The sequence below is a fragment of the Uloborus diversus genome, chromosome 1 (assembly GCF_026930045.1).
Source record: "Uloborus diversus isolate 005 chromosome 1, Udiv.v.3.1, whole genome shotgun sequence".
NCBI lineage: Eukaryota > Metazoa > Arthropoda > Arachnida > Araneae > Uloboridae > Uloborus > Uloborus diversus.
The window spans coordinates 153,979,820-154,114,873 of record NC_072731.1 but is presented as its reverse complement, the minus strand read 5'-3'; the positions used below and the strand labels follow the sequence as shown (position 1 = coordinate 154,114,873).

Below are 135,054 nucleotides of genomic sequence, written 5' to 3'. Positions count from 1 at the left end.
TTAAGTATCATTAAAAACAGTTTTAAAAAATTTATAAAAGAAAAAAGAATGCGTCGCAATACTATTTCCAAATTTTCCGAATCGTCAGCAAAATTTGCCCAATAAGGAATTTTTTGGGAGGTCGCTGTGACCTCCCTTCGGGGTGCCCCTGAATGTGAAACGTCATCATTTTTTCAGAAGCTTGACAGTTTAAATTTCGGGAACACATTTTTGCGCGTTTTTGAGTTTATGTTTATTTTAGGGGGAGGGGACGACAGATTTCAAATCTGCCTAGGGGCGGCATGGAGCTAAATTGGACCTTGCCTATTGGAGTAAAAAAGTCCGACGCTCAAAAACACGTTCATTCAGATCCCTTGAGCATGCAAGAAACAATATTAATACTACATTTTCGTTTTTTTTTTCTTGCGAGCCTTCCAAATTCATCATTCACGCTGCCATCTAGCGGACTCTATAGGGACTCAATATTAAAATTAAAGTTTCCAGCACAAATTTCTTTTCACTCCCCCCGCTCCTTGGTGGAAGGGGGAGGGGGACACGCCCATCCAAGGCCGTATCCAGAAATTTTTTTCGGGAGGGGCCCGGATTAGCACATTGCTCTAACACACACACACACATATATAGTATATATAGACACAAAAAACGCATAAAAATGTTAACATAGAAGACTTTTTGTGTCTATTTTTAATGATTCCACTGTTTGGACTGTTATTTTAATTTCTTATTATTTTTCTTATTAACTTTGTAGTGGTAAGGATAACAGGAAAGTTTCCCTTTAAGTCGAATGTAGAAGACCCATAATTTCAGGGGATCCGGGGGGTTTTCCCCCGAGAAATTTTCGAAAAAAAAATTTGTATTTTGAGGCCTTATATTAGGTAATTGAGACTACAAAAATATGAAAAAAATATAGGTAAACAAAGTCTTTTAAAAGATATACATTCTTTTGCAAATCAAGATCAAACAAAATAAAAATTGCTTGCTCGACAAATCATGGAACTTAATGGACAGAGAAGAAAAACGAGAGAGGAGAAAAGAAAAGCACTTCGTCATCTGCTCATATCGGCTTTTAGTGAAGTTTGTTTTTAATCACTCCTCCTACCCCCTTTTTTTTCATTAAATGCCCTACAGTATGAAAATTGTACAAAATAGTTTAAAAGAAATGGTGTAGACATTCAGAAAATAAGAACGGAAGAGTAATATTCTAGCCATTTGGACAATTCATACTTTATTTTCTTGACATGATGCAAAATTGAAGAACTTTTCAAGGAATTTCAAAAACTTAAATAATTTTCAAAGACTCTCGAACAGTTGAAATTATTTGAAGCTCTTTATTTACACTTTTCAGAAGTTGATTGCACAGTCTTACAAAATGATTATAACTTTGTAAGACACACCCGTTTTAAGTTTAAAAAAAATGCAACGAAATATTTCTCGAAACAAACTTTTTTTTCAATCACAAGTAATGCAGAAAATGAAAGAGAGTAGAGTAAGTGTTATTTTTTTCCTCATACTAAAGGTATTAACAGTATGCAGTAGAAGTAAGAAAAAAAAGCAATAAGAAAAGAACTTCCATGATACTGAATTCGGCATTAAATAAATGCAAGACAAGAAACATATCAGTCACAAAAATGATCTTGAAAATTATTCTACAAAAACGCGATAATCGTAATTTTTGAATTTTTTACTCAGGATGTATCAAGGAGCTGAATTTGGCACATCTTGGTAACAAGATACTCACCTAATCGGAAATTAGGAGCCCAGTCTTTGGGGAGTCCCCGGCTCGAAATCAGTACAGTGTAAGTTTTATAAGAGTTTCAGGGGGAGGAGGGCAGGGTCATTCACAGAGGAGAGAAGGGACACCTGTTGGCCCGGGCCGAGCTTAAATGGGGCCCAATATTTTGAAACCTAGGGTTGAAAATATGGGTAAACAATATGGAGGGAGCTCAAAAAAAAGCATTTGTCACAGCCCCAAATTTTCTGTTCACACCTCTGGAGGAGGAAGTGCACAGAAGTCAGTTAGGCAGACTTAAAAGTCTACCGAACTGACAAAGGGCCTGCCTTGACCCTGGATGTCCTGAATTGAATTGGGAAAGAGAGCAGGAAGTCCTAATTAAAGGTCTAAATTTCAAGTGTGCTTTGCAGCAAATGAGAACTAGAACTGCTTTTTCTGTATTTCTTTATATAAGTAGCAAAATTAAGAATAAAAAAAAAATTGTTATTCTACTTTTCTGACATTAGGAATTTAAAAAAAAAAAAAAAAATCTTCTGTCTTACGGTACAAAACATTTCGGGTTTCGGGGGGGCGCGGGCCCGTGAGGCCCCCCTCTGAATACGGCCTTGCGCCCATCGTTTCAAAATTTTCCAGGGGGGGGGGAAAGGCTTTTGTTCAAAACATTTTAAGGGAGGAATAATGCCTTATTTCATTATGTTTCTAAAATCCAGGGGGAAGGAGGGGGTAACTGCTCCCCCTCCCCACCAACTAACTGCCGAAATGACGGGCCTGGAGGCGGAGACAAATTAGTTTCTCATGCATCTTCAATATTTCGGACCGTTATTTGAAGAGAAAAAAAAGTATTGAGATAATATTTTTTCAGTTACGTATTTACTCTTCTTACTTTACGTAATAATTACTCCTAATCGTAATTTTTCTTTGTAATATTAAGCAAATAAAATATTAACTAATGACAATAAAGAATGAAATCAGCGACATAAAAAAAGATGAATTTGATCGTCAATAAGCCAAACGTTTATTAGAATAATGCGATGAAAAGTAATCAGAATGATAAGTTTTTCCAGGTAAGCAAAATATCTTGCCACCGTATTGCATAAAGATTGAGATGTCAGGAACATGTTACTCCCTTTATGCTGTCAGCGTACTGCCACAGTATTGACTGTCAAGGTGTATGCAGCATAATATCAGGACAATATCAAGGCGAAATGGGAAGATTGGGCACCGTCGATTGGGCGCCGGAAACTTTGAGCGCCGGAGCACTTTGAGCGCCGGGAACTTTGGACGCCGGGAACATTTTGCACAGTGTGCTCGGCGCCGAATGTTCCCGGCGCCCAATCTTCCTAGACCGAGAACAGGGGATTCCGAATTTCTCCATCGTAAATTTTGCGAAATTGATGATGTCTTAAGAAACCAGTTTTAATTTATTTTTGGTATTTAAACAAAAGGGTGAGGCTGGGGGGCTCTTTTGGGATTTTTCAAAAATTGAAGTCTTAGAGGTTCAATTTCAAGCTTTATTTGGCAAGACTGGCAAAGGGGACAGGAATGAAGATATTCCTCGAAATTTTTACGATCCTTTTAGAAAGATCCTGGGGGGTGGGGGGTTAAAGTTCTTTAGGTGGCGCTTAGCCCCCTATTTTCCATTCCAATTGACAGTAACAACATGAAGTAATTATTCTTAGTAAATGAATAGTTAGATGTGTTTGAAAAGGTAATTGGTTTTTTTTTTTTTTGTACTTTCAGGAAAGTATTAAGCATATTTTTTCTAAAAATATTATTATCAGATACAATTAGAGGTAAACCAGACCCATGTGCGCCAACAGAACCAGATATGGGGGGAGGGTAGGGGTTCACTTGCATGCAAATCGCGGAATTTTTTTTTTTTTTTTTTTTTAAGTGGGTAACGCTGTCCATCCTCGACTACACCAACTTTCTAAAATTAATTTAAAGCAAATTTGTGGAATGTATTTGATTAAAATTAGTAGCGATTGCTAGTAATTCTGTAATTCTTTCAATTCTATATTATTGGTTTCAGAAAATGACGGTCACGGAGGGGGCGTCACCCCTACCGCCCCTCTAGTAAATCCGCCACTGCAAGAGCAGATGTTCCGATTAGGTGGTCAGACTATAACGTGGGACCCCCAGTGTTTAGTTCCCAAGCACGCTTGATACTCATTTTATCAACCAACTGAAGGGATGAACGGCTGAGTCGACCAAACCCAACCCGGAATCGAACCCGGATCTGTGGCGTGAAAGCGCTAAGCGTTAGAGCCACTGGGCTTCTTTAAAGCGAATAGTGAGTTGTATTTTTTATCTTTGTTGAAACTATTTAGCGAAGAAAGTTAATTAAAGGAAAGGTTTGCAATAAGTAAAAAATAAATAAAAGGAATTTAATATTATAAAAGTCTAAAAGTGATATTTCTTTTTAAAATCAATTAATTTTATTTTTAAAAGCCAAGGGTTGAAAATGCACTTTCTTAAGCAGCCCACTACCGGTGCTCATGGACATGAAAGTAAACCATATTTCCCTTGATGTATTTTGTAGTTTTTCCTAAGTATTTGTAGACCTTGTTTAATTAATTTTATTTTATTGTTAAAAGTCAGCGGGAGTGAGAATGCACCCGTTGCTGGCGCTCATAGACATGAACATGAGTTTAGTAATTTTTGTGATGTATTTTGTAGTTTGGTAGTTATGATTCTGATCCGTCCCCATGCTTGACGAGGAAGCAATATTCCCAACAAAAACAAAATTACGTACGCCAAAACTTGACGACCATCCCCATTCCCGATTTATCTCAAAAGCAAAGCAAAGAATGAAAATTGAAAATTATTTTAAAAGCCTTGTTAAAAATAATTACAAACATTTATTTGTTAACAAACACAAGGTGGCAACAGTTAAAAATTTTAAATCATCGCGATTATCTGGACATTTTCCATAGAGTAAAGAAATATGTAATTTCTTTACTCTATGTAATTTTCCAACAGATAAAATCCCGCGAAATACGCAGACGACAGTCTATTGCGATTTATCTTTCTTGTTTGTTGCATTTAGAAAGCTATTTTTTTTTCATGCAAAAAAAAAATAAATAAATAAATAAATAAATAAATAAATAAAAATAAAATAAATAAATAAAATAAAAAAAATATATATATATGAATTCTGACACTTTGAATTCGAATTATGTTTTTCGCAATCACGAGTTGCGATAGAACTGTACTCATTGGAGGCTATTATTTCTAGAAACGGCTCATGTCCTCCCAAGCCTGTCCCTCCTCCTGGGCGGTTGCGTGTGTGTATGTGTGTAAGGACTTGTTTGTGTGTGTGTGTATGTAGGAGAGTGTGTATGCAGGACATGGACACCACCGCCTTGGAGGAGGGGATTCCGGTGGACAGTGCTGCTAGTGGAGGCTAGGACCAGAGGAGCAGCTCCAACCTCCGGTGGACGGAGGTGCTGCAGAGGTCCCTATTCCATTTTGAAAAAGGAACCGGACATCAAGGACGGTCAAATAAAAGCAATAAGCAATCGTGATTGCTCAAAAAAAAAAAAAAAAAGCCTCCCTCCCCCATGGATCGATGGACGCCAAAGTTGAACCAACGCCTGTTTACATATGGATTCAAATTTATTCCAAACTTCATCCAGAACATAGCATTACTTCTTGAGATATGGCACTCACAATGGAAAAAAAAAGAATGTTCGATTGCGCCACCCCTTTTCAGCTATTGACACCAAAATAGAATCAGCTCTTATACCCTCTAAGGGCTACTTGTCGATAAATTTCTGTTTGATTCCGTTCATTACTTCTTGAGATACAGCAGTCACAATTGACGACAAAAAAATGTTCTATACCTCAACCCCAGTTTGAGCTATTGACACAAAAATTGAATCAGCACCTGAACCTGTTAAGGGCAAACTATGGAGTAAGTTTTGTTTGATTCCGCCAGTTACTTCTTGGGGAATAGCAGGCACGCATAACTCAAAAAAACGTCTCATTGCTCCCCCCCCCCCTTGGAGGAATTCACGCCAAGAAACAATGGGCACAAGTTCACATATAGGGGCAGATAAGTGTACCAAATTTCGTTCGATTTCATGCGGTTGCTGTAGAGCGGCCACAAAAACTGGTCGCACGCATCAACGTGACACACACACACACGCAGACAGACAGACATTTTCCAAAAATGGTCGAAATGAACTCACACACCTCAAAACGTTCAAATCCGTTAAAATTCGAAAATTTGCACTTATCCAATACTTTCTTCTATATATTAGATATAGAAGAAAGTAAAATACGAAGAGGCACAGGTTTGAAGAGGCATATGTTCGAGGGCGCAGAGGAGGGATGGTGATCAAGTCGAATAGGGGTGGGCCAGCCCATGCACCGGCCCTTGGGCCATGGTGCGCAGGACCAGTCCGCCACTGATCGTGGTGTACGCTCTTACGTGATTACAATTTGTCCTTTGCTTAATATGAATTGATTTCTTTTTTGTTTTCTTAAAACATTATTTCAAATGTATTGAAAAGTTTCAAACAAAAATTTATTAAAGTAAAATCCCTCCCCCTCCCCCAAAACCAGGGGGAACAAAGTCACACCCTTAAACCCCGAAATAAGAAGATTGGACGACGCAGATTGGGCACCGAGAACATTTGGCGCCGAGCATTTTGGGCGCCGGGAACTTTGGGCGTCGAGCACATTGTGCCCAATATTCTGGGCACCCAATGTTCCCGGCGCCCAAAGCTCTCCGCGCCCAAAGTACCCGGCGCCCAAAATGCTCGGCGCCCAAAGTTACCGGCGTCCAAAATGCTCGACGCCTAATATTCCCGGCGCCCAATCTGCGGGGCCCAATCTTCCTAGACCGATATCAAGGTAGGCTGCTTTTGTAATGCTGCATGCATATTTTCATAAAAGGAAAATGTCAGGTTGTTAAATTGACAGTGAAACTCTAGGCAAGATGAGCTTGATTTTTTTTGCAATCTTACATACATTGTCATGACAGGAACACGTCAGGATATTGATGTGACGACCAGAGGCTCTGGGCCCAACTAGGCTGGTCCTAGTCAGTTTATAAGTCCTTAATGAAGATCAATATGGCCCTCTTAAAGCTATCCACTCCCTTGCTCATTACCGCCTTTTCCGGAACCCACTCAGCAGAACTGGTCGGCGAGACGTCCCATACTGGTCGTATGTTTGACGTCTGGAGGGCGCTTCAATATGATGTCCACAGGACGCCTCTAATTTTATTTTTAGTAAAATTTAGGGCAGAAAATGAGTCAATAGATGATAAAATTGTCGAAAATAGATGAAAAACGTATATTTTACTTCAAAAAAGTTTAATTACTAATTAAAACCATGTATTTCCAGTTTGGTCTTATAGCGTCAGTTTAGTCAGTCCCTGGGACGACATAACAGTGACCATTTGAGGACCCTTTTACTCAACCCGGGTTCCAGCCCTCTACCCTTGTCCCTGGGTCGTCCTGGCGACGGACTTCATGCCGTCTATGCGACGCCGAACCTTTTTACACTTACACTTCATCAAGATATTCCGCGTAAAAATATACTCCTTAGCAAGAAATAAATAAATAAATTATTGAAAGGTTTAAAATCGCGTCTTTTTGTTTCGAAACACATTCTAATGAAGAAACATGGATGAAATAAAGAAAAAAATTAAGCTTCCAACGATAATTTTATTTTTGATTCTATTTCGAGATATTCATGCGCGGCATTCTAAACCAGCGTCGTCTCTCTGAGCTTCCGCTCGCCGTTCGGCCATGTTTTTGCAAGCATGAAAGGTAAGTAAAAATATTTTTTTGTTTATTACGTACAGAAATGCAATAAGAACGTTGTGTGCATCTTTTCTTAAAGATGTTTGTTTAAGAGTAATCCTTAACGTCACCGAAAGAAAAAAAGCAAACTTTTAATGTACATTCGTGTGCGTTTTTACTTAAAATGTAGTGTTAACTATATGATGTGTTCCATTGTTTGTCCGTTGTGTTTGTGGCAGTTTAGTGTAAATGTTTACAGGAATACGTTCTTGAAGTATTGAAAAGCATTATGCTTTTTTGTTTTGTTTTCTGCGTGTCCCTGCAGCATGTGAAAAAAAAAAGGGTGCTCGTTACGTAATGTAAAGTCATGCCGATACTTCGACTGTTGCAGATTCTGTTAATACTAAATTTAACAACTATATTTTTTTTATGGTATGAAATTAGACAGTTGTGATTAACATTAATATAATGTGTTTTATTGCAAGCAAATTCGTATACTCTGTATTATAATGCAAACAGATGATGTATAAAAATAATGATTTTATTGTTTTTCAAAGCTGAAAATTATTTTTCTTTATCTCATGCTTGGTTTTCTCCTTAAAGATATTTATGTCATGATTCTGTAATTTTACTCCCTTAAAGTATTACACCAAATTTTTAAGAGTAAATAAACCTGAAAAGATTTTGCTGTTATGCATCGTTTTATTACTTTATTGCATTCAACTGTTTTAAATTTTTCAGGATGATTTACTTCCTTTTTATTTTTGTCATTCGCAAAAAAAAAAAAAAAAAAATCATGTATAGTTTTTAATTTACTAATGCAATGATCATGCTCTTTTTCTGGAGAATTTCTTCAGTAGTATTTACATAAAGTTCGTCTGCGAGGTCACCAAGAGCCATTGAAATTTTAGGAGTCTTAGTCTGCTCTTTTTAGGAGAAGAGGGAGGCTTGCCATCGTTCTTATGGACTTGACCAGCGCTGACAAGATTCCATGCCACCCTAATCGAAAACTGGTTGACTGGGCATGGTTCGAAATCAGAGTCATGTTACGATTTTTATGGGGATGCCTGTTCCAAGCTAACAAGGCCTTTGGGTCCCGGTGGCCCTTGCATTCACGTGCATGATATAGTGTATGAAATTAAACTTTTTCTTCTCCTTTTTATTACAAAATTGTAATGCATTGTTATTTAAAGTCTGAACCAAATGATTGGTATGACAACAGCAGTGTCATGTGATTTTTTGAATTTTACTAAAATTTATTTATAAATGTTTAAATTCCATTGAACTAGACTATATTCTTAATATTAGAGCGAGGTTTTGTTTTTGTGAACGACTTTATTTAACAACTACCAAATATTTTATTAGTGTTTAATGGAACTTGATATAATACAGTCGTAACTGCATTAAAGATACAAAGATAATTTTCATTTTAATTAAATTACAATAAAATACCATAAAAATTATTTTTCTTTAAAAAGCCGGTTTTTTACAGTGGTTTAAACCAAATAAAGCCCTGCCTATTGGTCCCTTGAACCAGTGAATTATTTTTCTAACCCATATGTAAGCAGTAGGTAGCACTGCATGAGTGATGGCCTGTTTTCAGTTTTCATAAACTATGTAAAATTGTCTACATTGTGATATCAACGCAGCATATATAGAAGATTCAAGGGGTACTATAATGAAGTACCAAATACATATTAACATACTATTGTACTTTTTGTCATTACATATAATTTTCTTCCCTTTTTTAAGGAAGAAAACTTAAAGGAATCGAGGAGCAGAATTGGAAATGCTTCTACTTTAACTTTAAAGTCTAAAAGGTAATATCTTTTTGTATTGAATTTTCATGCATTTTCTTTCTTTCAAATGCAAATAATATTTGTTTTTATTTGTCAGATTATATAAATCTAACCTCACTTTTCACCTTTTATTTCCATCGATTGACTTATGTTTTGCTTATGTGTTGAGCTAGGTTTCTTGAAGATCAAATTGTGACAAATGTTTTAATGTATGCATACTGAAATTTTAACTAAGGGAGTTACAGTTCTAATTTTGCTCCCCCTCCCTCCATATCTCTCCCTTTTCATGCAACTGAATTTTAAATTAAGTCCTTTGATTGTTTTATTATTTTTTAAGTTTCCTATAGTTCGGTTTAGAGCTGTTTTTTAGTCATAAGTATCTGTATAAAATGTTCCAAAATGAATATTTAAAAATCATTTTAAATACAGTGTAACTTTGATTTTAACGATACCCGATTTAATGATTTCCTGAATTTAGCGATACATTTCACTGGTACGAATTTAACTGTATTGAATGTATAAGCTCCTTGATTTGAAGATATCCTTATTTAACGAAAACTTTCTCCAGTCCTTTGACAATTATTCAATCGGGGTTATACTGTATTTTTTTTATATTTATTAGCACATAATTGTGAGTGTAGCAAATCTGCTACTTATATTTTTCCATGACTTTGAACTAATGCTCTCACAAAAGCAACTATGTTGTCAATCAAGTGCATGCTCATGTCTGTGTTAAGCTTGGTTTCAATGAATAAATTCTGAGGAATTACAACAGATCTTACTGTTGGGGGAGGGGGGTTCTCAGGCTTAAATGAAGGGCTGACAAGAGTCTGTCGACTTAATTGGAAAGTATGAGAGGGCTGGGGTTTGGTGAACAAACTGACAAGAATGCATTCCATATCATTCACTTTGAATAGCTTACACTCAGAAAACAGTTATTATATAAAACTGAGTGAATATTCAAGGGGTGACCATCCCTTAAGGGAAATGGTGCATTGCCTCCTAAGCTGCGACCCCCCCCCCCCAAAAAAAAAGCATTCAAAGATGTAGTTTGTTTCAGTTTCAATAATACCATTCCCATTCGGTCAGGACCCCCTTCCCTGCATTAAAGAATTTTTCTACAGTTTACACCAATTATAATTTTCAAGATGTATATGTTTGATTGAACAGAGTGTTGTTGAGTTGTACTTGCTTTCTGTACTACTTTTCTCGCCTTTTTTTTATTTTTACCAATTTCTTTAATCGCCATGTGTTGAAATTACTTCTCTGCAAAAGTCGTCAAAACCCCTAACCGCCCACTCGCCTCCCCCCTCCAATAACTAAATTTTTGAAATAGTGATTGTTTTTTCTTTTTTCCCACTACAATATTCGTAACTTAATTTTGCATTTATTTGTGTAAATGTTATTTATTTATTATTGGTCATTTATGGATTATTTTTTATTTAGACATTGACATTTTATCCGACTTCGATTGCTTATTTTTATGTATATATATATTTTTTGTAACCATGAAAATCGTCTTTTAAATAAGAAATCATTTGCGTGTTGTACACTATGTGTTAAGGCTGTACCCAAACTTTTGTTTCAAGGAGAATTTTACCAAACATATTTCTTGTGCAAATTCAATATGATCAATGAAGTTTGATTTCATATTTTGTGTTCTGTTGCTTTTTGTTACAATAGATACTTAAAGAGCATTAACATGAAAAGTGAAAATACAATGTATTTCTTTCAATGAAAGAAAATAAATCTGATCTAAGTTTTCTAATCACTCAAAAGGATAGATGTATTTACTCTTTACTCATCTAAGCAGATGACTAGTGCAGCCAGAAATACCTTCTGGAGGGTTTTTTTGATCAAAAATACCTTCTGAAGGGGTTTCCCCCCCATCAAAACAACCTTTTCATATGCATAAACTACTGTATTATAATTTACATTTTCATTAAAACCAATGCTTCTGAGGGTTGTTTTCAGCTCCTCTCCCCCTTCGTCACGCCACTGAAGCACATATGAAGTAATACTTCTAAAATTTCTATTTTATGACATTTATAAAATGTGTAAAAAGAGTTTGGTACTTTCAAATTTAAAGAATTTTGGTATTTTTGTTTGGTATTCAAAATTCAAAGGAAAATGTTGCATTGTTCTGTAGAAATGTTTACAATAAATGCAATAAAAATAAATACTGCAGATAAAACACCTTATTTACATTCTTATTCAATAATAATAATTTCATTTTTCAAATGAAATTGCGAAATAAATAAAAAAATTAAAAATAAAATAGTAATCGAAATGCTTTGAACAAGAAAAGTGTAAAAAAACATCTTTTGAAGAAGTAGTTTTGAAAATTTTTGGTGCGGATTTATTTCTAAAGTGGCTATTAAGCTAGAAATTTCTAAGCGTTGTTCTCCCTCCCCCCCCCCCTGTAGTATTAAGTATTGCCTTTGCTTTAAACTGGAAGACATTCTTGATTTGATTTTGAGTTTAACATTGATGATGGTGCCTGTTAGGTTTTTGCAATGTTAATGGCGTGGGAAGGGGGGAGGGCAGATTCAGGAGAGGGTCCCTGTGACAGTAATTTGTTGTGATTATTATTACTTCATTTTTTCGATGTGAAAAATAGTACATGGAATGAATATTAACGTGTGTGTGTCCCCGTTCTGTAAGGTATTTCTTCTCAGGGCTTCATAATTCAAAGGAGTGACTGGGTTCGTTTACTGGGGTTATTGCTATTTTGAGTTTTCTAATTGTTCATTTTCAAAATAACAATCATGACTAATGAGTTCAACGGTTTTTTCAGAGCACTCTTCCACCTCAAACCACATGTGTGTCTATGTTTTTCCAATATTTTATAAATTTAATGCCATATATTCAAAGCTTGTGCTAGCATGATCAGCCTATCTGCCAAAAGAAATATGACTTTTATGATGAAAATTTGAAAAAATATGATCTATGGTGCAGGTTGCGACATTGAAAAAAATAGGGGGTTGGTAGGGCATAATTGAAAGGATTTTGATCTCATTGGGTTAGGGGAGGGGGGTGCCTTGTAGCATTGAAGGGGGTGCGCCATCATCCTTGGGGGATGGACTTAACTGATACTTTTTTACGTAGGTGGTACAACGTTCGACATTGAAACATGACTCCCTTTACAGCAATTTCTGGATGCGCCCCTGTGAGAAGGGGGATGAATCTTTTGATTACTCATTTTACAGTGGGGACTAAAGGAATAGGACAATATTTTGACAAGCCAGGAATAAGAATTTTCTTAGTACAATAGCTTATAAAATCGCATGACTTTTTCCTGTATTGAGCAAGTGTTTTTCTTTCTCTTCCCCTCCCCCCAACCCATTAATATTGTGCTGTCCTTTTTTGTGGTTTTTGAAAATATTCTTATTTTTTCTCTTCATTAATTCTTTTTCAGATGGTATTGGAAAAAACATGAAGGTAGCAGATGACCAAGGGAAAATAAAATCCTGGCTGAAGCATTCAGCAGACTAGCTGATAAGGGAAACAGCCAATAATTAAAGAAATCTATTGTGTAAAATTTGTTAATAAAGGTGTTTCATTGTATTATTTTAGTACTGCTCTTTGTATCAAACTTCATGGAATCCATTAAATGAAATTCAGGTAAATTATATAAGAATGTTGTGCTACTTGTACTTCTTTTTTTCTTTTGAAAAACTAAGTCCTGGCTTAATGTATTTAATTATTTTCAGTTAGAATTTCATTGTGTATTGATAAGAACCAATTGTGCACTAGTTTTATCAACTTGGGGGGGGGGGGGGGGGACTGTATTTCAGTTTAATATTGATTGCTTACATGCAGGGAATAAATTGAGAATAACTTGTTTAAATGTGAATGTTCATTTAGACAACTTTTTATATCGCGAATAAGAATTTTGAATTGTTTTTCAACCGGAAACAAAATTTGATTGCAATCTTAATATTATGTACTGGGTTAGAAGTTGTACTATGTATATTCAGGTTTTGGAAAGTTATTAAAAGGAATAAATAAAATACATGTGAAAATGTATAAGCAGTGCAGGGGCTGCTCCATTGTAGGCAAGATATTTTATTAACAGCTAGTTCAAGTAGTTTTAAATTGCATTACTAAGAGGATTTTTTCAAGCCATTTGCTATAAGAAAATTTAAAGCTGTTGCTTAAAACTTGAAAATCTCCAATTATATGTTTAATGAAAGGGCTACCTCTTTAGAGTTTTATCACAGTGAACTAAAATTTTTCATTTTAAATTCTTATAATAGCTATATTAAATTCTTATATTAATAATTTTTTTAAAAAATGGAAAGTCATAAACATAAATAGACAAGTAAGAAGGTACATAAAATGATAATAAAAATTTTCATTCAAGGAATGCAATATGCCTAAACTGTATTTTTGTGTTTTTCAAGCTGCTTTAGGAAAAGATTGTTGGACTTTCCATTCTCCAAAGAGCTTGGAAGAAATAATCAATAGAATACAATGCACCAAAACAATGAATGACAACTTTTTAATTATCTGAGAGTGAAATTGATCTGAAAAAAAAAACTGAAAGGCGTTCAATATATGTATTTTATAGTGATGATAAATATACTAAACTAAAATTGCTTTAATTGGCTTTTTTATTTTTTAATTTAATTTATATTTTTTAAAAATTAGTTTGCTTCATTTTGTCAAATAACATTGGGGCTGAAAAACCTGATGAATTTTTAAGGGAAAAAAAATAATTGTAATAATAAAAATTTTCGTAACTAAATGAGCTACAAAATGAAGTAAACTGAATTTAAAAAAAAAATAAGTTGAAATAAAAAATAAAATAGTCAAAGCTCACTCTACACAATATAAAGCACTATAAACGGTCACCCGACGCCGAAGGGTGTGTCTGTGGACGACCCTAGGGCGCCGTGAGACCGTCGCTTTAATGTGGGTTAGTCCGCCCTAAGGCGATCCTGAGATGTCTCTGCGTTGTCCCTTAATAGTCGCAGTTCGTCTCCCGGACGGCAGACGGTGCCCTTCTGGGGACGTCTGCAGACCGTTATTGAACCCGGACATGGGGGCAGACTTAGGACGCCGGGGAGTGACGTTGCCAGGACGCCTCTATCGTCAGCAGATGACGTTCCAGTGACACCTGGGCGACGACATTATGCTGAGTGGGAAGTCTCTTACATAAAATACACCGCCGGTTCAGTTATTCCATCAGAGGACTGCAGTTTCGTGCTTTTTAGCACTCATCAGCTCGGAATAGAAAGGAACTGATCAGGAGGCGGAAAACCTTTTAAAAGAGCCAAGAGAGCCAAACAAACTGGTATTTAATGTAGAATTAGCACATCAGACGATTGACCACAGCAATGGTGCGGTTCAACTCGAAGGCAATGCTAGGTATTTTGCACTAACCCACTCAGCAGAACTGGTCGGCGAGACGTCCCATAATGGTCGTATGTTTGACGTCTGGAGGGCGCTTCAATATGATGTCCACAGGACGCCTCTAATTTTATTTTTAGTAAAATTTAGCGCAGAAAATGAGTCAAAAGATGATAAAATTGTTGAAAATAGACGAAAAACGTATATTTTGCTTCAAAAAAGTTTAATTACTAATTAAAACCGTGTTTTTCCAGTTTGGTCTTATAGCGTCAGTTTAGTCAGTCCCTGGGACGACATAACATTGACCATTTGAGGACCCTTTTACTCAACCCGGGTTCCAGCCCTCTACCCTGGTCCCTGGGTCGTCCTGGCGACGGACTTCATGCCGTCTATGCGACGCCGAACCTTTTTACACTTACACTTCATCAAGATATTCCGCGTAAAAATATACTCCTTAGCAAGAAATAAATAAATAAATTATTGAAAGGTTTAAAATCGCGTCTTTTTGTTTCGAAACACATTGTAACGAAGAAACATGGATAAAATAAAGAAAAAAGTTAAGCTTCCAACGGTGATTTTATTTTTGATTCTATTTCGAGATATTCATGCGCGGCATTCTAAACCAGCGTCGTCTCTCTGAGCTCCCGCTCGCCGTTCGGCCATGTTTTTGCAAGCAAGAAAGGTAAGTAAAAATATTTTTTTGTTTATTACGTATAGAAATGCAATAAGAACGTTGTGTGCATCTTTTCTAAAAAGATGTTTGTTTAAGAGTAATCCTTAACGTCACCAAAAGAAAAAAGCAAACTTTTAATGTATATTCGTGTGCGTTTTTACTTGAAATGTAGTGTTAACTATATGATGTGTTCCATCGTTTGTCCGTTGTGTTTGTGGCAGTTTAGTGTAAATATTTACAGGAATACGTTCTTCAAGTACTGAAAAGCATTATGTTTTTTTTGTTTTGTTTTCTGCGTGTCCCTGCAGCATGTGAAAAAAAAAAAAAAAGGTGCTCGTTACGTAATGTAAATACACAATCATGCCGATACTTCGACTGTTGCAGATTCTGTTGATACTAAATTTAACAACGATATTTTTTTTATGATATGAAATTAGACAGTTGTGATTGACATTAATATAATGTGTTTTATTGCAAGCAGATGATGTTTAAAAATAATGATTTTATTGTTTTTCAAAGCTGAAAATTATTTTTTTTTATCTCATGCTTGGTTTTCTCCTTAAAGATGTTTATGTCATGATTCTGTAATTTTACTCCCTTAAAGTATTACGCCAAATTTTTAAGAGTAAATAAACCTGAAGTGATTTTGCTGTTATGCATCGTTTTATTACTTTATTGCATTCAACTGTTTTAATTTTTTCAGAATGATTTACTTCCTTTTTATTTTTGTCATTCGCAAAAAAAATCATGTATAGTTTTTAATTTACTAATGCAATGATCATGCTCTTTTTCTGGAGAATTTCTTCAGTAGTATTTACATAAAGTTTGTCTGCGAGGTCACCAAGAGCCATTGAAATTTTTAGGAGCTGCTTTTTTTAGGAGAAGAGGGAGGCATGCCATCGTTCTTGGGGGACTTTACCAGCGCTGACAAGATTCCATGTCACCCTAATCGAAAACTGGTTGACTGGGCATGGTTCGGAATCAGAATCATGTTACGATTTTTATGGGGATGCCTGTCCCAAGCTGACAAGGCCTTTGGGTCTCGGTGGCCCTTGCACTCACATGCATGATATAGTGTATGAAATTACTTTTTCTTCTCCTTTTTATTACAAAATTGTAATGCATTGTTATTTAAAGTCTGAACCAAATGATTGGTATGACAGCAGCAGTGTTATGATTTTTTGAATTTTACTAAAATTTATTTATAAACATTTAAATTCCATTTAACTAGACTAGATTCTTAATATTAGAGCGAGGTTTTGTTTTTGTGAACGACTTTATTTAACAACTACCAAATTTTTTATTAGTGTTTCATGGAACTTGATATAATACAGTCGTAACTGTATTAAAGGTACAAAGATAATTTTCATTTTGTTTAAATTACAATAAAATACCATAAAAATTATTTTTCTTTAAAAAGCCGGCTTTTTACAGTGGTTTAAACCAAATAAAGCCGGCTGGCCTTTTTTGGCCCAGCTAAAATCAAACAGCCCTGCCTACTGGTCCCTTGAACCAGTGAATTATTTTTCTAACCCATGTGTAAGCAGTTAGGTAGCACTGCATGAGTGATGGCCTGTTTTCAGTTTTCATAAACTATGTAAAATTGTCTACATTGTGATATCAATGCAGCATATATAGAAGATTCAAGGGGTACTATAATGAAGTACCAAATACATATTAACATACTATTGTACTTTTTGTCATTACATATAATTTTCTTCCTTTTTTAAGGAAGAAAACTTAAAGGCATCGAGGAGCAGAATGGAAAAGCTTCTACTTAAACTTTAAAGTCTAAAAGGTAATATCTTTTTGTATTGAATTTTCATGCTTTTTCTTTCTTTCAAATGCAAATAATATTTGTTTTATTTGTCAGATAATATAAATCTAACCTCACTTTTCACTTTTTATTTCCATCGATTGACTTATGTTTTGCTTATGTGTTGAGCTAAGTTTCTTGAAGATCAAATCGTGACAAATGTTTTAATGTATGCATACTGAAATTTTAACTAAAGGAGTTACAGTTCTAATTTTTCTCCCCCCTCCCCCCATATCTCTCCCTTTTCATGCAACTGAACTTTTAATTAAGTCCTTTGATTGTTTTATTATTTTTTGAGTTTCCTATAGTTCGGTTTAGAGCTGTTTTTTAGTCATAGGTATCTGTATGAAGTGTTCCAAAATGAATATTTAAAAATCATTTCTAATACAGTGTAACTTTGATTTTAACGATACCCGATTTAACGATTTCCTGAATTGAGCGATACATTTCACTGGTCCGAATTTAACTGCATTGAATGTATAAGCTCCTTGATTTGAAGATATCCTTATTTTACGAAAACTTTCTCCAGTCCTTTGACAATTATTTAATCGGGGTTATACTGTATTTTTTTTTTATATATATATATTTAATGGCACATAATTGAGAGTGTAGCAAATCTGCTACTTATATTTTTCCATGACTTTGAATTAATGCTCTCACAAAAGCAACTATGTTGTCAATCAAGTGCATGCTCATGTCTGTGTTAAGCTTGGTTTCAATGAATAAATTCTGAGGAATTACAAGAGATCTTACTGTTGGGGGAGGGGGGTTCTCAGGCTTAAATGCAGGGCTGACAAGAGTGTCGACTTAGTTGGAAAGTATGAGAGGGCTGGGGTTTGGTGAACAAACTGACAAGAATGCATGACAAAACAAAATCTGTGTTAAAACCTCCTTTAACCGACACACTCAAATATTGAAAGTTTATTCCGAGTCCCTGTCCCTTTATATAGGCTTTTCCATATCATTCACTCTGAATAGCTTACACTCAGAAAACAGTTATTATATAAAACTGAGTGAACATTCAAGGGGTGACCATCCCTTGAGGGAAATGGTGCATCGCCTCCTAAGCTACGACCCCCCCCCCCCAAAAAAAGCATTCAAAGATATAGTTTGTTTCAGTTTCAATAATACCATTCCCATTCCGTCAGGACCCCATTCCCTGCATTAAAGAATTTTTCTACAGTTTACACCAATTACTATTTTCAAGATGTATATGTTTGATTGAACAGAGTGTTGTTGAGTTGTACTTGCTTTCTATACTACTTTTCTCGCCTTTTTTTTTTTTTTTTTTTTTTTTTTACCAATTTCTTCAATCGCCATGTGTTGAGATTGTTACTTCCCTGCAAAAAGTCGTCAAAACCCCTAACCGCCCACTCGCCTCCCCCTCCAATATCTAATTTTTTGAACTAGTGATTGTTTTTTCTGTTTTCCCACTACAATATTCGTAACTTAATTTTGCATTTATTTGTGTAAATGTTATTTATTTATTATTGGTCATTTATGGATTATTTTTTATTTAGACATTGACATTTCATCTAACTTCGATTGCTTATTTTTATGTATATATATTTTTCTTGTGACCATAAAAATCATCTTTTAAATAAGAAATCATTTGTGTGTTGTACACTATGTGCCAGGGCTGTACCTAGACTTTTGTTTCGAGGAGGGTTTTACCAAACATATTTCTTGTGCAAATTCAATATGATCAATGAAGTTTGATTTCATATTTTGTGTTCTGTTGCTTTTTGTTACAATAGATACTTAAGAGCATTAACATGAAAAATAAAAATACAATGTATTTCTTTCAATGAAAGAAAAAAAAATCTGATCTAAGTTTTCTAATCACTCAAAAGGATAGATGTATTTACTCTGTCTTTACTCATCTAAGCACATGACTAGCGCAGCCAGAAATACCTTCTGGGGGGTATTTTTGTTCAAAAATACCTTCTGAAGGGTTTTTTTTTTTTCATCAAAACAGCCTTTTCATATGCAAAAACTACTGTATTATAATTTGCATTTTCATGAAAACCAATGCTTTTGAGGGTTGTTTTCAGCCCCTCTCCCCCTTTGCTACGCCACTGAAGCACATGTGAAGTAATACTTCTAAGATTTCTATTTTATGACATTTATAAAATGTGTAAGTGAGTTTGGTACTTTCAAATTTAAAGAATTTTGGTATTTTTGTTTGGTATTCAAAATTCAAAGGAAAATAGTGCATTGTTCTGTAGAAATGTTTACAATAAATGCAATAAAAATAAATACTGCAGATAAAACACCTTATTTGCATTCTTATTCAATAATAATAATTTCATTTTTCAAATGAAATTGCGAAATAAATAAAAAAATTAAAAATAAAATAGTAATAGAAATGTTTTCAACAAGAAAAGTGTATAAAAACATCTTTTGAAGAAGTAGTTTTGAAAATTTTTGGTGCGGATTTATTTCTAAAGAAGTGGCTATTAAGCTAGAAATTTCTAAGTGTTGTTCTCCCCCCCCCCTGTAGTAGTAAGTATTGCCTTTGCTTTAAACTGGAAGACATTCTTAATTTGATTTTGAGTTTAACATTGATGATGGTGCCTGTTAGGTTTTTGCAATGTTAATGGCGTGGGGGGGGGGGAGCAAGGGCGGATTCAGGAGAGGGTCCCTGTGACAGTAATTTGTTGTGATTATTATTACTTCATTTTTTTCGATGTGAAAAATAGTACATGGAGTGAATATTAACATGTGTGTGTGTCCCCGTTCTGTAAGGTATTTCTTCTCAGGGCCTCATAATTCAAAGGATTGACTTGGTTCGTTTACTGGGGTTATTGCTATTTTGAGTTTTCTAATTGTTCATTTTCAAAATAACAATCATGACTAATGAGTTCAACGTTTTTTCAGAGCACTCTTCCACCTCAAACCACATGTGTGTCTATGCTTTTCCAATATTTTATAAATTTAATGCCATATATTCAAAGCTTGTGGTAGCGTGACCAGCCTATCTGCCAAAAGAAATATGACTTTTATGATGAAAATTTGAAAAAATATGATCTATGGTGCAGGTTGCGACATTGAAAAAAATAGGGGGTTGGCAGGGTATAAGTGAAAAGATTTTGATCTCATTGGGTTAGGGGAGGGGGGTGCCTTGTAGCATGTGAGGGGATGCGCCATCATCCTTGGGGGATGGATCTAACTGATACTTTTTTACGTAGGTGGTACAACGTTCGCCATTAAAACATGACTCCCTTTACAACAATTTCTGGATCCGCCCCTGTGAGAAGGGGGCTGAATCTTTTGATTACTCATTTTACAGTGGGGACTAAAGGAATAGGACAATATTTTGACAAGCCAGGGATAAGAATTTTCTTAGTACAATAGCTTATAAAATCACATGACTTTTTCCTATATTGAGCAAGTAATGTTTTTCTTTCTCTTCCTCCCCCCCCCCCAACCCATTAATATTGTGCAGTCCTTTTTTGTGGTTTTTGAAAATATTCTTATTTTTTCTCTTCATTAATTCTTTTTCAGATGGTATTGGAAAAAACATGAAGGTAGCAAATGACCAAGGGAAAATAAAATCCTGGCTGAAGCATTCAGCAGACTAGCTGATAAGGGAACAGCCAATAATTAAAGAAATCTATTGTATAAAATTTGTCAATAAAGGTGTTTCATTGTATTATTTTAGTACTGCTCTTTGTATCAAACTTCATGGAATCCATTAAATGAAATTCAGGTAAATTATATAAAAATGTTATGCTACTTGTACTTCTTTTTTTTTTTTTTTTTTTTTGCAAAACTAAGTCCTGGCTTAATGTATTTAATCATTTTCAGTTAGAATTTCATTGTGTATTGATAAGAACCAATTGTATACTAGTTTTACTAACTTGGGGGAACTGTATTTCAGTTTAATATTGATTGCTTACATGCAGGGAATAAATTGAGAATTTCAATTGGAAACAAAATTTGCCTGCAATCTTAATATTATGTACTGGGCTATAAGTTGTACTATGTATATTCAGGTTTTGGACAGTTATTAAAAGGAATAAATAAAATACACGTGAAAATGTATAAGCAGTGCAGGGGCTGCTCCATTGTAGGCAAGATATTTTATTAACAGCTAGTTCAAGTAGTTTTAAATTGCATTACTAAGAGGATTTTTTCAAGCCACTTGCTATAAGAAAATTCAAAGCTGTTGCTTAAAACTTGATAATCTCCAATTATATGTTTAATAAAAGGGCTACCTCTTTAAAGTTTTATCACAGCGAACTAAAATTTTGCATTTTAAATTCTTATAGTAGCTATAATAATAAATTCTTATATTAATAATTTTTTTAAAAAAATGGAAAGTCATAAGCATAAATAGACAAGTAAGAAGGTACATAAAATGATAATAAAAATTTTCATTCGAGGAATGCAATATGCCTAAACTGTATTTTTTGTGTTTTTCAAACTGCTTTAGGAAAAGATTGTTGGACTCTCCATTCTCCAAAGAGCTTGGAAAAAAATAATCAAAAGAATACAATGCACCAAAACAATAAATGACAACTTTTTTAATTATCTGAGAGTAAAATTAATCTGAAAAAAAAAAAAAAACTGAAAGGCGTTCAATATATGTATTTTATAGTGATGATAAATATACTGAACTAAAATTGCTTTGATTGGCTTTTTTATTTTTTGATTTAATTTATATTTTTTTAAATTAGTTTGCTTCATTTTGTCAACTAACATTGGGGCTGCAAACCTGATGAATTTTTAAGAGAAAAAAAAATTTGTAATAATAAAAATTTTCATAACTAAATGAGCTACAAAATGAAGTAAACTGAATTTAAAAAAAATAATAAATTAAATTAAAAAATAAAATAGTCAAATAAAGCTCACTCTACACAATATAAAGCACTATAAACGGTCACCCGACGCCGAAGGGCCCGTCTTTGGACGACCCTAGGACGCCGTGAGACCGTCGCTTTAATGTGGGTTAGTCCGCCCTAAGGCGTTCCTGGAACGTCTCTGCGTCGTCCCTTGTTAGTCGCCGTCCGTCTCCCGGACGTCAGACGGTGCCCTTCTGGGGACGTCTACAGACCGTTATTGAACCCGGACATGGGGGCAGACTTAGGACGCCGGGGAGTGACGTTGCAGGGACGCCTCTATCGTCAGCAGATGACGTCCCATTGACACCTGGGCGACGACATTATGCTGAGTGGGAAGTTACCACCCCAAGCCAGGGCAGTCCTCGGATGGAATAATTGAGCTGGCGGTGTATTTTATGTATTTCTGCCTCAGGGGTCCGCTGGCTTAGGGCGGTAACTTACTGCAAAATATGAAGTCTCTTGTGTGTCACAATTAGAACCAAAGGAACTTTTCCATTTGTTATTTTGGTCGATTTTAGTTTATTTATCGCTATTGCAAAGTAAAAATTTCGTAGTTGCAGACATTCAACAAGTTTAGTTTCTGAATTGTAGGGTTGTCATATACTTATAGCGGATTTAAGCAATTTTTCTATTGTCGCAAAGGTAGAAAATAAACAAGTCGTCCCTTTAATGAAAAAATACCGATAATAATGTTTTGTATGCTACTAAATTTTTATTTATATATTTTCTTTACAGAGTGTGATGAAAGAACAGTTATTGCTTCTACATAAACGAAGATCACTACAATTAACTGGATGGAAAAAGGAAGAATGTGGAGAGAAAATTTGATCATTTGTGCGTCATAAATGCTAGTTTTTGTAGTTTCAATGTTAGACAATAAGAAGGCAACTGTTTGCCTTGCGTTTTGCCGGTACAGAGTAGCTTGCTTTCTAACTATGGTCACAACTGCTTATATTTTGATAATGGTTAACATGCCTCCGATGAGGGATTGGGTACCAGAATTTGAATTTTCAACACAAGAGAATTTGCATAGCTTTCTAAGATTCCGTAGTGAAACACGGAACAGTTCTCTGTCACTTAGTCAACCAACTTCTATAAAAAGTAAATATAGGCTCATATTGATTTGGTCTCATTTATATGATGACCTATTACAAATCGGAATGAACACTTTTAAAAATTCCAAGTGCTTCGAATACAAATGCGAAATTACAGATAACAGAACTCGATTGGTGGAAAGTGATGTTATTCTGTTCCATGTTCGAACAATGTCCTTACTTGATGTTCCAAGACATCGACTTCCGAATCAAAAATGGGTTTTCTTTTCTTTGGAAGCGCCTCCATATTCTTACTTTAATGGTTTTCAGTTTATGAACAATATTTTCAATTGGACTATGACTTATCGGGAAGACTCTGATATTGTAGTTCGTTATGGTTCTGTTACTACACTCGAGAAATCTTATTTCAATGTAACGAATTTATATGATGTGTGGAAAAGAAAAAGCAAAATGGCAACGTGGATGGTGAGTCATTGCTCTACTTCTGGAAATAGGGAGAAATACGTACAAATATTAAGTAAATATATGGATATAGATACATACGGATTATGCGGATTTGCAACTTGTACATTCAATGAAACCGAGCAATGTTTGCAGAATTTTTCGAAGCGTTACCTTTTCTTTCTTGCGTTTGAAAACGCAGTATGTGACGATTATATCACGGAAAAATTTTATCGAACTCTGAAGTATGAAATGATACCAGTTGTATTTGGAGGAGGAAATTATAAGAAAGTGGCCCCTCCAAATTCTTTCATAGATGCAATGGATTTTGTGTCCCCTAAAGAATTATCTAGTCATTTATATCGCGTTGCATCAAATTATACCCTTTTTTCACACTACTTTGATTGGAAATCAAAATTTCACTCCAACGATACACCCGACCCTTGCGGTTTATGCAGGAAAATTCATTCGAGATCATTCCAGCACACGTCTGTGTATGACAGCATGGAAAAATGGTGGGTTCAAAAATCTCGCTGCCGAAAATGGGAATGATTACTTAGGCTTGCGTTCGAATATCGACTGGTAGTTACCGGTGGATTGATCACATGACAAATAATGACGTCATCTCCAATGCTTAGCATGCACTGACGTCATTAGCTGTCATGTGATCAACCCATTGGTAGCTACCGGTCGAGGTCGGCAAACGTAGCCAAGATGATGTTTTTCCAGGTGTTGTATAATTTTCTTGCAGAAAAATAAATTTTTAAAAATATACTGTTGTCTTATTTTCTATTATCCTTATCTGGACTGTATTTCATGATTATTATGAATATTACGTGAATTTTGACGTCTCAAATTTAATTTATACTTTTCGCAGTCACAAATTGCTATAGGCCCCTACTCGTTTTTTTTTCCTTATTTCTACAAATGTCGCGGAAGATGAAATTGTCGTGCTTGCGGAACCCCGCATCCACTTGGCCGAAGTGAAAGCCGATCGGGAGATCCTGGTGGTTCCAAGGGGGAACATTAATTAAAGGGCACACAGACGCATGGGAAAGAGGGGTGAAAAAAAGGTACTTGAGAATGGGAACGGGAAAAACAGACAAATTAGTGCAAGAATAGGGTTTAGAATAAGGGGGCGGAGATGAGTTTATTGATGTTGGAAACTTTATTGATTTCCTGGATAATTGATAATTAATCGGTGAAATTTTGTTCAGGGTAGTTATTAAAGTGGGACAGGGCCGTAACCAGAAAATAATTTCGGGGAGGGTTTAAAAACTTTCATGCGAAGCTTTGCGGAAGGTAATACATCATTGAAAACCAGCCTTGAGTCACTAAAAGCGTTTAATGCAATTAATGTGCACATATGAAAGACATTTAAGTTTTGAAACAATATTTTTTGAAAATTTTTAAATATAAATGAACATTTAAATGTCAAACCGAAATTTTCTAGGAAAGGAGGGGTGAACTCTTTGACCCCCACCCCTTGCATACGGCCCTGAAATGGAGATCATTTTCAGTGGCGGAAATGTTTTGAGTGGTAGAGCGGCGTCCGGCGTGGATCAACGCGAACAGTATGCCGGTTGAAGGAGCTCCGGTTGCCATAATAACTGATGATCTTGGGCTTTGGGAACAGTAAGTCCTTACTGCCCCTATAAGAGGCTGCATGGTTCTCCCCACAGTTTGCGCAACAAGATTTTTCCTGTTAGGGCAATCTGCTTTTACGATTACGATATTTTTCGACAGAAATTTTTGTGTTCAAAATACTTAGGTCCTACAAGTAGACTGGAATGGAAATGGAGAAGATATTCGTTCTCGTTATATTATGATGAAAGTAGTGATTTTCTAGATTAAGTAATACGACGAGGCAAACCAGAGAGAAAAAAAAAAAAAAAAAGAGGAAAGGGTCATTAGGATGCGGTAATAAAGATCAGTATCGTAGCTAGGGGTTGGCAGGAGTAGTTCTCGCCAAGGGCGCAGCAGCTAGGGGGCGGCATTTTGACTCATTAAAAAAAAATAATAATGTAAGAGTTTTTTTTTTGATTATATAGAATTTGAAAAATGCTTAAAAAAAACACCCGCAAGAAAAAGAGCTAGAGAGGGTATATATATATATACACACATACATACATAACATCTACTGAGAAGGAACATTGGCATCATTAAAAACAATTCGAAAAAAAAATTACAATGCTGTCTCCTATTTGTCGAATCAGTTAATCGAAATGTTCCATGAAAAAAAAAAATTTTTTTTTTTTTTTGAGGTCACAATGACCTCCGGTGACTTTTCATATAGGCAACCCTCGGGCGGGGGGGGGGGGGGGGCACAATTTCTTTCGTTAATGAGGCGCGCTAAACCAACACCACACTAGAATCAATGCCTGTGGACTGGCAACGAAATATTTTATGACGTCAGCACAGCTTGGCCGGATGATCTTTAAATGTCTCGTTAGTACAACTAAAATCAAGATGGTCTATAAGTGTGTTGTACCACTTTGCAATGAAAATTATAGAAAAGGGCCAAAAGACTCCACTTTTGCGTTTCCAAAGGACGCAAATTTGAAGGACGCATGGATAAGAGCTATTCACCGTAAAGATTTTACACTTACAAAGCAGTCTAGGGTAAGTAATTCATAATTGTTCCTCAAGTCCTAAAATTAAAGTACTTGTCTATGTTAAATTTACGCATGAAACACCATGTTAGTATAATGCTTGCAGTGATTGTGTGAAAATATTGCAGTCAAGAGCGCCCATATGGGGAAGTGGGGGGGGGGGGGCAAGTGGGGACACAAGCCCCCATCCCTTAGAATTTAGAACTTCCTTGCTTTTAGTACTTTTTTCTTTGAAAAAACGTAAAAACATTTCTTCTCCGGCCGAACTAATGAATAAGTTATTAAAAATGTCAAATTTTCAATACATTAAATAATTTTTAATAACTCTAATCTGCACTAAAATCAGTTTCCAGGGGGAAAATATCCTGCTAAACCATGGGGAAAATATCGGAGCCCCTTACAATTTTGCATATGGGCACCCTTGATTGCAATGTAATATTTAAATATGCTTTACCTGTATACACTTTCCTACTCCTTTAAGTTAACTATGCTGAATATCGAAAATAGTTCTTTGAAGATCAAGGAAATTTCATGTTTTTGTTGTCATCTCAAATCTGAAATTGCGATAACAATACAATACTAAATGAAACTTGAAAAAGCGTCAAAAATGCCATGCAAAAGGACCTTACAGAGAACAGAAGATCATTTTAAATAATATTTACATCCTCTAGGTTGTTATAATCTATGCACAAAACACAGTTTCAATCTGATTCATGTGAGGAATTTGGTACTTTCCCATTATAGGTACCACGGTTGATGCATTTTGGCGATTATATTTAATTTTATCGTTTGACGCCAATTTGGTCAAAGTTGCAATGAAACAGCTTGTTTGACGATACCGTACGTTATTTTGTTTTTTTCAATGGGCTTTTAAACAAAACAAGCTTTTAAACAAGACGAAAAGTTACGTTAAAATTAAAAATAATCCGCTAAATTGAGCAGTTAATAAGTAAACTACTTTGCCAAATGGAAAAATAAATCAAATAACTTGAAAAGTTAAACAAAAATGATCCTTTAACTGAACAAAACATTAAAAAATTCATTAAAATATAAAATAATTCACAAAATAAAAGAATGAAATATTAAAAATGAACATGTTTTATTATATTGTAAAATTAAAACATGAGGAGCTAACATTGTGGCAACTTAAACAATATTTTTCGGTTTATTCTGATTCAAAAAGTAAACAAGTCGCCAGGCACCAGCAAAACTATTGTAATACCCAGAGACATTTTAAACTTTTCACGAATTAAAAATTGCAATTACATCACTTTCGGGCTTCGTTTTTTAATCAAAAATTAGTATTGTGGAAAATGGTTGGGAAAAGAAATTGGAATGTTTATAACATTACATATGAATGGTTTGTTATTTTTAAATATATTTTACATTTCATTGAAAGACCTTAGATACGTCTCTGGCAGTAGCTGTAGTTGAGTAGTATCTGGAGTTTTCGACAATGAGCACCCGTTTAACATTAATTCGCTAAATATCGCCCAATTCTGATACTGAATTCCACGTTTCATTTTTGGCGCCAATTCTTCTCCCCAGTTCAATTTCAATTTCGGCGCCAATTCTCATTTGGTGGTGTATAGTAAAATTATCAACAAAAAAGTTACCTTATGGTCGCCAATTTACGACTTAAACTTAGCTGCTTTGAAACTAATATTAATTTTGCACCATTATGATTTAACTACAATTTCTCAGTCTCATTCAGTTCACTTTTCTAGGTGTGTGAGCTGCATTTTAATGCCGAAGAGATAGAAAGAGAAACAAAGTACTTTAATCTATCTACTGGAGTCTTACTGTACGCACCTTTGAGTTTTCCTCGCCTAAGGTCAGGTTCAGTACCATCAAAAATACTCGGAGCACCTTCTTTATTTATCAAAAGATAAAAAGTATAGAATACGTTTCTAAGACAGAAGAGAAATTCAGGAGAACCGGCAACTTTCTCTTGCTATTTCAGAAAGTTTAAAAGTGAAGGAAATTGAAGATGAAAAAGATTTTATATCAACTCTGAATGATCTTTCTATTAAAGTTCAAGTACACTTAAATGAAAATTGGTGTATCTTAAAAAACGATGGCGATATTATCGTTGCTCTTATAAAGAAAATCCCTGCGCCTTCTGTTACTCATTCAATTGTTGTAACCACTGATTTGAAAGTAACTGCATTTTTTGGGTGTTCAGAAGTAAAGAAAATCGGAAGACAACTTCTGCCAATGACATGTAAAAGCGTCAAAGTAATTTCTGAATTACTGGAGGGTTTAAAGAGACTGGGACTTCAACATATGGATGATGATCATCCCTTTTTGAATCATATTGTATCGTGTGTACATAAGTTGTATGCAACTGCTAATGACGAACAGAGCTACATAGTATCTTTTATAATCAATCAGTTACAAAACCTCTATTTACCTATTACAAGACGAAAATATGAACGACATATTCTTGTGTTTTTCTGTCTATTTTTTTCTGTCTCCCCTCACGCATATAGATTTATGCGGTCCCATGGTTTTTTTTATTATGCCTCATCCTTCATCTTTGAACAGTCTATGCAGCACATTTAACCTAAATCCGGCATAGGAAGTATCTGGGGCCCATTTCTTAAGGTATATCAAAGCCAAATTTTCTTCTTTAAAAAAAATTGATAAAGATGTATCTTTAATAGTGGATGAAATTCACTTAAAAAGTTACCTGGATTATAAAGGTGGTAATGTTGTTGGCATGGCATACGATTCCGCCTGTCTCGCTTCTTCAGCACAAGTGTTTATGATTAATAGCCTTTTCTCACCTTATCAAGATGTTTCACTTGTTTTACCAGTATCAAAATTTAATGCTGTTTCCCTCCATTTAATTTTAAGAAAGTTAATAATAGCTTTAAGCACTATTGGGTTTAATGTCTTGTGTGTTGTCGCTGATAATAATAGCGTAAATAGCAAAGCAATGAGCTACTTTAGCATACCTCAACAGATTCAAATTGTGTATACTCATCCTAATCCTGAAAAGTACTTGATAAGTAGCAGTGAAATTCAACCTCTGTTTTTTTGTATTTGACTGTGTACATATCCTCAAGTGTATCCGTAACAACAAGCTAGCACAAAAGTGTAACAACCAGAGTTTTTATTTCCCCGATTTTGAATGCACAACAGATCCTCCCAAAATATACAGTGCCTCTTTTGGAACTCTCCGAAAATTGAGAGAGTTGGAAGTGGGAAATTTACTTACATTTTGTAAAAGCCTATCAGTGAAAGCTTTATATCTCACAAGCTTAGAAAAGCAAAATGTAAAATTACCCTTGCAAATATTTAACAATTTTGTTGCTGCTGCTCTTAGGGAATTTGGAGAAAAACATAACCTTCCTAATTATGAAGGAACTGCAAAGTTCATTGATATAATCACAAATTGGTGGAACATCATAAATGTTAAAACCCCATTTAAAGGTAAGAGATTCAATGATCCTCAGAAAAAACCATTGTATTTTACTGATGATGACGAAAATGTAAGGTTTCTAAGAAAATTTCTGGATTGGCTAGATCGATGGGAGAAATCTGATAGTACTTATGGTAAATTGTCCAAAGAGACGCATTTTGCTCTGGCTCATTCAACTTATGCTTTGTTACTGGGCTCCCACTGCATTGAAAATTTGAAGAAAAAAAAAATTTTCTTCCAGGATCTGTACAAAGTGACCCGTTGGAGGCTAGATTTAGTAAATATCGCCAATTGGCTGGGGCTCAATACCATATATCAATAAGACAACTTTACGAATCAGAAACTAAATTGAGGTTGCAGAACACAATGAGTTTGTCTTATGTCTCCAATAAGTTTGGCAATATTGTAATTGATGATTTCGATGTTGAAATTCCAGATGAAATGTATATATCTAACATTTCTCATCTTATTGATAATCTTTTACCGCAACTTTACGTATATGACGATGACATAAAAAATTGTACCTCTATATTACCTGTTATTTTATACTTAGGTGGGTATTGTACATTCTCCACTTTAAAAAAGCTCAAATGTGATTCGTGCTCAGACAAACTGACTATCGATGAAAATTTGCCGTTGGATACCTCCCACAATTTGATAAAAAAGCTTGACAGGGGGGGGGGGGACTGACTTCTCCTCATCCAGATGTTACAAATGCAGTCTTGTACAATTACGTCATAATACAAAAGCTGGTGTCCTACCCTCTAGAAGAAATATTTCTAAAATGTTTAAATCACACAAAGGGAATTGGCATGCAAACTCACAATGCTGCCGCTTAGTGAATGTGATTTTGATTTTTTTTCCTTGCTCTAGCTAACATTCTTTGCAAGAAGTATTTAAAACTATAGTTAGAAAGTCAACCAATGCTCTATTGAAAAATTATTGTCTTATGAAAAATGATGTAATTGTTGTGACTAATAAAGCTAAGAAGCGAAAGTTGCAGACCCTTAAGAAATAATTTTATAGAAGCTTTAAAAGCCATTTAATGTACTTATTTAAGTATTTTAACGGAATTGCTCGAGTTATTTATTTGGCTTGTTGCTTTGGTGGATTATTGTACTTTTTAAACGCCTTTTTTAGCATTGCTTTACAGTAATTGAAATTCTTAAAGTATTCAAGTATTATTTTAAAATTAATTAAGAAGATATCTTTAGATAAATGACAAAATACTCACAGATCTTGGTCCTTTTCCTACTTACCTACATAAATTTTAAGTATTATACATATGTAAATGTGGGAGGTATTCATTGTGTTATATTTGTAATTGTCCTTTACAATAAATTTTCATTTCCCTTAAGGAGGCACATATGTTCTGAGTTGAAAACTTTTATTGGCTAAAGATAAAAAACTTATATAAAAAATTGTAGAAATGACGTCTTATAATGAGGAGCATGAAAAAATATTTTTTTCTCAATGCTATTGTATGGAAAGAAACAATGGTTATGGTTAGTTTTGTTCGATGTTTTAATTTCGAAAACGGCAAAATTTTTAGCTCAATCAGCAATAACCGAAGAGAAAAGTAAAATTCCCTATATAAAAATTCAATGTTGATTAATAATACTACTTCAGTATTGTTGTTTGAACCTATTGAAATGTAACATGCTAAGAAATTAATATTATTTAACGTAATGTTTTGTCATAAATGTACAGTTATTACATTATTTTGTATGACACATTAAATGAAGGAAAAAATTGGAATAAGTTTTACACATGCAAATGTAAATGATTTTATGTATTACATTCCATTCTGAAACAATGGAACTTCACTTTAATATATAAAGCTTTATTATATGTCATTTTAACTTTTGCTCATATTTTATCACTTTGTAAAAAAAATTTGTATACATTTTTCGATTTTTAATGAACTGTATATTGTATTCTATTCTGTGAAATGTATTTGAATGGACAATCGTTAGTTTTTCATTCAACATTATACCAATAAATTTTATCTTACAAGCTCTACAAAAGAGAATAATAATCATGTATAGTTTTAATTTATTACAGTTCTAGGATTTTTTGTTACCTTCTGTGGGAGGATTTGCTGTTTAGAACTTGTTTATCACATTTTCTATTCGTAGTTTTTGTTTGACATGTATAATTGAATTGACCTGGTAGTAGTAGTGGCATTTCTCTTCTCTTCTTGTAGTCTCACAGTATAGTTCGTAGTGAAACCTGTGTAAGTTAACCACTTGCGGTTATGTGGTCAACTTAAACAGGTGGTCAACTTATAGAGGTTGAATTATATGATACAGATCAAATTCTGTTCCTGAAAATAGCGGTCAAATTAGACAGGTGATCAACTAACAAGGGTAGTCAACTTCACAGGTTTTACTGATTTTGACATTCCATAGGGGGAAATTGATTACCCTCCCCCCCTTCGTTAGCTACGAAATGTCGAGTCTGATTGCGTCAAATAAAGTTAATAAGCGAAAGTTGCACTGAAGAAATAACTTGATTGAGTATTGTTTAATTTAATTGGCGAATAGTTTTAATCCCGTTTTTGCGTTTTGCGGATTATTTTGCTTTTTAAAGGCTTTTTTTAATTACATTGGGGTAGGAAGGGGGGGGGGGCTATTTTTCAAATTTCAGAAACTTTTTATTCTTATTTAACGATTCGTTTCTTTAAAAGTGTACTAAAAAAATACAAAAATACATGACCCAGACAACCACAAATATCTGTTAGACATCCAAAAAGATCCACCACATATCGAGATATCTGCTGGGTATTTTAGTTATCTGGCAGACATCCAGGAATATCCAAGTCATGGATTTGGAGTTTCTAATATCTACCAGATATCCAGACTGTTACATGTTTTAGATATGGATATTCGGATATCCACTGGACATCTGGGTATATCCAAATCGTGGATTTGGATTTTTTTCATATCTGTGAGATATCCAGACTTTTACATGTTTCAGATATAGATATTTGGATATCCTGTAGATAACTATTCGATAACCTCCATGTTACATAGCAAATGTCTAGGACATATCTTTTCAAGATATCTCCTAGATATTTGACTTATAGATATTGTAGGGTTTATTTACATTCAGACATCTGCGTGAAATTGTTTTTTTTTTCATGTTATTTTAAAAAACAATATTTTTTATTGCACTGAAATGTGGTGGCATAGTGTTAATTAACTGTAACTTAAACGTTTGAGGCCTCGTGCTCTCTACATTTTACAAAACGTGGTTTATCAGTTAGAGTCGAGCAGCCACGCCTTTTCTCCCCTTTCTTGTGTTTTGTTTTGAACGCAAACGATCGCTGTGCTCAATACTTTGAGTTTGTATTATGTATTAATTTGTATTAGTTTATTTCTTCATTTTATTATGCATATTTTTTTGATATACGTTGATTTAATTTTCATTCTAATTATTTTGAATTTTAGCTGTGGTTTTATGCTTTTTTTTGCTTAATAATTCGTATTAATAAAATTTGTAGGTGAACAATTATTTATCATCATTTCTTTTCAATCTTTATAGTATGTTTTTGACATAACTATGTTCTTTTTTAGCAAAACTAACATAATGGTTTAACGGTTGAAATTTTTTTTCTAGCATAAACTCGCTTATTTTTGTAGCATAACTAGCTAACTTAATGCGCCATGCGAAGGCCAGGCATAATTCAAAGATAGCTACAAACCCAGCTGTAGATGCTTCCCAATCTATTATTTAATTTTTTTATGTACAGTATTTGTTTATGTGTATGTAAATAAAGATCTTTGTGCGATTTCTGTCGGTTTCTCTAAATTTTTAATAAAAGGATTCTTTTCACTAAAATATTTGTCATAAGATATAATTTTTATATGTTATAATTGTTATACGATATAATTTTTCAGCTTCTCAAAAAGTGGAATGAAGTCAAGATTACAGTTCCAAACACAATGTACATAATTTGATTATACAGGGTTAGGGAAACCTGAAAAAGCAGGAAGAGTACAGGAAATTCAAAAGTCCTGGAAATTTTGATAATTTTTTTACAACTCTGGAAAATGCAGGGAATTTTTATGAAATTGAAGTTGCAAAAACCAATGCCCAAATATGTGAACTTCCAAAAAATAAAATAATAATTGAAAAATGAGAGATCAAGAACAAAATAAAATTAAGAGATGGTAATTTTTACTTTGAAGTTTTTTTTTTTTTTAATTTTGCTTTAGTACGTTTTAAACTGTCAAGCATAAAAGCAAACATTGTTTATTGCTTTGTTTGACATAAATCTTGAATTTTATGCTAAAAGACCTTTTTTTTAAAAAAAAATAATAAACATTACCTGAATTCAGTCACAATGCTATTATTTCAGTTATGATTACTTTTTATTTTTTTTTTATTGGAGGAGAAATGAGGGAAAACTCACCAAATTGGATGGAAGAAAAAAGGAAATCTGTAAGTAATTACTACAAAGTTTGTAAGACAGATATAAAAACTCAATTTTTTGTATTAATGAATAAGTTATTTATAAATAACTATCAATAACATGGCTGTTATACTGCATTGAGCCTGTAAAATTGTATATAGTTATAAATAACTTATTCATAAGTTTAAAAAACTTCGATTTCTAAAGCCCTAAATCTTTACAACTTCATACTATTTGAACAATAAGACATCGTTTATAATATTGTGGAAATTAAAACTTTTCGTAAGAATATACAGTGAAAGACATGGTACTAATTTGTTTAATATTTTAAAGCTGTAAGAAAATTTACAGGTTTAAAAATCATAACTTTTTGTATTAACTTATGAGTTAGTTATAAATATCAACACTTTTACTCATATTAGTAAATGGGCTGTTATAACTGCATTGGGCCTTGAAAATGAAGATATTTATAAATAATTTATTTTTGAATACAAAAATATGCGATTCTTAAACCTGTAAATTTGCTTACAGCTTTAAAGTATATTTAAAACTACATCAAATTCAGAGAACATCGTTTTTGATATCTCATATACATCTAAGAGATTTAAAATGCATATCTATTTCATAACTATACGATATCCTAGAGCTATCTGGATATAATATCGTTTGAACATGAAAGAGATAGCTATAGCATATCCAAGAGCTATCCAAAACCTCCCTTCCATATCTCCAGCATATCCAAGGGAGATCGAGATATCTCGACGTCGCTTGGATTCCAGACGTTGCAACCTTTTACCTCTGGTGGATATTCTCTTGGACATTCGGATATGCTATAGATATCTGTTAGATAAGGTCAATGTTCAGCTTGTTATCTCTGAGATATCTACAGGAAGTAGTTTGGAGATATGTGGCTGGTCTGGGGATACTACCAAACACGCAGTTTCATATTTGTTAGTAACTTTTATTCAACATGGTGGCAATAAATAAAATGAAAAATGATCGCCAAGATTAAATACGGAAAAATTACCCTCCAATTAATTTATTTGGGAAATTCTTTTATATTTTAATGTAACTTTTTAATGTTATTTAATGGCTTGGTTTCTTCTTTTGGCGAATTATTTTACACTTAAATGGATTAATTTATTCATTTGAAGGAATATTTTACATTTGATGGAGCTTTCAATCTATTTAATTTGATTTTTTTAAAATTTAGAAGTAACTTACAAAGGCAAAACAAAGCTGTATTATTCGCAAAAAAAAATATATTTTCTATGTAACTCGGACTAAATATAGTGATAAATATTGCGGTTGCAATGCAGTCGTAAAATGTCGTCAGTGAGCAAATCCGTAACTTTCAATAGCGATAAATCCATTATACCGCCAATGTACCCTTATTACTCTACATTATAGCCATTTTCAAAAATTAACAAAATTGGCTTTTTATAATTCTGTGAAAAGTAGAGAAAAGAAAATTTTTAACCTCATTTTATTTCTAAAAAATTTAACACTTCATTTTTCAGAATGTAGAGCAACTAGGTTCATAAATGAAATGAAATTTTTAAAATGCTAGCGAGATTTCCTTAGTTTACGCAATAATATGTTTGATTATCGGCCAACCCATGATGACGTCATTTTTCAGTTCACAGGCATTGACTCTAGTGTGGTGGTGGCTAAACCCCATAGTTACGCAACTGATAAAGATCTGGTTATTATGACAAATTTTCAACTGAATACTCAACAGAAAAATTAAAATTACAGTGTATATACCCGAATAGTATATTTTTATTTCGTATCAATCTATTCTAATATTATAAAGAGAGAGGAGTTTATATGTTCGAGGTAATCTCCGGAACCACTGCACCTATTTGAAAAATTCTTTCACTGTACGAAAGGTGCCTTCTCACTGAGTAATGCAACATTCACACTGTGTCCGCACATCCGTCACGAATGTATACTTACCTCCCTAAAACCAGTTTTCGGCCGGCGTTTCCATGACAGCAAGCCGTATTGTACGGGACCCGTCGACGTGCCTAGAATGCAACATTCACACTGCGTCCGCACATCCGTCACCGACGTATGCTTTTCTCCCTAAAATCAGTTTTCGGCCGGCGTTACCATGACAGCAAGCCGTATTGTACGGGACCCGTTGACGGGACGAGAAGCCAGATAAAGCATTGGTTTCCTAGAAGCGAACACGCTTAGCGTCGGCGTCGTTCCTCGCCGAGGCGAAAACTTGATTCTTCTGCTCATGCGCGCCCGAGCCAATTCGGCGTTCTGAGTGGTCACGTCGGAATCCACTTGACTTTGATTTCAGCGTTACGTCGATGAGCGACGGCGAAGATCGGCGATTCGCTTCTGGGAAACCAAGGCTTAAGCGTAATTCAAACAGCGTCCGCACATCACGTTTGCCACGTAAAGCGGACAGAGTAACGTTTTCCGAAAAGAGAGAAGCATTCATACTTTGTGGAAGCGAAAAAGGCACATGTCAGTCTCTCACCCAATAGAGAGAGCGCGCTCATCTCGTGGAGACCAATGAAATGCGACGCCCAACTCTGCGGACGTCAGAGCCGTCAGATATCTGGCTTCTAGGCACGTTGACGGGTCGCGCACAATACGGCTTACTGTCATGGCAACGCCGGGCGAAAACTGGTTTTAGGGAGAAAAATATACGTCGGTGACGGATGTGCGGACGCAATGTGAATGTTGCAATGGCTCTGACATCCGTAGAGTTGGGCGTCGCATTTCATTGGTCTCCACGAGATGAGCGCGCTCTCTCTATTGGGTGAGAGACTGACATGTGCCTTTTTCGGGTTCGCAAAGTATGAATGCTTATTCCTTTTCGGAAAACGTTACTCTGTCCGCTTTACGTGGCGAACGTGATGTGCGGATGCTGTTTTAATTACGCTGTAACATAGGCTGTAATTTGAAAAAAAATCCGATAAATAGTTCTTTTTTTATTTCAATTTAGGCCCAAATTTCACGTAAATTGCCTATCATTGGCTATTAAAGGGGTGAAAAATTACTTGCACATATTAATATTATATATCGTTGAAAAGGGTAGAATTTTCCGCGTTCTAAGCAATTTATTTCGATGCTCTAACTTCATTACGACGGGAGTAATTTGAGTTTTAGCTCGAACTTTTTTAGGCTTAGCTGAAATTTAGGCACTACTTTCTTCATTAAATCTATCAATTAAAAGTGAAGGAATTGTCCCATAGTTTTCTTTTTGACACCATGGAAAAAAGCGATTTTTTACTCCAGATATATCTCGACCTATGGGCGAAAAAATTAGCTTCTATCTTCAAAGGAAAAAAAGTTACAAGCGTTTTTAAATCAATTTCGAAATATGTCATTTTGATTCAGGTTGTCAACTATTTTATTGTCACGTTTACGCTTTTTGGATCCATTGTTTATTTCCTCAGTTTGCATTTAATATTTTAAACTTATTTTATTTCATGTTTTCATGGTTACGCTTTCAAAATCCATCTTTCGTATTTTAATTTCTTAAAAGTATTTTAATATCTGTCGTCAATGTTTGGAAGAAAAATTTTGCATGGTGTTATTTTCTTCTTTTATTTAAGCCTGATTGTGGAATATACAGGGTGTCCGAGAAAGATCCGTACAACTTCAAAAATTTATTGAAAAAGAAACAATAGGGTTACAGCGAAACTAATTAGTACATTAGATAGAATAACTCAAAAAGTTTTTTCTGCAGTATGTTTCTGACTATATATGGCGCTACATGTCACGCAAAGGAATATTAAAGCATTTTAGTTATTTCAATGGCGCATCACGTGAAGAAAGCTCAATGTGTTGCGTGGTTTATCGAAACAAAATCCGATACACAAACACAACGGAACAAAACATCCAAACAGCTGTAGTTACTGTTGATGTTAGCATGCTGAAACGGTCGTGGATGGAATTGGATTATCGTCTTGATATTGTTCGTGCTACGAAGGGGTCTCATGTAGAAATTTCCTAAGGTAATAATTTAAATTATAGGAAAAGAAACTTTTTAAGTTATTCTATCTAATGTACTAATTAGTTTCGCTGTAACCCTATTGTTTCTTGTTCAATAAATTTTTGAAGTTGTACGGATCTTTCTCAGACACCCTGTCTGTCACTCGATACAATTTTTACTCTCAAGGTAGACCGGGCAAAGCCGGGAAACGCAGCTCTTAATATATAAAGATTTGAAAGCTACTGTTAATGTGATCATATACCTTTTTGTTTGTTTGGCGAAACATTTATTATTGCCAAAGAAAAAACATCCGCTTCACTCGCAAAAGGGCTGGGTTCCGGTCATTGAGAAGGCTTTCTCAATGGTTCCGGTAGGCGCTGAGCAGTTCAGTCTAGGATTATTGTTTTATGGCAACCGTTAATGAAATTCATTGTTTTGGCGATTTGTTTTGAAATAAAAGAATCTTTTGATTTATTTTTATCAGAATGAAACGTATACGACATTTTCTTTTTTCTGCCGATGATTTTTGAATGGTCCACTGCATGTTTTTTTTTTCGTTAGACGGATGGATTATGATAGCGTAGTTGCTGGGCAAGGTTGGCGATAAAGAGTAGAGTTATGGAATTATTTTTACATTTGAAAGATATTATTTGATGTCTTTTTTTGTTTATTTTTCGAAATATTTTATATTGCAGTAAAAACCGCTTCACTAGCTATAGAGTTTTAAAGCAAATGTAAATCTAATTTAATCATTTGACGAAAACTTTTAAATTCCAAAGAAACTTTATTCATTTATTTATTTATTTATTATTTTTTTTTTTTTTTGAAAAGGTGAGTACGCATTTTATACAAAGAAAAATGATCATTTCACATCAGAGGGGGAGGGGGCGTCAATTTTTTTTATTCAACGGACCTCCATTAAATTTTTAGCACGGGCATCGCTGTGCGGGTACTGCTAGTTCATTATAAATCTGTGTACCATATGTGTACTATATTTTTCAAATAATCAAACGTTTCGTGAATGCCGAAACTAAAAAGTCAAAACCGATTGTGGTTAGTTTAACGATTGGGCAGTGCCATATTTCTCACGCAGTCAAAGAACCCATAAAATGACGCGCTAAAGAAAACAGTTTGCGAAAGAATATGCCGAACAAGCGTGTTTTCTGTGTATAGTGCCTATAGAAAGAGTAGTGTGCCGACCGGCGCTTTTTTCCCCACGATCTTGAAGACAAATTGTATGAAAACCGCTAGATGGCAGTGCGGTCGAGGTGTACGTTCAATTTCGCGGTGTTTACATTAGTAGACGCGGGATTTTGTTGCAATTTAGTTCCGCGTTTCTCTTTTTTACCTTTATTTCGTGAATATTTCATGAAACAGCGTTTAAGGCTTTTAATGGAGGCATCAAAGTTGAACATTGGAAGAAATAAAGCTTCATCTTGTTTCGTACCAGGGTGCAAAAGTGGGTTCAAAACATGCAAGGAAAAAGTTACGCCTTTTAAAGCTCCAGCAGATGAAGAAAAACTAAAGTGAAACTCGTTAATTCCCAGGTTAGATAATGTGGCATCCTCAGATATGTGCCCGTTTTGAACGCCGCGAGTCCACTTCGTGAAAACAATCTCTTCAGGCAGCCGACTGAGCTCTGTGTGGACGTGACATAGACAGCCATTTCTTCTACGCCTTTGTGCCTTTGTTGGAATACCGCTTCTAAATAAAGGACTAGACTGTCTGGCACCACTTCGGACAGTTTTAAAACCAGGTGTGACGAGTTTGCCTGACAGCCCTGGACGGTGTCCGACTTTGTCGTTGCCGAAAAACCGCAGACGGGGAGGTGTGCTCCATGTTAATGAGGCGCCGGTCGACCAACGAATCCGGGCCCTGGTTTCTTCTACAAAAACAACGTAGCAGTGTTCGTCACCAAGTTTCCACCAATGGGATATTTTAAGGGGGCTTAGTGGACAAGCCCCGTTTCTTCGAAAAAGACCTCGATCCACACTTTGGAAAAAGCAGATTGCTCTAGGACTTGAGAGAAACAGGTGCCCTTAGGCATTTCTCCGGTTTCGTTGGAAACCGTGATTTTTTTTTCGTGACCACCACTGAGGCAACTGTGTTTGCCTGAATTTGTAACCCCATCAATGTAACGATTTTTATTTTTTTTTTCTGTAAATAAATTTTTTTTTTCGTTAATTTTAAAAAGGGGTTTAGTCCTTCCTTGTTCGTGGTGTGATTTGATTTAATGAAGAGATTGGAATTGTTAATCTTTACATCTGTGACTCACGACGTCACAATAAGGTTTTTGATAAATATTGCAAAATTTGTGCTCTGCATTTCGAAAAACATTTTATTGAAACGCATTTTAAGCATATTATAAATGGTGAGGAAGTTTTGATTCCTCGGGGAAAAACTTTTTTGAAAGATGAGGCAATTCCGACAACTTTCCCAAGTCTGCCAACATACTTTACTAAAAAATTACCAAAGAAAAGGTCCATCAGGAATTATGCTGTTAAGAAAAATGTTCCCTGTTTGAAAAAAATAAAACTTGATCTTTCCGCAGATGAAACTGAAATAACCACGTATAAATCTATTATAAATGAAATTGTTCATATTAATTTGCTAACGAATATTGGGTTTGTATGAAATTTGAAAAATCTCCAAACATTGTAGTTTTTGTATATAATGAAAATTATGTGGAAAATAATATTGACGATAAAAAGATCATTAATGAAGTAGACACAAAGACAAGGATGTTTTCAAAACAAAATTTTACACAATCGACTGAAAATTTGATACTTATATTTTAAGGCAAATGTATTATCAATCGAGATGGCTTAGGGCGCAGTTTGTTGTTGTTTTTAATGCCACTTGGGAGACTCAAGCCCCTTTCATGTAGCCAGCATGAGTTTAAAGCAGAAAGGAGCGACTCCTGAGTCAATGAGGCCCCTAAATGAGAAAGAGCCCGACTTGGGCACGATATATGGTAGCACCACCTCTACAGTTTATAGATCTGGAGAATAGGTTGGAAATCTCCAGCAACACTACGTCTGGTAACTGTTAGCGACCGACCATTCCACTTTCAGACAAACGGGATCAACGAGCACGTAAGTTATATTTAAAAAAAAAAAAATTAATTTCAATAAATCCTGTTTAAAATCCTGCACGAAATTGATAATTATTTTTGTTATCGTCCCCCGTTATCGAGATAAAAGGTATTTAAGTCTCCCGAAATTTTAAGAAAAGTGGCAAATTTAAACACTTGGCGAGGGATTGAAGGTACCAATTTCTCACACACGATTTCCTCGTCTGCATGTGGCAGGACATCCATATCTATAGAGCGTGAGAAAGATGTCTGGCCCCATCGAAACTCGCTAAATTTGGAACAACGAGACTCACTTTTCTTAAAATTCCCATAGGCTTTAAAATCTCATATATCGACAACGGGAAAATATTTTTTGCGTACAAAAACATGTATCACAATTTTCTTTTGATCGCTACTTATTTAGATTTTTTAATTGTAACACTGTCATGTTGTTTCCTGATTAAGGGTAAGGAGATTCAGAAGCTGCGCTTTCTTTTAAAAGAACATTTTAAAGCTATCATAAGCAATGTTAGACAAAGGAGAGGGACGAGGAAGTTCCAAATTTGTTTTTAGTTTTAAAGGATACATTTCTTTTGCTATTTTACATCTGAGATAAAAGATAAAAATACATAAATACTTTTTTTTGTCAATGATAACGTCAGATTCAAAAACACTTCTATTTCGATAATTATCGACAACAAAACCGTTTGCTGACAGGTTCTGAAGACAATTTTTTTTTGATGTAATATTAATTAAAAATAAAACATGCCATACATAATGCGATTCCTTTATTATATTTTACACTATTCATTCTTTGTAAAACAAATAAAAAAACATCTTATCCTAAAACGTTTCTTACCTTCCATACGTAAATGGAATCTAATAATCTCTGCCAAATCACTTGTTGACCGCGCAATTTCTAATGTGAAAAACCGACTTGGAAAATATTACGTAAGAATGAGTTTGACCCCCCCCCCCAGAGGTACGTAGAGGCTTTTCCAACCCCCTTCCCCCTCGGCACCCTTACGTATTTAATAAATGGCCCCTTATAGTCTATTATTTTCATTGAAGATAAATTAGCATAAGGTAATTTTATGTTCTTCAAAAAATAAATAAACACCCATGTAACAAATAGCACTTATTACAGAATTTGTCTTTTGCGCAGAAATAAGTTCAATCCGAAAAACGGGGCTTTTAAACTGCGAAATGAGCATGCAATCGCTGATTTAAAACGAGTCTGATTGAGGAGCATAACGTACTCCTCGAGCGCAGCGCCATCTGGGTTTTCCTCAGATCTGACCTCACTTTTTTGCCGTCGATCGACACACTACTCTTTCTAGGCACTATATTTCTGTGCAAATGAGTGCAAACGGAGATCCCATTATTTACAGTCGGACCTCCATATATCGAAGTAGCAAATTGCCAGAAAAAAATTCGATATATAGAAACTTCGATACATAGAAACGATCTTATTTTATCATAAAAATCTCCTAAAACATTAAAATTAAAGCTAATTTTCGCGCATGAAACCCAATTTCTAATTTATACGAGCATCGGGTTAAACGTAAGTTAATAACTAAAAAAATTACAGAAATTACATTTTTGTGCCTTCATACATCTTCATTCTTCGGCAGTTCAACTTGATTCTCAACATTAGGGGATTTTCGTTTTGACAATGTAATCGAGAGAAAAGTAAAAAATCAAATCTACTTCACTTGAATGAATTTTACTGAAGCTAATATAAGACTAGGAATGATAATCAACAGACAAAAAGGATAACTTGAAACTTATTTTAGTGTTACTGGTTACAACTAAGATTTGAAATAAACTTGAGGGAGTTTAAGAACTCCAGAACGGAACAACGACCTATCTACACACCCGTCAAACTCAGATTTCTTATGAGTTTCTTATTAACCTTTAGTAAACATAATTTTCTGTTCTAACCTTCATTTTTCATGAGACTAACAGTCTAAAGTGGGGAAAAAAAAAAAAAAACGAATGTCTCGAAAATGTTTCGACATATAGAGAATTTTTCGATATATAGACACAATTTTTCTATGTAATGAACATTGAAATTTGCTGGGATTTCGATAAATAGAAAATTTCGATATGTGGAAGTTCGATATATGGAAGCTCGACGTATTTTATCTTGCGCCAAGTACCAAAATATGGAACTTTGCTGACTTTTCTTTTTTTTATACTTTAATTAATGATGCTTTGAAATTCTGAAATATTGAAAATGCCGACTCAAACTGATTTTGCCGACTGGATGAAATCACTGGGAGGGTGAGACACCCCCCTCACCCCCTATAGCGACGGTCCTGGGTTACATATAGGTTTGCAATTTTGATATTGACTGATCTTTCCTTATAATTACGTTATCTTTTAAATTTTCATAGCCCCTCACAAGTATATCAACCTTTTGTTGAGCCAAATTGCCTCCTCGGGTTGGGAATCACATTTTGACCTCTTCGGTAGCTGTGTGTAGATGGAAAATAACTATCTGCATTCGCAAAAGTTAAGCTGTGGCAAATGGAAGAACATGTTGCTTTTTTGAGTAGTTGGTATTTCTTGTTTTCCATGCTAAGCGGCGGTGGGGGGCTGTTGGGAGGGGGGGGGGATTTGATTATTAATTCTGGCAATCGAAAGTTCGGTCTGTCAAACATATATATTTTGACATTACGACAGGCATCATGGCTTTGTATGATCTCTCAGCATTTTATATCGAGATGTCGAGAAATAATGCTCAAAAGATACAACTCCAAGCTTTGAAGGTGTTCACAAATTTACTAACTAAGAGCTCTTTAAAGGACTGAAGTTAAAACTTCAGTCCTTCAACTTATATTCAAAAAAAAAAAAAAAAAATAATGATACTAACTTATATTAAAAAAAAAAAAAAAAAAAAAAAAACGCTCCAAAACGCCTATTTCTGAGAACAATTGAAATATGACCCCCCCCCTTTTCGTAACGATCCCCTTCAAAACCAGAAAAGGGATCTGCATCTGAAAGTAGGAGTGTTTTTCGATATTGAAATCATTAAATAAGCTATCTTTGGTGGTTTAGGCGATCTTACTCACAGTGCTTTAGCAGATATTTATGATACAAATACAAATACAAAAGTGACGCCAGCAACAGGCTCTGGGCCCAGCTAGACTGGTCCTAGTCCATTTACAATACCCAGTGAAGACCAATGGCCCTCTTAAAACTGTCTACTCCTTTGCTCATTACCACCTCTTCCGGTAAGCTGTTCCAAGGTTCCACTACCCTGCTAAAATAATAATTTTTCCTAATATCCATGTTAGCCTGAGATTTAAATAGCTTAAAACAATGACCCCTTGTCCTGTTTTCAGTGCTAAACTTTAGCCCCGTAACATCATTCGTTTTAATAAATTTAAACAGCTGAATCATGTCCCCTCGGTCTCTTCTTTGCTCAAGACTGTACATTTTTAGCCTTCTAAGCCTGGAATCATAATCTAAGTGGGAAAGTCCACTTATTAGCCTTGTAGCCCACCTTTGAACCCTTTCCAATACATTAATGTCTTTCTTAAGACAAGGAGACCAAAACTGAACAGCATACTCCAAATGGGGTCTTACCAAACTTCTATATAAGGGCAGAAGAACTTCTTTAGATTTGTTTGAAATAAATCTATTGATAAACCCAAGCATCTTATTGGCTTTGTTGCTAGCAATGCTGCACTGTTGGCTAGACTTTAAATCCTGACTTATTAAGACCCCCAGATCAGTAACTTTGTCTGCCTGACTAATGACTGAACGTTGCAAATAATAACTTGTACACTTATTTCTATGCCCTAAATGTAGCACTTGACATTTCCCAACATTAACAGCCATACCCCATTTATCAGCATACTCCGTAATATGATCTAGACCTTTCCTGCAACCGTACTGAAAACTAGTCAATAGATTATTCGGAACTCCAGCGCTCGAATACGCTACCTTGCGGTGATTTACAAAACTGCAAATGAAACTAATGCCACGTTGCGTTCCACGTGTGTCTGTTGACGTAAACACAGGCAGTTTGTTCTGAGTATTTATTAACGCAATCGATGTGTCTTAGTTTGCTTTCAGCTACAGAAATTAATTCGTCCCTTAGTAGTATTCTCGAGCTTCTCAAAATAATGTTAGTTTTCATTATTTCCTTAATAATTGGTGAAAGCGAAAATTCTGGATTAACAAACTTGGATAACGTTATACAAGGTAAAAAATTTTATTGTTTTGTATGAATTTGTAAGAATATGGGTTTTTTTTAATCTTAAATTAATTAAACTTACCATATTTTACAGCAGCATTTAGTTGGAATGGACAGTATGCAAAATATTTCAGAGCATTTTTTAACATAAGAACTGCGCGACACCAATGTCGCCTAGCGAAAAAAATCTTTCGCCTAGAAGATGCGAAATCAAACCACTGGGCGACACTGGAAAATCTAAAATTGGTACACTCATTTTTGTAAACAGATTTCAAATCTTTGTAAAAATCTTAGGAAGACCCTTGCCTTCTTAAAAAAAATCAAAAAAAAAAAAAAAAACCATCGACTCGTACATGACGAAAGCCTTCTTTTTCTACCCTTGGAGATCGGCCCACCACGCACACGGCGCCAGATTAAGCAATCGATTAGCACTTCATCTCATTAGCTCTTTCATTGATGATAGCAGATAACCATTTCACGTCTATCTGTGTACAGGGTACAGGACCCTGCAGGGACACTACTTGGTGGGACGGGACGGCAATAAAAGCAGTTTGCGGAACGAAAACAGCTGTTTTTCAGTCAAAGATGCAAAGAGAGAGGTATTTTTTCGAAAGAAAAGCCGAAGGCTGAAGGGTCGGGGTTGCTTCCTGGAATTCTTTTCAGTAATTTTTGCTTTAGGGTAACAGAGGATTATACCACACCTACCACTTCCTTTTTTATGGCTTTTTGAATAAAAGGGATTCGCGCGTTGAAACTTGAAGGCACTGGCAATCTATTTATTTTTTCTCCAGTTTCGAGGCAACAGGACTGAAGAATGATGGAGTCATTTGTAACACGTTTTAGCTGTAATTAAAAATCCTTTTAAAGTTATAATGAAATTGAAACTCATTTTGATGATTCAAACAAAGGATTTTTAAGGGTAAGTTTGGTTCGTAAGAAAATTTACTTATTTCAAAAACTTTTACTTTAATTATCCATTACCGCTTTTAATTTGTAAAAATGTTTTTGAGACATTTGTTATTTATACTATCATTTCCAGGGCCCGGATTTACATTTTAGTTATGCTTATCACGCTTAACATTTAGTTATGCTTACCTATTGCTTATCACGAAAAGTTGTGTGAGTTGTCGTTCCTAAAAAAATGAAAATACTTGAAAAAAAAAAAAAAAATCAATTTCATTTTCAAATGCTTGAAATTTTACAAAAATGTGGCTACAAGCCTTGAATTTTAAAACTTCTAACAAATTGGAGTTGATAAGGAGGAGTGCCAAAATATGTTAAATTCAGTGTGTGCTTCAATGGAATGCCGGACATCACATAAGGTTCAAATCCAAAATTTCCATGGACATAACGTCCACTTCCAAAACATCCGAGGGACAGAACGTCCGACGGACATAACGTCCAGCGGACATAGCGTCCAACGGACACAATGTCCGACGGACAGTAGGTCCAAAGACAGAACTTTCACATTTTTAGACCCAGCTAGGACATAACCTCCAGTTTTAGCAGTTTATTTCTTGAACTTCTCAATTAATTACATGATTTGCCACTGAACAATAGGTTTCATGGAAATTATACTCTTACTCTTAGCATCGTTCATTATTCCATCAAACTCTATTCCCTTGTGTGTGTGTGTGTGTGTGTGCGCGCGAGGGGGGGGGGGGGTTGCTTTAACATTGGATTAAAGTATATTCATAAAAAGAAGTATGCTTCAATTTTATTTCTTACTAAGCGTATAAATTATGAATTGTTCAAATGGGCACTATGTTACTCTCTTGCTACCTATTTTCTAAGTGTGTACCCTATTTCTTTTAAAGCACTTTGTAGATGGGTTGCAGAGGTGATTAAAAACTAACTGTATCGAAAGTCCATGAGAGCAAGTAACAATGCATTATACTTTCTTCTCCCTCGCTCTATCTCTCTGTCGACTGCCTCATTGATGTGTCGACCCCTAAAAAAATGTTACTGTGTACTATCTCAACTTGCAAGAGTACATAATTTAAAAAAAGTTTTGTTTGCCTATTTTTCTCCGAATATTTTCGATTCCAATCTTCCTTTATATGGCTTCAAACTGCAGAATTTTACTAGATTTTTTTTTTTTTCAAAATTCCCTCTGGGGGAACCCCCGGGACCCCTAAATTGGGATCCCTGCATCATTCTCTCAATGCTATTCCCCTTCTTAAGGGAAATCCAAAAAGGCAGGCAAATACACATTGAAAACACACACATACACACACAAAAAAAAAAAAAAAAGAAAAGAAAAAGAAAAGAAAGGAAGAAAGAAAAGAGCATAACTTTATGTGTCTCAGGGGAAAAGACACATATAGAGTAAAAAAAAAATCATTAATAATTTGCTTTTTAAAAAAAATAGCAGTCTTTGTATTTGCGTATGTTTCATTGTAGCACCTAAACTATTTATCCGACTTTCATGAATAAGTGTCAATTGATTCGTTATTATGGCTCAAGTAACGTACGCTATCAATCGACTTCAACAATAGGAGGAGTTGATTTTACCTTGCAAAACTCGAATTTAAATGATTTTTTTAGAGTGGATTTTAAATAAATTTATTAATAACCCGACTAAGGGAACAAAGGGTAAGAAACAAGTTTGGTGTTGATTACTATTATAGTCTTATTAAGTTAAATCAATCTTTTATTGTTTAAATTTTCTATCAGCTTCATGTAATAGCAATAAATTAAGTTTACCTTTTAAGTTTTAAGTTAATGATATTCTTGTATATCAAACTAAAATGCTTACCGTAAATTACTCACGCTATTATTTTTTGTCCATCTTAGATTAAAACGGAAAATATTTAAATAAAATAAAAGAATAAAAAACTGAAAACCGACTACGGCAAAAAAAAAAAAAAATAAATAAAAAAAAAACTAATTTGAATTTTGACATCTTGAATTCAAATTATGTTTTTCGCAATCACGAGTGTGTGTATGTGCGTGTCTGTTTGTGTGTGGGGGTATGTGTTTGTGTGTACGGGTTATGTGTATGTGTGTGTAGGCATGTGTGTTTGTGTCTGTGTGCTGGCATAAGTGTGTGGGTAGTTGTGTGTATGAATGTGTGTGTGTGGGAGGGGGTATGTGTATGTGTGTGTAGGCATATGTGTTTGTGTCTGTGTGCAGGCATGAATGTGTGGGTAGTTGTGTGTATGGTGTGTGTATGTTTTTGTGTGTGTATGTGTTTGTGTATGTGTGTGTAGGTGTGTGTGTGTGTGCGTGTGTGTGTAGATGTGTATGTATGCGCGTGTGTGTAGGACATGGATGCAACCTGGAGACGGCTTTCGCTATAGGAGCAGCATCGTGAGGAGCCCGTCGACGGTGATGGTGCGGAGGGTGGCGGGGGGAAAAATCAAAGGAACGTCAAAAACAGTCAAGTGAGAACAATAAGCAATCGTGATTGCTCAAAAAAAAAAAAAAAAAAAAAAAAAACCCTAAAAGATAAGAAACAATTTAGGTGTTGTTTAATACCATCGTCCTATTGAGTAAAACCAGTAATTTGATAGGTTAGATATTCCTGTTTATTTAGTTCTATTGAAATCCTCTGCCACTTTCGCATTTATAACATAATTCAATTCAAATACCGTAGTCGTGCGGTATAGTAGAACTGTAGTTGAGAACGCACGACCAGGGGCGTAGCTAAGGGGGGGGGGGTTGGGGGACAACCCCCCCCCCCCGAAAAGTTAGTCTCAAAAAAAAAGAGAAAAAGAAGAGAGAAGAGAAAGGAAAAAATTCCAAGCGATTACACACACACACACACACACACACACACACATATATATATATATATATAAGAAGTAATCCCCCCGAAAGTCGACGCCACTGCGCACGACAACGGCATTTGAATTGAATTATAATGTTATTAATGCGAAAGTGGCAGAGGATTTCAATAGAACTAAATAAACAGGAGTATCTAACCTATCAAATTACTGGTTTTACTCAATAGGACGATGATATTAAACAGCACCTACCTTGTTTCTTATCTTTTAGGTTTTTTTTTTTTTTTTTTTTTTTGCCGTATTCGGGTTTTAGTTTTTTCATCTTTTATTTTTTAGAGTTACAATTTCCGAGGGAGTGCTCCAAGCCTCTTCTCCCCTACCATTATCAAAGACAAGTAGAATGCATCTTTAAGAATGCAAATTAGAAAAATTTCTTGTGGCGGGCCCTTGAATTACTCCTCCACGTCATATCACAAAAATAACGTATTGAACTCCGTTTTTAGCACTACAATTGCAGAAAGAAATCCGCCTGACAACCCCGAACCACCCTCTTCTGAACATTATTGGACATAATGTTTGTGTTTTGAACGTTTCAATTTCAAAAAACGGGCGTAGGGAGGGAGTCGCACCGGAGCGCATAATATTACGAAAGTCAGTTAGAATTACAAATAAAGAAAATTTTCCTTTGATATGGGCCCTCAAATCTCCCCTCACTCGAACATCATCAAAAAGATCGTCTAAAACTGCATTCTTAGAGCTAGAAGTTCGAAAAATAGACAGGTGAGTGACACCGAACCTCTTCAATCCTAACATTACCAAAGATCGTCTAAAATGCGTTTTCAAGACTAAAAATTTCGAAAAATTTCCGGGGGAGAAACCCCCGGACCCCCTTTACTTCGGAGTTAATACAATTCTTAAGGTTTGGTTCATATCGGCTTCCTTTTAAATCAGAAGATCTATACAGCCGCCACAGAACAAACAGTACTTACAGAAATTCCACTTTGAGGCGACGATTATGCATACATTTGTTGAGAAAAAGGCTGTAACCTTCTCAATAATTTTTAATCTTATGATGAACTTGTGTCGCCTAGTAAAAATTCCTTAAAAAATGCTCTGAAATATTTTCTTGAATATATTATCGTAGAACAAAATGAATAAACGAGAAAGAATTTACTTTATTCCTTTTATTCTCAGCTGAAAGGTTTCGCCAAATTTGTTTAGGGTTATAGTTTTAGTATAGTGCGAGGAAAGTAGCCTTGGCGAGATTTCGCGTTTTTAGTTAAACCATTTTTAATTTTTATCATGAGTGGAATAAAATGTAGTAAGATTACAGAATTCGATAAGTGAAAAGAAATAATGGTCAATCAACTGAAAAGAAAACTACCACCATATATCCGTGAGAATTTTGTTGATGATTTGCATAACATGACACAATTAAATCGTAACTCAGAAATTAGAAAAATCGAAACAGAAAATTTTTAAATTAACCGATTCGGGAATTCGAGAGAAATAACTCGGCTACAAATGGAAAACAATAAGCGCTGGCCAAGCAAGGCAAAAAAGTATCATCTTCTTTCGATAACAATTTGTAATGTCATATTGAATTTTCTAGCATTAATTGTTATTCTTGCCAGGCCACAATTATTATTTAGTTTTATCAAGAATTGATAAATATCGAATTCAACATCGTGGAAATAGCTGCTTAGAACTACGAACTACGTAGTTTGCATTAATCTTTGACGTTTAGTAATGCTTCTTGAATTCTCATTTCTTTCTACGTGGGCCAGAATATCCACAAGACTTTGAAAATTAATTTAAAATGAATAAAGCGAAAAAATCATACGTACGAACAAAAATCACAACACTTTTAGCATTTTCTTCGTTACCATGTGCGTTTGTTTTAGTTTTTAAGTCCGCCATTAGACAGTGACTTCAATGCCCCCTATAGTTCGTTGGAGTTGCGAATTAGTCTCTAGAAAATTTACTATCCTAATTTTCATCAATGTTTCAAAAATTTTGCAAACCACCGAAGTTAGACTCACAGGTCTATAATTTCCCGCACTCCCTTTAGACCCTTGATGTTGCGTAAATAAAAATTAATTGCATGAAAAAAAAAAGCATACCAAAATGTGCCCTCAAAGGCACGGCAAGGTAGGGGGAACAGAGAAATAGTTTAAAGAAAAACGTTTTGAAGAGTTTCAAAAAATTGGGTATTCCCTCAAGACCTATTTTTAAATGTGGGAACAAATTATTGATGGTGGGGACTGTGCCTTCATAATGGGAAGGACACGTATATGTATGGAGCATTTGCACATTTTCTGAACCGAGTCTTCGATGGGGAAGAAGACAACTGTTGATCGTGCACATTGACGTTGCAAGCGACAGTGTCGTGCTATTTCTTGAGTTTATTATGGTTTATAAAAAAATAAATTGAGCCGTTAATCTGTGTAGTTAAAGTTCGCGTCTCGTACATCTGTGTCTTGCACGCATGTCTCAATATAATGCTTGTCTTCTCCATTGAATGTTTTTGAAGGTAGGTCAGTGGTACACAACTAATGCAGTGTTTACAATGTTTTAAATTTAATTTTATTTTAATGTTTATAAAAAATTGGAGCATCTGAATAGTGAATCGTAATTATAGTTGTTGTTTTTAATTATGGAGATCTTTTTGGTTGCACAGATCTTTCTTCTTTAATATTATTTATGTCAGATCGATAAAGAAATGTTTCTACACCTGTTGCTGTCCGAAGTTGCATGAAAGTTTTCTATGCTAATGATCACCTGATTTGTATTGATTGTTTGTGTTATTTTTCAGGGTTGACCATAACAAACCATTTTGGTTATCGTTTTTAGAGCTTTTATAATTTGCAGCAAATTGCATGTCTTAGGTTTTTTAATAACCATTTCAGCATATTAAAGCATGTCTTCGGCCGTGTATTTACTTTAATTTTACTCGATGTTAAGCACTTGTAGAATGAAAGGTTGTTATATTTATATTTTAAAAATGACATAAGTTAGCAATTGTGGGCTAGATAGTAAAATATGTAATGTAGGAAAGTAAGATATCCTATTTTTTACATTTTACTTTTTAAGTAAGTGGTTATTGCTTGAAAATGTATGTCACCAAGTTTTGTAATATTTGGTAATTAAAAGTTGGTGGAGTTGTCCAGGCTCGGACTGGCCATAAACTTGACCAGGACTTTTCCCGGTGCGCCCTCTCGAAAGGCGCCCTTCTATTTTTTTTCTTATTTCCCAAAACAGTGTTTTAGCAAAATGGAAATAAATTATGAGAAACCAAGAAGTGATTTTGCGTGAGAATATTTTCACATGCCAAAGCAATGTTCTTCTTATTTATATAAACGTTGCCTTTTATTACCCTCATAAAGGCAATTAATCCCCTCTCCTTTCGTAAACGGTCTGCTCCCAGGGCATCGTTTGTGGCTTATCTTTTGCTCCAAGTTTCAGTTCTGAGGACAAAAGCGGACCCATGGTGTTTCCCCAATAAAAAAGGGATAGAAAATGACAGCACATATCTATGGTCAAGAATACAAGAATGGTTTGATTTATTGGCTGTACTTAAGTTGCTGTAAAAGAGCGTATAGCATGACTCCCTGTTCTGCTAATGATCATAAGTGCAATAGAAGCAAGTAAGAAGACAAATAATATTAATTTTTGAAATCTGCGCATTAAAAATAGTGTAATGTCGAAATAAGCCGCATAAAAGCAATATTTTAGTAGATCGATGAACACGATGACAGATGTCGCATTTTTTGTCGCTTCACAAAAAAACTATTAGAGCAGGAGTGTACAGTGTTTCCTAGATTTTTTGAGTCAAGGCGCCCTTTTTTAGAACTAAGATTTTCGCCTGGCGCCCTTCCCAAAATAAAAGTATGACTTTTAACTTACAGTCAAAAATAAATACGAGTCTTGTATCTGCGTTGAATAGCCCTTATTTATTCTGCAGAGGCTCTGTAAAAATAGGAAGAAATTTCACAAATAAGTCCAAATTAGTTGATAAAAAATAATTAATTTTTGATGTGATCCTAGGAGTACTGCAGGGCTCCCCAGGGCACATTTGGGTAATTGCTGGACTAACAATAAAGATGCCGAACAGTTTTAAAGATAAAACATTTTTCGATTTTAAACTAAATTTTGTCAATTAAAATCATAACAAAATTCAAGATCTTTGCCGTTGGCAAGCTTTGTGTTCAAAACATATTCGTTTTTTTTAACTGGATTTAATTCCTTCACTGTCTTTTTAGCCAGAGTTTGGCACAAAGAAAGGGGGTCCTGGCATAGCCTTCGGCATTGAAATTGTTAGGGGTTAACTTAAGATATTTTTTAGATCTCATTTTGGAGGTCACGTTCTCGGAAGGGGGGGGGGGGGCTGCGTAGCATTTGGAGGAGGTTCGTCATTGCCCTGGCGGTGGGAGGTTGTCGCTCTTATCTTATATATAGCTACAATACTACCTTAAAAATATTAATATTTGAATTCCTGCATAAAATCATTATAGTATTACATTTTATGCTGCCTTCATATCATTTTCGGAAGTTTTTTAATCTGTTTTCCCTCAGGTGAAGCTCGATACCGCCCCCCCCCCTCGCTATCCTGCCGACTTGTGAAGGTTATTATTAATAAACTTTGCATCAATGAAACAATGCAATTCATTATGAGCGAAACAAAGTTTAAGTTTGAAGAAGGAATGTACAACGATGTTGTTAATAAGTAAAACACAAAGCTATTACTAGTTGACGTCGCAAAGGGGGCAGGGTTGTCCGCCTAGGGTTTGACTGTCAGGGGGGTGATAACCCAAAGTGGAATTGCAAGTTTTTGAAAAAAAAAAAAAAAGAAGCTGAAACGCATTTTTAAGACTTTTAATTTGAAAATTTTACAGGAGGTGGGACCACCCGGAGCCCAATATTTCCCACCCCACACCATGGAATCAATACATACTACTATACTCAGAATTAGGTTCATATTGTCAATACTTAGACCTAGTAGTGACCTCTTATAACAAAAAACTGAAAACCCATTATATTTCCCTGTGTGTGAGATACGTTTAAAGTAATTATGGGGCCACCAATTTCACAGACCCCCTTACTTTTTTGATCCCTCGACGCACACATGCGTCTGGGGCAAGTTACATAAAAAGCATGTTTTTATTTGCCTTTTGTATATTATCCCACATAAAATTTTGTTTTTCACAAAAAACAAAATGTTTTTGTTTTGTTCTGAAAATTGTAAGATTTTCATGTTTACATAGAATTGGAAAACTTTTTTTTTTTTTTTTTTTGTGTTTAGAAGGAGAGGGGGGGGGGGCTGACACATCACTAATTACCGCTTTGAGTGTCACGCTTGCTAGGTACGCCACTGGTATTACAAATACAGTCAAACCCCGCTATAGTGAACCCGGGATATAGCGATCCCCCGGTTGTAGCGATCCTTTTGAATGGTCCGAACTGAAGTCCTATGTCATTAATGCAATTTCAAACGCTTGTAACGATCCCCACTTGTTCGAAAATCGGCTATAGTGAACTAAAATTTTCAAAAATTTCAAGCTTTTCAACATTTGGTGCAAAAAGTAAGAAAGAAATCCTTTCATTCGTAAACGTTCCAGACCTAAAAAGTGGATACATTTCAAACAAATTTTATTGAACAGAATTTATGACTTTAAACATGTGCAAAGAAGTTTTCTGGTTTCATGTGCTTCAGTATTTTCTGATCTATGCAAAAACCTTTCACAAGAACAATTTCACTGTGAACTCATTTTCTGATATTGATGAAGAAATAGGAGATCCCAAACCTCCAATTTCAGCTCCGAAGGCAACTGTGAATGTTTTTAACTTTTTTTTTTGCAACTGAAACATGTTGCGGATTTGTTTCCAATAGCTGACTAAAAAAGTGGTGAAATGCGTTTAAAATCAAAATGCTTGCAACCTAAAAGAACATCCTTCGTCCATACTGTAGAATTTTTTTCATAGAAAAAGTAAATTTTTATAGTTTGCTTTTTATTGAGTACAATGTAAATAATACATTTCTCTTTTTGTGAACCTAACTACTGATAGAAACATTGTGTAATTAGGATGTTCATTATGGAAGTAATTGAGTGAATTCAGACTTTTTTTAAAAATCGGATGTAGCGAACCCTCGGCTATAGCGATCTCTCAAGTCGGTCAGTTGAGGGTTCGTTATATCAGGGTTTGACTGTATTAATAAGAGTCAAGAAAGACTGTATTAGAAATGTAGTGTGAGAAATATCGAAGTAACCTTATTCGTTTTCTATCTGCAGTTAGTTTTTCACATATCAGGATAGTATAAAGCCTAAAAAATAAAAAGCACTTTTTTTTTACAGAATAAAAGCTAAAGATTTCAACCATTAAAGCATTTTATGAGGGTCTTTCGAACATTCTTGTACTGTACAAGAGCTTTTGACTAACTATCTTATGGTAAGCAGAAAAAAGGGAGCATGCATGTAGAACACACACTTGTTTTATGACTTTAAGTGACGCCTTTTAAGATGCTTTTTACGGATAAGGATCTGCGATGCTTGGGGATTCATAGCAACGGATTTCTACTGGACAAAGGAGGACAACAATCATAAATTTTATCCAGTTAGATGACAGAGACAGAGGTCGATTACTATTACTTACATGAATCGAAGAATCATTTGGATCAGCTTTTAGCATTAGTGAACAAGTAATTTTGAAGCGGCAGCAAAATTGGATACATTAAGTTAAGGATCTTTTCAACAGTAGGTTACTCGTTTCAGTTTTCTTTTTCTTTTTATTGCGAAAATATTTTCCTTCGTGTATAATCTTAAACTATAGAATTACGATCTATGATTCATAATTAACTGTAACATGATCTATGAGCTGCGAAACAACAAATAAATGACATTGCAAAATATTCGACAATACATATAGTTAAGAAAACAACGTACTTAGATAAGTTGAAAGATAAAATTTTAGTGTCTTGTGTTATCAATTGAAAACTATTATTTTAAAAAGTAAAAAAGATTAAGAACAAGCCTGTCCATTAAACTATTTTTTTCGTTCTCCCTCTCTTTAAAATATAATTGTTTCATTTTATGACGGCTCTTTCTAGGTCGCGTCAGTTTTCAAAAACAAAATTTTACACTCAAAAAATTTTCGAAACTTTAAGACAACAATGCCATGAAAATGAATACAAACATTTAAAATGTTCGTTTGCTATATATAGACTTAAAAAATATAACACTTTGGACAACGAGAATTTCTGAAACGAATTTTCAGAAATTAGATCATGATCTAAGAATGTGGATTAAAAAAACATCATCACAAAAACCCCTCCTGTTTTCTTACCAAACAAAAAACTTGTAATTTTAATTTTACTTCGAAAAAAAACTAAGGAATTCTTAAATGAAAAAAGGAGGCAAGGTTAAAATTTAAAATTGGACATGGTCAAGATATTTATTTATTCTTCTTTTAAACTCAAATCTTTGGGTTTTCTTGCAAAAGTTTTATTAATTAATTAATTATGTAATTCATTTATTCCTTATACTGGTCACAAACAATAATATTTTTAATGTATATCCATACATAAAAAATGATTTCTCAAATAATTTAATTTTCGAGCTTTTCCCAACAGTTTCAGTGTTATCAAAATGAGCAAAGAGGCAATCAGGTGCACCGTATAAGTTAGAGTTTGATTGGTAGTATTTTCTTGTAACTTTCACTCAAGATATTTGCTATGACGTGATGATCACGTTATTAATCATGCTTAAATAAATAAATATCTGATTTGGAAAAAAAAATGAGACTTTAAAAGTAGACTTTAAAGAATCCAAATATTAAATATGTTTTATTTATAAAACATATGTATTGCAAACATTAAGCAAAAAGCACTACATTTTAACTCATTTTCATGGTAGCCGTTACTTTCTAGCATGCATAAACCGATTTCATTACAAATGCATAATTCGTATCAAATTTGACGTTTGAGATGCAAAAAAATAGTAGTATACTATGAGTACAGAACAAATGAGCAAACATAATTCTAATAATCTTTGGTTTTGAGGACTGAAATTAATTAATCACTGTTGTCATGTCTCATGTTATATCCACACTAAAATCTTTATCTTAATTACTCTTTATTAATTTTCATTTTTGATAAATTATAATATTTTTTGACTTACCCAATTTGTAAAATCATGTTTTCTCTTCATGACTGAATGCCTTTTTCGTATTGCTATTCATCCAAAAACATACCTTTTTTTGAAGTAGATACCTTTATAGAAACTAGTAATGGCCTGATATTCATTACCACTCGCTCTTATTTTCAAAATAATTGCATAACTAAAATGCTTTAAAAGAGCACCATGCAGAAATGCAAAGATTTTTAACAATTCAAAGAAAAAAAATTTACAAATGAAAAGATAAAACAGACAACAGTTTGAAACGTCATGTACATCTCTTTTTAATTTTAAATTGCAAAAACATTTTGTCGAAAATGACAAACTAGCATATGCAGGGACAAAAAAACAAAAAAACAAAAAACCTGAGCATGAATATCGATCGCACAGAGAAAACCTTGTCAGCTTAAGGAATCGACAAATTCATGTAACAAAATGACAGCATCATGTTTTAAAACAACAGCAGATACCAGCGAAAAAAATTCAATCGAAAACACACACACACACAAAAAAAAAAGTATCACTGCAAGAGATGTTGTTACTTAATGCTATTGAACTAGTGAATGATGCATTTCAGAAGAAAGACGAACAAGCAATGATTTTTCGGAAGAAGTGTCTGTTGAGAAACATTTAGCTAACTTCTCATTCTTCAAAACTAGAAATTATTCCTCCCCCCCATCCGCCACCCGACGTTATTCAAATTTTCAGGGAGATTGTAGTTGTCTTTCCTCTTTTTTTAGGGGGGGGGGGGCTCTTTCTAGGAGGTAATCATTAATACTTAAGGGGATGTGCCAACACTCTTTGGGGGGAAAGGGGAGGTCTCTCCTTACTATTTTTGAACTTGCAAAAAATATGACTTCTTGTTTGACATTTTCTGCAACAAAAAAAGGAGCTTCATTTGCTTGTCAATGATTTTTTATCGTTTTAAAAAATCCGCAATAAATCTTAATTTCTTAAATATTATAGAGGCTCAGTCGGCGCCCTTCAACTCAGCTTTCCCGCGCCCAGTCCGGCCCTGGAGTTGTCTCGCTTGCTCATGTAACTTTAATTTGGTAGCACAACTTTAACTATAGGTATTGTACCGTATATTTTCCGATGCTGAATAGAAATGACATAGAAACAAGGAAAATCTCTTAAATATGTGTGAATTAAGAAATGGTTTTCTAAAAATAGGTGCATAGTTTCTTTATAACCTTCTTGTAGTAAATTTGATTAAAATATTTCATTTTCAGGTGCAATGGAGCCCCCAATTCTAAATATTCCTGGTGAATTATCATTTGTTTTACAAGCTGGAATTTTGCGCGACACAGTAACAGTCAATGTAAATGATTTTACATTGGATAAATTGAAAGAATTAGCTTGTAATTTTGTTGATAAAAGGGTAAGTTATTTATTTTTTTATAGCTTGGTTTTAAATTAACTTTATAAAGATAAATTGTTATAAGTATACATAGTCTTAAAAGTGTGATTTGTTTTCCAAATTTAAGTACTAAGTTTCAAAATCATCAATGTATAAAAAAATATGTTTTCATGAGTGCAGTATGTTCAGAGGTTCAACACTGTTCGCAGATGTGATAGACTAAGAACAAATAACTAAAGAACCAATCTTAGTTGTCTTTTGATGAATACTAAATATTAGAAAATGCTAGTTTCTTCAAATTTGAACATTAATTAAACGTAAACTCCAACTTGGTGTGTATCTCTAAAGGTGCCATTGTCATATGTTGTTTTGTCTCAGACTGAGTGTGAGGATTTATATCATAAAAAGGTATAAGTTCTTTTTTTTAGAATTCAAAAAAAAAAAAAAAAAAACCTTTCACTTCCGAAATTCTTTGTTTTTACAAAATTTTGAGGGTTTCTTGTTGTTTTTAACATTGTTTTTACTGTATGTAAATTAATTTTACAAAAGTAATACAGTTATTTTATTCTAAAAGTTAATTCTTATCGATACCACGAATTATTTAGACATATTCTATAAACGTGCCTCCTTTAGGTATTTAATTTCTTAAAATAAGTTGACTCTTTCATTTTATAAAATAAAAGGTGTTATTTTATGTAAAATGTAATAGGTATTTTGAAAGCATTTCTGAATAGCAAATTAATGTATGGTATTTTTGTACAGTTTATGTTGGGATGTTCTGTTGAGACATTTCTACTTTTCTTACATCGAAATTTGAATAACTAAGCGTTTTTTTGGCTGAAATAGTTATTGATTTTGGGGATGTTTTCCCCTTTAAACATTGCAATTTGAATTACTTTGCTCTTTTTTAGCAGAGTATGAGAAAAATTTTTGTTCGATGAAATGCATGTTGGAAAATAGCTTTTATTTCTATTGGTACATACTTCATTAGTGAGCCATTATAGTTATTTGTTAATTTAAGCATTTTAAATACTTTCTGGTAATTTTTTTCTGCACAAAAACTTTCTAGTTTCTGGTATTTTTGAAGCGTATATTCGCGATGTTTTTTGTTGTGGATTTACATTCTGATATATATAGTATTCTGAAGTGCTTTGATCATGTTTTTTCATCTGAATTTTTCCTGTTGGCGCTAAAAAGGCATCGCTAAGAATGATGTATGACGTGTCGTCGTACATCGTTTTCTTGGATACGCTTTTTTGGCGCCGACAGGAAAAAGTCTTCAAGGGTGGGGTATATGACATAAGTTCCCATAAAACCATACCATAGTTTTTCTTTCATAAATTTTCTGAAGCTACCCTTTGCTTAGAAACAGGAAGAGGGGGGGGGGGGGTGTGGAGACTGTAAATGTTACTAACTGGAGGCACTTACAAGCGCCAACGAATAAACAATGTCATGGGCACAAAGAGGAAAGAGAGTATTGTACTCAAATTAAAAAAAAAGAAGAATATTTTATTGCTATATTTCAGTATTAAGTAAAAAACTTCAAAAAACATAATTGAAGATATTTTTGCTATTAGAAAAGATTATAAAACTGTGCAGTATCTAATGCTTTCTTTTATTTCCCTTTCACTTTGAATATGAGGTAAATTACAAAATAAAAGTAAAAACTTACTCATAAAAATATTGCTAGAAGAATTAATGAAATAATCTCTCATATTTATTCTGAATTGAAATACTCGGTGATATAACCAAGTACATTGTAGGGAATTGTGTGTCTGTGTGCAGATTTTTATGGGCTCCCCCTAAAAAGACACCACCTTCTAGCCGTAACCACGCAAATAAAGTTAGAATTACTTCTCCATGCAAAATCTCGGTTGGAAATATTCGAAATTATGTTCCTGCATACATAACTTAGCAAGTATGAGTTTGAAAAGTGTTGACTTGGATTGACCAAATTCAAAGCAGGGCACATGCTTTATTTTATGAAACTAGGAGACAACATCCCCTACTTGCTTCGCTCGTCATTAATTATTGCTTGGGGATATGTCCACCAGTATCGGAATTGAAGTAGTGCTCATAGAGTAAAATTAGCATTACGGGAGGAAGATCTGGCGACAAAACTAACATTGGGCACGCCTTATCTCTGGTAAACCCTAATTTTACAAACCCATGGTTTATAATAGTCCTTCAGTTTAAAAAAATTAGATAAATAAAAATGATAGCTGAGACATAGTCACATATGAGACAGAAACAAAGGGATGCAAGTGGCAAAATTAAAAATTTGGAAATAACCAGTGCAAATGGTAGATGAACCCTTCCTCTGTCCTGGGGCACGAGATAGTTCTAGTAACCCTGGTAGGTGCTGCTGTACAGCATGATTTAGAAAATAAATCAATGAAAGCCTACCTAGGAAGTAATCTTTAAACACGTTTTACTCAAAACTTGAAAATGTCCACATACATCCTTTTGCTTCGCCCTGCCTCTATCTGATTTTTTAATGAAAATTATTTTCCTGAAAATCATTACTAAGTGGGGGGAAATGTATGGTTTGCTGAAATATGTTTGAAAAAAGTTAAATCAAAGAGGGACTCAAAATATTGTAATGAACACTCAGTAGGGTGTCCCAAAAGAAATGAAAGTCTATTTTTCAAGTCTCACATACTCTTATATTTTCCTTTTTGTGTTAAAACAACTGTAAAAAAAGTTTTATATAATTTGAACAAAGGCAACCGTGCCGAGACATGTGTCTAAAAGTGTGAGTCAGCACTTGTGTGCTATGCCGAATTGGAAAAAAAAAAAAACTTCTTTTTTTTTCTTGACCTTTCATGTTCATAAAACGTTGCGCTGTAGCCTCACATGTAACACAAGAACATTTATGGAAATTAAAAATATTTTACTATCCCGCACTAGGTGTTAAACTTGTAAATTTCTTCAATAAATTTGTCTTTTTTTCCTATAGGGAACGGTGGGCCACAATGAGACATTGTAAATTCATAAATAAATACAATCCTGACAGCTACCATCACCTAGGTGGAGTAAACATAACCAAAATGCTACCCAGAATTCCTAGTTCCATGCTGTTCTATGCTTTTGTATTGTAGAAAAAAATTAGTTACTGTTTGGACACACTGAAAGTTATTTGGATAATTTCTTGCACCTATTATAATCTTGAAAAACTTCAACAATTAAGCTAAGTGTTGTAGTTTATGTTGTTACTGACACTTTAATCTTCTATTATTCAGCTATATTATTTTTAACTCATGGTTTGTTATAATGATATGAAGCAAAAATCTTTATTTTGTTGTTTAGGCCACAATGAGACAAATTTTTTGGGCGACAATGAGACGTTTCATTGCGGCCCAAGCAGCAACAAGCAAGTGTAAAATGCCTATCTACTGCTTGTTTTAGTTCACAAAAAAGAATTTAACAATAAAAAATAGACTTGATTTAAAATATTTATATTTTAACTAATTATTACAAGTGAACTTTCTGTTTTATTACACAGCTTTGTACAAAACTAGAAACCGGTTAGGTGTTAATAAGGTTGCCAATCATGGTACTTATTTCAAATCACTTTGTAATTATAATTAATATTTGTAGAAAATAATTATATAAGTTAATCATCAATTAATATTTGGCATTTATTTTATTCTTTTCCTGTTTTTTAAATCCTAATGATTTTTTTTCTTACTGTAATTAAAATTTTTGTATGTAAGAAAAGAAAAACAGTTTTAAACATTTAAATTATGCTTTAAGCAAAAATAATGTTTCTTTGCAACCCTGGGGGCAGTCCCAGAGATTTAAGAGAATTAGCATATGAGATGGCAATATTTTAGTTAAAAATATAGTAATTATTCAGCTGTCCCATTGTGGCCCATAACTGAGACACTTTTCATTGAGTTTATGAAGCCTTATAACTTTTTTTTAAAACATTAAATGGGCTAAAGGGGCAATATACTATAATTTGAAACCTTTAATATAATCAAATATGTTTCTGTGCATTAGAACTCACCAATATACGAAAAATAAAAATATGTGTTTTTTGTCTCATTGTGGCCCAGCCTCCACAATATATTTAAAAAAAAAATGTAAGGTAAATTTTAATAAATTATCAAGCTGAAAATTATAAGCAATAAGATTTGTGATTAGCATTAAATAGAAACTTCATGCAATAATTTAGTCTCCCACGCAGTGCTCAAAAATATGGATTTTTTCAGGCTTAAGTTAAAATTTTCATTTTAAATACGTAATGTTTTTATTATTCATTTGTAAAAGTTCATCTGAATATGTGTTTGCTAATAACTTTTGAACTTGATATTTTGTAATTTTTTAAAAAAATAAATAGGAAAGTCAATTTTCTGAAGAAAATTATAAATTTTATGCCTCCTGCTGGATATACCTAAACATTTTAAAAATTTGGATAAAAATTTTTGCAGAAAATGTGGGGCTGTAAGAAAACGCTTTATTAGCGTAAAATTTTGAGTTCCTAAAAAAAAAAAAAATCACTTCGGCCCAATACACATTACACAAGTGCTGGTGTACACTTTCTGATGCAAGTTGGCATGGGTTGTCGTTGTTCAAATCATATGAAACTTTTTTTACAAATGCTTAGACATAAAAGGGAAAATGTATGCTGGGAAAAATGAAAAATCGGCTTTAACTTTTTTGGGGTCACCCTACAGAAGTTCTAAGTGTTTAAATGTAAAAATCATAAGTAAATTCAAACTTTATCTAGAGATGCAGGAGGCATATTGAAAATATAATGTATGAGGTGGAAAAAAGACCTATGGTATTGCAAGAAAGAATGACATCCGCTCAAAATATTGAAAGTTTTTTCTGGGGACCGCAGACACTTGTACTTCTAGCAAATAAACTATTAGGTTGGAAATTGAAAATTTTACTATTCAAAATCCAAGCAGGCAATTAGTTTTGGAAAAGGAAAACTGGGGGAAGGTTTTACCACAGTAGGTTTTTCGATAATTTAAAATGAAGATAGGAACGGTGTCAAAAAAAGGAAAGAGTGGAAAACTCTAAACTCTTATTTTTACATCCTCAAAGGTGGTTTGGAAGTGAGTTTTTAAAACTCACTTCCAAATGTTTAAAAGAATTCCAGGGAAATATTCTCAAACCCCATCTTTTGCTCCAGGGGTCTGGCCAGAGGATATTTGGGTCGGTTCACAGACTCTTCACAAAAATCTGATCAACCAAAACGGACCTTTTACGAAATCTCGATCATCCAAAACGGACCCTTCACAAAATTCTGATATATTAGAACGGATCTTTCACAAATTGATTATTGAAAGAGCAAATCTGAAAGGAAAATAACACATATTCCCCTGTATAAAACCAATAATTTTTGGAGCCTTTTTTAAAGTCAAATTAGAGGGATCAGCTTATACAAAATCTGCTAATTTTGCAAAGGAAAAAAAATCTGCACTCTTGTAATGTTCCTGCAAGCGATAAATAATTGCTATTGGGGCATTCCACGGTATTTTTGACATTATGTAGAGTCCGTAACGTGACCTTTTTTTGCCATAACTTTTTGATTTACCGTTTCATTTGCAAATTATTTTAATATTAGCTGGTGTGTTGGTAGGAAAAGATCAAAATAAAATATTATGCTAATCCAACAGTAAATTCAAAAGTTATGGCAAAAAAGGTCACGTTACGGACTCTACATAAATGTCAAAAATACCTTGGAATGCCCCTACTGCTAAATAAATGTAATGCTTGTTTGCTTCCTGGAAATAAATTAACAGCTGAAAATAAGTTTGGTTTTAAAGAATTTTGTTTGTTTTATCACAGCTAATTAGCAGTGGTGTTGTTGATATCTTTTCTGAAAGGCTCCCCACTCATGATTTACAAATGTGATGACCAGCTACTGGCTCTGCTTCCAGCTGGGCTAGTCCTAGTCAATTTATAATCCCCAGTGAAGATCAATGGCCCTCTTAAAACTACCTACTCCCTTGCTCATTACCACCTCTTCCGGTAAGCTGTTCCAAGGTTCCACTACCCTGCTAAAATAATAATTTTTCCTAATATCCATGTTAGCCTGAGATTTAAATAGCTTAAAACAATGACCCCTTGTCCTATTTTCAGTGTTTAACTTGAGCCCTGTAACATCAAATTTCATTTTAATAAATTTAAACAACTGAATCATGTCACCTCGGTCTCTTCTTTGTTCAAGACTACATTTTTAGCACTCTAAGCCTGGAATCGTAGTCTAAATGAGAAAGTCCATTTATTAGCCTTGTAGCCCGCCTTTGAACCCTTTCCAATACATTAATATCCTAAGATAAGGAGACCAAAACTGAACAGCATATTCCAAATGAGGTCTTACCAAACTTCTATATAAGGGCAGAAGAACTTCTTTAGATTTGTTTGAAATAGATCTATTGATAAACCCAAGCATCTTATTGGCTTTGTTACTAGCTATGCTTCACTGTTGACTAAACTTTAAATCCTGGCTTTTTAAGGCGCCCAGATCAGTAACTTTTTCTGCTTGACTAATTACTGAACTTTGCAAATAATAACTTATTTCCATGCCCTAAATGTAGCACTTGACATTTCCCAACATTAACAGCCATACCCCATTTATCAGCCCACTCCGTAATATGATCTAGATCCTCTTGCAGCTGATTTGCTTGTTCATTTTCTATAATCCCCATAACTTTGACATCATCAGCAAAACAATTCATGTTCCCAGAAATATTTTTTGAATATCGTTCGTAAAAACAATGAACAAAACAGGCCCTAACACTGATCCTTGAGGAACCCCGCTTAGAACCTCACTCCATGAGCATTTAATAAACAATATCATAATAAATAATAATAATATATATCAGCAAAATGAATTTAGAACTGCAAAGGGATAGTAAGGTTGGGGAAAATGATCGCTTTAGATAGGGTTACTAACTTCAAAATTATCGCCACTTAGTGTCTGGCGTTAAACTTTTAGAATGACTTGATTAGAAAATATTCTCATCATTTTACCAGCTTTTCAATATTTGCGGTTTTACTGTGCGGTGCGATGTTTAACTGTTATTTTGGGAGAAAATTTTATGGGTTTGGTTTTTCGATTGTAACATGGATGATTAGCTTTAAATAAACTCTTTCACTTACCATTTTTTTTCTTTAGATGTCTACATTTTGAAAAATGCAATCTTTTAACATCCGATATGAGAATCATATTTTGTTCTTTTTTCAAGCTAACTTCACTTTATTAGAATGGAGATAAATGGAAAGTTTATTTTTGTTGGAACACTCATTTCAAATTTTTAAAGCAAAATTCCATTTTCTTTTATGAGTCAAAATTTAAAATGCTGAATCAATGGTTTGTTTTTTTGCTTCAACTGTGTCCACAGATATTAATGATATGTTTATCATAGGACACTAAAATGAAATTTTAAAATTAATTTTTAAAAAATATTTCTTTTACAAGCCGTTTTTATGCATTCACTTTGAGAATTGCGATCTCTTTGCATCCTATTTTTCGAATTTTTGATGTTTAGTACGCTTTGTTAAGAGGTAAACAAATAAAATCTCTTTTTATTTTCGTTAAAAACACAGAATTTATAAGTTTAAAAAGAAACTGTGCTTTTTAAGAGTGTCTTGGGTCAAAAAGTTAAATGCTGAACCCCCCCCCCCCCCCTTGACTGAATTTTTTTTTTGTTAAAATTATTTTAAATACTGTACGTAAATATTTCTAGTATAATTTAACATAATGTAGAATGGTAGATAAATATTGGTACTTGAGAGAGTGATACCCCCCCTCCAAATACTGGAAAAACACCCCAGAATGATATTCTCAACATAGAAGAGGAAAACACTCAATTTTAAGTTTAAATTATGCAGTTTGTGCCATCTCTAATGTCCAAAATTTCGTTTCAAGAATTTTTTTTGCAAAATTATTTGACTTTTCACAAAATTAATTCATTTTTCACAAAATTATTTGATTTTTCACAAAAAACGCACCTTGTGAAAAATCCTGGACAGACCCCTGTGCTCTAACGTCTGTAAAAATGGCCTACTCATGAGGATTTAGGTCCGCAATTTCAAAAAACTCCAGGAGAGTGCTCTGAAAGAGGTGTTCCCCCCGGACTTTCCTTTCCCTGTCACAATCGGAAATACTTCACAATTGTGCACTTGGAGTTTAAATTTCTCCATTAGTCTTCAGGAGCCTCTCGACACTTGGGTGGATAACTTCAATGGAGAAATGAACGCAATTTTTTATGGCCATCAGATCTATTGGAGAACCAGCTGAACAAAAAAATATTGTTCTCTTTGTTGATTCTCAGGCTGCGATTCAGACCATTACTGATTACAATCTATATCCTTCAAAACTTGAGCTTGAGTCTAAAAAATCCATTAACTCTCTTTTGCGCTCCGGAAGAGAGGTTGTCTTCCAGTAGATCCCAGACCATTGTGGCATCTATGGAAATGAATGAGCGGACATCTTGGCTAAAGAGGCTGCGTCCCTGCATTCACCTGCTCGCCCGGTTCCACTTAGAAACGCTAAGCGACTTCTCGCAAGCAAAATCCAACATGCTACAGTCTCTGCCCTGAGGAACAAAGCTGACAGAAAGCCCTGGGCTTGCCTTCTGGATAATGAACAGCACACACGCCTTTCTCTCCTTCCCAGAGCCCTGGGAGTTGCCTCTTTCCGAACCATTACTGGACATAACTATCTACAGGCCCATTTACATAAAATCAACCTGGCAGATTCACCTCTCTGTGTGCTCTGTGAGGGGACTTCTCCAATGATTGGAGCATCTTTATAGTTGTCCTCTTTTCATGATATTCATAATTGTGATGACTTCCAGGCCCTAACACCCTTTGAAGCCACTTCATTGTTATACTGGACAGCAAGACGCCTTGTGTTTGAAAGAACGATGGTGGGCGTAATTAAAAAAAAAAGGTTAAATTTTGAAAAATTATCGGGAAGGCGGGGGGGGGGGGGGGGTTACCCCCCGGTCTATAGATAGTCTAAAACTGCTTTTTGTACTACAATCTTCTTGAAAAATTTCCCCATGACCTCTCTTTCCTGGATATAATCGAATATATTGTACAGCTGTGTTTTGCAAATTTAATTTCAAAATATTATCTGGGGAGACTCTCTAGAACCACCTCTCCCATAAAGTAAAATATATATTTAAAAATGCGCTTTTTTAAGCTTAAATTTCGAAAAACTGCCGGGAAGTAGCCCCAAACACCCCCTTTTCTAACTGAATATACACTCTGTGGTTTTCAGGGTGGCCTGTGCCCTAAAGCAAAAAAGCAATAGGGGCGAAAACTGGAAGATTTAAAGCAAAGCATTTGTATCCAAACCACTAATCTCAACTCGAACACTGAACTCATTTTCAAAAAAAGGGAAGAGAGAGATTGTTTTTAACAACAATTTGTGTTATTACATTTAACAGAATGACATTTTTAGTACAAAACGAATTTTCAATAAATATCGCACTTTACAATTTATTAAAAATGCTAAAATTCAACTTGATAGAAAAATTTAAAGCAAGATGAATATAGATGTGTGTGTGTGGGGGGGGGGCAGCTTGAAGTTTTACCCCACCTCGGAAAATTCCTAGATCCAGCGCTGAAATTAAGGGAATAAAAAAACGTGACTGATGTTACTCAGAAGAGACATTGAAAAAAGTGACCTTTATGTAATTTGAAATTCTCTTCAAATTAATGATGTAAAATTTAAACAAGTTTCTTACCCTTAAAATAGAGATTTTAGACTTGACGAAAACACTTTGTTTTATTGAAAAAAACTTGTAAACTGAAAGTATAAAAATTATTTAACACCCATGACTGATGATATAAAGATTTTGTGACTGATGTTACATTTACAATAAATTGCTGCAATTTATAAATTATTTCTCCTTGAAAGTAGCACATGTTTTGTTTAAAATTGTAAAATTGTATTTAAATTACGAAAAAAGTACATTTATATAATTTAAAAAGTTATTATTTTTTTTTTTTCATAAAATAAAAAGTCCTCTTGCATTTACTACATCTAGTGCTCTAAATATTTTATTCTTTTCTCATGTGAATAATAAATTTCATCCACATTGACAGGCTATTTCCAATGTTTTACTGCTTGAATCTTGACAGTTACTAACTCCTAGTTTTCAATTTCAATGCATCTAACTTCTCGTGATACAATTGTTTGTCATATTCTTCAAGAACCTGTTCTCTAGTTGCAGTCAACAATTTTGGAACATGTTCTGCTGGAAGTGATTCCCTCTTTTAATGTAAAAAAAAGGGGTTGTTGCTAAATACCTGCTACAGCTTCTGAATTAAAAAAATATATTACTCAGATATAACTTTATAACATGACTGCAATTCGGATGGTGATAGCTCTGGCATTCGCACGAAGTTGTGATTCAGAAATATTTTTGTATCGAGGATGTAGCACTTTTGTTCAAATGTAAATCTTGAAGAACTACAAGTGTCTGTCAAACTTCATGCTGGAAAATTTTTTTACAGCTGCAGTTTTCTTTTGTGAAGATATAACAAAGAGCGCTTTGAATGACGAACAGATTCTACCAATGTTTCATTATTTTAAAGACGGATAATGCAGCTGCTAATTTAAAACATTGACTTCAATACAAAAAAATTGTTCTACCCTTGTTCTACTTCTTCACCAAATTTCTCTTTTTAATTTTATTCTGAACTAACTATGGTAATTATGATAGGTTTTTTAAAATAATTTTATTTATGTTTTATCATCCGCTCTTTTTATCTTCTACTTTGTTTTACTTTTTATAATTTTCATGTTTTCCTTTATTTCTTAATTTATCTCGCCTCCTTTTTTGCCTTTCTGCAGCAGTCAATGCCATTTGTGCAATTTGTTTGAGGTTTATTAACGAAAAGAGAAATGTGACTGATGTTACATATTTTAAATAATTAAATTCAACTATTTCTAAATATTTGAGGGATTAATATTAAAGATATCATCATAAATAAAGAGAATATGACTTTTTATAAACTTGGTTAGTTTTTGTTGAAGCAATGCAAACTTTTATACAATTTTGTGACTGATGTTACATTAGTATGAGGCCTAGTTTAAAAACAAGACAATTATAACAGTTTAAAGTTTCTTTGTTAGTCTAATCTCTTCCTATGTAAACTAAATTTCAATAAAAAATAAGATTGCAGACATAACAACCAATTTCCTAAGTGAAAAAAAGGATTAACTTTTAGAACCGCTTATACAACGACGCATGGACACTTAAGGTTGTGTTGTCAAAATTGGCCTATAAAACTTACAAAAAATGTGTTTATGCATAGTTTTATAAAAATACAGTCTTTACCTCATATGAAAAAAAAAATACTGATACAGTGAAGTATTTTTTTTACTATGATGTCTCTAGTTTCATGGACATGCCCTTAACTACTCACAGTTTTGTGGGAAAAGGCCATTTTGAGTTGTCTCTCCTGATTTGGGATATTTGCTACTGCAGTTATAGGATAACTTTGGCATACTGTTAAAAAGAATTAAAAATTCGCGAGATTTAATCAATGTAAATTTGCATACCAAGCGACGTCCAGAAATGCTGGTTTGAACTGTGCAAGTAATGGTGATTGAAATGAATAAATTTAATAATGAAAATATTGTAAGGTATGAACAATAGATTAGTAAAAATTTGATTGTGAAACTGAAGATACGGATTAAATTCATACAAGTTACTGTAACAAAGAGGAAATTATTTGCTCTGAACATGAGTTAGTTTTAAAATTTACTAACCAACCTATACCATATAGGCAACATGCAGTGATAATTGAATATCAATATTATATGCAAAGCAGCATCACATCTTAGGACATCATTTATTACAACTTAACTAATTTGTGTTCAAGGTCTAAAACACTATACAGGGTAAATAAATACCTTTGTGCTGTAAAGTAAGGAATAACAACGTCAAAAAGCAAACTGCAGATTACTGCAGACACGTTTTTTGGCGTTGCAAGGAATGCCTTTTTTATTGCAAAATGTAATGAGCTTATGAATGAAAAGATGTCTATTCATCCATAAGCTCATTACTTTTTGCATTCAAAAAGGCATCCCTTGTAACTCCGAAACCTGTTTCACAGTATTTTATCAAAATGTAGAATCAGCAAAATAACACTTTTTTTTGTCATAATTATTTAATTTACTGTTTGATTAACATAAAATTTTAGTTTGAGTTCTTCCTACCAACACACAAACTCAAAATAAAACAATGTGCTAATCAAACAGTAAATTGAACAATTATAGCTAAAAAAAGTCATGTTGCACTCTACATTTGGACAAAATACTGTGAATTGGCCCTATAACAATGTTATTACTTAAACTCTCTCCTTAAAACTAATTTAAACTTTATTAAAGATACTTTTTTTATGATTTGAACTTTTATGAAACTCCTGCTTTTTCTGAGAACGACCCTGATATATTTACCTTTTATTTGCAGTTTCCTGACCATGGGATTAATAAACTTGATCAACGACTGATTTTCTTCCGTCATGATTATAATTTTGAAAATATTTTGTCACCTATTCTTTCAGCATCAGAAATAATAGAAAATTCCTTAATTGAAATTGTCCTGTCAGGTAATAAACTGAAAATTTTATATTTCTAAATGATGAAAGAGCATTTTTTTTAAATGAGAAGAAATATATATATATATATATATATATATTTATGTGTGTATTTTTTTTAGGAAATCTGGCATCAGATGATTCTCAAATGCGACCCCACTCGTTAATGTTACATTCATACAAATCCCCTACCTTTTGTGATTTTTGTGGTGAAATGTTGTTTGGTTTAGTAAGACAAGGCCTTAAATGTGAAGGTAAGCCTGTCTTCAATACATTGATTTTTTATTTTATTTTCTCTCATTGAAAAAATTTTAAATTATGCTTGTCTTGTCTTTATACATAAATGGCTACTTCTGTATGTATGTATGTCCGAGGTAATCTTCAAAGCTACTGGACCGATTTCAACCATTTTTTCACTATAGATAGCTACATTACCAGGGAGCAACTTAGGTTATAATTTATTCCTAACAGACTTAGTTTAAAAACGTTATGATGGAAAGCAGTAAATGTCATGTAATTTCTCCATTCAAAGATTAAATATAAAACCCATTGTTACGAAAATTCGTTGCCTTACAACAGCAATATTAAAAGTAATCATAATGAAAATTTTGAATCAATGCTTCTCTGGAGCAAGCATGACATTTATTGCTTTCTTATGAATTGTATCCTCATCTTTATACATAAATATCTACTTCTGTGTTTTTGTATAGCCCTGGTAATCTTCAAAACTACTGGATCGATTTCAACCATTTTTTCACTATGGATAGCTACATTATCAGGGAGCAACTTAGGTTATAATTTATTCCTAAAAAACTTAGTTAAAAACGTTATGATGGAAAGTAAATGTCATGTAATTTCCCCATTCATTGATTAAATATAAAATCCATTGTTACGAAAATTCGTTGCCTTACAACAGCAATATTAAAAGTAATTATAATGAAAATTTTGAAACAAGGCTTCTCAAGAGCAAGCATGACATTTATTGTTTTCTTAGGAATCGTGTCCTCATCTTTATTCATAAACTAGAAAGTCTCCCGTCATGGTATGACGGATGAAAATTTTCCTCTACATTTGAACGGAGCAACTGCCTTTTTCGTGATATTTTGGCAGTTTAAGTTTTAACCCTAGCTCTAGTGGATTAATCCCACAGAGTAAAGAAATTACACAGAGAGGCACCGTTATACTAAGAAGTTGAAGCCGGAAGTTGCACCACTGTATCCCAAGATCCTTAGCTTCTTGCTAAATATCTTAAGATGCATTTTAATTCAAAACATTCCATTACTGAATCTCAATTGGTTGTTAATTTAAATTTAGATATTGTTGCAAGTTTATGAAGCACGTTTTTGAAATTGCATAAAACATGAATTAAATTGCAAACAAATCTGCCAGCTACTACAATTGCAAACAAATCTGCCAGTACTTTATTCGGTCTCTTTCGAAGCGATCATGCAATCATAACCCCGCCCATCATTGCATCACTGTATCCCATAATTCTGGCTTCAATTTCATTTCCTTTTTACCCGGGACGGGGCTTCTCTATGTAAATTTCTTTACTTTATGATTAATCCTTTACTCCAGTAGATAGCGGTCATTGTTGACCATTTTATGTTTCTTCATTTCAATAAAATGAGTCTTAGAAGTAAAACAGTTAAGTACCGGATCGAGTTCAGCCTTGTCAAAGTAAAGAATTTCCCTACATGTTAAACTCTACCAAATCATATTATCAAATTATCATGCTGTGGCGCGCGTTACATTGTTGAAACACTCGGGTTACTTTATCATCGGCTATTATTTTTATAAGGATGGCTATGTATATCCGGGGTAATCTTCAAAACTACTGGACCGATTTCAATCATTTTTTTCACCATAGACAGCTACATTATCAGGGAGCTACTTAGGCTATAATTTATTACTAAAAACTTAATTTTAAAAAGTTATGATGGAAAACAGTAAATTGCATGAAATTACCCCATTTAATGATCAAATATAAAACCCATTGTTACAAAAATTTGTCGCCTAACAACAGCAATATTAAAAGTAATCATAATGAAAATTTTGAATCAAGGTTTCTTCGGAGCAAACATGAGTTTAAAGTCATTTAAACAGGGATCGCGCTAAGGATTTCGAAATGTTCGCCAGTAAATTAGCCAAATTTTTAATGTGTTAGCCAAATTTCAAAATTTCTTAGTCAAAGATTAACTTTTACTCATTTTATTGTATTTTTGTCTGCAGAAATATTTCATCAGAGTGAAGTATAACTTAATTTTTGACAATTTTTTGAGGATAAGGACAGGGGTATATCCAGGAATTTTCGTTCGTTTTTAAGAATTTTGTGAGAAAAAAAGTGCAAATTAAGTATTTTTCCATAAATCATATGTAATTTTTCAAAGGAAAAATTGCTAAAAACAACTTAAAGTGATATTTATCATTCTTAAAAATATTTGACAGTAGAGAAATACAAGCTTTTAATAAAGTAAAGACTGCATTCCTATCTTACTCCGATGTTTCAGACATCGAACACAATGAAACAAACGCACCATTCAACAAGGCATCCGCCAACAATTTCTACTCGGTAGCCACACTGCGCACTCGATATCCAATCAGCGAGAGGCGCAAGTACAGTGACGCAAAGAGGCGAGAGGCAAACGTCATCCTTCCACCGATCTGATGGACGGTAATGCCCCGATCCAATGCTAACGCGCGTGCGCGCACCTCATTCTGCTCGGAGTGATCTGAGGTTAAAGCAACTTTCAGTGATTGCTAGTCTGGGAGTTTTGTGATGAAAGATTCGTTTTTAGGGGTCGCAATTTTGCGAAGGGTCCGTTTTTAGGGGTCCGACTTTTTTGAACTGACCTAATTTTTATCTAGATTGACATCTGAAGGGAGATTTTTTTTCTTCTGTGTATATTTTTGAAAATTTTCTGTTCGCCAATAAATTCGCCAAATTCGAATTTTTTTCGCTGAATTTACGATTTTATCGCATTTGGCGCATTGGCGAATGCTTAGCGTGGTCCCTGTTTAAACATTTGGAAGCACTACTTTTTGCACACTTAGGAAAACATAGTAGAGAGCTTTTTTTCTTTTTCTTTTTGTGTGTGTGTAGTATTTAATTAAAAAAAGAGCACGTTGTTTTAGTGATCTTTGTTTTTTGTTAGTTCATATTTTGGAAATTCTTCAAATTTTTATATGCTTCAATTCAGGCTTTCGTTTCTAAATAAATACTTGTTCGTTCTATATACTTATTGCTATTCTACTTTTATGGGTAAGGAAGAAGCTCAATTTTTAGTCATGTCAAAGCGGTGTGTTATGAGCTCTTTCAGTTAAAGCAGAAAACCAAAGAAAGTAGTGATTGTTTCTTACAATTATTACTGACCCAGGCAACGCCGGGTATTTTTGCTAGTATAAAATGTTGCTACAAATCCTAATATAGCTATAAAAAGAAGTTCATCAATGCTGTTAAAAAAAGTGAGTTCGAAAATTCCTTTTAATCATCTTCTACTATTCCAAACATTTAGAGTCTTACCACCGATTGTATGGAAAGGCAAGCATCCAGTTTATGGGTGGAAATGGATGCATCTATTAGCTTACAGAGGTGGTAGTTTGTTACAGATGTGCGCTTTTGTTTCTTAATTAGTTAGACGTAGTTTTGTAAAAATGACAATTTTTTAAATCTAAACTATATTTGATGTATATTCTCAGTACAAAAACTAATGAACGCACCATGCGAGAAACAGTTCTTAATTGTTATCTTTCACATTTGATACCTTGAGATTGTCAAGTAATGGAAGGCCTGAGAGATATTTTGTGTCGTTTATAACACAATGACATTCTGTTGCTCCATACCGTCCAGATATTCCCATAACTCTAAGTTGCTTTCTCCATGGTAATACTTTTTATTGAACAAATTATTGGTTGGCACTATAATAGTTAGGGTTTCAAACTCTGCATCTACCTTCCTAAAAAAATAGCCCTTCTGCTCATGTGTAAAAATTTGCCCTTGTGGCTATATGGTTCCCCGAAAACATGTAAAAGACCTCTTCTCTAAAGGGGTATATATATATGTCACTAATTGCTACATTTCATATTAAGGAGAATATTGCTTGTGCAAATGCCTAACTTTTTGTAACTCCATTGTTTTTTTTTTTAATGTTGGGAATTTCCTTGACTACATCTGTAGGGATCTGGAGGCTTCATACCAACCTTTCACTTTTTCCCAATAGAGGGCTTAGAGACATTTTTTTAGAAAAATTTTGTGTCTAAGCCCCGTTAACATTATATAGTTTATTAGCTGACAGCTGATTGATTCAACTTTCCGAAGTCTCAATACTTGAAACTTTTATGACTGAAAACTGAATGTAATCTAAAACTAAAAACTAATTGCTTTTATATGATTTTTCTCTCATCATAAAAATAATTAAAAAAAAAAAATAGCTTTGAAAGTGTATTATTAATGTCTTTTTCATTGTAAGAATTTTGTCTAAAATTTTGGAACTGCTGCCCAATTACAGGATTTCTCTATTTCTCTACAAGTTATTACTAACATCTTATAAAAAAGGTAAGCTATTCTGAAAACTTTGCCATTGCTCCCTTATTGCTTGCATGACATGCCTAAGCAGCACTTGATTGTATGGCAAAGAAAATTGCAACAAATAAGTAACTAAAATTAATCCCGAAAAGAGGAGAAAATTGCACATTTTATTATAACTTTTCCTGCATGTTTCTTAGTTTTTATAAGGTTGCTGCTTTTAAATGCTTTCAGCACTTTTGTAAGATAAAGAATTCTAAAAATTTTTCATTATTTTAATTTTGCTTTTCATCCTAATTTAAAATAGCATGTACCTACTTTGGGAGTGTTTGTGTAAATATTGACGTTCCATTTGTTTTGCTTATGTTGAAGAATGATTAGGCATTGTGGTTTTTTCCCACCTAAGTTTTTTTTCTTTTAGTTTTTTTATATACGAGAATAGTAAAGCACTGTATAAACAAATTCGATATACTTAAATGTTATTATTTCAAACCTTTTGAGTTTTTATGGTGCAAAATATATGTTACCATTAAAATGTATAATTTAATTACTTTCTAGAATAACTAGGTATTTGATGAAATAACTATGCAAGTCAAAGTTTTAATAGATTAAGACTTCTCAAATTTCGTAGCCAACAGACCCCTATATTTAGTGCGGACCCCAATCATTGGAGTGTGTACAATGCATACTTGTTGTTTCTATTTTACAGTTACAAAGGTAAAGATAAATGAAGCAGTGAAGCTATTATTATTTTAACTTTGGTTTCTAGACTTCTCTTTCAATTTTCTCCCCTTTTGTTGTCCAGCGTTTCATGTAAATCAAGATTCTTTTAGTAGTTAAAGATAGATATCAATAATGGAAAATTTCTCAAATCATGTTTTTGCAATTGAACATGTAACATAAAGAAATGTAGTGTTATGAAGGTCAAGAATTTCATTATTTTTTTTTTACTTTTTAGATGAAATAGATTCTTATTTTGAATAATTAGAAAGCTTTAAACTTATAGCTAATAATGAAAGCCTAATATTTTAGTTGCTTAGAAGTAATAAACAGTGAAAAAAATGTTTTCGTAATGGAAGTAATATAAATCAAATGTTCTAAAGCCAAGAGACAGAAAAATAAAAGCTACCAAAAGTGTGCCATAATAGTAGTAAAAGTTCAACTTAAGTATGAATTTGCCTTAACATATTTTCATAGACATTTTGTTTTGCAATGAATTATTTAGCAAATGTTATTTTATAAAAATTAAAAAAAAATAGAGACTTTTTATATTTTGAGGTGCCCCTCTGTTGCCACTAAATCTACGCCAAGCTGAGTTTTGCAGTTGTAGCTCATTTCTTTGTTTCAATTTTGATTATATTTTCAGTAGCATTTTATTTGGCAAGGAATTGCCTGGAAGCCCAATCGGAACAAAAAAAAAAAAAAAAAAAAATCAAGTTATTTAACTCAATTATCAAACTATTTAAACTCTAACTATATTTCTCCCAAAGCAGTAATGTCTACCAAGGGGGCACAACATGGCACGTACTGCAACATTGAAATTTGAAGAGGTATTTTTCGGGTGGGGTTCTTGGGAAGGGGAGGGGTGGGTTTTCTTGTTTTTGAGGAATCTATTGGGGCACTAATGCTCTTGGAGAGAAGTGCCCCTGCTAAAATGTCTTGTTTTTTAATTGGGAGAAAATTCAACCGTTTTTGATTGTCAATTCATAGTAAAATTCTTAGCATTTTAATCACTCTGCTACGAAACTATTTTTCGCTCATGCTTTCCACAAGAGATATATGTAATGAAGTTTGTTCTTGTTTTAGGCTGTGGCTTGAGCTTTCATAAGAGATGCGTCTACAAAATTCCAAACAACTGTTCCCACGCTCGTCGCAGAAGATCTTCTACTTATTTGCACACACCTCATCAAGCAGATCAAGTAGGAGTTTCTTTAAGCATTCCAAATATAGCTACAGTAAGTAGAAATTAAATGTTATATTTATTTATTAGGTTATAATCAAGTTTTTTTTCCTTTACCAAATTTTTATGAAATGTAGTCAGCCTTGCCAGCTGGCTGCTAATACACTAAGGCAAATAATAATGAAAAGGAGATTATATGGTATGGGGCTCAAATCACGAACGCCTGGTGCCACAACCTTTCTGAATACCAGATGCTGACTCAAAAATAGCGAAATTTATTGTGTTGTATTTCGAATTTTTGCCAGGTTTGCGGACTGTTGCTTTTTATTACTATGCAATATGTCGATCAATATAGTAAATGTCATATTTGTACTAAAAATAACTTCGTGTTTTTGTTCAATAGGCTTTGTATTGTATACTTATGAGAAAATGATGTGTCCTGTTTCTTTTTTCTCCTGTTTGCTGATGCAACATCTGTTTTCTCCTGTTTTTTGAATTAAAATCTCTAGTTTTTGTTCCTTTCAAAAATGGTTGCCCAGGGGTCTGGCTAGAGCAAATTTGGGTCCGTTAACGGACCCTTCACAAAAATCCGATCAACCAAAACGGACCTTTCACAAAATCCCGATCAACCAAAACGGACCCTTCACAAAATTCTGATAAACAAAAACGGATCTTTCACAAATTGTTTATTGAAAGAGCAAATCTCAGATTAAAATAATACAGCATATTTCCTGTGTAAAAACGATAATGGTTGAAACCCTTTTTAAAGTTAAATTAGAGGAATCAACTTATACAAAATCAGCTAATTTCGCAAAAGAAAAAAGAAATCGGCACTCTTGTGATGCTCCTGCAAGCCATAAATAATTACTACGGCCAAATAAATATAATGCCTGTTGTTGGTTTCTTTGAAAGAAATTAACAGCTGTAAGTCAGTTTGGTTTATAATTTTGCTTGTTTGTTTTATGCAGCAGTGTTGTTGTAAACTTCTTTGAAAAAGCGTCAACATTCTCTGAATAGATGTAGTAAGCACTTTTCTCCCCACTCATGATTTAATAATCAATAATATACAGTGAAATGAACTTAGAACTGCAAAGGGTAGTACGGGGGGGGGGGGGGGGGATGTGATCGCTTCAGATAGGGTTACCAATTTCAAACTAATCACCACTTAGCGTCAGCGTCTAGCGGTGCGATGTTTAACTGTTTATCGCCACTTAGCGTCTGTCAGTGCGATGTTAAACTGTTATTTTGGGAGAAAGTTATATGGGTTTGATTTTTCGATGCTGAAAAGGATAATTAACTTAAAATAAACTCTTTTATTTACCGTTTTTTTTCTATAGATGCAACATTTTGAAAAACGAAATCTTTTTACATCCGATATGAGATGAGAATCATATTTCATTCTTTTTTCAAGCTAACTTCGCTTTATTAGGATGCAAATAAATGAAAAGGGTTTTTTATTTTTGTAACAAAGCTTATTTCAGGTTTTTAATGCGGAATTCCATTTTCTTTTATGAGTCAATAATTAAAATGCTGAATCGATCGTTTTTTTTTTTTCATTTTATTTATTTATTATTATTATTTTTGCTTCAACTGTGTCCAGATATTAATGATATGTTTATCATAGGGCTCTAAAATGCAATTCTAAAATAATTTTATCCAAAATATTTATTTTACAAGCCGTTTTTATACTTTTGATGCCTTCACTTTGAGGATTGCAATCTCTTTGCATCCGCTATGGGAATCTGATTTCTCGCATTTTCGATGTTTAGTACGCTTAGTTAAGATGTAAACAAATAAAATATTTTTTTATTTTTGTAAAAATCACGGAATTTATAAGTTTTAAACGAAACTCTGTGCTCTTAAACAGTGTCTTGGGTTAAAAATTTAAATGCTAAACCCCTGACTGAATTTTTTTTTCTTACAGTTGTTTTAAATACTATACAAATAACATTTCTAGTACAATTTAACATGATGTAGAATGGTAGATAAATATTGATACTTGAGGGGTGCCCATCTCCCAGTGAGTGATGCCTCTCCCCCCCCCCCCCCCCCCAAATACTAGAAAAGCTCCAAAGAATGATATTCTCAACAGAAAAGAGGGAAAACACTCAACTTTAAGTGTCAATGATGCAGTTTCCACCATCTCAAGAGTAAACTTTCGTTTTTGCAAAAAAAAAAAAAAAATTTTTTTTTTTTTTTTTTGCAAAATTATTTGACTTTTCACAAAAGTATTTGATTTTTCACAAAATTATTTGATTTTTCACAAAAAACGGACCCTGTGAAAAATCCTGGACAGACCCCTGTTGCCGGGGCTGAACTAAGGCAGATCCAGAAATTTCCCAAGGAGGAGGCGATTGATTTTTTAAATTACCTCTTACTGCGTATCTGTTTTACACATGTTTGGGAGCAGAGTTGCAATGCCATTTTTATTTGAAACAACTAAATATAGAGATTCAGCCTAGGAGGGGGAGGTAAGAGGTTCCCGGACCTTTTCTTTTCCTTTTCTATTTTTTCAAAGGTATTCCAAAATTGCATTTGAACAACTTCCATGTTGTAACAATTCCAAGAGAATGTTTCAAAACCCCTTCCCTTTAACATCCACAAAAGTCATCTAAAATGAAATGGTCTAGAATCGCTACTTAATGACTTAAATTTTCAAAATGTCTGGGGAAGGCCTTAGACCTCTCCTGCCCTAAATATCACTACTAAAGTTCTAAAATTGCCTTTTGAAGCTTAAATTTAGGAAAGTTTCTGGAAGAGAGTTTTGAACCCCATTCGTTCCCATAACATCAACAAAGATACTCTACACTTGTGTTTTTCGCACTTCAGTTCCGATGTCTATGCAAGGGTGTGGACGATTGCCTCCATAGCCACGCTCTTGTGTCCATCCTTGGGGTTGGCTTTACCAAAAGGCTAAACTAGCAATAACTTAGGGAACACTTTTGAGGAATTGCATGATTCATTCCTAAAAAATTGAAAAGTACTTGGGGGTGGGGGGTGGGGGATGTTTCCAAGTGATTCGAAAACCTTTAAAATTTGGGAAAATATAGTTACAAACCTTGAATTTTAAATTTTCTAATGGATACAAAATTCTAATGAATAGTAGAGACGTACCGAGTACTCGGTACTCGGCCAATACTGAGTAGTTGTAAAAAAATTGAATATCGTTCAAGACAGATTTTACAATTTTTAAAAAATGCAAGCATATAATATACTGCAATCATTTGCAATTGCTATATTCATAAAATAAGACTATTCTATGTATAGATGGAAAAAAAAACACTTATAAAATCTAATCAAGTAAAAGTTAACTGTAGATGTGTATTTGGGTGCAACTACTTTTTCTGTATCACATATTAGTGGACAACTTACCTTTGGCCAGGAACATTCTAAGTGATACATAAGATGAAAATTCATAGACTCATAACAAAAAACCCCTTTCAATCATATCTCAGTGTATTCCTAATCACTTAAAAATTTAGATTGCAAATTTTTAAAACCTTGGTTTTGCAGATTCAAATTTTTGGCATAATGATAACAATACAGAGAAGTAAAATAAAGTCATTTTTGTAAGAGTAAGAAAAAGGTTGTGACTTTGGGTAAGGAAATACTTTAGGGAAAAAATGCTATTAAATATTTCAATGATCGAAATTATTGCATAAAATGTGAGATTAAGAATTTAAAGACATCGAACAAAAGTCAGATTTTTTTGTCGGATTTCTTACATTTTATGCACTGAAAAAGATTTTCCTTGTAACTCAGAAACTCATGACTGCAGTGTTCCTGCACATTTGTGCTTTTAACGTTGTTTTATTTGCTTTAAAAATTATTTACGTTTGTCAGACTAAAACTATAATAGATTGATACAATTTGTTTTTATTCCAACTAGGTTAATCATACCTTTTATTTATTTGTTTATTTTTAATTTTTAAAATAATGTTTTTGTAAAATTTTTGACACAAACAAAATGTGTGTGTCAGTGGTTCTTCTTAAAATATAATATGGTTATTGGTAACTCGGTATTCGGCCGAGTACTCATTACTCGGCCAAAGTGCTACTTGGTACGTCTCTAATGAATATAATGAATACAGTCAACTCTTTGGTACATCCTGCATCAAAAAGGCAAAAATCATGGTTCTCATATTTCTGTAACATATTGTTTGGAGTAAATTTTTGTCACATAAGTTTTGTTTCATATCTTGCCAATTATTTAATCTAAAATTCAGTACTTCGGAAGTTCTTTTGTTATTGCTTGCTTTTATCTTGCTTCTACTTGTTAATCTGTTTAGCTCAAGAAAAAAATTGCTCACTATCATCTCTCTTATTCGTTTTCTGCATTACTTGTAGCGAAAAAATTATTGCAATGAGAAATCTGTAGTTTTTTTTTAAACTTAAAACTGGAGTTTCTTACAAAGTTAGAATGATACAGCAAAATTATAGTCAAGTATCAAAAAGTTAGTGATTGGGAAGCGCAAATGAAGTACTTTAAATAATTTTTATTGTTATAGAGTCCTTGAAAATAAATAAATAGGTCTTTGAGACTATTTGAAAAGTGCTCGAGGTTTATTTATTATCAAGTGTGTTAACTAGAAATTGTTTGAATGGCTAGAATGTTATTCTCTCATTATCAATTTTCTAAATCTACACCATTTTTGTTTAAAAAATTGTATGCATTTTTTACCATTGGTTATTTTACATTTGAGTGTTGTGTTTATCGGTGGGTTAAGGGGAGGGGGGTGATCAGAAATCAAATATAGCAAAAGCCAATGTGAGCAAATGGCAGTACGTTATCTTTTCTTCTCCTTCTATTGATTAATGTCAATGATTTGTCAAACGAAAAACAATTTTTAGTTTGAACTATTTTTATTTGCAAAAGAGTTTGTAACTTTAAAAATGTTTGTTTGCCTATTTTTTTCCTGATGTTTTTCTTTTTCCAATTATCCTTTATAAGGCCTAAAAATGCAGGATTTTATATCTATTTTTAAAAAAATTTTCCAGAAGGAATATCCCTGTTCCTAATGGATATTTTACGCAAAATTTAAATGGGGGTCCTTGAATCACTTGATACCCCCACCCCCTCCTAGGTCGATCCGTAACAAGCAAGCAGACAGCATAAAAAACTGAAAAGTAAAACATGGTTTTATGTATCAGAAAAGAAACACATAGTGAAAAAAAGAAAAAGAAAAAATTGTGTGTTTTACCATTATAAAAGTTAGAGCTCCCCCGCCACCCTCCCCCATACCTGAGATAGCTTAAGGCACCCTAAGTCTAAATCCGGTCCAAAAGGGAAAAATGCATTCCTTTTTTTTTGTAAAGTGAAGTACTATAGTTTGTATATACACTGGTGGAGAAATGTTAAGGACTGATTCCAATGGGCTATGTAATGTGTAAAAAAGTAAGTAATTCGATGCCAAGGGAAATAAACTAATGCCGGAACTCTAGAACATTGCAATGGCATTAATTTATTCTGCTCTGAAATCCAGAAGGTGTTAAAAAGTGTTCAAAGGACGAAACGGTCATTTTGGGCTGATTACGTAAAAGTGAATAAATGTAATTACTACCCCCAGGCATTCCGGCTTAAGATGTCAATATGGGATATGGCTACCATGAAGGGCGGTGCAAGCTTCCACAACTCATGTGATGCTTTGCACAACATTATCCAGCAGCGGTTGTGGTAATTTATCCCATTCTTCTGTCAGTCACGGATAAAGGTGTCGATACTTATTGGAGGGCGTTGTTGTCCCCAAAGCATCCCAAATATTTTCAATATGATTCAGATCTATAAAACGTGCTGGCCATCTGATGGGTTAGATATTTTGAGTCAGCTAGACACCCGTGGACGGCGATTGTTAATGACATGTTTTGTTGCCATCCATGGAAATGAATTTATTGCCCACAGCATAACAGAACACGTGAACATGAGGCAGTAGAACAACATTAATGCCATATACTTGTTTGGAAGCACACAAATGAGGTATGGCCATTGATCATAATCCTGCCCATACCGTGACACAACTTGTAGGGTACTAGTCCTTTTCTTTTACGTTTGCGGCTTGTAAGCTGTACCACTCTCATGCCAGGTAAGTTGTCATCCTCAATTAGATGATAGACTGAACCTGTTTTCACTTGAGAACAGTACACAAACAAAGTCGACTTCTCTTCAAATCCGATGCTGAAGACATTATTACAAACGAGCAAAACACCGACTTATAGATAATTGGATGTACAAAGCAAGCTGACGGGCGTATTGTCTTACTGCAATCAAACGTCTGGCTACAGGTTTTCCGGATATTTGCTTGCTAGTAGTAGCAGGAAACTGCTTTGCTACCTCAGTAGCTGTGTTGCGCTGGTTCCTTTTCGTTGCTAGCACTAAGTACCAATCTTTAGCTGATGTATTGCGTACACGACGTCTTTCGTGACATTTTCTACGCATTCCATGTGTTTGAAATGATTTCCAAACTCTCGAAAGAACCCTGTGGCTGACATCAAACCCCCTGGCAACATCTAAATTTTTCTGCCCTTTTTCGAGTTGCCAACTACACAGCTACCCATAAAATCATCTAAGGGATGTTCGGAACACATACCGACAAATGCAAGTTCGTCAATTGATTCTTTCCTGTCAAATTTTGATTTTAAACAACAATGGTCATCACACACCCAATCCTTTATATTGCTTATCAGCGCTATCACGTGACCAGCAACGTAGTGAGTCTAAAATTTGCATACTCACAATATGTCTTACTGTGTCCCAAACTTATGTTAATTTCCATATTTCCTTGCCTTCCATTTTGTGGTTGCCAACACTGCTATTGCCATCCGTCCTTAGCAATTGTCCACCATTGTATTTTTAAAATATCACTTCTCAAGAACTGCTTTGTTAATGAAATGTTTTGAAAATTAGTGACTTTTGATTTGTTTAGTTTCAGCCACCCTCTCCAAACAGAAACAGAAAATCTCCTTCTTTACCACCTGGAAGAATGTTGTTCTCTGAACGATTATCATCTGGAAAAATGAAAATTCCTCATCGATTTGAAATCCATTCTTATACTAGGCCTACTGTTTGCCATTATTGCAAAAAGCTGCTTAAAGGCATTATACGACAAGGAATGCAATGCAAAGGTTGGAACAGAAATACTAAAAATAGGTTTTTTAGGGGGGGAGGGACAAATTTTTTTTTTCAAATGTTTACCTTAGTGTAATATATGTTCCAAGTCATTAAAACTGTTGAAATTACTTAAACTGAAATAAATGTGCAGCAACATGTTTCAGGGTTACAGAGAACATTTTCAATGCAAACAGCTCAACTTGTGGGTTTAGTATAAAATTTACCATTCAATATTTTGGTGATCATTTAGCTTTTGTAAGATTTTTTTTCATCCATAAGCTGTTTTTCTCAAATGAAAAAAAAAATGATTCTCTGTAACCCCAAAATTTGTGTTTGTGTTTGAACCCCTCCAAAATGGCTCAACCGTTTTTTATGTGTCTTTGATAGGTCTGAGAATAAGTCGTAATGTATATATCATACGGATAGCTAATTAGTGTGTCTTTATCTAGAATTTTTTTGGCTACCAAGGGCCAACATGACGTGAGGCTTTGGCAAAACATCAAAAAACTCTCAAAGATTTAAAATTTTTATTTGTTGCCATCTGCTATTTGTTAACAAACAAAATGTTTGAATAATTTAAGCAAGGCTTTTGCAATGGTTTTCAATTTCGCTCTTTGATTCTTTTGCAGGGGTATTTTGATAATTGGGAAATTCGCGATTAAAGAATGGAAGGGTGGAACTTTGAGGTTATAGGTATTTTTTGATTCCCGATTTAAAAAAAAAAGGCCAAAAAAAGAAAGAAAAATTCTGGATAGTGACATTCTGAGTATACCTCTGACAGTTTTGGCGGGTCAAGGTGCATTTTTTTCGGGGGAGGAGGGGATGCACCATGTGAAACTAGCAAAATATTTCTCATTTGACCAACTCTTGCCGAAATATAATCTAATGATGACATCGCATTATCTGTTGCATCATTTGGCATTGCAGTAACTTTATTGGATGGATGCAGAACAGCTCATTCAGCATTTAAGCTGCCATTGAATATTCAAAATAACCCAGACAGAGTGTGCATCAAAAGGTAATCTGTTGCTCTGTTACTCGTAACGTTGAAAAGGTCCATCTAAAACATGTACGTTCAAATGCTACAAGATCCATTTGTTGACAAATTCTCAGACCCATTGTCAGATATCGACGCATAAAAATTTGCTATCTATGAAAATTTAGAATGCATAAAATTGCTCACTAATTTCAGCACCATCGTTGATTTGAGAAAATGTTCTCATTGACCGCGATGTACGCACACAATAAATGCATTATGCATGGCTGGAAGAAAGAGCCATATTTGGCAACAAAAAATGTGGAGGTTGAAGATTTATAAACTTCAAGGTGTGACCTTGGTATCATAAAAATCAATCGATACAGTTTGCAATGCTGACAAAACTAAATTATCCAACAGAGTTTTTGAATCCTAGAAATAATTTATGTGGGGGAACAAGGTCTGCTGGGTCAGCTGTTAATAATACATTTTTTACCTTTATCTCAGTTATAAAAGAGTAAAATGAATGTATGTATTGCTTGAGCAAGTCGGAAAACTTCTGAGAGTTTTTGGTAAATTCAAATAAGTCCTGGCACAAAAGTGCAAATCCAAAAGATCCGTTAAAATAAAAATGTGTCTTTTTTTAAAATCTAAAGAATCTAAACATCCTATCTAAGAAAACTGTTTTATCAATAAAAAGTGCAAAATAAAATCAGTACATGATTTATTGGTTACAACACTCAATAATTGTAGTTAATCCTCAAATCTTCATATTAAGGTTAATTCTGAAGCTGCTAATAAAATTAAAATTAAAAATTGAGCCAAAAAATCTAGTTGAAGTAAAAGCTATTTGTACAAAGCTGTATAAAGCTGCACTTTATGTAAAATTTGCTCAAAACGTACATGTAACCGACCTCTCTCCGCAATATTTTCGTTGAAATTTTTAAGATGAAATTTAAGATTTATTATTGGGGAAAATTTTCAGAATCAAAGTATTTCAATTTTTACAAACTCTAGAATTAAGTTGAGGTGTTACCCACCAGATGAGCGTAACCCGGGGATGGGGGGGGGGGAGGGTGACCACCCCCCAGAAAAGTTTTTTGACTTAGCAAAAAAGTTTTTTTTAGCTCTCAAGTTACAGCTTTCAAAAATTGAAAGCACAGGATTTGATCAACATTTATTTGTTAAACATTAAAGGGGAGCAAATTAATCTTTTTCACTTATTTTAAAAATGGGATTTTTAAGTAATCTCACTTTAGAAATCGCAACTATTTGATAATTTGATTTTCAAATTGAATTTCTAGCTTTGTATGCATCTTAGGTTTGCAATAAAATACAACGCGAAAATTTCATAAAAAGGAATATGAGGGGTGGGAGATTTGAAAAAATAAATGAATAAAAAATCCAGAGTCGGAGTCAAACGTTTCAAAATCCAGGAGTCGATAATTTTTCCTCCGACTCTGCAGCCCTGGTTTTTATGGCTAAATTAATTTGCTCCATAGTTAGATAATATAGACGCATGCGTGCACACCATGTGCGGATATATTTGATGCTGTGCAGATACATACACAGCTGTAGATATGTGCATTGGCTGAAAATTGTTAATAATATCCATATTAAACACTAATTATCTCCAAAATTTGAAGATAAATTAATGAAAAATGTTCATTATTGCTTTCACGAATACATGATTGAAAGTCAAAAGGCAGTTTCACTGTTTTCTATTTATGTACTTGAATTTGTCATAACTATTTTGGTGACAAATAGCCTTTAAGATACTAACGTTATTCTATGAAATAATATAAATTTTTTTTTGTTTTTTTTGTGATTTGCATCATTAAACTATGCAGCAGTTGCTTTGTATGTTTCAGTTTGATGTTATGTATTAATTTAGTTTCTCTTTGTTGCAGACTGTAAATTGAATGTGCATAAGCGTAAGTGTTTAGAGTGTATACCTATAGATTGTACCGGTGAAGCTCCTAAAGATAGTAAGCTAAATTTTGTTTTTAGTTTTTTAAAAAACTTTTTTTGTTTAAAATTCCCTTAATGTGTAGTTTTAATTTTATTTGAAACCAGTAATCATTTTCAAAAGAGGGGGGGGGGAGAATTAACTTAAACACTCTCCTGAATTTTACATCCATTTCGTTGTCAATATGTAATATTAATATTTTTAAAGCTTGTTATTTAATGCTATATATGTATTTTATGTATACACACACACACACACACACACACACACACACACACATATATATATATATATATATATATATATATATATATATATATATATATATATATATATAATATATATATATATATATATACCATTTTAACTTGCAGGATCTTTATTTTCACAACTGTTAGTCCTAGATGTATATTTCCAATTGCAAAAATGTTCAAAATAGATGCAGGGTTAAGATATTGAAAGTTTGAAGCAAATATAAAAATGAGTCAAAAAATACAAAATTTAACTTTTTATACGGGCCCCTAGGCAGGGTTGGTATGTTGTCCATTTTTTTGTAAAAAGTCGTGGACGCCGGAGGAAACTGGGCAAAATGGACGAAATGAAAAATCAACTGATTATCCATTACATAAATTTATTGTTATAGTGTAATAAAATTAGTATATTATTCTAATATATTATATATTATGAATTACTCATTTAATAAATTAAAATAGAATGATTGCTAACTTTAGAATTTAGTAAATCCAAAAATTTTTTAAAATTACACATTGGTGCTACTAATTTTAGATCATAACTTACTTAAAAGTAACAAAATTTAACAATGTGAATAAGCTGTTGGGCGTGATTACACTATAATATTTTACAATAAAAGAAATTAAACTCAATTGAAAAGTCAAATGAAATGCTTGGAGACTTACATACAAATTGAAGATTTATAGACTAAAAACATTTTACTGTTATGTTTTTTTCGAATTTTTAATGATGTCACCCCCATAGTAAAATATTTATGTACTCTGCATGTTTTTATGGATATATTAATGTCGTACAAATTACGACTTTAGTAGGTTTGTGGGTACTCAGAACGGTTTACCAGAAGAGATCATAATGAGCAAGGGGTTAGATAGCTTTAAAATGGCCATTAACCTTAATTGGAGACTAACAAATTGACTAGGAACAGCCTAGCTGGTTTAAGAATCTGTTGCTGATTATCACATTTGTATTACAAGAACAGATTTCACTTCATGTCAACTTTTCCTTTATTAATATCTATTAGTTTTTCTCTCTTTCTTTTTAAATATGAGTTTTAATGTTTTTAGACTCCAACCTTTAAAAACTTTTTATTTCTACTTCTTAACATGTACAGCTGATGTGTTTGTTTTTATAAATGCTATTACATGCATTATAACTTATTAACACTTATTTGCTTTATATACATACAAACTTATATAAACTTCAACAGATCTTAATTTTTTTAATTTTCAATTTAAAATATTTTGCAATCAATTGTTTTATATACATATTTATGTATGCTATTTTTATATTAAAATATTACTTGAATAGGAAGAATCTATATAATTACTTATTATTTTCAATACCATATTTATATGCTATATTTATCATTTTCAAACTTTCAAAAACTTTCAGTTTACCAAAAAAGTGGACAAAATGGGCAAAACGATATTTTGTCTGGTACAGTGTTTTCCGGGGGAGGGGAGGGGGAATAGGACAACCCTGGTCCTAGATCTCCGAACTAATATTTAGAGAAATAATCTCCATTAAGAACTATTACCGACACAAAAAACTTGATATTTGTGCGACCAAAACTCAAGGAGATATTCCAATTCAAAATTTTAGGGAACCATACAGTAGATGAGATTGGAACTTATCGCTCTTTCAAAAGAATGACAGATCATCAAAGTAAGAAAAACAAGGTATTTATGTATTTCATTCCTATTCAAAAATAAAAAGCAAATGTTATGCGGTGATACACACCGTCACAAAACACATTTCATATCTTGGTGAACATTGGTCCTACTAATTTCAAACTTCTTGTGTTGGAATTATTTTTCAGTGGAGATTATTTTCCTAAATATAAGTTAGGGGACTTGGGGCCCGTATAAAAAGTTAAATTTTGTATTCAGTATCTTAACTCTGCATCTGATTTTGAACATTTTTGCAGTTGGAAGTATACATCTAGGACTAGCGGTTGCAAAAATAAAGGTGTTGCAGGTTAAAATGGAACACTCTGTGTATGTATATTTTGGGGGAGGGGGGACAGAGCCACGTCAGTATAAAATGAGCCCCCCCCCCCCTAAAAAATTGCTTTTAAATTTCTGATGTATGACTCTCCATTTGATTTTACCTCTTTCTAAATTCTGATGTCTAAAACTGTAATTCTGTTATCAATTTAAAAGAGCAAAGGAAAAGAAAATGTCCTGACTAGAACATGTAATTTTAATACTTCATTGTTTTCTTTTTCACTGTAAGTGTGATCTAATTGTGAATACCCCTCAGACGTTTTTCTCAGAAAAATGGGTTTGTAAATCTGAATGTTGCTCAGATAGTTTGGTAAGACAAAAAGCTGGATCATCAGGTATACGTTTTGAACATGCTTGTTACAAAGCAATTAATTCTCCATTATGATGATAAAGAGGACATGGTTAAGATTCTTCCACCTTGTGATATCTTAGTGTTTTTTTACATTTCTTGTTCATTTCAATATAGTTTGCATGCTTGTTTTGCTCATCCCACATCTCATTTGCCATACGGATGTGCTATCAATCTGTAGTTCTCAGATAAAGTGGAAAAAAATGGCATAAACAAAATTTCTAATTATGATAATGGTGTGATTTGCTTTAATTGCAGTCAAAAAGTTTTTCATAAGGAGGTTTTGAGGTGTTTGTGTATCAATCATGTAAAAAATGCAAAAACTGACTAAAAATTGAAATTAAGACTGGTGTTCAGGATTATAAAATAAGCTAATGAAAACCTGTTTCTTTGATTGTTGTTATGCATTTTGTATCAAATTGTATGGAAAGTTTTCGAAGTATAGTATTTGAAATTGAAGTTAAAGTATTAATTTTAACCAAAAGAAAACTTTAAGATATTCATTAGAAATTACAGAAAACTGAATGAAAAATGTTACCTCAGAAATTTGCTGCTGTAGTAAATGAGATCAATGTTTGGTTTTAAGAAGTTCTTAAAGCAATTTATTCTGATAAAATATTGTTTATATTTTTTAAGGAGAGTTTATTGATTTTTGAAATTTGATTCAAACATTTCTTGTATTTACTGGGAGCATTCAACCTTCAATTTAAGCATTTTATATTTGTTATTAGGGTTGTGGAAATCTTTGTTTGTAGCTAGCTAAATTATTTTGAATTAGAGTTTGAATTAGAATTTAATTATTACCCATTTTTCAGATTCTGAGAATGCAAAAAATAATGTTATTGACAATGATAATGAAAGAGTGGAGCACATAGATGAAGAATCAGGTGAAGAGAGTGATAATTCCATCGAAAAAACATTTGCTAATCAAGATCTGCAAGATGATGAATCAAAAATTCCTGTTCAGTATGCACCTTTTTCTAGCATTACTTTAAATAACTGCATGAAAATGTGAATGCAAAAAGTTGATGTTCTATAATTTTGCAATTATCTATTCTGTCTAGCTATTATTATTAGTTTTTAACTTTACAACTTTTAAACTTTATTATGTAATTAAAAACAAAGTACAAATTTTTAATTCTTGTTAAAAAATTATTTGTTAGTAAATCTCTCAATAATTATGTAAACTTCATTTTTTTTTTCTTTTCATAAGTGAGGCTTCAAGCAATAATATACCACTGCAAAGAATTGTTCAAAGTATAAAACATACTAAAGGCAAAAATTATAAAGTTCTCAAAGAAGGATGGTTGGTACATCATACTAATAAGGAAGGAATGGTAAAATAATTTTCCACTTAAATTATTTTTCAAAGTTATGTATGAAGTCTGTCAATTTGTATATGTAAGAAGAAGAGTTAAATTGTTCAAGATTGATTTCTGTTTTATGTATCCCTTTTAAATAATTCTAAAGCAAAATGCTGATAAATTTGTGGCTAGTACAAGACTTAGCCTGAAAATAGTTGGAAAGCATGGGACACTCTTTCAAAGACTTCAGAGGGTTTTTTACTCACATACTTAAAGAAAACATGGAAGTGGTTTACGGTGGGGGGGGGGGGGATTGTCAAAATTTCCTTTATTCTGTCCTTATTTGCCCTTACTGATGTGAATGTTAATAGCTGCTGTTAGTAAAACTATTATTTCTAAAAGTAGTTATTTCTTGACAAAAGTTTCTTCATTTATGTCTTTTTGGTACAAGATATTTTTGCCCTTATTAGTTTTACAAAAGAACAATTTTAGACTTTGTTCTTTTTTGTGTTTAGTAAATTAAAAAAAAAAAAAAATATGGAATGAACTCACACTTATTGCAGTTCCGCTCTATTAACTAGAAGATGTGATCTAAGGAGCTTTAGTTTAAAGACATAAATTATGTTAACAATATGGAGAATTGTACCTTGTTAATCTGCAGAATGTAGGAATTCCTGTTTCAGGTTTGAATGCAAATATTGAATGCCCCTTAGATACTTCTCACCATGCAGTTATTTTTAACTCAATATCGTAGAAGCTGGTGACTATGGTACAGTTTTAGTACACTTCTGAAATTGTAATTACTCAACATTCATTCAAAAAAAAAAAAAAAAAGTTGCATTATTATTAAAGTTTAGGACCTAGGTTTTCGATTCCGACCCTGAAATAATTTGAAACTTTACCCACACCCCCTTCAGAGCAGTTTTTCTTTGTACCATTCTCACCCTCTCATTGCAGGTGAGAATGGTACAGCACATGTTTCAACGTTTCATATAGGTTTGGGTAGTTAGAACTATACTCTACCTCTCTTATATTTTAACGGGAGAGTTGTACATGTAAGTTATGCTGAAAATTGAACTTTGGAGAATCAGGTACATCATAAAATCAAGATAAAACAAAGGCTTTATTTTCTTTATAATTTTTAAAGATGGATGCCAAATCTTATCTTTTTCAGGCCACTGCCAAAACTGTCGCTTCAACATTGCTAAAGCTTCAAACTCACTTGCATCTACACCCCTGATTTTTCCAGGATACTTTTTCCCCTGATAACCCAATGAACCCTCCAAAATATCTACTAATTACTGTACCACACTCACCCTCCAAATTGTAAACTTTACACATTTTTAACTGTAGTAACATCAAAATATTTTATTTTTGAGTGAAAATTTGGAGGTAACATTCTTTATGTGATATGAAAGCGAAAGGTACATACAAAATTGTGATTCCTTCTGCACTAAAAGTCCACCTTCATGAATTTCCGAGCTACCTACAAACACGCAGCATCAGTTGCTCACTACAAATAAATTCACAATCACCAGGTTATTCGTCTGGCGGGCCTTTTTGACAGTCATAACAACTCTCTCATCACCAGAGAAGGTTGCACAATATTTCCTATTGAAACTGAGCTAGACCAGACTGCACTACGAACGCTTATTACGTCAAAACTGAAGTTGGTATCATTCTCACCCTCCAAACCATTCTCACCCCGCTTTTACGGTTATAAATGTTTTATTAGAATATATATGTTTTTGTTTTTTATGTTTTTGTTTATTTAATTCAGTTTAATGTATATCATTGTTAACTAATGACTTTTTGTATCATTTTTAGAAATGACTTATTCAGTTACGCTCTTTTAATAAATGTAGCTAAAGCAAAACAAATTGTAAACCAAATAATTTTTATAGAAATCTGAAAAAATTAATGAATTCATGGTCATAATATTGAAAATATTACTTGACGAAATCAAAAAGAAAATATTTGAATACCAGAAAAATGGTCAAAAGTTATTTCCTTAAATATGTATAAAATTAATATAAAAATGTAAGGAAATCATAAAGTGTCAAAAAAAAAAAGTACAACAAATAGCTATTGTGATTTATTAATGGAGGAGCCCCTTCACCAGTAAAAAATATTACTCAACACATAACTACCAAATTCTGGATTGAATATGACCAGAGCTTCATTTCTACCAAAAGAAGTCCAGGAGCCTTATAGTCCTCACAACTTATTTTTGTGTGTAAATAGCCTGAATTTCACCTAAAATGTTAAAATATGCATTAAAGTGAAACAAAGTAGAGGAGCTCCTACGCAAATTAAGCCCTGAATATGATCTCAAAACTTGAAACACAGATTTTATCCCAATAATTGATAAAATACCGGTATTTTTCTAGTTGATGTCATTTTGACTCACAACATTGATGTATGTTAAGCATTTTTGCAAGGAGAAGGTGCTCTACTGTAGCATTAAGACAGTTATTTGCTGTAAATTTTTAACGATTTATGCTTGGCTTACATTATTTATTCATTTTATTCAGCTTAATTTGATGAAGATTATTATAGTTTGATTCTGTTTGTTTTTGTTATTCATACGGCTGCTTATTGGATGTCTGCTAATCTAATTCTTATTGTTGTTTTAATTAATTTTTTATTGTAGAGAAAGAGGCACTTTTGGAGGCTAGATACCAAAAGTGTTACCCTGTTCCAAAATGATACCACATCAAAGTATTATAAGGTAAATAAGCACTTAGTGTTTCTTTTGTATCCTCGATTTTACTTTTTTTAAAAATTTAATTTGAATCAATTTAAGTTTATTCATTAGCACAAACTTTGAGTTTGCAAATAAAATACCAAGTTTCAATAACTATTTAAAATATTCTTTTAAAAACCTTAATTTGCTGATGAGTGGATTTACATCGGTCTGTTTTATTTTGTCGTTTTTTTTTTTTTTTAAATGCTGTTAAAGCTAGTGGGAGTACAAAGCCTAGTTTTGAGCAGCAGAGGCTGATTTCCTTTTGGAAGCTTATTGGTTTTGGAGACAAACAATAAAGATTATATAAAGGCAAAACAAGAGGAAACGTGCATATAAAATAGGATTAGGAACTTTTTTTTTCTTTTTAAACTTATACTTGTTTTTGAGTGTATGTTATGTATTTAAAAGTTTTATAGTTCCATTTTGTGACTTTTAATATTTACATCAATTGTATTTAACTGTTGTACTTGGCTAATTGATGATCTATTTTTTATTATACATGTAAAATGTAATGTCTCACAGTAAATCTATTATTTAAGTAGTCATTTTATGCGTGTAGTATGTGTTGTAATTTGGAGTTTTAATAATATTCTCCCCCCCCCCCAAATAAAATCATAAAAACGATTACAATTTAAATGTTCCTGAATTTCTTTATTGATGTAGATGTTTCATTCTTTCAGAAAAAATTGGCGGTTTCCAAATGATTCATTAAATTATTGATATGAAATATTCACTCCTGATTTTTCTGCTTCATTTTTTAGGAAATACCATTGTCAGAAATCTTATCTGTTGAAATTTGCAAGCAAAATATGTGTTCAGAGCATAATCAAGGCTATTATCTAGAACTGAGAACTGCAAATGTAGATTATTATGTCACTGATGAGATAAGCAATTTGAAGGCTTGGGATCTGTCTATAAGGCAAGCACTAATGCCAGTGGATATTCCCAAAACAGCTACACAGAACATTCATGGAAATAAAGGTCAGATTTCCTTTTTTTCATTTTTTAAAATTTTTTATATAACGATGTTTTAAAAGTAATGTTATTGTTGTTCTATTCATTAACAGAAACAAATCAAAACTAGATTGTAATATTTATAATAGCCTTTTGTGTTCTAAATTTTTCTTTACGTATTGAAAATGAAATATAATTTATTTATTTTTTAAACTTTACTTTTTAAATTATTGCATTTTTTATGTATAAAAAATACACATCAGGGTAAATTGTTGATTGAGTTTGGGAAATAATCTTGCTGTTTTTCTTGGTCATTGTTAGTTCTCCTTTATTTTTATCAGTTAGTTAAAAGCATTTTATAATTATATAAATAAATCCAAACTGTAAAACAAGTTATTTTCAAAAATGAGTTGAATGCTCATGACTAAAATGTGACCGCTAAAAAGTTTTAAAATTCAGTAGCTCATACCTGCCAACTCTACTGGATTTTCTGAGAGACTCCCGGCTTTTTAACATTTCTCCCGGTCTCCCGATTTTTATTCAAAATATCCCGGTTTTTATTAATCTCTAAAAAAATCCCTCCATAAAGGGATTTTCTTAAAAATGAAAAAAAAAAACCCTTTAAAATAAGTTTTTACTTCATTTTAGCGCTTTTACTCCCATGGTTTGAAAGTTTCCTAGTTAATTTCAAACTTAAGCACATTGGAAGCTGGCAACATCAGCTCTTGTTTACATTTGTGATCTTGTTTTATGCGTTCATCGCTAAGCCTAGTATCGGGCTGAGTATCCTAAGCAGGAAGGATTTGGGGGTGGGGGAGGGGATGATTTTAAGTTATGATGTCAGTCAGCAAAAAGCTATAAAGCAACATACAATTGTGAATTTCTATTTTTGAATTAGTCTCACAAAAGTGACCATCACATATTTTGCGTAACATTTTGTGTTGATTTCAGCATTGTCCATGCTGGTAGAGGCGATATAGGGAATCACGTAAAAAGTGAGAAGTACCGTGAAAAGTTCAAAAATGCATCTGAGCCTAATAACATGGAACACTTTTTGGAAAAAAGTATTGAATTTCAAGTTATTTGCAGAATGCTTACTAAATTTCTTGTTGTACACAAAATTACCAATCGGACACTTTGCGGCCAAAAAAAGTAGATTAAATTTTGTTGAAGACCTAAAAAAACTTGTCTATTATTGTATTTTTTACTAATAATTGAAATTCTTTTTTTTTCTTTAATAACTTTTCATTGAAAAGGTATTACTTTAATATTTATTCTTCATTTAATATTTCCATTAATTAATCTCTGTGTATATATGACTCAAGGAACTTGAATATGATTGAACTTTAAGGGATAATAAAAAAAAAATCCCTATTTTCTCCTCAATAACATGGAAAAAAATGATATTGCGCTACATTGAAAAAATCTACTGGATTTTTTTCTTTGAATGTTGGCAGGTATGGTAGCTCCATCTTTCTCAATCTTTGGTAAAATTTTTTGTTATTTTCGTTGAAGTATCATTTATAGGATAGATTCTCATGCTTCATTGAAATGTAGTTTCTAATGTTGACTGATTTCCAAAAATTTTGTATCAAAACTAGACTCTGATTTTCCTTTCAAGAGTTTGATTTTCTAATTAATTTCCTTCTGCCATTTTAAAGACTCCAAAAATCCACTGTAGTAGAGTTATGTGCCCAACACGGGTTTGGTCCACATGTGTGTGTGGACCCGGGAAGCGGACCCGTCGTTGTGTTCACTGTTACAAAATAAAAAATATATTCTGAAACCTTCCAAAACTACTAATCATCTTCTTTTGGTGTTATGAATAATTGTTGCAAATTTGAAGCCATGTATTCATAAATTGATTTTTAAAATACAGAGCTGTTCTTAATAAAATAAGTATAAAGTAATGACAGCAACTTTTGTTGCAATTGTCTTTTATTTCCTTTGTTTTCATGTGGTATCAAGAAAACATGTAAAAGATATACTTTAATTTTATTTTTGCTCTGGATTGGCAAGATTCCTAATTCCTATCAATGTGAGGAGTGGCCCATGGGTAAAAAAAGGTTGGGCACCACTGCAGTAGAGGCATGGCACTTAGTAGCAAACATAGTCACCCAATGCTTCCAGTGTTTAGAAAATCAGTACCTAGATGAGAGTGATAGATGTAAAATACCAAAAGTGCTACTTTCAAATTTCATTTTTCTTGCCAAAAATTTACTAAAGATACAAAAATATTAAAAAAAAAAAAAAGAATACTACTAAACATTTTTTTGATCACAAAAGTTGGGTAGAAATTGTTCACTGAGGATGGCGAGAAAAGTTCACTTTCAACGCGATTGGAGTTTAAGAGATCAAGCTAATTTCACAAGAAATCCTAAAACAGGGAAACCAAAAGTTTCAGATAATAAATGCTGTAAAAGTCAGGAAACCAAAATTGATTTATAGAGAATTCCAGTCAAATGAGGGTCAGGTAATTAAGGTTCAATTATATTTGAAATTAAAGTTCATGAAATTACTTTTATTTTGGCATTTCCGATGAGTTTTTTGGTTAATTGTAGCTTGCTTCAATGTTGCATTTTGATAAATAAAATATTCTATTTTATTAATACTCATAAGAAATTGATTTTAATATTGTGTGCAAATAAAGCTACCTGAAACATTGAAAAATTTAGATTGCACGGTTTAGATTGATTGACCAAATTTTTATGAGTTTGTCTCCTTGTTGACATCAAAGCAATGTGAGAAAGCTAAAATTATATTAGAAGTGAAATGGATTTTTATTATTCCTCAAATTTCCAGGTTCGGCTGCTGAAATTTATAAGAAAAAGCTATTTTATACCTTTAAGTTCAGTTAATTTTTTTTTCTTTTAAATAGCATATAAAATTATCTTATTTCAAAAAAAGATTTTTTGGGATGAGGATTTTTTTTTAAAAATAAAATTGTAAATGCTCTATGAAATGGAGCATCAACTATATTACTGTTATTTTGAAAACAAACCTTTTAATGTATATTTCTGATTTATAGAACATTATAATGAAGCTGCAGTGAAGAAGGACAATTCTGAACAAAGTTTGGTAAGATGATTTAATCTTTTACTGCATTGCAAATGTTAAATTATTTTCTCTTATGCCTACAAAATCTAAGTATTTATTTTTGTAGGATATCAGCTTGCAATATCAGATTTTTCCTGATGAAGTTCTAGGTTCTGGTCAATTTGGGATTGTGTATGGAGGTTTGTGCCAATAATTTTCAATTACTATCCTAGTTTTCATTGCTGATTTCTCAAAGTAATTCCATGTTGTACTTGTTTTTAATTTTATAAAATCATATCATTCTGCTTTTTTAAACAGACTTTGTTTTAATTTATTATTAAGAAACAAATTGTTTCAACACAAGATGGCATGATACTGCTTCCCATAATCAAGCAAAAATGTATGCACAAACAAAATGGTTTAGTTTATTTTTTACTTACATTTGTTACCATTTAAAGTGATTAAATTTGAATTCTTTTTTTTCCTACGTCATAAGGCTGTGCTGTTTTCCGCCGTTAGCCTTCTAGCAGCCCAGTATAGCTGTACCAGCTTTGGTATAGTTGTTTGGGATTGTGCAATTGAATTTAGTTTTAGTATCTTCTAAAAGTGTTTAATGCCATTTACAGCTTTTCAAAACTCATTGCTTATAATGCTTATTCACCTCTTTTAACTTTCCAAATCAACAACTAATTCCCCTTAATAAAATCCCTCAAAAAATGAAAATGGCCTATTGAAGAATCAAGTATTATTCATTTTGCAAAATATTTGGGATCTAAATTGGTACAATTAATGTGTCATCAGACAGTAAAATTTTGAATGGCGTACCTGTTAGTGTTCTCTTGAAAATAGATTTAAAAAAAATGCAACCCAAGTAGAGATATGACTATATTCAGTTCTTCTCCTTGAAAAAGTAATTGTTTGGAGTTCAAAGAAAAGAAAGAAAAAAAAAAGAAGGTAAATCTAGGCACAATTAGTTTTTCGGTATTCCTACTACTACACTATTTTTTGTTTTGTTATTAACACACTCCTCTTTCTTTATGTTAAATTTTTTTGTTCCCTATTTGAGACATTTCTATAGCAGAACATTTCAGTTATAGATTACTACTTTTGCTTATTTTTGTTCGAAACTAGAAGTTGATTTATTTTACAAAGCCTCCTTAATTCAAGTAACACTAACCACAAAAAAAAAAAAAAAAAAAAAAAAAAAAAAAAAAAAAAAAAAAAAAATCCAGTTAATACAAATAAGATATGCCAGTGATGCAGTCTAAGTTAATTTTCCTGTTTGTAGATGAGGGTACTAAAAAAAGGTATTTCATTGACAGATTTTTATTCATAGCTTGTTAACCATCAAATGAAGGTAGTGTTTTCTGAGGGAAAATCATATTCATTTGCAGTTGAAAGTGTACCTACTTTAATTATTTTTTAGTAGAAAATTTTTAAATGTACTGATGAATTCCGCAAATATTATGGTTTTTTGTTAGATTATCAGTTATGCTCTCTCCAATCTTTCTTCTTCTGACTTAGAACCTTATTATTTTTGTGTCTCTCCTGCAGAAGATTCTAATTTTCTAAAAAATAGAAATTAAGATTATCTTTAGACATTTTTTCTGTGCCTTTCTATGTGTTTTAAACCAATTTATACGATTTTTTTTCAATTCATCATTCAAAGTTGGTCTTGGATCTGAGGAGGTTAATAACAGAATAAGTAATGTTTTTTTAAAGTGTAAATCATAACTTAAAATTAAATTATGCTTTGACTTTAAAAAAAATATTATTTGATTCTACAGGAGTACATAGGACTTCGGGAAGAGCAGTAGCTATAAAAGTTATTGACAAAATGCGATTTCCTACAAAACAGGAAGCTCAGTTAAAAAATGAAGTTTCTATCCTGCAAAATATTCATTACCCTGGAGTTGTTAACTTAGAGAAAATGTTTGAAACTATTGAAAGGGTAACTATATTGCATTGTATTGTTTATTTTTTGTAACAAATTGTAATACAGTCGGACCCCGATTTAAAGAATTTCGTTATTTAGCGAATTTATCCTTTTCCCCGACTAAAAAGAAGGCAAAAACCCCTATTTACCGAATAACAAACCCCAAATTAACAAATTATTTTAACAGCCAAAAAAAAAAAAATTTTTTTTTTTGTTAGTTTGAGTGAGGAAATATTGGATTGTTTTCCAAATGATATATCCATCTTCTCTGAAGCAGAAAAAGACTTTTTTTTGAATCAGCAATTTTTGACAGGCAAGGGGGCAACCACTGATTAGCGATTCTGATGCAGAAAGCGATAATGAAACTCCCATTAAAACTGTTACTGTTTCAAATATTTTACATAGCATGGAAACTGTAAAAACATCTCATACAGCAGGCTGTAAATGAGACTTTTTTCTTACCTCCATGAGGTCGAAAGAAAACTATTTCGAGTCAAGTATCAAGGAAATTGTCAAACATCTATTACTCAGTCCATTAAAATTTCAAATTAACTAGTGTGTAATAAGTCACGGAATGCTGAATAAAAAGTGCACACTTTCTAATTATGGATATTTTTATGCAGTTGCTTATCAGGGCTTTCGGATAAGGCAAGTGCAATTTTTTTTCCATATTCCGATTTTACGAATAACCCCAATTTAACGAATAAAAGTCTCGGTCCCGATGAATTCGTTAAATTGGGGTCCGACTGTATTTCATTGATAATATGTTAATTAATGATAAATTTTTTGCAGATATTAAGTTCAAACATTCACAGTTGTGTGAATTGCATTGAGCATTGTGTGAACTGTTCATTTAGGATAAGTGTCTGTGAGGTTATTACAGTGGAAGACCGTTATAACGCACACCTTGGGACCAGAGTTTTTGCGTTATACAGGTTTTTGTGTTATATAGATCATTTCACAAATTTTAAAACTAATATTCAGAATATATCTATATATCAGCACTTCATAATGAGTTTTATCTGCAATGAGTATTAAAGCACCAATATTACAATTAGTTATTCACAAATAAATATGTTTCACAATCAAAATCCTGCACTTCTGCTAGCTTCATGGTTTGCATAACAGCTGCATTTTCAAGAGCCATCTGGTATTTTTTGTTTACTATGAGTACTAATTTTCAATTTAAAAACTTTGAAATAAGATGGAAAGATGAAAAACTTTCAAAATTTAATTTGTCTAACAATTTTTATTTTTGCAAAGCAAAACCGAAGGATTTTTTAAACTTCAAAACCTGTTGTTTACTTCTGAAAAGTAGTGCAGTTTATAGAGAATTGCTCGGCATTATAACGGTCTTCTACTGTATTACTATTATTTTAGCTTTAAAATAGGCTACATAGATTGGTTCAGTTGAAGCATGCATACAGATTTTTTAAAAAACAAAGAATAATAAAAAGTGCTGAATTGTTGATGAAACTTGTCTGCAATAAAACAATTGTGTTAAAATTTGAAATTTAAAGTATTTATCTTTTGTTTAGAAAACACAGCAGAATCTATTTTTGTAGGTGAATGATGAAAAATACTAAAAGGTTTAATAGTCATAATTTTTTTATCTAAATATTTCTTCAACACAGAACATTTTTTTTTTTGAAAAGGAAAATTTTAAATAGAAACATACCGAAAACAAAATTGATCTATTTATTATTTAGTGCTTAATTAAGTGTCTTTTTTTATTGAAATGTGCTTAGCAGGAATATTGTGTATTAGTACTTAAATAAGTAAAAAAGCTTACAAATAGAACCTGTATTTAACAGGAAACTTAAGACACAGAAAAAACTATCAACAAATGCAACCCCTCTCTAAATCTTGTTTTTGTTGCTTTAAATCTCCAAAAATATTATCTTTTTAATTTCTGTGCGAAAAAGATTTTCACACATTATTTCTTATTGAAAAAAATAGAGTTTTATGAATTTTTGTCTATTTCTGATTCTAAGCCTGTAATTTAAAAATTGTTTATCTGATATTTAGTGGTTGGCTTCTGAAAATTTTGTTTCCTTTGGTTTTTATTGTAAAATGGTATGTGCATTTAACTGCTTCATTATTTGTATTTTCCCTTGATTTTAAATGTCATCCTGGAGCATAAGCACACGTCCATGTTATAAAGTTTCTTCTTTGGAGTTACTGCTCGTCATAATTTTAAAGAATTGTTTGAAACACTATGTTATTTTTTTTTCATTTTTAATGTTTTTATTTTGTTATTTGTACAATTATTTCATGCTTTCATTATAATCTGCCTTGTTAATTCCGAGGAAACTAAAAAAAAAAAAAAAAAGAGCTTGCTAAGAAGAGATATATCAAACATAACCTTTATTTTCCTCTCCAAATTCAAAATCTCTTTAAATCTAAATTCTTCAAAAGTGTGTGTAAGAGCATTATTTATTGTATAAAAAAATAACACTGGAAAAAAGCATTAACCTTCTGATTAAAGATATTTTTTAGCTTCATAAGACTGAATGTTGTTCCTTTTTTTTTCTTCAGATTTTCGTTGTTATGGAAAAATTAAAGGGTGACATGCTAGAAATGATTCTATCTAGTGAAAAAGGGAGGCTGTCTGAAAGAATAACAAAGTTTTTGATTTTTCAGGTAAATTTGGAAATAAATAATTAGCATTTATTGTTGATTCACATAAGAAGAATTTACTAAATTTTAAAATTTAATTTTTAGATTTTGATGGCTTTGAAACACTTACATTTGAAATGCATTGTTCATTGTGATTTGAAGCCAGAAAATGTACTTTTATCATCTGATTCGGATTTTCCTCAGGTTTGTTTATAAAATTGCTTTAGAATTTTCATTGATAAAATTTCATGAAGTTTTCGTTGATAAATCTGGTGGTGGGAGCTAGTCAGGCTATTGTTATAGCCTTTACTCCCACCCACTCAATCAGGGATTTTCAAATAGACAGGGTGAAATATACTTCTGTTTGTAATTTCTTTTCTGTTATTTGTGAAATACATTTTTTTTTGTAAAAAATATTACCCTGTTTGAAATAAAATGTGTATTAGAGTTTGTAAAAACATTCAAAGCTTAACTACAGTCAAACCTATCTTTATGCGCAAATTTTTATTCAGATTCTTTTGTGCAACTTTTTAATGCTGTATGCATATACAAAAATCACAAGCAACGATAAAATTTAAAATTTTACCCCCCCCCCCCCCGACTGAGACGCAACTGTAGAATCAAGAGGAAAAATTGAAAATCCTTTTAAAAGCCTTATATTGTTCAAAATCAATGTTAAGTATTTTATTTGCTATTAAATAGAAACCGGCAACAGATAAAAACTTTAAATCATTGCATTTTATTTCCCTGTCAGCCAACAATGAATTTGATAATCAATCATGTGAAAAAAGGATTAGGGGTTTTTAAAATCTGCTTTAAAGATACGTTATAACTCAAATTCTATGAAACATGGAAGTTCCAAACACATTCTACCAGGTGTGGGAAAAAATCTCTTTATTTTGGTAAATTTAAAAATTTTTAACTATGTTTTCACTTGTAAAAATTATGAAAAACCTTTTAGAGGTTTTAAATCAATATCTTGTTAATTAATGTCATCCAAAGATGCAAACTAGCTAACTACACTCTCGATCAACTCTCCTTTCAAACAATTTTTTTTTCAAAATCGGTCCATCCGTTTAGGTGCTAGAGTGCCACAGACAGACGCACAGGTACACAGACACATCAAACTTATAACCCCCTTTCTTTGTGTGTCGGGGGTTGAAGATACATGATGTAAATGAATTTAAAAAATAAAGCAAGAGGTTGTAGATGGAATTAAAATGACATGTAATTTGAAAAGAAAGCAGCATATGGCTCATATGATTGTATATGTCATCACATGATGAAGAACATGTCCATATACAATCGCCTATTTAGTAATTATGTCACACAAGTTAACTTTTTCTTTGTGTATATATCTAAGGGCCCCCTGCACTCAACGACTCGTACGCTCGACCAATTAAGGAATCAATTAAGCACCCCACCTCATTAGCCCTTTGATTGATGATAACCGATAAGCTTTTTGCGGTTATCTGCGGGAGCGGGCCGCACAGATTTTTGTTGTCACCTTCTGTTTCATACACGCCCAAGGATTGCTCGAGATCAGAAAATCGCAGCACAGAGAGTACTGAGAGAAACCCGCACCAAGTACGGGATAGTCGGCGATAACGATGGCTAACAAGGAAATTTTACTCACAGAAAAATTCGTTTTGGTTGTTCGAGAACACAGCTGTTTGAGGGACCTCTCAGCAAGTGATTAAAGCACAGTTTTCTGATTTGGATGCTAAGGAATTGTAACATAAGTTATTTGTAAGGCTGTTATTATAATTTATTTAGAATTAAATTTAAATGAAAAGACAAGTAATTATATTATAAGTTAATAAAAAACATATGAAAAACCACAGAAAACTAAAAAGTAATTCTAAAATTAAAGTAAAAATAGTTATAAAATTTATACAATATTACTTTGTTCCTATTAATAGTTATTTGATTTTATCTTATTTATTTATTAATTTTTCTAAATACATATACTTTTTAATTGACTCAGACCATTAAACACGGGATTAGCAGTTGAGAATCAACCACTTTCAAAATGAATAATAAGAATTTTTTTGAAGCTTATAGCCTTTTTTTCTATATACATTTTTTGTTTTTTAAAGCTTGACAAAAGAAATTTTACAATATTTTATCAACTATAAAACAAGTAAAACATGTGTTTCTTCTGAACACTAGATGTAATAAACTATTATATCTAAATAAAGCATGCCACTCTTGATACTATATTTACTGCATACAAAAATTAATCTTTAATAAAAGTTGATTATTTTTGTAGGTGAAACTCTGTGATTTTGGCTTTGCTCGCATTATAGGTGAAAAATCATTCAGACGTTCCGTTGTAGGAACTCCAGCATATTTAGGTAAATATTTTATGCTAAAATTAGGTTTTTTTTAAAAATTTCACTGTTTATAAAGTTGAAAACGTCTGAAATTTTTTTTTGATGTATGTATTTTATTTATAACATATTCAATCAGAAAAAAAATCCCCGGAGTGTCATGAACAATATTTCTGAAGGGTGTTTTTTTTTTGTGGAGTTCTTTCTTAATACTTCTTGAAATTACAAAAATAAGGTATCATTTAACTTACTTTTTCACCGCCATTAGCAAACAACATACAAACAATTCACATTGTTACTGTTTTTAAAATCTGTTAAAAAAGATTGGATTTTTAAATTATGCCATCAAGCGTGAATGCTTTGTAGCATGGGTTAGCTTATATATATATCTATAAATTAAAATAGGAACACTGGAAGAGACTAGTTCAGGAAGCTTTAACAATTCATTTAAAAACAAAAATTAGTTGCTTGACATTCATGCTTTTTTTTTTTTGCTTAGTCCAAAAATATTAAAAGTTGTAGTGGGAAGGGTAGGAATTTTTTTTTAATACAAATTTGATTAAATGAAAAGACCCTTTCACAAAAAAATGATGCATTCTGTTTTTAAAAACTTTTTTATTATAAATTGTCTCTAAGAGATGATCATAAAATACAAAACATTTAGCACAGTTACAAGTGTTTGCTATATTACGTACATTTCATTCTTTGAGATTAACTTTCGTGGTTTTTGCTTCATCTTGATCAGCAATTCAAACTTTTTTATTATCCGAGTATCATCAGGCATTAGCTGAGTTTTTACATATACACTTTGTATCAACTTTCACATCATCCATTCTGAAAAATACAAAACTGAAATTTATTCTTTTTTGTAACTAAAAGTTTTTTAAATTTCCAGCACCTGAAGTACTGAAGAACAAAGGATATAATAGGTCATTAGATATGTGGTCTGTTGGTGTTATTATCTATGTTAGGTACGTAATGTAATGTTGATGCTCAGATTAATTTTTACATGATTGTATTTAAGGTTTAAAACCCTATTTTGCTTTCTAATTTATAAGGATTTATTTTATTTCCTTCCATACACTATCGATTTAAATTGCAGTGGTTGATTTATAGATATTTTTCTGCAGGCCCAATAATATTTTACTATAACAAAATCTTTTAAAGAGATTTTGTTAAAGCCTTGTTAATTTTTGAAAATCTTGTTAATATGAAAGTCTATGAATAAAGCTTTATAATAAAACCTTGTAGAATTAAATTTTCAGATGTATTTCTTATGTTAAACTATGTTGGTTTAGCTTACAGGTAGCCAGATCCAAGTGTCATTCTCTGATAAGAATTAAACTTTGCACATTGATAAAACACTTAGAAGTATTAAATCCTTTTTTTTTTTTTAAATTGGCAATAAACTCTTTTAACGGGGCAAAATTTGCCCCTAAATATTGGAATATTAGAGGATGCAATATATCCTTTCATTTAAAAGGGGTCATCTGCAATCAGCACCTTTGAGTAAATGGAAAAGAATGCATAACCTGGATTTTTTAGTAACAAAGTCATTTATTATCTTAAATTCATAAAAATAATGGATAGTTAGATAAATCCTTACGTGCAAAGGGGTTAATTGCAAGAGATGGTTCACCCGGTAATAATATTTTTTGAAAAATCTTACAGTATGTTAGCTTTGTTTTCTTACTGTTTTTTTTTTTTTATTTTAGTCATAACTTGAACTTCTGTAATTAAAATTTGGAATAAGTGAATATATTGTGCCCCCTAATGTCTCAGTAACCCAATAATTAATTTCACCTTATTATAAAAGTGTTGACTGCTAATAAAAAATATGGGTTCAATCAATGTGCAGAGTTTTATCCTATATTTACTGCAGACTAAAAAGTGTAGTTCTCCTCTAGAACATAATTAATTACTAAATTAGCTTATAGCTTTCAATGGTTTTATATACAGGTATGTGAGCGGATGTTGATTTCAGCAAATAGTAATGACAAGGCCTGTTTAGTTTCATGTAGTTCTTTGTTTGAGGAAAAAAAAACAGCAAAAGAAAGAAATTTAAAGACTGACGTAAGAGTTCAGAAACCACTTAGGGAACTTTAAGTTCCATAATGGGATTCCCATGCTGCCGTGCTAAGCACAAATGTCATATCTGCACTTTTTTGTCAAAATTGAGTTATTGTCACCAGGTGGTTCTTTGTCACATATTTTACCCTAAAGCAATGTTTCATCTGAATCAAATACATGGAGAGGGACAACTTTAAACGGGAATTTCTCATTTTGAACTCAGCTCCAGATACCACCTTTGCGCTTAGCATGGCAGCATGGAAAGAATCTCGGTGATTTCAGAAAAATAATAATTAAGAAAAAAAAAATAGATAAATAAAGCAAGCTAAATGATAATTTTTTAAAGGATTCATGTCTAAAAAGATAGAGCTTTTGAGTGAAATTATTTTTTTATTATAAACTTTTTTAACTTCAAATTAGTTAAACTAAACTTGCTTTGTGTGGAAATTTTTTCTTAATTTGTTCAAATGAAACTCAAGCAAATGTTCCATGAAATTTATTTGCATGAGATTCTACAGTAGTTCAAATCTTGATAATCTGTATGAGAAGTAGTTTAATTCCTAAAATTTATTTTTGTTCAATAGTTTAAGTGGGACATTCCCTTTTAATGAAGAAGAGGACATAAATGATCAAATACAGAATGCTGCTTTTATGTACCCACCTAATCCATGGAAAGAAATATCACCAGAAGGTAATATCAGTATTCCTGTCTCATTATGCTCTAGGAGAAGCACAGTTGAACTCTCTTAATGCGATTACGTTTAATATGAAATCACGGTTAAAAAGAACATTTTATTCGTTAAGTTGGTTTGCTATCTAATTACATTAAAAATTTCACGTATAATACGTATTGTAAATTGAAAGTCTCAGCTATGACAAACAAAAATTTCTGACCTATTTACTTAAAATGTTCATGGTTGAATACTGTGATTCTCGTTTTTAAAAATTATTTATTATTTTGTTACATAGTAGAAGTTCCATTGTATAAAGAGAAAAAAAATAAATATTTTACATAGAAAATAAAGCCTGTGCATTTGTTTACCTGTGGACATTTCAATTTACTCAGAGATAAAACTGATCATCTTCCAATGTGGGTTACAACGTATTCTGCGAGTGTTGATTATCATTTTTCTTCTTCATTCATTTATAAGAAACGAGAGATTTTTTCTGAATGTACTAATTGTTAGATTACAATATGTGTATTGGTGGTGATGCTTTTTAAATATAAGTAAGCATTTCTTTTCTTCACAGTATCACTCATTCACGGTTGTTACAAATAATGGCTTATAACGAACAAATTTGTGAATTTTTGTCATTTTGTATTAACCAAGTTCAACTGTCACCTAGATTTTAATTTTTTCAATTAAACGTTTTTAATAGGAAGTTAGATTGTTCCTAATCTATAAGCAAACATACATCAAATTATTTTGAAAAACGTTCTTTAGCAATTTCTTCTCTTCTCTAAATTGCTTTTAATGCTCCAAAAACATTAATACTGTCCGTTCTTGAAGGCCAAAACTAGCATTCGGGATGGATTCCATTTTAGAAAAGGGGAATAGGTTGAGGATGGGCACTTCTCACTCACAGTTACTGTCCTTTTCCATGTGACTTTAGAAGAACTGCTGAACACATTATTTACCACCCTTTTTGTTCCGGGTTTCCCCCCCCTATTTTGATTACATCAGAGCAGACATGACGCATGCGCAAATTCGCCGAAGGTTTCGGCTAAGCAAAACTGACCGTGTATCGGCTATTAAATTGACGTATTTGGGCAGTATTGGGAAATCCTGGTCACCGGGACACTCTAAGCTGTTCAAACAGAAATAAATTTTTCTTTATGACTGAAATGCTTTGAAAACATCTGGAAAGGATTTTTGCAAGAATCTCTGACAAAGCGATAAGAGACTTGTTCTGTTATAGCACATGCATGCATCCTCAAGGATGGGGAATGCATGCAAAAGTTCTGAAAGCGACAGTCCTAGCCTTTGACATGAGGGACAATCGCAAGGAATTCACAGCAGTTGGATTCAAAACTGAACTGAGGGAGAAGCAGAATAGAAATACCATATCTACTCAGCTGCAGGTTTAAATGGTGATTGCAAGCTTCTGATATGAGTGAACGAGACAATATCAAACCCTTTTATTGATGAGGAACACACTATCTAATATATGGGAAACAATTTAAAAGCATTTTTCTGTGTCAAAGATGGAAATTGGTTATCAGGATTTGGTCATTGTAGTTAAAAGCGTAGTTTTTCAGTTGGTGTTTTTCTTACTGACAATAGGCTACAGTAGGGCACCTTTTTTTTCACTTCAACTTTGTAGGAAGTATAAAATTTTCAATCGTAAAGTATTTTAGTGGCAAAAGTAAGTCATTTTTCCTTATTATTTTAGCCCTTTCTTAACATAATTTTGAATGATTGACTGAATATAATCAAGAACTTCAAATTATTAAGTTATCAAATCAGTAACTTCAGAAGCTGCTACTAAATTATGTATTTTGAAGCTATTCCAATAAGACATTGCTCTGCTTATGACAAAATTATGTTCTAAGTGTTCATTTAATTAAAATATAATTAATGGATGTCCTGTTGTGAAAATGGAAATCATGATATTTTGAGAAATTCTGATGACAAGTAATTTGTAGAAATTTCAGAGAAGAAAAGTAAAAGGTTCTCTCTGAAAACTTAGTCGACAGCCTTGGATCCCTTGTTGTGTGTTCTTTGTTGAATAATTGTTTGCAACACTTTTTCATAAAAAACAAATAAATTAATGCAATGGTGGACTATATGCATATTCTATCCATTGAAGGAGTGAATTCAGTAACTATGATAAAATTTAATGCCCTATGAAAGATTTTCAAAATAGTAATACAATAAGTAAGGATTGACAAGAATGTGATCTTCCTGAACTTACACTTTCCTCACTTGCTTTTGAGAGGGGAAGGTACTCTAGGATGATTTAATCCAGGTTAATGAAAAGCTTACAGCATTTTAAAAAATTAGAAGGAGAATTATTTTTTTAATGGGATTTTCTTTGACGTAGTAATATAATGTTTTACATTTATGTTAATATTTATATTATATTATTCTAGTATTCATGGATATGTTTTGTTTTCATAATCTAGCTATTGATTTGATCAGTAATCTCTTGCAAGTGAAGACCAGAAAAAGATTTACTGTGGATAAGTCTTTGTCTCATACATGGTTACAGGTAAGTGGTTATGTGGTATTGGAAGAAATAATCTTAGTTTTTTTTTGTATCATATATATTTTTGCCATTAATTAAGATACTGCAGACCCTTATTTTTACGCGGTTTCAATTATACATGGTTCAATTATACATGGAATTATACATTCGACACCTTTATTTTATTTTACGCGGATGAGTTTCGGTTTTACATGGGTGCGGCAATGCAAATAGATAAGATTTCAGCTTACACATAATAATAAAAACTGCATTTTAGCTTGCTAATAATCGAGCTCGAGACATTTTATGTGATTGGTTCCAGAGCTATTAAATTCACAATTCAGAACTCACTGGAAGAAGAGTTTTTAGGAGTGACGAAGGGGAACAGAAGCAATGAGGATACCGACATTGATGACACAGAACCAAAAACGTTAACATTGAAAATTTTGAGCCATTCCTTGACAGTGATCTTTCTGATTTATTAGTGAAGGAAGATTCTATAATGGAAATTATCATGGATGTGTTAATGCTCAGCGAATAACTACAGAGAAAAATTATTGACAACCTAAAGATTATCAAAGCCAGCTTTTTTTTCAGTGAACTAGAACTGCAACATCACAGTTTAACAACAATCCAAATGTAAGGAAAGCCCTCAACCATGCCCATAGGTAGACATTTATTCTATGCATTGAGAAATGCATAGAATAGGTACATTTATTTTATGCATTATCACACAATAAAAAATGCTGTGTTAATTAGTTTCAAAGAGATGAAGAGTTTTGACTTTTATTGAGTGCTTCCCCGTCTGTTGCTTTATTGTCACACTTAAGGAAAACATTTATTTTAAATTCCATATGAGAGTCACTTCATGTCAGTTCAAAACAGAAAATAAATATTTTTGCACACAGGTCTTCAATTTTTCCCCCCTTTGTAATTCAGCATTAAAATACTATTATTGCAGACTTGAAGAAAAGATGAATTTTTTTTCTTTATATTCTCTATTTTTGAACTTTTTATGATTTTTTTTGTTTATTTATTTTTTGAAGCATAAAGTGCTGTATCCTTTTACTGTATTAAATACTAAAATTGGGACCTTTCTCTTCGCGAAATTTTAGTCTTAAGAATTTTTGCAACTTTCCTTATGGGCATATCAAAATGCTTTTAGAATTTCATTTTGTAACATTTTTCTTTTATTCATTTACTAGTGGTACCTGCACGGCTTTGCCCGTAGTTGAAAATTAAAAGGTCATTCGGTTCGCCTGTATATTTACAAATAATGGATGACGAATTTCTTCCACGTAATGATAATTTTGTAATTTACTTGTCCATCTTATGATAATTTTGCCCTGGAAAATGTTCTTAAAATTGAAATAGAAAAAGAACAAAATCAAATTTTCGAAAAATTGTTTCGAGGTGCACACTCCTATGCTACAAACTAACTTTGTGCCAAATTTCATGAAAATCAGCCAAAGGGTCTAGGCGCTATGTGCGTCACAGAGATCCAGACATCCAGACAGAGATACTTTCAGCTTTATTATAAGTCAAGAAAATGGAGCTGAACATTAAAAGACATGATTAATTGAGGGATTTTTTTTTTCAGGATTATCAAACATGGTGTGATCTACGAAGGCTTGAATCAGAAGTTGGTTCACGTTATTTGACCCATCAGTCAGACGACGCTCGCTGGGAAGCTTATCGAAAATTACACAACCTCGAGCCTCCACCTCCAGTACCAGCAGATACAGATGAAAACTTGATGACTTTTGACATGCCCCTTGAACCTATTAGAAGTAGTTCTGGTATTTTTGGTAGAGTTAGATTGTGAAAAATATTTATTTAAACAAACATTTTAACCGGTAAAAACATTCCAATGCAACATAGATTATATAATCTTGTGCTTCCATTTATTATTTTAGAAGAGAGCAGCTTTAGCTACAATATACAGTTGTTGAAATCTTTACTCTTGTTGAAGAATCTTTTACTAAATCATCAGCTTTACTACTAAATATCATTCCAGTGATGCATGTGCCAAGATTTTAAACTTTTAACACACAATTTGCATTATCATTAAAAATTCATAATATATTGCCCATTAAAAATCTCATTTTTCCCAATTATGAATTGTACATAAAAGATCTAATCATTATTTTTAAATGCATTTTAAATTTCAAAAATAAGAAATATATTCCATGTGTCACTGTTATATATTTAATCAGAATTATTTTGTATGTAAGACTATTAAATATTTATTGTTTTACATGTGGCTCTTTTAGTTTCTGTGTGCATTTGAATTTGTCATATTTTTTTCACAGTTCCAAGCAATATGAAAGACACTTAGCAATCAATTTCAGCATCTGTTATTAGAGGTGATGATTCAAAGTTCTTGTAGTGCTGCTCTGGTTAGTTGAGCAATTACCTTGACAATGTTTGTCTCTTTTTTGAGTAATAGGAGTTGTGTTACTTTTGTTGTAGTTTTTCTAAAGAATTCTAACTAAAATCTATTACACATTCCTTTTTTACTGATCTCCCAAAAAACAGGTAAGCATATCAAGATTGGAACTCAAATAACTAGTTCTTTACACATATTTAGGCATTTTGAAAAGATATTTAGGTGCAATTTCTACTCCCTGACAATGTGTAAAAAAAAAAAAATAGGAGCATGAAAAGGGACTTAGTTTCACAATCTGAAAATATAGGGGAAAATTATGTTCCCATGATATTTATGTTTCTACTGATAACTTGATCAAGTAAACTTAATTTCTAAATAAATAACCAATAAAAAACAGATTTATGTATAAAAAAATTGCTGTACCATTACAGCATTGGGCCAAAATTATCTGATATGATATTTGCATAGAATTATGCAAAATTATGCATTTCATAATTTTGCATAATTCTACTTTTTATATGCAGCAAAAAAAAAAAAAAAAGTGGTTGTATGGAGAAGAGACTCAAGAAACCTGGATACCGTAGTTTGTAGTTTCAAATTACGATTATTCATTGCTGTTTTTGGAACAAGTAAAAAGGCATGCCCCCCCCCCCCTCTTCTTAAATCAAATTGCCACTTGGGGCACTAATCTTGTTTTGCTCGTTCAATTCTTTTTACTTCAGTTCATTCAGCATCTTTACTCACTTTGTAATGAAAATGGTAATCTCTCGTTTACTTGAAAGGCCTGTGAAAGAGATTACAGTCAGTGAACTAAATTTGTCTTCAGCTAACCGAACCAGGCTTGTTTCCAAGTGAGCTAAGAAGCTATTCACAGTGAAGTACATTAAATTGAGTAAAGCAAGACTGAACCTTTGGACAAAGTACAGTAATAGCTTTAAAACTACCTAAACATACCATGCTTTAACATAAAAAAAAGAAGGGTTTGATTTTAAGCATTTACAGTCAAGAAATTTCAATCATTAAAATTAAAAAATACATCAATTATTTATGAAATCTCCCCACTTGTTATATTTAACTGTAAAATGCAGAAAAGTAAATTTTTAATGAATGATGGAAATAACACAATTATTTTAAACTTTGATTCGATTGAATAAATTTCTTTACTATAAACAAAAACTTGATATTTTTGAACATTTTACCCTATGAAGGCTGGATTTAATATAATATTAATTATTTTTCATGCAAATAAAATTAACCATCAAACTATATTTTAAAACTGCTTATCAGGGGAATATTATAACCTAAAAAATATAAATAGCAGTTAGTGTAAAACAGGTATTTCCTTTTAATCAGTGGCGTACCTAGCACAGGTAGCACCCGGGGCGGTAATTTGTAGTTTCACTCCTTGGAAGGGAGTCACACGGTGCAAACGCCACACGTAGTGCCGCTACTGTGTTAGTAATATATTTTATTAAAAATATTAGGGGAATGTTTTAGAATTGAAGTCTTTGTTTTTTTAAAAACTCTAAAATTTATCTCTGTGTTACTCCCTAGAAAAGTGTCATTTGGTGCATACATAATTTTAAATATTGGAGACAAAAAATCTCAAAGTATTATATTTTTCATCCAACTCATAAACCCATTTTGGGTGTCACCCTCGCCCCAAAAGGATGTCCTCTGGCAACCCCAACCTTCTCTGGTAGTCATGCTGCTGTGTTTGATAAATTAAATATCAATTAAAATATCTGGGGAAATTTTCTGAATTGTAGTTTTTATATTTTTTTACAGACTTGCATATTCTTTTTGGGTTTCATCCCCCAGACAGGTAAAACCCATTTTTCAAAATTTTAAGGCCTGAATAGGCTATGTTTGGTGACTTCGGGGGAAAGCAAAAGGTGTCGAGGCTCTCACTGTAATATTAATCACTAAAAATGCAGTTTAACACTATCTTTCGGGATAGGATGTTTGGCGAAGGAGTGCGAGGTTCAGAGACTTTCTCTCTTAAAAACATTTTAAATCTATCTTTGCAACATCAGACAATGAAGGGGAGGGGGGTCTACACAGAAAAATGTAGGCAATTGAAATCTAAAAAGTGCAATTTTAAGCACTCCCCGAGTAGCATCAACTCATCGGCCATTCATCGAAATCCGATCCAACTTTGATCGGCCGATGATCGGATTCCGATGAGTTTTCATCGGAAATTGCTCCAATATGTTTCATCGGCATGAGTAGAGTCCGATCATCGGAATCCGATGAATTTTGCTCCCTATACCGATGAGATTTGGAGCAATATACGAGCAGTGCTGTTCCGAGGCGATGAATTTTGGATGAAAATACGATGAGATTTGGAGCAATATACGAGCAGTGCAGTTCCGGGGCGATGAATTTAGGATGAAAATACGATGAGAAGTAGTAACAACTGCGATAAAGGGACATGTAGGAACAGTGGGATGGGGGGTCCGCCATCTTGGATGATCACGTGACCCTTCCACCATCTTGAAAACTTTCAGGAGGGGTATGTCCGGATGACGTCATTTGGGACAATTATTTAATGTATTTTAATAACTTGTTTATTTAATTTCTAATTTAACAACTTTTGACGAACGTGATTCATGAGTTCAATCTAAGTCGCTTTAGCTGGGAATCGAACCCTAGACCTCTGGAATACGAGATTCATATGCTAACCACTAGACAAGTAATGCTCTTTCCAAGGAGGAAAATAATGTATTAAATGGAAAATCATTTGTGGCGCCATCTATCGGGGGGCAAGGCCATAACAGATTTCTGAACGGAAAGTGAGAATTTTATTCAGTGAATATACTTGTGGCGCCAGCTAGTGAAGAGTCGGAGTGGATCATTTTGCCTGCAAACCGAGTCAGAGTTCGTAATTTTGGGAGTCAAATTGAACGGAGTGGAATTGTTTTGGAGATAGAGAGAAATCATTCAAGAGTCGGAGTCTCATTTTGTTCGCAATTCCAGTGAGGTAATCGGGATTGGAATCGTGGAGTTAAAGTTGAATTGATTTTGCAGCAAATCGGAGTAAACCCTTCCAAAATCCAGGAGTCGGATTCGGAGTCAAAGTCTCAGTCATTTTTCCTCCGATTCTCAACCCTGAATGTTGATCCGTATAGCCTTACGTTTGATCAATAGTCGGATATTCGAATAATAAAACTTATCCTATTTTAACAGTTGGGAGATTTCCAAAAATTTTAGATTGGGAAAACTTTTATCGGAAAATTTAAACGACCTACTTTTTTTAAGATGAAATGTAACTCGGCAAATTTTCATCGGAAAATTTGATCGTTACGATCTCTTTTTCCGATGAAATGTAGCTTGGCAAATTTTCAACGGAAAATTTGATCGTTAAGATCTCTTTTTCCTATGAAATGTAGCTCAGCAAATTTTCATTGGAAAATTTGATCGTTACGATTTTGTTTTTCGATGAAATTTCGCTCGGGAAAATTTTCATCGGAAAATTTGATTGTTACAATCTTTTTTTCTGATGAAATGCAGCTCGGAAATTTTTTTATCGGAAAATTTGATTGTTACGATCTCTTTTTCCGATAAAATGCAGCTTGGCAAATTTTCATCGGAAAATTTGATCGTAAGGATATAGTTTTCTGATAAAAAACAGCTCATCAAAAACTGTTCTCGTTTTCCGATTCTGATCGCAACGATATCAGCGTGCATTACGCGATGAGTTTAGGAGGAATCGATGATCGGCCGAGCAAAATCCGATGAGTTGATGCTACCTGGGTCAGGATAAGTAAGGGGAAAAAAAAAAACTAAGCAACTTTCCTTTTCATAATGTTTGAAATTGAAATCATAAAAATACAATTTTAAGTTCATTTTGGTGACATTAGATGGAGGTTCGGAATGAGGGTCTTCCTCAAAAAATTTCCGTAATTAATGGCTTAAAACCTTAATAATTGTAAGGTTTATTTTGTCTCGTCATGGGGATGATGACTATCTTGGATCCATACTTGCAGTTGCTGCTTAATGTATGGCTTCAGTTTGACCCCTGCCGGATTCATTAATGCGTTCCACGGTACCAGATTACTTTTATATATATTTTTAAAATTTTGACATGAAATTTACTACTCCTAAAATCTTTCACCTTCTGCTGTTGCACCAGTCACCTGCACAAGGCCTGTATGCTCCCACAAGTTACATAATACTAAAGGAAAAAACTACGTTGTGATAATCTTAATTATTTCCCTTGTTAATTTGAAATAAAAATTATTCAAAAAATCTTTTGAAGACTAAATTAACAGTTTAATTTGTTTCTTATGTTCATAAAAAAGACATTTCAAACTTTAAACAAGTACCAATTTCCTATATCTTATCAGATGAAAAATTATCAAATGATTTCATGAAATATTACTTCTTATTTTGCTTTTCCCACTGCTCTGGTGTCAACGTCTTTTGAGTAAAGGCATGAATAGAATTCATTTCTTCTTTAAGAATCTCATTCACCATTCTGTAAAAAAAAAATATATATATATATATATATATGTATAAATATAAGAGCCATGTCATGTATGTGACCGAGTTTTCTGTTTGCTGTATTTAGTGCAGACTTGAGCAATTTTTGGCAGGGTGTATTGCCCTGTTGCTTTTCCCCCTTTTTAGTACCCCTTGTTGCCATTTTGGTGTACTTTGCAAATTTGTTTAAAATACTCCCATGGCATCTATAACAATTAGTGTACAAAAATCATTTTTTCTTTAGTGCTAAATCTGTAGATCTACATAAAATCAATTTTTTATAGATACCTTCAGCATCGCAACAAACTCGGTTACTAAAAATCATGAACATCATTGATTGACTATAGGCAAAAATAGGAGTTTGGACACAGTGGCAGATTTATTAGAGCGGCGGTGTTAAAAACGCCCCCTCCGTAACCATCATTTTCTGGAAACTAATATCAAATTGAAGAAAGTACTAACAATAGCTACTATTTTAATCAAGTAAATTCTATTAATTTGCTTTAAAGTAGTTTTAGACAGTAGTGGAGTCGAGGATGGATAGCGTTACCCACTTTTTAGTTTTAACCCTAGCTCGCTCCCTCTCCTTTTTTTAAAACTTTAATAACACTGTGCGGCAAAAAAAGAACCCCTAAAAATCTGATTCTTATGTAAAATGACCTCCTGAATCCAATTATGACTGCCCTTATCCCACTATACGTCCCACTTTTTGGATATGGACCCCAATTAATTTCAACTTTCGATAGCTTTATAGCCATTATTTTCATTTGGAGGGAAAGGGGGCGTTATACTAGCGATTTTCTGAGGGGCAAGAAAGGTGCAAAATTCAAAAGCATGACCATTTGGAGCCAGGTTCGGATCTATAAATTTTGGGTCCCCTCCACAAAGGCCAGCAGTGTATATTTGGCAGTGTATAGTTGCAATGTTATTAAGTCTTATTGCTAGTTTTTTCAATTACTTTCTTGGGCCGTTGGCCCTTTAAGGACGTGAGCCCCATTGCAATGCAGGCATGCAGATCTGGGCTGTTTGGAATAAATTGGGGGACTCTTGGGGGCATTCCCTCTAAAAGATTTAAAATATCATCAAAACTGATCTTTTTTCCTAGGGACTTGTTTTGCAATGCTTTCACTTATTTTCGGCATAAAACCAGAGTATACGGCTCACTTTTATGCTCCCCATGTCCGAAAAATGCTCATTTTGTAATATTGTTACGAGTCCAGCCACTTCAAGAAATTTTTTAATGACGACACAGTTTTTGAGAAAACCACAGGAGATTTATTTACAACTATGTACAAGAAACATAGTTAACAACTGCTAAATTAACCATAGCAATTAGGCAAATATCAACTAACACCATAAACTCAACGGTAATACACGTATTCACATCAAAATACTCAAAAACACAGCGCAAAGGCTTTGCAAAACAGACCTAATACAATACACTCTCCAGCAGGACGGCTAAGTCAAGACTAACTTTTTATGCCGTGGAGGCCATTTATAAATCCTTGAAAAGTTTCCACAATATCACATTGAGAAATTTCGATTACATTCTACCAACTACCAATTTCTCCTACCAACTTCTTGTATTTTCTTTTAATTCCTTTCACAAATCTTATCTTTCAGAAATAGAGGGCCCATATACTTCATTCGAATGTAAAGGGGTTGTATATTCATTACAAGAAACTATTTACAGGTTACTTTACCAGGACAATTTTAGATGAAAGATAATGGAATAAATGCCAAATTTAGCCAGATTACAACAAATTAATCATAAAAATAATTACTATTTACAGAATTTGTAACAATATATATACAGTCAAACCTCCATATATCGGATTTCAAAAAATCAAAAATTTTTCTATATATTAAAATTCCAACTAACTTCCATGTCCATTACATGGAAAAGTTGTTTCTATATACCGAAAAAATCTCTATACATATCGAAAAATTTTTTCGAGATATTTATAGATTTTTTTTTTCCACTTTAGACTTTGTCTCATGAAAAATGAAGGTTAGGGGAGAAAATTATGTTCACTAAAGGTTGCTACAAAACTCATAAGGAATCGTGGGTTGAGGGGTGTGTAGATAGGTTGTTGTTCCATTCTAGATTTCTTAAATTCCCTCAAGTTTATTTCAAATCTTAGTTGTAACCAGTAAAACAGTAAAATCAGTTTCAAGTTATCCCTTTTGTCTGTTGATTATCATTCCTTGTCTTTTTAGCTTTAGTGAAAATCATTCAAGTTGATTGAATTTTTACTTTTCTCTCGATTACCATCGTCAAAATGAAAATCCCCCAATGTTGCGGATGAAGTTGAATTGCCAAAGAATGAAGATGTCTGAAGGCGAAAAAATGTTATTTCTGGTAAATTTAGTATTTCCGCTAGCAGAGTGCCTGCTGTTATGAGAAGTCGGAAAGCCATAATAAAAGTACTGAAACTTAGAGAAAACTTTCACTCAAAACAAGAAATGACATTACAGTTGGTTTCTTAAACAATGCAGTGCTCAATAAGTGTTTCACATTTAATTTTTTAATTATTAACTTTCATTTAATCTGATGCTTGTATAAATTAGAAATTGAGTTTTATACACGAAAATTACCTTTAATTTAAATGTTTTAGGAGATTTTTATGATAAACTAAGATTGTTTCTACAAGGGTGTTTCGAAAAATAAAGATACATTGGCTCGCATTCCTTAAAAAAAAATTTAATTTATAAAACGTCAGTTACTTTTTATTAGTTGGATTATTTTTTATTTTTCTACATAATTACCCCCGTTATCCAAACATTTGTCAAATCGGGGCACAATCTTTTGTACTCCACAGTCATAGAATTTTGCTGCCTGTGTTCGGAACCAAATTTCAACTTCATTTTTAATCTTATCATCGTTGTGGAATGACTTTCCACCAAGATGTGACTTCAGGTAAAGGAATAAAAGGAATTCACTGGGCTCAAGGTCCGGGCATCAGAGATCACAGACGGCCGATCTGTTCTTTGTTTGTCATGAACATAGGTCCTACCTTCCGAGAAATGGCGACACCATTTTGTGACATTTTATCGACTCATAATGTCCCCATAAACAGAAACAATTTCTTTGTGAATATCCACTGGTTGATGACCTTTTGCATGAAGAAAACGTATGACGGAGAGCACTTCGCATTTGGCGGAATTCTGAATCTGCGCAGCCATTTTAAACACGACCTACTCCAACCAGTATCAACATTGCAATACCGAACGACCACAAGGAGAAAGCTAAAGGTTCAAGGTTAACACCTGTGTTACCAACTTGCTTGCCAAAATTTTTCTTTTCCTCTGCCGTACAGTGTTATCTTTACTTTTCGAAATGCCCTCGTTTATATCGAAATTTCTATGTATCGAATTTTTTTCTGGCAATTAGCTACTTTTATATATGGAGGTTGACAGTGTATATATATTTTTCTTTTCCTCTGCCGTATAGTGTTATCTTTACTTTTCGAAATGCCCTCGTTTATATCAAAATAGCTATGTATCGAATTTTTTTCCGGCAATAGAAATTTAAAAGGTCATTTGGTTCGCCTGTATATTTACAAATAAGGGATGATGAATTTCTTGCCAATTGGCTATGTTCATTCGCTCTCCCATTCCACCTCATGATAATTTCGTAATTTACTCATCCATCTTACGATAATTTTGCTCTGGAAAATGTTCTTAAAATTGAAATAGAAAAATAACAAAATCAAATTTTTAAAAAATCTCTTTGAGGTGCACACTCCCATGCTACAATCTAACTTTGTGCCAAATTTCATGAAAATTGGCCAAACGGTCTAGGCGCTATGTGCGTCACAGAGATCCAGACATCCTGACAGAAATTTATTATTAGTAAAGATATACATATGAAAGACATTTGAGTTTTGGAACAATATGTTTTGGAAATTTTTAAATATAAACAAACATTAAAATGTCTTTCTATAATGTCTTTTTTAAATGTATTTCTATAATCAAAGTATTCTGAAATAGACTAAAATTACATATAACTCTACATTTTATCAATATTGTCATACATATTGATACAATTGGTACATAATTTATTGATACAAAATTTCCAGTAATAGCTGCTGTAGCATCTGGATAATTATGAGGAAAGTGAAATACGTTAAAAGTCATCCAAACTGCTAAGGGTGGCTTAATTGCTGTTATTTTATATATATTTTAGTTCATGTTCATATAGAACTCTGCCAAATCTTCACCGAATTGCAAAGGGTTCTTGGTTTGCATCTATAAACTATCAAAGAAAAAGATTTATTTTTGGAATAAACTAAACTGTAGGAAAAAAGTAAGGTCAGAGGAAGATACTATTTCTGTTTCTAATGAAATAGTCAGAACAGCTTCAAGAATTAAGTCTTGCCAGGTATTTTTTTTTTAAATTAAAATAAGTGTAACAACAAACATTATATGCATTCTGCAAAGCTTTCTCAAATATTCTACTGTTGTAACCTCCTAAAGGCTAAAAAAAAGGTCAGAAGCAATGTGAGCTGTTTTATCTGTTATGTATTGAAACTAACTAAAATAGCAAGAAATGTTACCAACCACTCTTATGCGGGGATGTAGAGGTAGAAAGTTCAAAAGATACAGTCATAGATCATCATTGCAATGATTCGCTATTTTATCCTAGGGTACGAATTTTTCCTCTCTCTAAGTCTCCAAAACATTAGTTTCCATTGCATCATTGAAGCAGATACAATTTCCGAGAATATAACTGTTTAGAATCAAATAAAAGGCACTTCTCCTTTGTCTAGATCTCACCAAATTTGCTTGAATTCTGCCCTTGTGTGCAGTGACATAACCAGAAAAAAGTTTTAAGAGGGCACATTGAAAAAACAAAAAACAGGATTTTTTTTTTGATCCGATAGGAAAAAATGTCAAAAGGTGTCCGGTTAAAAGTTTGAAACTTCTAGTTTTGAAAACACAATTTTAGCCTTAAAAACGCAATTATAGGCCATGTTTATTGACGTTAGGGTAAAGGAGGGAGCTCAGAAACCGTTTCCGATCGATTATTTTTTTAAATAGATTGAAATCAATTCCTTCTCCCCCTGCAAGTTTTCAAAATTGAAGTTTCAAAAACTCAACTTTTAGACAAACTTTGAAGATTTTATGGACAGGAGAATCTGGAGCATTTCCCAGGAAAATTGTTTACAATTATGATTCAAAAAATTTAAGCAATGTTTTATATTCAGAGGCTCTTCCACTTAAATTCTGAAATTTTTTGTAAGTTGTGTTGTTTAAAAAACCAATTTTTTGGGATATTAAAGAAAGGCAGCATGGCACAAATATTTTCTTAAACTCAAGTCTTAAAAATGCAATTTTTAAGGCCATATTTTGTAATATTAGGGCCAGTGATTTTTCGCAACTAGAGCTTCAAAAACGCAATTCTGAGCGATTTTCGATGTTGTTGAGTATTTGTGGGCTTCTCCCTAAGAAATATTTGATGCAAAAGAATAACATCTTTGTTTATAACATATATGAAAATTGGTATTAAGTTAATGCAAGTAAAACCAAAAAACTCTTGAAAAGAATCATTGGATGATTCCAGATCAAAATCTAATCTTGATGTAATTTACTTCGATAAATACATTTTCTATTTAAAATCAGCAACTTATTTATTCGTGTTCTTAGTTTGATCAATATGAATAACCAATTTAGTTCTAAATGTTTGTTTTTTATCTAGTAGGATTTTACTAGATAAGTATTTGAATTTTTAGCATTTCCATTTTTTGAAAAGTTTTTGGGGCATTAATGTTTTACAAATATTAGAAACAGACTCAGTGCTTCTGTTTTAATTGGATTATGCATAGCCCTCTGATTGTTCTGTTCATTAACATGTAAAAATTTAAGTATGTTTTATGCACTGATGTTATAACTAACTTGATTTTTCTGTATGTATGGGTGGGGGGGGGGGCGCCAGGAAACTTTCATCCTGGGTGCTGTCAGAGCTTTGGACGACCCTGCCTGTGATATCTGCTGTCACGTTTTTAAGACTAAATTTTGAGAAATGTCCAAGTGAAAACCTCCAAACATCCCTTCCTAACTTTGCCAAAGACTCTCTAAAATTGCCGTTTCGAAACTTCAATGCTGAAAAGTTTCCGGGAGGGAGATTTGAAACCCATGCCTTTCCTTAACCTCATCAAAAAGCGTCTAGCATTTCTGAATTCCTGATTCGGAAAGATTGCCTTTGCAGAGGAACCTCAAGGGAGGGGGCGATCACGCCCTCCCTGATATCCATCCTTGTGGGAACCCATTTTCAGCTACATGATACAGAACAATTTTCACCTACTAGATAGGGGACGGATAACTCGGGGAACACTGTAACCTTTCATCATCATCAATCTTGTTTTCTATCACCCCTTTGTACAGTTGTCCAAATAGAGTCAACAAAAATAATTTATTTTTTAACTAGCTGCTTTGCCCGGTCTACCATGAAAATAACTTATTAAATAACTTCAAGTAACTTATGCTCAACAATCGGGTTTAAATAAAAGAAAAAAAAAATTCCCTTCCAAACAATGATGACAGTATTAAAATACTTTTAAGTGTAAAAAATTAAAATGTGAAATGTACAATGGATTCAAAAGGTGTAACCATGGAAACGTGAAAATTAAATGGTTTTCAACTTGAATGGAAATGAAATTTTTCGAGCTTGACGTAAAAAGTCTCGTAATTATTTTTCTTTTGGAGTTAGAAGCTTACTTTTTCGACCGGGGGACGAGTTAGATCTGGAGTAAAAAATGTTGCTTTTTCCAATGGTGTCAAAAAGAAAATTGTGGGACAATTCCTTCACTTTTTATTGATTTACTAGCAAAAATACCTGGCGTTGCCTGGGTCAGTAATAATTATTAGAAAAAATCGTTACTTGCTTTTGTTTTCTGTTTTAAGTGAAAGAATTTAAAACACATCTTTTTGACGTGATTAAAAATCGAGTTTCTTCCTTACCCATAAAACTAAAATAGCAATAAGTATAAAGAACAAAGTAGTATTGATTTAGAAACGAAAGCACTATATTATACAAATCTAAAAAACATGAAATTAATCTTCTCATGTTTAAAAAGATTAATCTGTTGATACTTTTTTTAACATGGAGTCTAAAACCTTCTCTCTATGGCTAATGAAGTATGAAGTGATTAAAAAAAGTAGCTGCGCTCGTAATACCCATATACTTGCTTTAGTTATTTCGGGAAATTTCAATCATTGTGGCTCTTGGTGCGATTTTACCGAATTTGCGAAAGTCGTTTCGGGGTACCTTCGATGACGCTTCCCCATTCTTTCCTTACTTTGTAAAACGATATGATATTAATTTTCGTTACAGAGATATCGTCGCCAGATGCTGAGATATTTTTGGTCACCATAAAATGGCGCTAAACAGTTTCATCCGAAATGTTACCAAAATAAGTAATAAAATTTGGTGATTGTTTAAAATTGTGCAAAAAGGAAAATTAATGGAAGTTTTTGTGCTGTTTATGGATTTGCCTAATTTAGTTGCTGGATTATTTAACACAGTAAAAAAAGTCTTTTGAAAATTCTTTGATTGGCGATATTTTGTTTACATGGTGAAAGCTGAGAAACATTATGACGTAGTCTTCGGCTTCAAAAACAGCAACGTTGAAAAAACTGCCAAATGCATCAGCTACGGAAATCTTTCTGCAAAAATTTTGGTGATCTGCTGGTTGTTTGGATAATGAGTAAGTGTTCAATCAGCATAAATAATAATAAAAGCCATTAATTACATTAAAGTTCCATTTAAATGGAAAATCATCAGCCAAATCATGTATTAATTGCCAATCTTGTGCAAAAATCTTACTTCAAGATTTGACTTGAGAAAAGCCTTGAACAATCACAAAAAGCAAAGAAAATCAACAATACAAAAATTGTCGCTATCAACAGGGAGTTGAGATGATACACTAAATACTGTATTGAGTTGAGGAAAGCCTTCGAACATGGATCTAAAAAGCTCATAACTCGTTTTTATTCTACTTAGAAATTTCGAACAGGTGCCATCTTCAGCAGAAAAATCAGAGCTTTTGATGGACATATAATGTAAATATGTGTAAATATTTTTTCATCCCAATATTAGAGAATTTATACAAAAATTGTGTTTTATTGTCCCCCTAAGGGGGTTTTACCCCCCATAATGGGACGAAAACTACCCTATGTGTTATTCTGATGCATAAGCTATATTATTGTAAAGTTTCATCAAAATCCGTTCAGTAGTTTTTGTGTGAAAGAGTAACAAACATCCATACATCCATACAGACAAACTTTCGCATATATAATATTAGTAAGATTTAATGAAGAAAGTAGTGCCTAAATTTCAGCTAAGCCTAAAAAATTGAGCTAAAAGCATAAATAACGCCCGCCATAATAAAGTTAGAGCATTGGAACAAATTGTTTGGAACACGGAAAATTCTACCCTTTTCAACGATATATAATATTAATATGTGCAAGTAATTTTTCACCCCTTTAATAGCCTATAATAGGCAATTTACGTGAAATTTGGACCTAAATTGAAATAAAAAAAGATCTACTAGTCAAATTTTTTTTTTGAACTAGTCTGCAAACCTTAACGGGGCATGATCAAGATTCTGTGTGAAAATTTCAGCGAAATCAGCTGGGTAGTTCTCGAGTTTTGGGTGTTCAATCAAACAGAAGCTTTTTGTAGACTTCCTTTTAATAAGTTAAATAGCAATGAGTGCCTTTCAGCCTCTTGATGAAAAATATGCTGATCAGATTAAAAAAAATTTTTATCTCAGAATTTATATTTCAGCATTAAAATTTTTTTTCTTTCAACCGTATTTTAAGTTAAAATGTTTAACTAATAATCACTTACCTGTGCCTTTGAAGCAAAGCTACTCCATCAAATTTTGGTGAAACAATTATGGCATTAAATTTAGCTCCACAGCCATCCGAAAGATCTTCAACAGACTATAAAAGATATTAACATTCATTTAGAGAAATTCATTTCAACTAAAGATTTTCTCTATGACATCCTAGTGCAAGAGGGTAGTCATAGAAGAAAAAAAGTAATAAATACTTAACAGGGTTTCTCTGTGCTAATGGCACATCTGTATTTGAATTATTTTTCAAATGCCTAACTCAAGATAATTCTGTAATAAGTAACTGAAAAAATGATTATAATCTTCATATCTAATAATATAGCGAATTTACGGATTGAGTAATGCTCCTGTCATCATCAACAATTAAACTCACGCTATATCTCTACATAGTATAAAATGAAATCTCCAAAAAGCGTCTACGTGTTTGAACTCGCAAAACTCGAGAACTACCCAGCCGATTTCGCTGAAATTTTCAGTTTGTTCCTTTAAGTCCTGAAAAGGTTTACAGACCAGTGCGAAAAAAATTCGATGAATAGTTCATTTTTTATTCCAATTTAGGTCCAATTTCCACATAAATTCCTCAATATGAGGGTTAAAAATTACTTGCACATATTAATATTACATATCGTTGGAAAGAGTACAATTTTCCGCGTTCTACGTAATTTGTTCCAAAGCTGTAACTTAATTACGGCGGGAGTTATTTACGTTTTTATCTCGAATTTGTTTAGGCTTAGCTGAAATGTAGGCACTACTTTCTTCATTAAATCCATCAATAAAAAATGAAGGAATTGTCCCACAGTTTTATTATAGTGATATATATATATATTCAGTAGTGTGTTGTGTATAATATGTGCTTGTTATTAATGTAGTAAATGGATTTAATTACATGCCAATAAAGTAATCAATTCAGAAGCAATCATCGTTACTGCGATTTGTTAATAATTTTTTAAAATAAATTATTTTAGGTTCCTTTTAGAGAGGTAAGTTTAATTTTTATTTATTGAATAGCTATGGTAAATTCTTTAGCACTGGTTTAGGGGCGATAACTTACTGCCTAAATGTTTGCTTACTTAGCTTTAATTTAATTTTTATAAAATTATTCGTTATTAAACAATATATTTTTCTTGATAAAATAAAAAATGAGATTGTTAATAAATATTTTTACAAAATTAAACTTTTTATTAATACTAATAATACGTGCTTGGGGCATTCCACAGTATTTTTGACATTTATGTAGAGTCCGTAACGTGACCTTTTTTGCCATAACTTTTTAATTTACTGTTTGATTAGCATATTATTTTATTTTGATCTTTTCCTACCAACACACCAGCTCAAAGTAAAATAATTTGCAAATCAAACGGTAAATTAAAAAGTTATGGCAAAAAAGGTCACGTTACGGATTCTACATAATGTCAAAAATACTGTGGAATGCCCCGCTTAGAACTTATATTCATTTTTAAACTGAACATATATTTGGAACAAATCTGATATACCCCCCTCTTGGCGACTTTTTCCTGTTGGCGCCAAAAAAGCGTCGCCAAGAAAACTATGTATGACGTCATATGTCATACATCGTTCTTAGCGATGCTTTTTTAGCGCCAACAGGAAAAATTCAAATTATGTCTTTAATTATTTAATGAAATGAATGCATTAATTTTTTTCCGTTGTTTCTCCGGGATACGAGCCCTCGGTCTCATAGTACTTTCGTAATGAGACCTCGGCTCGCCGGCCCTGCCTCGGTCTCATTACAAAAGTACTATGAGACCTCGGGCTCGCCAGGACCTCGCTGCCGCTCGGTCCGTTATCCCTCCGACTTTTAATATACATCACAGTCGGATATAAGTCACAGATCTCCTCCGTTCAGTATACAATAAAGTCACAGATTTTATGTGAAATTAACACCATTTTTGTGCTACAAAAATACCAACCAGACCAAAATACAAACTACCAGAAACACACTAAAAACACAATAATTCAAAATATGTTCACTTACCTTTTTTACTTTTCTTTTACTTCCTCACGTGAGGCAGTGCACATATGTTCCGCTCTTAGGGAAATTATCCCATTTTTTATTATCATTACTTTACAAAAATATTTAAATATAAAATATATATATATAAAATCTATTTAGGACTCCGGTACGTCCAAACGTTGGATGACCTGACGAAAAAGAAAAAGAAGATTCATTCAAAAATTTCAATTGATACATTTGGACAACATCACAAACCGAACTCATAATTAAAATAGAAAATTCAACTAAATTAACATTAAAAAACAACAAGAAAAAGAATACTCTAAAATAAAGTTTGAATTGAAACTTTATTTTAGAGTATTCAACTTAAAATCTCCCTAAGAGCGGAACATATGAGCACCTACCTCCTACCACACACACACGTGCAAAAAGAGACTTCGAGAAACTACTTTCCAGCGTTCAAGTTGCAAAACCAGGGTTGCCAAGTTATCGCCTTATTGGCGATTTTCGTATCGAGCGAAAAATTAAAATCTCGCCAAGAGGGGGGCATATCAGAGGAGAGCCATATATTTTTTATAGCATTAAATTTTTTTCTTAACCTCAATTTTTCCAGCATGCTGGAAAGGACCAGGCAAGTGTGATTCAAAATCTGGTGGCCCCCAAATTTCGCGGCATGCCGGATAATGCGGGGTAATACTGTATTTGATTTATTATAATATATATTGATCTTTCAACTTAATATTTTATCATCCAAAGCACAAAAGAACATAGGATCACACGGGAGAATTATGGGTCACTCTATTTCCGGGGTATATATTAGTCACCAACTTTTTACTGTTAAAAATGTTTTTTCAAAAAAAAAAAAAACTAAATTATGCAAAATCATTGTTATATATTCAATTTTCTCATATTGAGGTTAAAAACAATGCAACAGAGAAGTAAATAAGAGAAAAAAGTTTTTGTACTTCTAGAAAAACATCTTCAAAAAAGATTGCCACGGAAAATCGCGATTTTTTCCCAGATTCATATCAGAGAAAAACTTTTGAAAGAAAAATTTTGTTGTAGCTCATTTTTTAATAGCAAATGTAGTCTAAGCTTTTCATACCTACAAATATTTTTTCTTCTAAAAAAAAAGTGTTTAAAAGTATACTGATTTATCCAATTTACTGTTATTGGTCACCGGGGTAATTCTAGGTGACTATATTTTCTGGTGTTTATCTTCTAGGTGTTTTTTAAAATTTATTATTGTAAAAATAATATCAGTATCTTAACTTTAACATGTTTTTTCTGTGCCAAACTCTCTCTCAAACAGTAATTTTAATGTTCCAAATGCAACCAATTACTACTAAAGTATCACCCATTTGGCTTGCAAATCAAGTTCAGCTTTGAAGATAAACTATGTCAGCATACAATTAAGGCACAATGAAGCTCCAAAATACAAAAAATAATTAATACAAATCCCTCAAGTACCAAATAAGAAGACAAACGAATACAAATTCAGTAGTTATACAAATCAAATTCTCTTGCTTTCAACTTCAAGAGAAAATCAGCAGAAGAGTTTTCAAATGCGAAAACACATGCGTAGCACAAAAACAAAAAACCAAAACTGAAAAATGTTGTCATAAAAAAAAAAAAAAAAATCCCTTGCTTAAAAAAAAAACCTGAACAAGTTGATTAAAGACAGTCTCCCAAATGCAAAAAGAACTAGCTTAGTTTCGAATTGTATATGACAAGGATAAAAGAGGGAAGAATTTGCAATAACATTCTTGCTTAGAATATCTACAACGGAATTTATTCTGTATTTGAACATCAGAAAAATAATTTGCTACTTATGAAGATATAGCGACCCATTCTACAATGGAAAAATAACTTAAATTTTGGACAAGGAAAAAGCAAAAATTGAATTTCTTGAGCAAGGTGTTGAAATGTTGATTTGTCCAGACGAGACACTTTTTGAAGTAATTTGAAACAAGTGCCACATATTTTAGTCTAGTTAATTGAACTAGAAAAAAACACTTGCAGTTGATAATAACATGATGAAGGTAGCATTCAAATATTAAAGACACTTCTTCCCAAAATTGTGCTTTTAGAACAAAGAGCAAAAACCAATTGTATTCAACTAGTAAAAACATCAAACTATTTCAAAGTTACTTCTTAAATGTGACACTTTTAATCATTAAAAAAATCTCTTTGTGGGCTATGAAATGTTAGTTTAGAATATTCAATCATATGCATATTACTTTAAAAAAAAAAGGGGTTGACCCATGTTTACCCCATGTAAAAACCCATAATTGCTCAATTCAGGGTAATAATTCTTGGTCACTCATTTAATTTAATTAAAATGAACAATGATGAAATTTTAGGTAAAGGGATTATTTGAATAATTTTGAAATTGTTTAAGCTTGCAACATACCAAATTAAATCATTTTATGTCTTATAGTTTAGAAAAAATTAAGATGTTATGGTTTTTTGGCCCATAATTTCCCCGTCTGACCCTACAATATTGGATGTACTACGGGCCTGGGGCACATTGGTCAAGGACAGATCAACAAATTTATCAAGGAGGGGGCGGTCGATTCTTTAACTTATCTCTTACTACGTATCTGACTTACACTTGGTCGGGGGGGGGGGGGGACCTGCTGCCTCATTTTTATAAAAATTCTAAAACAACTAAAACATAGAGTTTTATCCAAGGAGGTTCCAGAACCTACTCCTTCCCCTTTCTGTCTAAAGATGTATTCTAAAATTGCGCCTAAGAACTTACAATTCGTAACAGTTAAGGAGAAATATTTCAAAACCCTCTCCCTCTAATATCATCGAAGGTCATCTAAAAGTACGCTTTTTGTAACATCATTTTCGAAAAATTACGGAGGAGGAAAGTTACTGAACCCATCAGGGACTACGCTAGCATTCGCCAATGCGCCAAATGCGATAAAATCGTAAATTTGGCGAAGAAAATTCGAATTTGGCGAATTTATTGGCGAACAGAAAATTTTCTAAAATATACACAGAAGAAAAAAAATCTCCCTTCAGATGTCAATCTAGATAAAAATTAGGTTCGTTCCGTTCACAAAATTCAGACCCCTAAAAACGGACCCTTCGCAAAATTCTGACCCCTAAAAACAAATCTTTCATCACAAAACTCCCAGAATAGCAATCACTGAAAGTTGTTTTATCCTCAGATCACTACGAGCAGAATGAGACGCGCGTTAGCATCGGATCGGTGGAAGGATGACGTTTGCCTCTCGCCCCTTTGCGTCACTGTACTTGCGCCCCTCGCCGATTGGATATCGAGTGCGCAGTGTGGCTACCAAGAAGAAATTGTTGTCGGATGCCTTGTTGAATGGCGCGTTTATTTCATTGTGTTCGATGTCTGAAACATCGGAGTAAGATAGGAATGCAGTCTTTACTTTATCAAAAGCTTATATTTCTACTCTCAAATATTTTTAAGAATGATAAATATCACTTTATCTTGTTTTTAGCCATTTTTCCTTTGAAAAATTACATATGATTTATGGAAAAACTGTACTTAATTTGCATTTTTTCCCCCACAAAATTCCTAAAAACTGGAATTCCTTCTGGCGAACATTTCGAAATCCTTAGCGCGATCCCTGCCCATTCTTTTCTATAATTCCACCTGAGATGTCTACAATTGCATCCTTAAACCCTTATACTTCTTCCTCCTAACATCATGAAAGATAATGTGAAATTACCTTTCACAACCTTCAACTCTTTGGGAGCGAAATTCGGACTTCATTAATTTCCTTCATCAAAAATGGCTGATACATTTAGGACACCAATTCAGGAAAAATTGCTGACATGAGGCCTCTCAAGGGAGGGGTTATCACCCCTATTATCCCTCCCTTCTATCCATCCTTCACATTGGTTCACTTAACAAAGTTGTGTTGAAAAATTAATGCAAGAAAAGTTAATGGGTATAACTTTGATATACCCCCCCAAAAATTACGGGCCAAACCTAGCACTCCATACGGACTTTTTAGGGTTGCTGTTTCTTATTTTTGTGTTACCAATTTAGGTTTTTGCTGTTGCCAAATTTAGTATTTTCTTGTATTTTTTACCATGAGTGAGAAAAAAAAGTCGTCAAATTTCCGATTTGGGGGGTATATCAAAGTAGTTCCAGTTAATGAATTGAACGTCATCAAAAAGAAAAACATCTTGATGATGAGATAAAAAATCAAAAGTTGAAAAGCAGACAAACATGCCCCAACTCCCACTACACTTATAAGCAGGGGCATGCACAGAAATTTTGGGGCCCATCAGAAATGACTCTTCTGGGCCCTCACAATAGTATTTACCCGTATATTTCACCATTAGTTCTAAAAATATTGGACCCCCTTCAGGTTGGCCCCCGGGCCAACAGGTGCCCCTTCTCCCCCTGTGCACGACCCTGCTTATATAAGTTAGTAACCACATTTAAAAATAAAAAAAAGAAGCCACTTTATCCAGGACTTTCCTGCACAATCTGATTCGTCACAAATGTTGTGCCTGAGGCAAGTAACAGCTCAAAATGCAGCATTAACTTCGAAACATTACTCTTTAAACGCATTCCACCGAAAAAAACAAATATTTTATGAGTGCTAAAAATAGAAATAATTGAAAACTAAGCAAATCAAATCTACACATTATTCGGGTACCGAAATACGCATTTTATTCAAATAAAGGGTAAGAAACGAAGCAGACAAATCACTTACAACAAAAACCGTATCCAACTCTTTTTTCAATTTGTCTTCAATATACTGTTGAGTGTACAGAACCATTGTAATAATGATAACTTACGATAACTTATGTGCAAGGAAAATGTTTCACGAAGAGTTAATTAATATTACAAAAGTTTCAAATTTAAATCACTTGAATTTTTACAATGTGTAGTTAAATATTCAAATAAGTGGTTGTTTTACTTTAATTCAGCGTAGTGGAGCAGAATTTATGGAGTACAGTTATATATTTTTAGTCTCTCCTCTTCAATATCTATGGTTGTGTTCGATGAGCGCCCGTAGATGTCGGTTTAAATAATGACGTCACCTCCAATGCTTTAGCCTGCGCGCTCATTCAACATGGCCGCCCGTGAAGGCGGTTTGTTTACATCTCATAATGACTCTACCGTGAATAAAAATTTAGATTTTTTTATAATCCATTTAAAAAAAAAAAACAGTTAATTTTTACATGAAATACTCCGATACATCTCTAAATTAAAAATGTATATCGTTCGAGTTTTAATATCGACACAAATAGTTCTTAAATAGTAAACTAAATTAAAATTCATGCATGACACATTGAATATTATATTCGCAATAAATATATAGATAATGAATAAAAATGAAAATTTTAATGGGTAAAAAGAAAATACACTTCAACTTCAAATCATAATGCAAAAGAAAGTACGAAATAAACTTTGCTAACTGTAAACTGTAAAATGAAATATTTTGCATTTTTCACTCGAATGATTTACAGTAGTATTGATATCCTATGATAAAAATACAGACAAATAAAAAAAAATAAATAAGATGGAATAAAATAAACCAATATTTAGCCATATTTCTAACTGTTACAAACAAAAGAAACAGCATACATTTTTAAGAAAAAAATCACTCCAATACTCAATAATAATTGCAAAACATCTGAACAATTGAAACAAACTAAACAATTGGTATAAAAGGTCAATACTGATGCATATATTTCAGAGTAAAAAATATAATTAGATTTATCATGAGTTATCTGTGTGTTTTTTTTTTTTTTTTTTGGAGAAGTTATTCAACAGTACTATGTTATAAATCGTTTGCATAATATTTCTCAAAATCAAGAAAATGGCTTGTAATTGTCATGTACCACATTTCTAATGCATGGCTCGCTAATAGTTGTTAATAGCTTTAATTCATTTTCATTGAATGAATTCCTCCAAAAAAAAAAAAAAAAAAAAAAAATCCACAACATTTTAATATACATTTATACAAATAGAAGCTGGGTTTAAAAGAAAAGGTTGGTGTTTTTCAAAAGTCACGATTTCATGTATCTGTTAAACTGCACTCTTCAGAGAATTCATATTAAAAAGCTTCGTCATTAAAATCGAAAGTAATAAACGAGTATTACATGAAAAAAAACATAAATAAAAATGTGTACCTTTCCATAATAGAGTACAGTACCTTACAGAAATAGAAACTGCTTTAAAAGTTAAACAGTTGCTCTTTTTAATGAACCGCGATCTAGTGTACATATTAAACAGCACTCTTCAGCCAATTCATGTTAAAAAGTTCCTTGAAACAATAGTTGCAAAAAATAATCATTACACAAATTGAGGGCAAAAAACTTCGTCATGAAAATCGAAAGTGATAAAAATATGTAGCATGAAAAAACATACATAAAAATTCGTCCCTTACAAGTAAAAAATACTTAAAATATTATTTAACAAGTACAGTAAAACTCCTCTAATACAGACACTAACAAGACAAAATTTTTTGTTTGCAATAGAGGGGTGTCCGCCGCATGACAGAGGTTTAATAATACCTTTTAATTTTACCTTAGAATCGAGAAATTAAATATTGTCCACATAGGAGGGGTATCCGTTAGGAGGGATTTTACTGTATTTATTTTCATTATCAATTATGCTTAAAAATAACCATTGGTAACCACACTTACCTTCTTAACATTTTTAAATCCAACAATAGTAGCTTCAAACATATTTGGAGATGTTAAACATTTGATACGTTAAATTTTCACCACCAAAGTATCCCAACGGCTTCTACTGTAAACTTGACGAAACGTAACACTTTAGCACAGCCAAATACAAAGAACAAAAAAGAAAACATCATTTCAAGTCTCCATAAAGACAGTTGATAACGTATTCACACATTTGGAATAAATATTACTTTGCTATTTGATACTAAAGTTGTGAGATGAAATACAATATTGCATCCGCAACGAGCAGCTACTTGAAGTCCACAACACTGTTTGAACTAAAGGGATTTCCCGCTCAACGCCTGCTTGAGGTCACGTGACATCGATTGCGCAATACAGCGCGTAGGCCTGATATATAGAAGGCTGTGCTTTA

General features: G+C 33.0%; 3 protein-coding genes and 1 long non-coding RNA gene across 5 annotated transcripts; 3 read left to right on the top strand and 1 right to left on the bottom strand.

Annotated features, from left to right (window-relative positions):
• The first annotated feature begins 7,464 nt into the window (after positions 1-7,464).
• Positions 7,465-12,902, top strand: LOC129222238 (uncharacterized). Of its 2 annotated transcripts, XR_008580575.1 has the most exons (4): positions 7,465-7,512; positions 8,420-8,615; positions 9,238-9,305; positions 12,703-12,902. It is a non-coding gene; the product is annotated as an uncharacterized LOC129222238 (long non-coding RNA). The 2 variants fall into 2 exon arrangements; XR_008580576.1 differs by lacking the exon at positions 8,420-8,615.
• A 9,837-nt stretch (positions 12,903-22,739) lies between these two features.
• Positions 22,740-24,210, top strand: LOC129222228 (alpha-(1,3)-fucosyltransferase C-like). The gene has a single exon (XM_054856711.1). It carries the CDS (start codon positions 22,821-22,823, stop codon positions 24,021-24,023), a length of 1,203 nt encoding a protein of 400 aa, XP_054712686.1. The 5' UTR covers positions 22,740-22,820; the 3' UTR covers positions 24,024-24,210.
• Positions 24,211-51,241: 27,031 nt separating this feature from the next.
• Positions 51,242-112,538, top strand: LOC129232990 (serine/threonine-protein kinase D1-like). Its single transcript, XM_054867073.1, has 21 exons — positions 51,242-51,429; positions 58,300-58,448; positions 70,883-71,021; positions 71,132-71,263; positions 77,341-77,489; positions 84,355-84,553; positions 87,426-87,503; positions 90,907-91,057; positions 91,305-91,428; positions 94,049-94,126; positions 94,906-95,125; positions 98,127-98,176; positions 98,262-98,334; positions 99,922-100,085; positions 102,609-102,713; positions 102,795-102,893; positions 104,962-105,046; positions 105,918-105,993; positions 107,677-107,783; positions 110,220-110,305; positions 111,882-112,538. Exons 2-21 carry the CDS (start codon positions 58,305-58,307, stop codon positions 112,104-112,106), a joined length of 2,484 nt encoding a protein of 827 aa, XP_054723048.1. The 5' UTR covers positions 51,242-51,429; positions 58,300-58,304; the 3' UTR covers positions 112,107-112,538.
• LOC129233001 (bolA-like protein 2) lies at positions 105,631-132,932 on the bottom strand. The gene is made up of 4 exons (XM_054867084.1): positions 132,701-132,932; positions 126,010-126,104; positions 117,055-117,150; positions 105,631-105,856 (listed from the first exon to the last, which is right to left on the bottom strand). The coding sequence occupies exons 1-4, from the start codon at positions 132,764-132,766 to the stop codon at positions 105,799-105,801; spliced, it is 315 nt and encodes a 104-aa protein (XP_054723059.1). The 5' UTR covers positions 132,767-132,932; the 3' UTR covers positions 105,631-105,798.
• Positions 132,933-135,054: the final 2,122 nt, after the last annotated feature.

Excerpts from the sequence above, each read along its gene's own strand:
- LOC129222228 (XM_054856711.1), top strand. The coding sequence starts at position 22,821 with ATGCTAGTTTTTGTAGTTTCAATGTTAGACAATAAGAAGGCAACTGTT.
- LOC129232990 (XM_054867073.1), top strand. The coding sequence starts at position 58,305 with ATGGAGCCCCCAATTCTAAATATTCCTGGTGAATTATCATTTGTTTTA. Across the intron at positions 102,714-102,794 it reads CAAAGTTTTTGATTTTTCAG|ATTTTGATGGCTTTGAAACA; the intron begins GTAAATTTGGAA and ends TTTAATTTTTAG. Across the intron at positions 102,894-104,961 it reads CTGATTCGGATTTTCCTCAG|GTGAAACTCTGTGATTTTGG; the intron begins GTTTGTTTATAA and ends TTATTTTTGTAG.
- LOC129233001 (XM_054867084.1), bottom strand. The coding sequence starts at position 132,766 with ATGGTTCTGTACACTCAACAGTATATTGAAGACAAATTGAAAAAAGAG. Across the intron at positions 126,105-132,700 it reads AGTTGGATACGGTTTTTGTT|TCTGTTGAAGATCTTTCGGA; the intron begins GTAAGTGATTTG and ends TATCTTTTATAG. Across the intron at positions 117,151-126,009 it reads GCTTTGCTTCAAAGGCACAG|AATGGTGAATGAGATTCTTA; the intron begins GTAAGTGATTAT and ends TTTTTTTTACAG.